The sequence below is a fragment of the Rhipicephalus microplus genome, chromosome 3, assembly GCF_043290135.1.
Source record: "Rhipicephalus microplus isolate Deutch F79 chromosome 3, USDA_Rmic, whole genome shotgun sequence".
Lineage (NCBI taxonomy): Eukaryota > Metazoa > Arthropoda > Arachnida > Ixodida > Ixodidae > Rhipicephalus > Rhipicephalus microplus.
Genome location: NC_134702.1, coordinates 216338062 through 216482240, shown reverse-complemented (window position 1 = coordinate 216482240; position 144179 = coordinate 216338062). Strand labels below are relative to the sequence as shown.

The window sequence follows — 144179 nt, the reverse complement described above, 5'->3', positions numbered from 1 at the left end:
GATGCGTGACTAAAGTTGTATCGTAGATATTCTGGCTTAAGTTTGCTAATCATATTAACGTAGTTGATGTGATGCTCTCAGCTAAAGTGCAATGTTGCTAGAATTTTCAAGTATTTACATGGAGTTACAAACTTTAGAGCAGCGTCATTAAAGCTGAAGTTAGAAGGTTGTCCAGTAGTTCATGAAATGCGTAACATTTACATTTCTTTCTGATGAGCTTTATTAGTCAAGGTCTGGCCAAGCTAGCAATATCAAAAAGTCAGTCCGCGAAGAACTAGAGTAAGAATAAGATGCTATTGCCCGGTAAACAGCGTAATCGTCTACAAAAACCTACCACCTGATAAACCGTTAACATCAATAAGGAATATCAAGGGGCACAAAACAAAGCCCTGGAGTACACCGAAAGTGACCAGAGAAGAGAGTTAGCTGTAGTTATTAGCAACAGCAACTTGCGAGTGATTGAGTATTTAAATATGAAAACCTAAATCCAATTGAAATTGCCGCTACCAGCAGTACGGCTTCTAAGCTTTTGTACTAATAATTGATAAATTGATAAATAACCTTGTCAATAGCCTTTACGAAATCTAACAAATGCACCTGGCCAATGAACCCTGACCTTGAATATCATGTAAGGAATGAGTAAAAAAAAGCAACATGTTTGACATGAGAAATATTTTCTGAATATATACTCTGCCTTCCTATAGAACGAGTTTGGAGAAAGATCACAATGTTAGAGAAGATTATGTGTTCAAAAATTTATATCTAATAAATGTAAGTGAATTAGGCGTGTACTTTATGAGAATATGTTTATGACCTGACTTAGCTTGAAGAACCACGTTCACGTTTTTTTAACACGTGCTACCAGACTTTCATTCAGAAACTGCTGAGATATTTCCCTAAAAAAAGAGATGAACTAAGTTGAGTTTCTTGAAAAAATCTTGAGCATAAATTGTCAACACCGCTAGCAGAATGATCATATTGATTCGATTCGTATAACATTTTTATGGACTTGAGTCACTACAACTGATATTCAGTCATAATCGCGCACTGGTAAAGAGATTGTAGCAGGCGTAGACTGTATACAGTGAAACTTTCTGGAAAAAAGTTTCTTTTATACTAGCTGCGCACCTTTATAAATACACGGGAACGCCATCTCAGTTAACAATTACAATTTGATAATTGTTGGTGGCGGTGACCTCACTATCGTTGAGTTCGTAAAATAGCACTCTGCGCGGGAAAATCCACACAGACAATACATGATAGTCATTTGCAGCGGCTTAGCTCAGCTATGAGGAATGACCTAGCTCATCTTTTCAAACATATACGAAGCGTGAGCTGCGAACGAATGGATGGACGGGCTAGCGAACAACCTTACGCGAGTCAAGCGATAGCCCACAACTGACACCTCAGTATTACAACTTCGAGGCCTTCTCCGAGATGCTAGCTCTGCGACGTGTGACTCCACTACTTCTTGTGAGGTAGAGCTCGCTATATGTCAGGCAAAACTGCCGAACCATACATAAAGATACTTACGTAAATAACGCACACTGTCGTAGGGTCATGCAGCGGAGCTACTGCGTCGTTTTCCGGGCCACGAGCAGCTGCAGTCACACCGATAAAGCCTTCGGCATCAATAAAGTAAGCAAAGAAAGTTTTCCGATGTTGGGATTACAACCCCTATCCTAATGCTCCGAAAGCGAATGTCTTCACTACTAGGCTACTCACCCGGTTTTCTTTCTTTCATGCTATCTCTTGCAATGTGTGTTAGAATGAACGTAAAATGACACTTATAAAATGGGAATTACCCCTTCCATCATGAATATGATGCACTCTCAGATACGTGTCAAATTCGCGTAGCACAATTCCTACACTCTAAAAAAATATCGAGTAAAAAGAATGTCTTTTTGTCCCCCAACAATAATCGTCATCAGGCATGCGCTTCCTTTCTTGAAAACTCGGCGCTGGCCACTTTCCTATTGAGAATGCAATGCAACCCTGATAATGGGCACGCCAATCATGACCGAAATGAACAGGGCGCGGGGCGATAGCGCAACGATGGAACGCAATATAGATGACGATTATTGTTTTTGGACGTGCTTAGGCTTCATTCATTCATTTATTCATTCATTCATTTCAAATACACTCGAGTGTCTTGGCATTCTAGAGAGAAGTAGTCTACATGTGTGCAACAATAAGAATAATACTAATCTTTCAGCGAACACTCAATAATATTTAAATGCTCGCTGTCGGATATGCTGACTGATAGTGTGCATATACCAAACAAGTGAGAACATTTACTTTCATGTAGCTCTGCTAATGTATGATACACCGATGCGTCCTCCAATGGCGGAGACACGGGAGGGGTGGGGTTTAAAACCCCTCCCCACTTCGAATTTTTCCATTTTTTTTGCATGTATGTATGTAACGGATGAGACATGGCGTCAGTCAGAACACCAGTTTATTCTGACCCTTCGTCTTCCTCCTCTTTCTTTCCCACATTCACTTGTGAAGCGTCACACGTTTCCCCTCCCCCCGAGAGAGCGTCAACTTATTGGGACAATAGTAGCGACGCAGTTTGTTGACGTGCACAATATCAGTAGTTCTGCTTAACGGAGCTAAGCCAACGCAGTGTGGTTTTTTGAGAGTGTAGGCCCTTGGTGTAACATTCCAAACACAAAATGAAGGAAGGTGTTGTGTCGTGTGAGCTTTAGTGATTAAAGTTAATGAGTGTGTAACTAAATACCTGATTATTCTGCCACTAGTCAGCTTCAGTACTTGCATATAAAGAATTCGCTCTAAGGCTTGAAATACATACACTGTTTTTGGGCTGCACTCGTTTCGAGCGAAGAAAAAGTGCTTTTCACGTAGGTCTTGGAATTCGTCACGTCGAACAATCGTCCAACATGGTATTACATCCAGCAAAAAGATGCTCTGCAGCAATACACTGCATGGTGATGTTAAATAAACGCCACTTGTCCACTCAGGAGGCCTGCTCCAATGTGCACATTAACGTACAAGTCATTTGATCAAACACGTGCTGCGTGACGCGCTATTGAAGTGTGTACCTTCATTTGTGCACACCGTGACTGAAAAGGATAAGTAAAATCACACAGTGACAGTAAGCGCCCTAGCTTTAGAGGGACCCAGCGACACTTTCGGGACAGCCTTACTTACTCTCCTGTTAAATCTTGATGCGAAAAAGTCGCCTGTCCCGGATGGCATTCCTAATGAATTCCTGAGAAGATGTGCGGAATGAATTGCTGAATATTTACTGATGATTTTTAATGCGTATCTTGATCAGCATAAGTTACCTCATCATTGGCTTATAGCGCGAGTCGTACGAGTACACAAATCAGGTGATAAACATAAAGTACAAAATTACAGACCAATATACATTACATGCGCATGCTGTAAAATATTCGAGTATATATTATCAAAAAGCTTGTTTAGTTTTCTCGAAAGCTCAAACAGGTTAAATCCTAACCAGCATGGATTAGAAGACGCTTCTCCACAATGACGCAACTTGCTGAAACAGTGCATGATTTTGCTGAAATAATTGATGAAAGAGGTCAAATAGACGGAATTTGCTTAGACTTACCGAAAGCATTCGATCGCGTTTTCCACTCGCATTTAATTGGTAAATTACTTGATTTCAGAGTAAATATGTCATAATATAAGTGAATTGAATCATATCTAGCTGAAAGGACACAATACGTGGAGGTGAAAGGAAAGAAATCGATGATTGATTGATAGATAAGTGGGGTTTAACGTCCCAAAACCACCATATGATTATGGAGATGCCGTAGTGGAGGGCTCCGGAAATTCTGACCACCTGGGGTTCTTTAACGTGCACCCAAATCTGAGCACACGGGCTTACAACATTTCCGCCTCCATCTGAAATGCAGCCGCCGCCACCAGGATTTGATCCCGTGACCTGCAGGTCAGCAGCCGAGTACCTTAGCCACTGGACAACCGCGGTGGGGCAAAGAAAAAAGAAATTGAGAATGTTAAATGGAACGTCTGGTGTCCCCCAGGGATCAGTATTAGGACCTGTTTTACTCCTCTGTTATATCAACGACATTACAAGTGGCCTTAGTAGCAAAATACTGTTCGTCTGTTTGCAGGCGATTGCCTAATACATTCTAAAATATCATCTCATGAAGATCACCTAGCTTTACCCTCAGCACTGATATTCATTGCTGATTGGTGCACACGATGGAAAATGAAAATAATCCAAGAGAAAACGGTAGACGCACGCGTAACTAGGAAAACAAAAAAAGTGTTAGTTCTCAATTTCATATTAGATGGAAAGCCTTTGACACAACTTAGGCACTTTAATTATTTAAGCATTAAAACATCAGAGGACTTATCTTGGAAAAAGCATATTACTAACTTACGTAATGCTGCTGAGGTTAAACTTTGGTCACTTAGACGTAAGTTGAAATTTGCTTCCCGAGATATTAAACTAACACCATACCTGACTTTATTACGTCCCGTACTAGAATACGGAAGCATAACATAGGATCCACATACAAAAAACGAAGTAAAGAAAATTGATAAAATACAGACGCGTGCAGCAAGGTGCACGCGTCTGTATATAGCGTTGCAGTATAGGCACATAGACTCAGTGACCGAACTGCTGACTCAACTGAAATCGCCCGAGCTTTCATTGCAAAGAAAAATGACAAGATTAAAATTCATACACCTAATGAAAAACAACTGCGTCAACTTCAACCCCTACAGATTCATAGAAAACAGAACGTCCCGTATTTCACGGGTTGTTATATCTAGCCATGAACCAGTTTTTGCCTATGCCTACAAAAGTTGACACATTTAAATATTCCCTCTTCCCAAAAACGATTGACGATTGGAACGCACTACCCCATAGCATAACTCAAATTATTTCAACAGAGGAATTTGAAAAGATGGTAATGGCATATTACTCCTCTAGGTAACCATATCTAGGCGTTGTTACCTCACCTCTTCTACCCACAAATGTTCCCTTTTTGTATATTTTCTATAACTCTACGTGACGTTGGTATGAATCTACGTGACGACGCTGAAGTTTGTGATGTGTATAATATCGCCTTCATCAAGTGTGTTGTATGAAGTTAGGCTACCATGGAAATCGTTGGCCACTACTGTGTCAACCTTAATTAACTTATCTGTTGGATTGGTCCTCTGTTAAAACGGCCCTTTGTGTTGTCTTTCTTCATTTCATTTTGTAGTGCTTGTGTCAAAAAGTGAAGTGTATTTCTTTATCCCACCCTGTAACGGCCTTTGGCAACAATATCAATAAATAAATAAAGTTAGCACCAAAACGCGTGTAGAGATGATTACTGAGACGAATGCAACAAGAATGGTGGAAATTAGTGCACACAAAATGAAGTTACGAACCCTCAAAGTTCAAACCTCGAGCAGATGACGACGAAAAACGTTCTCTTTCACATTCAAATTGCCTGCTGACGTCAAAGACCGCTTCCAACCACAGCGTGCGTCTGATAAGGATATTCTGGAAACGTCACCTCATGGTGTCTTTTACACAATACCTTGCCACTGCTCTTTTTGACGGCGCCCTGTGCATCGGATAGCAGAGGCTCCCACGGTAGACACATACGCTTTGGGCGGGGTCACTTCTCGGCTTGCGTGCAAGAATCGTTATACAGCAACACCGACGCCCACCGCCTGTTGCATTTTTGGCTTGGTGAAAACGCGGCATCCGTTTCGGCTTTTAGTTGCCGGCGTGCAATAGACTCCTTTGCAGGATAAGGGTTGTGTTTGTTGTTCCATGAAAATACATCATCTCGAAACAGGTATGATTTCTCCTTAAAAAGTATTAAAAAGGTTCTTGCTGTTTTTAACATTCACTCGTATTGCCTAGCTACCACCATATAAATATTGAACGCTCTTTCTCGCGTCAAGCCAATCAAAATCAAATGGTGTTTCTCATCACGACACATGACACGATGTCACTTCCCGTAACAAAGTTAGCCGATGTGCGTCGTCATAGACTGAAATCAAGTTATTACTTGATCAAGTATTGAATTACTCGTGATTAATGGTATTAGGAGTTTTACTGTAAAGCTGAAGATAGAAAAGTGGACGGAAAAATTGCTTTGTTCGAAGGCGGCAGGTTCGGATCCTGCCGGTGCCACGTTATCGTTTCACCCACTTATGGACCTACACCAGATTTGTAAACATGGTAGGGACAGAGTGAGACCACACTGCGTTGGCTTGACCCAGTCAACCCAGCTAAAAGCGCACTACCACCCTGTATTATCACGTGAAAAGTAACGCAGCAGGTGCCTAAGATGCCTTCAAAAACAGTGCGTCAGGGCGCCTCTAGAATGTTCAGAAGCGCTGTTCGCAACAGAGGAAGTTGCTGTGGTTGTAGATTATTCTGAAAATAGCATATAAGCGATATTGACTAGTAGCTCCAGCTTTCAGAACCTCATCAAAACATATCAAGTATCTTAAAGGCAGAAATATGGCTTATTTGCGAAATCTCAATTCCGTTACTGCAGCCTACGTCACACGTGCATATTTTCATTTGTGCCAATGCTAGAACAGACTCAGTTCAGCAAGAGGCTCTATAGATACAACATGCAAATGCGCTATTTAAAAATAGGTAAGCACGAATAGTTACGGTAAAAACTTGCACATAAGAAATGTGCTGAAGTTATTCATGCAAACGACAAGGGCGATAACGGTCACACTTTCATTCGCAATACGTTTGCGATAATGCTTCAACAACATGCTGTGGACATCATGGTTGCGTACCTGTAACGTCCACGGCTCAACTCTTACGCTCAAGCTGACGCTGACAATACGTGCGGACTACAGACAGGCTGGGCAATTCGCCGAGTGATGCTTTTCTGTGAGTTCACACAGACGTGAAAATCTCGTGAAGCGCATCACAGTCAGAACAGCTCTACCCGATTCATTGGTGCCAGGTGTGTCAACGGAGCCGCAAATCTTCAAAAAAGCATGGTCCTAGTTATGTTTTCTTTCGCTCTGTGCTATAATGAAGCACACCCACGCAGAAACACATGCTCAATCGTTCGCTGGATGACCGAGTGACAACTTTAGTTCAGGCAAGTTATATGGACAATAAAAACCATGACAAATGCTTCGCATATGGCAATGCTATCGAGAACGTTAACGTGCTTTGAGGTAAACGTGATCAAGACGCCTGCACGGCAAAAAATGTAATTCCACTGCTTATGCCAATGCCTGAGAAAGCTCATCCTTTTTGGGCAAGCCGCTAAAGAAACTGGCTGATTAAGCGGCGTCAAAGGCAAGCTCTCACGTTTCACAGCTGCGGCTGATCTGCGATGGTACTCGTCAACAGAAAAATGAAAAAAAAAAAATAAAGACCTGGTCCATCATTTTGATGCCTTCCCGCGCAAATCACCGTGAGAGCTCGCCGTTACACAAATTTTTTTCGTACGGCCAGAAACGGTGCACGTACCAGCGAACACACAGCAACAACTACGGTAGGTCCAGCAAGTATCATCTATGAAGCGATAGCAAACACCCGACAACAGCACCACCGCATTTTTGTCACGTGTGTCCGGTGGAATATGTCGATACCTAGTAATAATGGTTTACGTAGTTTATTATTGTATACGTTGGCAATCACATCATGCCTTCACGACTTCCACCCCTCCGCCCCCCAGAAGCTGCTGGTGCTGTAGTTCTTTCACAGAAAAACACTGACCCACTACTCTATTGGATTTCAAAAGTGAATTTCAGCGTAACAAGAAACAAAGAAAACCTTACACGTGATATACTTGTTGAACAAAGCAGAAAGCTGCGTCTGAAGCCTCTTCATTGCTAATACCAAGAAACGTATTCTGTACGAAGCGACATGTACATAATGCTATCTCTGCATAGGTCACAACGCGTGGTTGATGAGCGAAAACTGCGAGATCAAAACCACTCGTTCCCAAAACTATCGCCGATATGATATTGTTACCTGCAGACGTCGTAACGTCGTGTCAGATGTCTTGTCTTCAAATGATCTGTTTCTTCGATCTTCCTATTTTTTGCATGACCCCTTTGTGTGGATCACGCTTCTGACACTGACTGTTATTATTGTTGTGAACTTTTACAATGTTTATTTCCTTTTAGAAGCTTGCTCGGGAAGCCTCCTACGCTCGCGCCTTGTACGGTGGTGGCGGCTGACGTGTACACCATTGTTACCTGTGTACACTTCCCAAGTCGCCGCTTACGATGTCCTCACCAATGACTCAAACAATTCCCACCAGATGGTGCGCCGCCAACCATAGCGTTGGTTTTTAATGGCCAGCGCACTCGCTAGCGACACGTCCACTACGTCGTAGGCGCGACAGCACGTGACAAAATCTTACGATGAGTGTTGTGCTCAGGTACCAATGTCTTCCCAAGTCACCTCATATGTCTGCTCTCAACCAGGGGTAAATATGCCTGATAGCTCCGTGTCTGCGATTTATGAGCGTTAGACATTCGACTCACGGCAGCAGCCAGTTAGGCATAAAGAGACAGGAGGTTAACGCGCTCATCGACGTGGCCGACACTGTGCAATGCCGACCGTGGAACGTGCCCGACAACGCTGCCTGCAATGAAGCATAATGTACCGGCACGTTAAGAAGCCCTCACACAGGATGGTTTCGCCAAGAAACGCACGGAGCATTTGCTGAGCAAGCTCGTATAACATCATTCTCTTTGTTTATATGGCAGAGATTTTTTATCACATGGTACGCAGAAGAAAAATCTAGCTGTACTTTTGTAATGACTGTTCAGTTTACTCAAGTTTTTATTGTATTGTGGCACATTCATTGCCAAATGACTGTATAACTCGAGTTTTCTATCTTCTGTAGCTATGGTGGCTGACGGTGTTGTTGCAATTCAATTTTCGTCACACTTCGCGCATTACAAAGGGTTGAATTGTTGAAACCGACGGTAACTAATTCCCCTTCCCCTTGTTATAGAACGGGCAATGTATATTTCGCAGTGATAATAATAAACACAATGGGAATCAGTGTTACGTAAAACATGAGGAGACAAGGTGACTGCAGTGAAACGTTTTAATTACCCGAAATGTCACGGAACGACGCTAATAATACGTACAAGTGGTGTGCCTGCAGAAATATGCTTCACAGGCGCATTTATTTTATGCAACCAGTGGTTTAGAGTTGCCACATGATGTCAACAGCGGCATCGGTATTACCAACACCAGAAGCGGCAAGCTGACGTAATGGTTGTGCTTCTGAAGATGGCAGCCCTGGCATGTACGACGTAGGCTAACCTGAGCGAATGCAGCCTGAGTATAGGACCGACGTAAATCCGACGGGATGGCACAGTCATAGCAGCACTTAGTGATGTTTGAAAAATTATATAGCCACCACTGCAACCAGGCTGGTCGTTTCAGCAACATAATTGCTGCATATGAGATTTTCCAAAGCAGTTTGGAAGCCTAAAGAGCTTCTGTTCTAAAATGCTTGATTGCCGCGCCAAACCCTTGAGTCGCATTCCTGCTGAGACCATTACACTAAATATTTGCATTCCTCGTGTCAATGCTGCGGTAGCGGTAGACTAAAATTGTGGCATCCTGAAGCTTCGTCTTTCAGATTTGCGCATGATTGCGATGTCCTGTCCCTATTGCACACGTTAAACACATTGTGCTATTTTTTTAGATGCGAAGCAGCTATTTGACTATCCTGTATAACGCTGTTGCTTCATATTCGCCCACTGCGTATGCTCGCGTCTCGTGCCGGCCGAGGAAGAAACCCACAAAACTGTCACTCCCCTCCCGCTCTCTCGCCTTGCAAGGCCGACACAGGCAGCTAATAAAAACGTGACTTCTCACGCTGCACAACCGTTCACTGGTCACGCCCTATATGAAGGCATGGGATGGTGCATTCGAAATTCTGTCAAGGGCGCCTTTACTTGGCTTTCGCTTGACAAGCCCAGCGTAAACGTCCCGCAACCTTACTGCTTCGCACCTACACAAGGTTCCCATAAACGGTTTATGATCAAACGTTTTTTAGCAGCGAACTGGAAGCAGACAAACTAAAAATAGAAAACTTCAGCCCGATGAAATAGGCTCGTTTGAAAACAATCACCTTGTACCGTCAATTTGTATGTTGTTATAAGAAAATATTGAATAGTTGATTTCAACAAGGCAATCAATAAAGTTGAAAAGGACTTTTGTCCGTGATGTTTTCCCATATAGCTACGTCTTGTATTATGAGTCGAGGCAAAATTTTTAGGCACTAAAGAGCTTGTTTTAGGCGCCAAATGGAGGCAAAAAAAACACCTCTTTAGGCCCTTAAAATCATATATAAAGGCACAATAAAATTCTACAAAGATTGATATATCCGAACACAACGACGTCAGTGACTTGTATTTACGGCAAGAAGCAAAATATGATATTATTTGAGTTGGTAGAACTGTACCAACGATTGAACTAGGCATGCATTTCCTTAGCGATTCGCACTATGTGGTTTTCGTTTTGTAGTCTAGCCTTGTACGTCAAGTGTCCAACATTCAATCAACACTCTCCTGCATCCCTTTCGTTTCTTTGTGGCTGGAAAGGCCAGCGCAGGAGCAAATAACCAGAACACCAATACTCCAGAAGAGAGGGATGCTATGTCTAATTGCGTGGAACCAATTTGTCCTCTTTCGGTGAACACATTAAAGGGCCCCTCAATAGGTGTAGACGTTTTGAGCTGACAAGCGTATTGGTGCACTGGGCATTCTGGATCATTCCTGTTCAGATTTGCTAAATTACATGTCGTGGAAAAACTCTGAGCTTCTAATGAATTCCACTTGCCCTTCTCGTGGGCGTGCGCTCCAAGATCTAGGGCGTGACGTACAGCAAGGAATGGTCCTGTTTTTACGTCGTTCCCTTACGTTGACATTGGTGGGTTGACGTTGCATACCATACGCTCTTCATCAAAACTTCATTAAATGCTAGCTATATCTAGAGAAAGAGACGAAAAATGTCCCGTCTTCTGATCAAATCCTTAATTTGAAACAGCACCTCATTAAGAGCGTTGAACATGACATTACTCTACTTCGTATATGCAATTTGTGTGTTCTGAATTGTGTAGCATGATTGAGAAGTACTTTAGTTTGGGCTAGCTGCTTAATATCCTTTTGAAAGGGAAGCGCAAAGAGAAAGGGAAAAGAAATACAGCGCTGTTTGTTTCTGTTTTCCTTTTCCCTTTGTCCTTACGCTGCCCTTTCAAGATCAGTATAATGAGTGAAAGCTGAAAAAGTAATAGAGAGCGCAAACGTAATTTCGGCTTGCTATCATTTTTATTTTTGTCTTGAATAGCCTCAAGGTGCCATTCACTAATCGACCCTTGTTTCACGTCCGCCTTGGTGCACCTTTCGCTATAGGTGCTCCACTGCTGACCAGAATGCCACGGGATTGATTGTGGCCGCGGCGGTTACATGTAGATGGAGTCGAAAAAGTAGATGCCCATGTACTGCGCGATTTCAGTGCACGTTAAACAACACCAGATGGTCAAAATTTGCGGAAGCCTCGACTTTGGCATCCCTCATATTTATATCGTGTTTTTTAAGTAAACTCACACATACTACCACTGCTTCTACTACTATACACTACTACTACTTCTTCTACTTCTACTACTACTACTACTACTACTACTACTACTACTACTACTACTACTACTACTACTACTACTACTACTACTACCACTACTACTACTACTACTACTACATTGTGCACGTACAATGTAGTAGTAGCCTACTTGTGCCTACTTGTGCCCTAGCATGCATGATGTGCCCTAGCCTACTTGTGCACGTACGGCGTACGTGCACAAGTAGGCTAGGGCACATCATGCATGCGGGACCTAGCTTACACATGTTGTTCTTGGTGCGTACGCGTCCTGTGATTTTCCAGCCCTGATACCGAAGAGAACAGGGAAGGAAAGAGGCTCGCGATGGCTACATGGGATGTGAGGGAAGCATTCAAGCTTGCATCTTGGCATCATGTTTTGTTGGCTTGTAGCGAAACAATTTAAAAAAAATCACCGAAGTCAAACGCTTTTTATTGGGCACCCAAGAAATTCTAGTGTCTAACTACATCTTTTTATGTCGCGTAGATAGGGACGCTTAGAAATCAAATTACAAACTAAACAAAAGCCGTGTGCACATAACATTTTTTACTCGAAGGCGCTGCAGCAGATGGTTTACAACGTTAAAAAACACGCTTTCGTTGACACGACACACTTTGTTCTCTTTGACGCGATGACAGTTTTCTACCTAGTGGATTTTTCATATTGTCAGAGCTGTCATTTTTGAGTAATTACTTGGGACAGACCTTGACGCCCTGTTCTGTATTTTTTTTAATGTTTGTCACTTAAAGACTTATGACAAGGGATCTCACACGAAACAAGCGTATTCAATAATATGGTTGATGTATGCCGTTGATTATATGATGATGATGTATACCGTTGATTATAAACATGGCAACGTCTCTTTTAGGCTTCGCTGTATAAAGAGTTGGAGTCCTTCGCCACCACTGAATCAACAAGAGCATTCTATGAGTGGCCCTTCACGGTTTTTAGTTCGTTCACCAGCTACCCACTGCTGCCCAGAAAAATCTGCTGTTTCTGTCCCACTGCAACACCCAGGTTTTCAGGGCGGCTCTTCAGTTTCTTCGAAGTACTGGAAGGTCTGTAGAAGGCAGTCGCCGTATCCTCGGCCATAAACGTCACTTCTATTTCCTTACCCCATCTTTATTTTCCTTCCACTTTCTCCTGCAGACGCCCAGACCAATATTAAAAATACGTCCACCATAGGAATGGTGGATTCCACCATCCATCATTTTGGTGAATTATGGTGCTGGAAATGTTTGTGGCACATAGTGTATAGTGGCGTATGGTGGAAAGGGTGGTAGATGACACGCATCATCAGGCAATGCTGGAACGCGAAGCAGCGTCAGAATCGCCGTGATGAACTGCCAATAAAGAAATATTAGAAATATTTGTATAAAAACTATGTAGAAAGCACACATGAAAAAAAACTGCGATAGCGCGGAATAGAACCTGCCACCATCAGACTCACAAATGAGCACGCTAATCACTGCGCCACACCGCCACATGGCAACTTTGGTGTTGAAAAGTAGTCAACTCACAAACTCGTTGTTTACCTTCAGTTCTGTTTGTCGCTCTCTCGAGATGGACGGGATTCTCACCTGCTACTAAAATTGGCACATTTCATAAACACAAACAACTGCTGCCTCTTACCATTGCCACTGCGATAATGGCAACAGCGCTGTGTTTTTGTCACAATTTACAACCGCACGAAAAAAAATAAACTACTCAGTGGACTGAGGAGCAGGTAGAGTTTATCGGTGGTTACTGCCAAGTTTATTATCCATTTCTTGCTCCTTCCAAAGGGCGATATCTGTTCAGGCTTTATGACGCTTCTATGCTCATTCGATAGATACGCCCACACAAATGATTTTGATGTTTTTCACGCAACGCACAGCGCAGTCGTGCCAGCAGGCCACTCTTGCTTTGTCGTTAAGGACAACTACATAACGGTTTGGCTAAAACGAATGCAGCATACCAGAAACATTATGCTATAATATTGGTCCAGTAAGCATACGAATTGACGAGTCTGTGTTTTCGCATAAGAGCCAGTGAAGTGCCGGCAAGTGCGACCGGCGGCTGTCGGTGAGGGGAAGCGTACATTTGGTGGAAGTGCTGCAAGCGCGTCGCATCGATGTTTGTCGTTTCTAGCGCGGACACTGTACACAATAAAAAGGCTTCATTTTGGGTAAATGATGCCACAGGTGCATTTTTACTCGTCAAAATTTTGCATTATAAAACCCAGAAAGGCCGATAACGATGTACAAGTACGGTTGGTAGGACTAACCTTTGGTGGAAATCATGGTGGTAGAACAGAAGAGTGAAAGTCAAGTTCGCTGGTGTGCGTCTTAACGCATGTTGAATGTGAAAGTCTATGCATATTCGCACGCACTTTCTTAACCTAGAAGTATGGTTCAAGATATAAAGGGTGCGAGATTTTCCAGAGTTGCTTTGTAGCGTGGTGACATCAAGTGACCGCTGTGTTCTGCTTTATCATTGAAAGGGAAAATTGCAAAAAGGAGCTCAATGATTTTTCGACAACTGTGCGGTGATGTAAAACATTTATTGTCTCTGTTTACAGTAACACCTCTAGTCTTCTAAACATCACAACAAAGAAACACATAGCGGATGTCAAACTGATGTAAGTACGTGCGCGAAATGTAAACATAATCACGGCCACATATTCTACGCTCTACAAAAATTGAAGCGTTGTTAACACCACAGAAATAAAAGATAAACGTCTAGATGCCTAATTAGCAGCGTTTGTTTCTTTTGACCGTATACATAGATCTCAGCGCATTCAAGATTGAAACACTACAAATAAGTGATTTCACACACTGACATGTGCTTTTTTATCATGCCACCATCATCCACCTTGCTCACTAAGCCTTCTGCCAAATGCGTTTTGCCTCGCCACCATCAGCCGGTATTTTCCACCATCACCATCATTGGCTCGCCAGAACCACCACCATCTGTCATCATTTGCTTCCCCTCTAGCTGTCTTATGCCGGCATTTTACACCGTCACCACCAGAGGCTCGCCACTACCACCACCACCTGCCACCATTTTTTCCGCTCTCGCCGTCATCAGCAATTATGTCTACTACAGTTTCCACCAAATCCACTAATATTTCCACCATATCCATCAACAATTCCAGCATCCACCAACCCAGGTTTTTAATAGAGCGTGCTTTCACTTAGGGCTGCAGAAATAGCGTCTTTTGAACTCCTCATGCTCCTCCTCCAATCGCTCGTAACATATCAGCTTTGTCTTCGTTGAACATTATACTCTTTGTAAATATCATTGTTGCCTTTTTTACATAAATAATGGTTTCACACCACGCTCGAAAAGAATTTGGCCTTGAATAGCGCTCATATAGGTGCTTATTTGGAAATTTGGCATTTATAGGCACTTCTAGTTATTTAGACACAAACACCCAAAATACGCATTTCTAGGCAGTATAAGAACAGCATAAAAGCCCTTCTTAACCTCTATTTCATGCTCATATACCAAAATGGCACGATAGGAACTCAAGGACCAAAATAGGCATTTGCCTATAATCCAATCTCTAGATGAGTATTTTGCTGTCGCATGGATGGATGGATGGATAGATGGATTGATATGGCTGCACCCTTTAGATCGGTTGACAGCTAATGCCACCTAGCCGTAATACTTAGTTAACGAAAAACTATATTTATCTTTTTTTTCCTTTAAATAGTAAAGTTGAGGACTGGTACTTTGCAGTGAAGAGTCTAATTTTCACTCGTGCCTTGACTTTAGTCACCAATCGGATAACCTCCTTCTAGTAAATTCTACCCACTTAAAGTCTATTTTGCCCTTCCGGTCCCTAAACCCCAGTGCTTTGAATAACTCTGTGCCATCATCCTGAACTATATGGTGAACCCCTTTACAGAACATTATTAAAAGTTCGGCAGTTACCTCCTCCTCTCCACACGCACTGCAAACCGTGCTGACCCTTTCATATTTGGCCCGATATGTCTTGGTTCGCAGTACTCCCGTCCCGGCCTCAAACAGTAGAGAACTACACCGAGTATTATCATAAATACTTTCTTTGGACATTTCCTGCTTGAAAGTTTGATAGATCTCTAGTGCGGACTTCTTAATCATGCCACTTCTCCGCATATCGGTCTCCATTTCCTTCACCTTCTTCTTAACCAATAATTCTTTTTGGTTTGGCCTCCTGCTGTTTTCTAAGTCTTTACCAGTCAATTTTCTGGTTCGCTTGCTCCATTTTGTATCGACATTCTCCATGTACATGTAGCTGAATACCTTCCTAGCCCAACGCTCCTTACCATTTCTCTCAATAGCTTCTCAAATTTTATCTTGCAGCTAGATTCCCTTCCCTCAAATGATGTCCATCCCATATCACCTTGTAGTCCCTGATTTGGTGTATTCCCGTGAGCTCCTAAAGCAAGCTTACCTAATCCACGTTGCTTAATCTCATGCACAAGACCAAATTGCCGAACGTAAGCCCAGGAATCATGACCCCTTTCCATGTTCCTCTCACAACATCATACCTTTTGTAATTCTACGGTGCCCTATTTTTCATCACTGCTGCATTGCTGTTGCCTTTAGTTGTTACGTATATTTCGTGTTCCCTTAGGTATTTGGTCCCATTGCTTATACATACGCCCAGACGTTTGTATTTATCTGTTATTTCTAGCGTGAACTCCAGTCTCCTAAGATCGCTACCTCTATTATCTATAAAGAAACATGACTGCTGATTTTTCTTACTGAATAGGAAATCTAACCTATCTCCCTCATTACTGCTGATGTCCATCAATTTCTGCAAATCTTCCTTGTTGTGGTCCATAAGCGCTAAATCATCTGCATACATCAAAGCTGGTCGTGCCTCTTTAATGAGTTCTCCTTGTTTCACGAAAGAGAGGTTGAAGCCAAGTCCACTTCGCCCTACTTTGGCCTCCAATTCCTAAGTTTCGTAGTGTCACGCCCCCTCGCGTCTACCGGCAGAATTTTTTTGAAAAAGTATCGGTCGGCGGGGCCGCAGCGCTCCTGTGTGCATTTGCTTTGTGTTGTTCAAGTCGTAATCGCGGCCACGAAATGTCTAAAAATAAAGGCTTCAAAAGCAATTGCATGTGCTGCGTTTCGCTGTGTGCAAACAGAGCATCAACGAAAGTCAGCCTCGATTCATTCCCAAAAGTTGCAGCGAGCAAAAAGGAATAAATAATAAAGTTGAAAATCAGGAAGTTGGTTATATCAATGATGGAAGGGTGCAGCGCGCACTTTGTCAGAATTGACTGCTTCTGCAGCAACGTAGGTAAGAAAAAGAGAGTATCTCATTTTTGCTTGCGTCAATACCCAATTTGTTGTCGCCATTACATCTCGCCTCGTCAGATACGCACATGTTTATATTTTAAACTGAATCCAGTATGCCATGACTAGGTCGAGCTCGAGCTGCTAAGTTATAGACAGCACAGCGGCAATGAGCAGCTTAGGCCATCTCATATATGCTTCATAAAGACGTTAACTGTCTGTGCAAGACACACGCACCATCTTGTCAAAGGCGCGGAGTGCAAAAAAGTAACTGTTTGTGAAACTGATAGAAAGACGTAACTGTTTGTGAAGGACGCACTCGGCGTCTGCTGAATGACGTACTCTGATACTCACCGTGGGCGCCATAGGCGACGAAGCTTACAAATAGCACAAACAATTATAAACGTGAAATGTTTTTCGAACTATCTGTGCATGCTCTACGTGGTCTCAGACAGTGCGCGCTGTAACGTGTGTGCCTTTTCTAAAGGGTGGCCGGTTGTAAATGACGAAGTTATAACAACAGTTTCAACTTCCGACGCCAGACGACGATGTATAGAAGCTTAACACTAGGTCTTTAACTTTATATTAACCTAGGTCTTTAACTTTATATCTCGCAATGAAACTAGGGCATTCCATGTTGCATTGTCAAGCCTGTACACAAAATGCTGGTGTTTGTGAAGCATGTAAGTTTTTAGGGATGAAGCTTCTTAAAACGGCACCCGTTCGTCCCTTGTAGTAGTAGTCGTAGTGTGTAACCAGTCTTACATTTTGACCTCCAAGGTGGTGCCGGTGAGAGATTTCTTCTGTGCAATGTTGAACATTAAAGTTCGTGCTCAATGTACATGCCAATGGCTGCTAAGGGGGAATGAGATACACGAAAATTCGGCTTTTACTTGATGCGCACGCTGCGAATTTTTAATCGTTCAACAACGCACATAAGACAAGAAAGGGTTGCTACGTTATGCTCGCTGGGCGTAACCACGTAGGTTTTAGAAAGGTTTAGCGAGCGTTGGGCTGCAGTGCCATGAATACAATGAACTAGTATACACCATGAACTCGAGGTGGTTAAAGGTGGGAAGTAAACACGAAGCGCAAGCCGTAAGAAAGTGTGCGTGTGCCTCCTCTCGTCCAATCCTTGGAATGTCCGCTGGATGGCGGTGCTTCTAAAAGAGGAATATATGATGAAAAGATGCCAGATGATGGTACTTGGAGTGTTGAATATGTGGACGAACAGACACACAGACAGATGCATGGACGGACGCATGGATGGCTGAACGGACGGCCGGATGCAAGCGCGGACGCAGGAGGTGCATGTACGAAAGCAGGGACGGACGCACAGACGAACATGCGGATGCACGAACAGACACACACACGGCCGGGCGGATGGTCGCACGGGCAGCCACTCAGGCGCACGTATGAATGGACGGAAGCAAGAACGAATGGACGGACGGATGCTTCGCCCAACTATCCATTATTCACTCTGTGGATATGCTGTCATTTTTAGCACTTTTCTAAGCAGCGGAAGTAATTATCTTTGTATTTTCTTGCATACGCGTGGCTGTGTGGTGGAATACCTGTTTTCCACGTAAACGGCTTGGTTGTGCTCCTCACACGGACTCATACTCTATTGTTATTAATTTTAGTTGCTCACTTCTAGGTATGTCGCTCGCAGACAAGATGGCGATTTCTCGATCTCCACCATTGTTTCAACGCCAAAATTGTTGCGAACTTAGCTCGTTAGCACTATGACGTTAAAAGTAATAATTTCGGTTTTCCCAGCTCCTGTCAGTCAACTACCAGTCATCTGTGGCGCATACCCACACAACGTGGCTTTTGGAATACAGATATGTGTATCCTGTGTCTCGAGCCACAGGTTTGACAACATATGCGACTTTGAAGTTGTAGTGCCATCATCACCATCCTCATTTCTCAATCACCGCGCCACGCTTCTCGCGCAGCTGATGCGAGCTCGAGCTGCACGAGGATTAGAACGAGCTCACGCACCTGGTGTGTCGGACGGGGACAGTTACAGCCCGATTTTAAATTGGATTTATTCCCTTCGACTACCCGATTTCTTACCCGTTTTTGTGGCTGAGTTTCTGGCAGTAGTGCTCGCCTTGCGCATGTTAGATACAGCAATTACATCAGCTGTCATAATAACAGATTCCCTATCTCTTTGTGCGGCACTTTCTGTTGGTGCTGATAATCACGTAACAAAGGCGTTCCGTGCACTAGTACCTGCGCATTTAAGAAAAGTGCGATTATTTTGGGTGCCTGGACATAAAGGTTTGTTTCCTAATGAAATAGCAGATTCCTTAGCTAAGTCGTCAATCAGCGAACCAATTCTACCGCTCTGTCCATCATCCGCTTATGTGACTGCTGCTCGATTCCGCAGACGTACGCTTATGCAAGTCTTTAAAGGTTCAGCACTAACAAACTCTACAGAATATCGCCATTTATTATATCTCTGGCGAAGAGACTTTTGCCGCACTCGAAAACAAGAAGTAGCTATCACAAGGCTGCGTTGCCCGGTACCAAATCTAAATTTCTATAAACACAGGTCTGCTCAGGCACCTTCGCCACTGTGCGCATTCTGTGATGAACTGGAAACAATAGACCATTTCTTTTTGACCTGCAGGCGGTTTAACACATTACGAAAAACCATATTAGAAATACCTTTACGTGGCATTGGTATGGACTTATCTCTGCCTGTCATTTTGTCTTTTGGAGCTTCCATTTCTGGTTTCTATAATGGCACAGTATGTGCGGCCGTCCGGGACTATATTGATGAAACTAATAGGTTGACTAATTAACCAGTTTCATTATCTTAACATGTTCACATAATTATATACGTATAAAATCAGATTATTGCTCTATTCTAAGAATAAATTTGTTTATGTAAATATTTGTATGCATTACATTAAGCACCACACTTGCCTATAGGCTATCGGTAATCTTTCTGTTATACCTCCATCATTCTAAATCTGAACAGTAAATTTTAAAGCCACTCGATTCTTGGCCAATCCCCCACAGTGGGTATGCGCCACTAACAATAGGAGAACAACAACAACAACAACTACTACTGCGGCTCGGCTTCAGGCGTGGAATAAAATGGCGCGATCGGCACGGCCCCGTCGGCTGCCTTCGGCGCCGTCTCACGTCTCTCTTCTCGCGCCGCTACATTGGTGACCCGGAGAACACGCCCTTCGCCGAGCGGCCCGCTGCCATGTTCCCGCAACTCTGCCCGCCAGTGTCGCCGTTCCAATCGACCTACCCCAAGGTATGGTTCATGCAGCTCGATGCCGTTCTGGCGTTGAATGGCGTCACGGACCAGCCGCTGATGCACGCCATTCTTCAAGACGCCCTTCCGGTAGAGTTGCGTCATCTCTCTGGCACTTCAACCTCCAGCCAGCAGCCTTACGATCACCTCTGCTCGGCAGTGCTTGCCAGCTACGGCCTCACCTACCACCCGCTGCCGTTCACCCGCGACTTGTTTCGTCTGCGTCGCAGCGTGCGGTACCCTCTGGCCCGAAAGTCTTCACTGACTGGGACCTGACTTCCCCGACTACGTCTCCTACAACATCTCGTCCAGCCACTATCAACGCGAGTCCCGCGTACGAATGCCCATCCGACGAGGTTCAGAACATTCGTGCTGCACGCGACCAGTCAGCCACAAAATCCGACGAGCTTCTTCAATACGTTCCTGTAGCCAAAGACCGGGTCGCCACGAGGTGCATTTTTTCGAAGTCCTCGGCCGATTGTCCCTCGGGCACTCTCGCCACCCGCATGTCTTCTCCGGCCTACACAGACCACGATTTCTCAGACATGTCAGACTCCACGACGGCTTCATCGCCGCATGCCCCGGAGTCTGCCAAGACTACGGATATCCTCACGCTCACTATTCGCCCCTTGGTCGCGGAGACTTCAGCGTCGACGATGTCCGAAGGCGCCTCCCCACCCACCTCGACGCTCTCTGCGTCCTGCTAGCAGCGACCATCTTCAGCCCCGCAGTCTCCCGCAGCCGAAGTTAAAGTCATAAGCCGTCAACCACAGCCACGACGTACCTGGCGCGCCTATGGCACTGCAGACTACATATGCCACACATGCTGTAGAGGTTGTCATCGATCATGCAGACCTGCACACCAACCCTCATGCGCGGAGAACCAATGGTCTTTCAGGTGTGCCACCCGATCCTCCATCAAAGCTCACGTCTTCTGAGCTTCACAACTATTCCCCAGAGAATTTGGCGCCGGATGCAGTCCGCACGAGGTTTTCCCGATGCAGTCCTACGAGGTTTTCCCGACGCAAGGGCCAACCACTTGCCGTGCACATGACTAGCCGCAATGCACGGCGTTTCCGCATCCGTCGACTCGGCCTCACGCCCCGGCATGCCGGTCACAGTGCTACGCGGAGGCCGGTGTTTCATCGACAGAGACGTCCGCACCAGCACGACCGCGACGCTGCTCCTTGTCGACAGCAGGCTCGGCACCCTGTGCGCTGTCCGAGACCCCGCTGTGGCTGTGAAACTTCATTGCTCGGTTATCATGGGTGCGTTCCGATCGTTCACACTATTTCGCCCACATTGCCGGCGCGAGCTCTTCAGCGCCTGTCCACAGTTCCAGCTGTGGGCACGTTTGTCAGCCGCGTCTACTCGAAACGGCGGGTTCGCATTCGAATGGTCCCGCCGCGTAATTGTGGGATGGACGTGTCTATGAACACAGCGACCCGGCACTTCCTTCTTCGTCCCTTGCGCTTCTCCCAGAGTCGCCCACTGGAGACACACTGCCTACTGATGGCCCATAAACGTTGACAACCTGGACTTGCCAAATGAACACTTTATGGATTGCCGTTCATGTATATAGCGTTTGTCACTCTCTTTCTTTTTTAATACGCCTTCAAATCGAGCAAAGCGCTAGGGGGGGAGCCCTGTAGTGCCATCATCACCATCATCATTTCTCAATCACCGCGCCGCGCCTCTCGCGCAGCTGATGCGAGCTCGAGCTGCGCGAGGATTACAACGAGCTCACGCACCTGGCGCGTCGGACGGGGACAGCTACCGCGGCTCGGCTTCGGGCGTGGAATAAAGTGGCGCGATTGGTACGGCCCCGTCGGCTGCCTTCGACGCCGTCTCACGTCTCTCTTCTCGCGCCGCTACAAATTTCTTCGCCGTATGGCGACGAGCCCGACATATATGTCGTACCCTCTTAAGCGGTCACCAGAGCTGCTAGATATATATATATATATATATATATATATATATATATATATATATATATTGAATTAACTTGAAGATAGCACATAAGAAAAGGATCGTATTTACTAACGTTTCGGCCGTGGCACGGTCTTCGTCAGAGGCCGTGCCACGGCCGGGTGAAATAAACCCCTTTTCAATATATATATATATATATATATATATATATATATATATATATATATATATATATATATATATATATATATATATATTGAAAAGGGGTTTATTGGCAACTGTTCCGACGGTGGCCCTACGATGAAAACACGATCGGCAAAGAGCAACTGTCAAGCAGATGCCGGCGATGATCAGCACGAGCCGAGCGAAAAAAGCCCAGCACCCAGTACCCAAGCGGTGGCGATGTTGCTTGCCAACGATGCGTTTTCTTCTTCACAACTTGAACCCGCCGAAAAAGAGCCATCTTGGCGACCTAAGAGTCTGGAGGCAGAGGGCTAAGATATGGCTTAAGGCGGGCGACGTGGGTGATGTCACGTCCACGCTGGCGCATGTTGTGAGATTGGGAAAGTGGCTCAATGAGAAAATTCACCGGTGAGGTTTGCTCCAAAACGCGGTATGGGCTCTCGTACTTTCGAACGAGTTTTGAGGAAAGGCCGGCGGTTTTGCAAGGAACAGCCAGCCATACAAGTGATCCCGGGGAATAGCTGTGGCTTTGTGAAGAGTCGGCGTTGTTTTCTTTTTGGCGCTGCTGTTCTTGTGACGTGAAGGTGTGTGCGAGTTCACGGCACTCTTCCGCATTTCGGGTAGCTTCGGACACAGATGGGCGTTCGGATGCGTCAGGACTGTATTGAAGGAGAGTGTCGATGGTGTGAGATGGTTCGCGTCCATAAAGAAGAAATAAAGGTGAAAATCCAGTGGTAGAGTGTGCCGCGGTGTTGTATGCGAACGTGATGAATAGAAGAATGCGATCCCAGTTAGTATGATCGGATGTCACATACATCGCGAGCATATCGCCAAGTGTGCGGTTAAATCTCTCCGTGAGCCCGTTAGTCTGCGGGTAGTATGCCGTGGTCTTGCGATGAACAACATGGCATTCGGAAAGCAGAGACGTGACCACTTCTGATAGGAAGGCTCGACCTCGGTCACTAAGTAGTTCTCGAGGTGCACCATGTCGTAGTATGAAGGGATGAAGGACGAAGGATGCTACGTCCCGCGCAGTGGCACTTGGAAGGGCGGAGGTCTCAGCGTAGCTTGTTAAATGGTCCACAGCGACTATGATACACCGATTTTTATCTGATGTTGTCGGTAGAGGGCCATAGAGATTAATTCCTATCTGATCGAAAGGCTTGGCAGGGCACGGAAGCGGTTGAAGCGCACCAGACGAGTGGAAAGGCAGTGATTTGCGGCGTTGGCAGTGTGGGCAGCCCATACCGAAATTTCGAAGAAATTATACATTCCGCGCCAGTAGAAGCGATGGCGATTGCGTTCGTAAGTTTTGAAAACTCCGGCATGACCACAATAGGGATCATCGTGAAAGGAGGCGCAGATTTGTGATCGGAAGCTGCGCGGGACAACCAAGAGCCACTTACGACCTTCAGGGGCGTAGTTGCGTCGGTGTAGCAGCCGATCACGAATGGCGATATGAGCAGCTTGACGTCGGAGAGATCGTGGTACCGCAGTGGTTGACGATCGAGAAAGACAGTCAAAAAGGGAAGAGATCCACGGGTCCTTGTGTTGTTCACTGGCAAAGGAGTCGAGGTCGAGAGATGCGACGAAGTTGGTACCAGTGGTTCTGCAGGCCGAGTCGGGAGGTAAAGGCGAACTCGACAGGGCGTCGGCGTCAGAATGCTTGCGTTCGCTGCGATAGATGACGTGAATGTCGTACTCCTGGATTTGCAGTGCCCACCGAGCCAGGCAGCCAGAAGGATCCTTCGATGTGGCGAGCCAACAAAGTGCATGGTGGTCCGTTACCAGGTCGAATGGGCGACCGCACAAATAAGGGCGGAACTTGCGAAGCACCCACACTAGCGCCAAGCACTCCTTTTCAGTGACGCTGTAATTGGCCTCAGCTTTTTTAGTAAGCGTGCGACTCGCATAAGCGACGACGTATTCGGAGTAGCCCGGCTTGCGTTGCGCGAGGACAGCGCCAAGACCAACCCCACTAGCGTCTGCGTGAACTTCTGTTGCAGCTGTTGGGTCAAAATACCGAAGAAGTGGAGGAGATGTTAGCAGACTACGGAGCGTGTCAAACGCAACGTCGCAGTCAGGAGACCAGGATGAAAGGTCTGCGTCACCGCGTAGGAGGTTGGTCAGTGGTGACACGATCGACGCAAAATTTTGCACGAAGCGCTGGAAGTACGAGCATAGTCCAACAAAACTGCGTAATTCTTTCAGTGTAGTAGGTTTCGGGAACTCAGCGACTGCTCGCAGTTTTGCAGAGTCAGGTAGAACACCATGCTTGGACACGATGTGCCCCAAGATGGACACGCGCGGCGAAGCGGCACTTTTTAAGGTTCAGTTGGAGCCCAGAGTTGGTTAAACACGTTAGATTCAGTTGGAGCCGAAGCAGATGTGTAGGAAAGTTGGGAGAGAAAACAACAATGTCATCGAAGTAGCATAGACACACAGACCACTTCAGTTTACGCAGTGTGTTGTCCATGAGTCGTTCAAACGTGGCAGGAGCATTACAAAGCCCAAATGGCATTACGTTAAATTCGTACAGGCCATCTGGCGTAATGAACGCAGTTTTCTGGATATTAGCTTCTGCCATAGGAACCTGCCAGTATCCACATCGTAAGTCTAAGGAGGAGAACAATTCGGCTCCTTGGAGGCTGTCAAGGGCGCCGTCGATGCGCGGTAATGAATAGACGTCTTTCCGCGCCACCTTGTTTAATCACCGGTAGTCCACGCAAAATCGAATCGATCCATCCTTCTTTCGAACTAGAACAACAGGAGATGCCCAAGGACTGTGCGATGGTTGAATAACGCGATGGCGTAGCATCTCTTGGACCTGGTCGTTGATGACGGGACGTTCTGCAGCAGAGACACGGTATGGTCTTTGACGCAATGGCTGGTGCGAACCGGTGTCAATGTAGTGGTGCACTGCGGAAGCCCGACCCAATTCCAGCTGAGAAACGTCGAATGAATTCGCGAAGTGTTGGAGGAGATTAAGAAGCTCAGCGTGTTCATAGGCACTTAAGGTGTCGGCGATGGAACTCGGGAAGGTGTCACTCGACGAGCCTTCCAGTGGGGAAAGGGCATGAAGTTCAGTCGAGGCGCTACTGCACGATTCGTCTGGCATGTTATAGAATAAATAGGAGTCGAGGTACTCCACTCGACCGAGACATTCGCCGGCAAGTAGCGTAAGCGGTGCAGAAAGGGGGTTGTGGACAAAAATAATGCTTCAGCCAGCAGTGACGTCAAGTGTAGCGAAAGGCGAGGAAACGGCTCTGCGACTCATGAAAATGTCGGAAGGTGTAAACATTACTGCAGCATCGTTGTGGTGATCGCAGCAAACATGGACAGCGGCAAGAGAGGCAGGCGGAATTTCAGTGTCTTCACGCACGACAAGTTTTGAGGACCGCTCAAGAGTTTCGTGCAAAGGTTCGTCAGACAGGTGCGAAAATTGAACTTCAGCGTGTGCGCAGTCGATGACGGCATGATGATGTGACAGGAAGCCCCACCCGAGGATAACGTCATGCGAGCACACCAAAAGGACGTTGAACTCGACAACGTACATAGAACCTTAGACGAATATGCGGGCTGTACAGCCGTATGAAGCGATGGTCCAGAGAGCGGCGTGGTCACTTTTCGTAGGGAGCGGCAGAGCTGGACAGCTATAACAGAAACGGCAGCACCTGTTTCGATGAGGGCAAAGGTAGAAACACCTTTGACAGATATTGCGACGACGTTAGCAGGTGAAGTGCGAGGATTTGGGCATTTCGACGACGGCGCAGTTCTTGCCTCTGGAACTGCGGCGTTCAGTTTTCCCGGTTGGAGGAAGCGGTTGGGGACGCATTGGGGACAGAGATCGCCTGCGAGCAGACAGTGAGCGAGGAGAGTGAGTCGGAGATGGGGGCTGGGGTGACTGAGACTCGGGACGGTTAGTGTAGCCATACTTCGGTGAGGGGTCGGGAGCAGGTAGGTGCGTGGGCGGCGGGTCATACGGTAACGGCCAAGTAGCGTTGTGTTGCGATTGGATGCGACGACGACAATATTGTGCCACATGTCCTGGAGTACCGCAGGCGTAGCAGATTGGTCAATTGTCAGCAGTGCGCCAGGAGTTGCTGACTCGCGGTGCGGCCCTAGGTGTAGAAAGAGGGGTAGAGTGGGGAGCAAGTGCAGACATGGGTGGCAAATGCTGCTGGCGGGGTATGCTGCGTAACACCTGGACATAAGTAAGGGGCGTGGCCACGGGCTGCATAGCTGGCGCATGGGGAACAGGCATGGCCACAGGCTGCTGGTGGGCAGCGACGGGAACAGCCTGAGCTACCTCTTCGGCAATAACGTCGCGGAGTGGTGAGGGCAGACGAGAGGACGGCGGCTGCCGCGTGAAGAGGATCAATGACAGCTACTGAGCTACTTCTTCACGCACAAAGTCTTTAATCTTTTGCATGATTGTTGAGTAATCCGGAACAGAAGTGAGACTAGATAGTGAGTCGGCGTGTGAGGAAAATGGCCGAGTCAGGGCGCGCTGCTTCCTCAACTCGTCAAAATTTTGACATAAAGTCACAAGTTCCGCAATGGTGGCAGGATTGCGCGCCAGGAGCAACTAAAATGCGCCGTCATTTATTCCTTTGAGGATGTGCTGAATCTTCTCCGACTCGCGCATGGCGGTGTTCACATGATTGCAAAGACCAATAATGTATTCGATGTAACTGGTGAACGATTCAGATGGCTTCTGTGCGCGAGTCCGCAAGCGTTGTTCGGCTCTGGACTTGCGGACAGCGCGTTGGCCGAAAACGTCAGCAAACGACGTTTTGAAGATGAACCACGTCGTAATGTCGTTTTCGTGGTTGTTATACCACATTTCGGCCACGTCAGTGAGGTAAAAGATGACATTCGTCCATTTGTCCGCGTCAATCCACTAGTTGTTTGCGCTCACCAGTTCGTAGTTAGCGAACCAGTCTTCCACGTCAGTCTCATCAGCTCCGCCAAAGACCTTGGGCTCTCGCAAACGAAGAACGCCGGGGTTGCTGGGGGATGGAGAGGAAGAGCCAGGTTGCGCGTTGTTGGTGGCCATGATGGGAGGTAGCGTTCGGTCGCGCAGCTCCAGGTTTAGGCGACGGCGAATGGCAGCACCCAGGTTCAGGCGACGGGGAATGTCAGCACCCTCCACCAATTGAAAAGGGGTTTATTGGCGACTGTTGCGACGGTGGCCCTACGATGAAAACACGATCGGGAAAGAGCAACGGTCAAACAGGTGCCGGCGATGATCAGCACGAGTCGAGCGAGAGAAGCCCAGCATCCAGTACCCAAGCGGTGGAGATGTTGCTTGCCAACAGTGCGTTTTCTTCTTCACAATTTGCCCCCGCCGAAAAAGAGCCATTCTGGTGACCTAAGAGTCTGGAGGCAGAGGGCTATGATATGGCAATATATATATATATATATATATATATATATATATATATATATATATATATATATATATATATATATGTTTGTGTATATATATATATATATATATGTATATATATATATATATATATATATATATATATAGACAGAGAGAGAGAGAGAGAGATGGATAGAAGCTCTGAACTTGACAGGAGTTCCTTTTAAGTGCTTTACACTTGATTGATATATCAAATTTAACATCCCAAAACCACCATATGATTATGAGAGACGCCGTTGTGAAGAACTCCGCAAGTTTTGACCACCTTGGATTTTCGTACGCGCACCCAAATCTTAGCACACGGGCATACAGAATTTTCGCCTTCATATAAAATGCTGCCTCCACAGCCGGGATTTGATCCAGCGACCGGCGGGTCAGCAGCCGAATCCCTTAGCTACTAGACCAGCACGACGGGGCGTGCTTCATGTTTAGAAAACTTCAAAAAGTCAACACTGTTGAGCGTGATTTTTCTCACATTAGGTTCGACCACAACATACTGTCAGAACCGCAGCCGTGGAGTGAGGTTGCTGAGTGCGCAACTATTGGAAGGTATTCGTTCTTGAACGCTACAATAAGCATTGGGTACTGAGAATGCTGAGGCATCATGCCCCGAAACGTTGCTAATGACACCAGATTGATTGATTGATATGTGGGATTAACGTCCGAAAACCACCATATGATTATGAGAGATGCCGTAGTGGAGGGCTCCGGAAATTTCGACCACCTCGGGTTCTTTAACGTGTACCCAAATTTGAGCACACGGGCCTACAACATTTCCGCCTCCATCGGAATTGCAGCCGCCACAGCCGGGATTCGTTCCCACGACCTGCGGGTCAGCAGCCGAGTACATTACCCACTAGATCACCGCGGCGGGGCTAATACTACCAGAAGATGGCTCTTGAGAAAAAGCGAGCGTTTTACATGCGGAGCATGTTATACTAGGCTCTAGTAATGCGCCGTCACCGTCCGCAGCCTCCCCTCCTCATCCGCCAGCCATCTGTGCATCTCTTCCTCCTCTCAAGACAGCGGGCGCTGCGCTCGCCTCTCCCCTTTGCGCACCGCACGACCTTTACATGCGCAGGCTTGGGCCGGCGCTCGCTATAAGTAACCGAGTGTCGGGGCGCGCCACACTTCGTCGGTTGATTTGTGCGGTCGCTCCACGTCCGATGTCGCTTCGGAAAATGTATACATTTTTCCGAAGCGACATCGGACGCTCGCTGTTGGCGTCATGACGATGTACCTCGCGCCGACCCTAAAACGTGCCGCCGAGGAGAAGTACGTCGACGAAGCCGTGGAAGAATACCTGAAACAACGACCGCAATGACGACCCTTCGTGATAGTTGGCAATTTCAACGTCGCTGTCATCAAGGAGGATTGGATTGACTGTATGGAGTCGCGGCACTCTCTGAAACGAGCAACGCACGACAGCAAAAATCATCCGGCCACGGTTCGCGGGACGTCCATTGACCACGTCTTTCGAAATTTCGACCTTCGACCGCTGCAAACAAACCTACTCACCCTTCACTTTACGGACCATAAAGCCATCTTGCTCAAAATACCCAAAGCGTCTCATCAATAAACATCATCTTTCTCAGCATGCGCCCGTGCGTGTTCACTCGTGTTTACTCATAACACACATGCATGTCGCAAAATACAAAACACATTTTTCGCAGTTCAACATATATGCATCGCATGCTATCCCGTGTTCCCACTCGGGAAACTGCGGTCATTTCTTGTTTATTTCGTCTTTTATTGTTTCATCTTGTACAAATAACGAGTCCTTGTAAAGGCATAAAAGATACCAGAAAGTCACTTAGGCGTCTCCAACTGATGTATGTCTGGCGACTGGGATTGCGCAGGTTCGTGTTACTGCTTACAACTCATGGTTGCGTGCGGCTCAAAATTGACGTAAATACCTTAACAGAAGATCTTTCATGTTGGGGCATGAATGCAATGTTTGTTACCTTTCTCTTCGCATTTTCTTGGACTTCGATTTGCCCTTCATAGATAGATATATATGTGGAGTTTAACGTCCTAAAAGCACCGTATGATTATGAGAGACGCCGTATTCGACGGCTCCGGAAATTTCTGCCACTTGGGGTTACTTAACGTGCACCCAAGTCAGAGCACACGGGCCTACAACATTTCCGCCTCCATCAGAAATGCAGCTGTCGCAGCCGGGATTCGAACCCGCGACCTGCGGGTCAGCAGCCGAGTACCTTAGCCACTAGACCACTGCGGCAGGGCGATTTGCTTTTCGTTCTTCCTGACACTCTCTCTGAAAGATCAGCTTGAAGGGGTACGATTTCAAGGCAGCGAAATTTCTCGGACATGCTATTTATTTTTCTTTTAGAGAGCTGATCTTCTGATCCTCTGTTCATACAATTCATACCAACTACTTTTGCAACCGAGCGAACGCCTAAAACTTTAGAGGTTGAATACACAGTTATACACTTTTCATGGACCCTTACTTGCAATATTTTCTGATGCTGCAATAAAACTCGTGTAGGACACCGCGTGAAGCCGTTATCGAGCCGTTGCATTCGAAAAATTTTATTTTCTAAAAACTTTGTGGTACACACACCGCAACCAAATGCAGTGTTTCTGGTCGCGCAATGGCGTGAGAATTGTGATAATTTTAACGAACAACACCATATTACACTCATCTCTTCCTATGCGAGCCTGTTGACGATATGCACCGAAGTCTTTTGCATGATAAATTAAACTTGACAAATACAATATTTTACCGAGCGATTTGCCTTAATATATCGCGCTTGCGAAACATATTTAGAGCTGCCCTGAAGGTGAGGTTTTTACGTTTACAGCGCAATAAAAAGCACGTCAGTATAATCAAACGATTTAAAGTGGTTTAACTACAGCTTGCACGAGTCAATGTGTTTTCTCCGCTACTTAGTACTTTCATAGTGTCCCTCTAATCGGAGATATGTAACGATGATACGCAAATATAAACAAATCATACTATAAAACAAGGAAAAAAGGGAGAAAAAAATTGAAAAACTGTAGCTGAGTGGAGATACTATGAAATCACGTAGCAGAAATCGCACTTGCGAAAACTGCTCTGGCCAGTAGACCCACACAAACATAGCTTAAAGTGTAATTTAATTAACAGGCAGTCAATACCAACATATCACACCTAATAACACAAAGATATTTCTTCTAAGGCGTGTTGCCACAGGCATCGTTGTTAAGCAGGGTGCCAGTAGGGCATGTTCTCTTATATCCTTCAATGCATTTTTCTGGGACGTTCTGCCGGAAGGCGTCACTCACCCACAAGATGCATTCTGCGACACACAAAAACAGAAATATCACTTTTAACGCATTGGTTCAAACAGTTGTAACGCTCTGAATAATTAGTGATCTCTATAGGGTAAGGTGTCCTACGCACTGGACATACTCGGCAGATAATTTGGCACATTTGATTAGGTACCCTTTACCAATGCTCATACAGCGTTCCTCAACATGCACAGAAACCATCGCGATAACCGTGAAAACAGAATGACCACAGCGTCGTTCTAAGGTTTTCTAACTGCGAAAGTAGCTGTTTCGCGTACTTAGAATAAGCGCACATGCAAGGTCTTAAGAGGTCCTAATTTCCATGTGCCTCCTACTCCTACAGTACTCCTGGCATGAAAAACCACTGAAACCAATTATCTTATCTTAATTCACATGATTCGAACGCTTCACTCTCGTACCTCGTGGAAATTCAGCCACTCTGGCACGGGATTGAGTTCCGAGCACAGACGTAAGAGTACCATGTCATGGCTGCGCATTCTATCATTAGAGGTGTTTGCATGATCACATTCTATCTTGATGTACACGAAGAATGCATATTTCACTGAAAGCAAAACTTCAAACAGAAAGAACTTCTTCATACTGTCACTTTTATTCTATTCGCACTTGATTATTGAAGCTATCTACGGAGAACAGACTACTTGATTGATAAATACGTGGGGTTTAACGCCCCAAAACTACCATATGATGATGGAAGACGTCGTAGTGAAGGGCACCGGAAATTTCGACCACCTAGGGCTCTTTAACGTGCATCCAAATTTGAGTACACGGGCCTACAACATTTCGGTCTCCATTGGAAATGCAGCCACCGCAGCCGTGATTCCATCCGGCAACCTGCGGGTCAGCAGCCGAGTACCTCAGCCACTAGACCACCACGGTGGGGTGAAGAAAACAGACTTCTGTCAGGTGGGATTGACTAAATTGTGGACTACAACAAATACCAAATTGTTTTCGAAATATTGAATATATTAAAGTGACGATAAGCGTAAATACTTTATAGTGCACTTGCGTTGCGACATATAGATATGCCACTTCGTTTAATAAACCAAACATCTTCGGGAGCACAGCTGCGAAGCAGTCAGCCTATTTAAAGTGAACACCGATAAGATGAAGATGTGAACACTGAAGAGATGAAGATACCTCATGTTCTTTTTATTCCTTGTGGTTTGTATCTCAGTAACACAGAGAGACGCTAAGAGGTCGCCTTGGTTCAATACGCTATAACCCGAACATCATTACAACTGAAAGCATAACAGTGACCCCTGGAACATTGCTACTCCTTGAAACAGCTGTCAATGCCATCCGAAAGTTTGACTGCACCACGATTTTATCATGATTTAACAACTCAAAGAAAAAGAAATAATCGACGCCTTGACAATGCATCGAGCTGGTGTCTGTTAGGCCCGAGAAGTTGTAGCGACGCCGCTGGTGGGAAGCTTGCATGACGTCACGGCTCGGGCTCTTGGATTTTGGCTGTGGTGCACATTTGCGTACATCAGAAATCTGCACCAAACCTTCCGTAACACACATATTTTCGCTGTAGTGCGTTGCCCAAATGCCCAACATGTCGTGTGTGGGGTTCGACAAGTATTACACGGCTGAAAAGAGGCTTTTACTAATCCAGGCAGACTTATTTATTATATCAACGGAATGACATATGATTAACAACGGCAGAAGATGTGTGGGCTGCTTAGTGTAGATTTATACTGAAATATCGGCAGTGTGAACTAACGGGACACAGAAAGAAGACACAAACAAACAGACAATGCGCTTATTTGTTTCCTCTTCCTGTGAACCGTTTGTTTGTGCTGCCAATAATTCAGTATGAATGGTAACTGCTAAGGTTATACGTTCTAAGTAACTATATCTTTATGTGGCAGCCAGCGCTCTGAAACTTTTAACCACCTGCTTTTCTTGAATGCGCACATTATTCCGCGTATACGAGCCTCTGGCATGCCACCTTCATCGGTATGCGGCCGCCGCAGCAGCGTTGAGCCAGCGTCTATCGCGACAGTAACTGAACACCGCGATCTGTTTACCATGGCAGGTGGCGCAAAATATTTACTTTACTATGATCAGTGGTCATTTTCATATTGCTTCATCATGCATCGTTGGCTTTTGGCATCATCGATGCTGTTTCCAACAGTGAGTCTATGCATAATTTTTTAGCACAATACTCAGTGTACGGGTTTATTCAATATACAGCGTGAATACATTCCAAATAGTTCACCATAGTACTATTGAAACAAAAAACGGTGACGAGCAGAAGAGACGCGGGACTTCGGTAAATTACACCACTTGACATCTAGCATAGTCCTGTGTTTCCTCTTCTGGTCCGCATCTGTTAATTTCCTGGTACCATGACCTGTTATTTTCGAAACCAACTAGCCCAAATTTCTCACATAGCTGCAGGACTTCACACATTTATTAAAACTACCAGTCTAGGTTCACAGGTAATTGTTAGTAGAGCACTTTTTATAATAAGAAAGTCGGCTTCAGATTTTATAACTAATACTTCTGTCACACATGGCAACTTTAGTGCACTTTCAGCGAGTGTACTCAGGCTCACGAAGTGTCATTTTGGCGGTTCGCTCTTACACCAGAAAGCGAAGTGTACTTTGGAAGTGATGGCAGTGGTGATTGACGGATTTCCAGCACAACGTATATTTGTTCTTTTTGTGCCCATGTCTCATCTTCAGGCCTTGTTGTCTTCGTGCAAGTAGCAACTGTGCATTATGCCATTTTAACTGACTAGACAACAACTCACCTATACATGTGCAAGTGTACCTGAAAGTAAGCAACACAATAGAAGCAGCCATTGCTTTGCATGTGCTGCCGCATCCTCATAGCGGACGTGGCCGCAATGAGCCCGACGATAAAAGTAGTGAGGTTTTTGTTGTAATTTATGACTTGTTTTATACATAATTATATCCATCATAACAAAAACAATGGATTGAATATATTGTTACGGGGAAGATTTATTCACCGAGAGCTGGTCTTGCTAACGGCTTAAAGAGCGCACAGTCATGCAGGCCAACGGGAGAAGCTCGAGAGTCCAACCCACAACAACCACGTTGTCGTCTTCTTCATTTGGGTGCCGATTCAGCTGTGTCGGGGCGACAGTTCCATACACGTATCATCACCCAGGCCCGTAAGGCACCGTCTCGGTGTCTGTTAAATGAGCGAGTCAGCGTTGTAGGGCTTGAGACGAGAAACGTGGACTACTTCCGTTCTTAGTGAGGCAACTGATGAGTTTGTGGTAGCGGCAATCTCGTAGGTCACAGGTGTGACCTGACCAATGACTCGGTAGGGCCCAGCGTATCGCGATAGTAGTTTGTCGCCGAGGCCAACACGTCGAGATGGGAGCCACAGGAGAACAAGAGATCCCGCATAAAAAACTTCATCTCTATGTTGACGGTCATAAAGAGACTTCTGTGCTGTCTGCGACGACGATAACCGAGCACGCGCTACCGCGCGTGCCGTGAGGGCATGGGTGATTGCATCCTGAGCGTACGAGGTGGAGGATGGGTGGTATGAGGAAAGCAGTGTGTCGAAGGGCTGTAAGGGATGACGTCCGAAGAGTAGATAAAAAGGGGAGTAGCCCGCTGTTTCATGACGGGACGAGTTATAGGCGATGATTACGAACGGAAGAGCTATGTTCCAATCAGTGTGGTCGGTAGATACGTACATGGAAAGCATGTCCGTCAATGTGCGGTTTAGGCGCTCCGTAAGGCCGTTAGTCTGAGAGTGGTAAGATGTGGTGAAGTTGTGACGGGTAGAAAAAGATCGGAGTAGATCATCAACCACATGAGATAGAAAGTAGCGACCACGGTCTGTGAGCAGGTGAGTCGGAGCGCCATGCTGGAGAATAATGTCGTACAGCAGAAAGTCGGCAACGTCGGTTGCGCAGCTGGTTGGTAGCGCTCGAGTGATTGCATACCGAGTGGCATAGTCTGTGGCCACTGCAATCCATTTATTTTCAGCTATAGAAGTAGGAAAGGGACCTAGCAAGTCCAACCCCACTCGATAAAATGGCTCGGCTGGAACTTCAATTGTTGGAAGTAGACCGGCAGGTAGAGTCGTAGGCTTCTTTCGGCGCTGGCAGAGGTCACAAGATGCGACGTATTGGCGAACAGAGCGGTACAGACCCTTCCAGAATACTCGTCGTCGAATGCGGTCGTAAGTTCTGGAGACTCCTAGATGTCCAGAAGTTGGAGCGTCGTGGAATTGTCGCAGAACATCCTTTCGCCGGTGATGCGGTACGACGAGTAAAAGTTCCGCGCCGTCGGGGCGTAAGTTGCGGCGGTACAAAATGTTGTCTTGAAGCAGGTATCTGCTAAGAGAAGGATCAGCATAACGCGATTGAAGGCGGTCAATGATGGTGAGCAGCGATGGATCTCGGCGCTGTTCGTCAGCCACGTTCAGAAAGTCAGTGATGGCTAAAACGGAGGCATCGGATTCTAAATCAGCGGAGCTAGGTGGATCAGTGGGATGCCGGGATAAGCAGTCAGCATCGTTGTGCAGCTTTCCCGATTTGTAAACAACCGAGAACGTGTACTCCTGTAATCGAAGTGCCCATCGGCCGAGTCTCCCTGTAGGGTCCTTAAGCGTCGACAGCCAGCAAAGCGCATGATGGTCCGTGATGACTGCGAACGGACGTCCGTATAAGTACGGACGGAATTTCGCAATAGCCCAAACGAGGGCTAAGCATTCCCGCTCAGTGATGGAATAATTTTGTTCCGCTTGCGACAAAAGGCGGCTAGCGTAGGCTATCACACGGTTGGTGCCATTCTGTATCTGAGCGAGTATAGCACCAATGCCATGGACGCTTGCAAGAGTGCGAAGCTCTGTTCGAGCCGCTGGATCAAAATGAGCCAACACAGGTGGTGATGTGAGGGCGGTAATTAGCGACGCAAAGGAATGTTCTTAGTCCCTTCCCCAAGAAAAGGCCACATTTTTTTTGAGGAGATCCGTGAGGGGCCTAGCAATATCCGCGAAGTTGAAGACAAAGCGGCGGAAGTATGAGCAGAGCCCAATAAAACTGCGAACTTCTTGTGTGGAACGCGGAACCGAGAATTCTCGGACTGCACGGACTTTTTCAGGGTCGAGTTGAACACCAGTGGCGTCAACAAGGTGGCCGAGTAGTTTAATCTGCCGACGTCCAAATGAGCATTTCGACGAATTCAGTTGGAGACCAGCGCAACGAAAAACGTCAAGAATTGCCGAGAGACGAGAGAGGTGGTTTTCGAAGGAGGGCGAGAAAACTATTACATCATCCAGATAGCAAAGGCAGGTCGACCATTTGAAACCGCGAAGAAGAGAGTCCATCATACGTTCAAAAGTAGCCGGGGCATTGCACAACCCAAAAGGTATGACCTTGAATTGGTAAAGGCCATCGGGTGTGATGAATGCTGTCTTCTCGCGGTCGCGGTCGTCGACCGAATTTTGCCAGTATCCGGATCGAAGGTCAAGGGACGAGAAATAGCTGGCGCCGTGGAGGCAGTCAAGCGCATAATCGATTCGGGGTAAAGAACAAACGTCCTTCTTGGTGATCCAATTCAGGTGGCGATAGTCGACGCAAAAGCGCCAGGTGTTGTCCTTTTTTTTAACTAAGACCACAGGGGAGGCCCAAGGACTCGATGAAGGCTCAATGACGTCTTTACTCAGCATTTTCTCGACCCCCGTCTGTATTACATGGCGCTCAGCATGTGACACGCGATAAGGGTGTTTGCACAGTGGACTGGCGTCGCCGGTGTCGATGCGGTGGGTTACGGCACTTGTGCGGCCCAGGGGACGGTCGTCGACGTCAAAGATATCCAGGTAAGAAAATAGAACACCCCAGAACGCCGCAACTGGGGAAGGTAAGAGGTCGCTGGATATCATTTTGTCGAGGCACGCCTTATTTTGCGACGTGATGACAGGTTTCGCCATGGTCTTAGTGTCATGTGTAAAAGAACAAATCAAACATTCATCAAGGGTGGAAAGATCGGCTAAAGTTATGCCTTGGGGAAGCACCTGGGTCAACGTAGAGAAGTTCAGAACTGGAAGTAGCACCGTGTTGTTAGCAACAACCACTATAGTATGTGATAGTGCGATGTGGTGCGTAAGGGTCAAATCAATGAGGGGAGCTACCAGATAGTCTCCATCAGGAACGGACGGGAAGGGCGACAGAGGAATGTACATAGCAGCCTGGGGCGGTAGCCGTAGAGACTCCACGCATCGTAGCCGAGTGCGACTTGGAGGAGTGAAATCGGAGCACAAAGGCAATTCGAGCCATAAGGTACCGGTAGAACAATCGATGAGGGCGGAGTGGGCGGTTAAGAAGTCAATTCCAAGGATGACGTCGTGTGGGCAAGCATCGAGGACTGCGAAGAGAACGGAAGTGTGGTGGCCAGCAACAGTAACGCGGGCAGTGCACATACCAAGCACCGATGTTCAATTTCCATTGGAAACTCGAACAGTAGAGAACATAGCTGGTGTGAGAACCTTTTTCAGGCGAGATCGAAGTGTAGAACTCATAATAGATACTTGGGCACCAGTGTCAATTAGAGCAGTAACGGCGTGGCCATCAACGAACACCCGAAGTAAATTGCGTCGTGAATTTGTAGCCGGTTGAGGGTTTCCGTTCCGAGTCGTCAACGCAGCGCCACCTCCAGGAGCTGCACTCGTCAGTTTCCCGGGGAACGGGCAGAATAAGCCGGTGACTGAGAGCAGTGGCGTTGAGGGGAGCGTGACGGCCGACCCTGAGGTGACGGCGAGCGGCTAGACCAGTTTCTTTGGGCGACGACGTCAGCGTAGGACGGTTCGGAGCGTGGAAATGAACGGCGAGCTGAAGGGTCCAGAATATGGTCATCCGGAAAACCCGGTTGCGAATAGTGTCCGCAGTCCTGACGGCGATCGACATTACGAAAGCTTGGCCGGAAATACCACCTGTTGCGGCAATGGCGGGAGATGTGCCCAACTCGAGAGCAAGAAAAGCAGATGGGTCGATCATCGTGCGTGCGCCACTCAGATCGATTTCGGTAGCGTGGTGGAAACCGAGGAGTCAAAGCTGCCGCAGTGACAAAGTGGAGCAGAGTGGTGGTCAGCGTTGTGGACGGGAGTGCTCATGGGCTGCGGCATAAGTCTGTCGGGCTGGGGAACCTGGACGCCCAGGTTAGCAAACTCCTGACGTACGACGGCTTGAATAAGAGAGACTGTTGCCCAGTTGTCTTGTGCAGGGGGCTGATAGGAAGTGGGTGCCATGGCTTCCAGCTCCTGGCGAACAATCCTTGCGATATTGGCAGGAGGCGCAAGTGAACGGGACGCTGCAGAATCCTCGCAAGACGAAGTCGCAGCAGTGTTTGGTAGTCTCGCGATGTGGTGGGTGATTCGCCTGCTTTTAGCTTGCTCAAATCACCGGCATTCAGATATGATGGAGTCGACAGTGGTGCAGTTCTTGCACATGTTGAAAGCATCATCAGCAATGCCTTTCAACACGTTGCTGATCTTGTCCACCTCGGACATGTTTTTGTCAGTCTTCCGGCACAGTGCCAGTACGTCTTGGATGTACGTGACGTACGACTGCGTCGATGATTGAACACGCGACGCGAGTTCCTGCCTGGCTGCCATCTGACGAGCAACTGACCGACCGAACAAATCGCGAAGCTTTTGCTTGCATGTGTCCCAGCTGGTTAATTCTTCTTCGTGCGTCTCATACCAGGTGCGTGCCGTACCCCGTAGGTAGAATAGAATAATTGCCAGCATAAGTGTTTCATCCCACCTGTAGTGCTTGCTGACGTGCTCGAATAATGCGAGCCATTCTTCGACGTCCGTGCTGTCGGTCCTGGAAAACGTGCCAGGGTCGAGAAGATGGGGGGGGGGAATCACAAGTGATGGAGCCGGCGTGGGTGGCGAGGCCTGAGTGCCATTTTCAGGCATCGAGGCTGGACAAAGCTGGCGTCCACTGCGGAGTTCCAGAGCCGGGTTGTGTGAAGACCCCGGACCTTCCACCAAAAGATGTTACGGAGAAGATTTATTCACCGAGAGCTGGTCTTGCTAACGGCTTAAATCGCGCACAGTCATGCAGGCCAACGGGAGAAGCTCGAGAGTCCAACCCACAACAACCACGTTGTCGTCTTCTTCATTTGGGTGCCAATTCAGCTGTGTCGGGGCGACAGTTCCATACGCGTATCAATATTATAAGAGCCGCTTTAGGCAACAGCGTGTTTCTGTACAAGCCGTTAGCACAGAGGCCCCAACACAGTGGTCTAGTGGCTAAGGTACTCGGCCTCTGACTCGCAGGTCGCGGCATCGAATCGCGGCTGCGGCGGCTGCATTTCCGATAGAGGCGGAAATGTTGTAGGCCCGTCTGCTCAGATTTCGGCTCACGTTACAGAACCCCAGGTGGTCAGAATTTTCGGAGTCCTCCACTACGGCGTATTTCATAATCATATGGTGGTTTTGGAACGTTAAACCAGACATATCACCATCATAAGTACCGAGGCTACGCACCATCGCATCCGTCACAGTGAAGTGAGAATGGGGAACGCACTTGTCGGCAAGTGTACTTTGCATCGAGTGACACTAAACTTGCTCGTGTTACAGCGCGCAAATGACACTCGTGGCTAACTGTACTCGCTTAAAGTGCACTTAAATTGCTACACGTGACAGTGGTAAAGTTAGCTTATTGCGTAACGCGGTATGCTGCTGAGCTGAATCACGTGTATTCTTTTGTAGGCCAATGCGGGAATCCCCCATATATTAAGACTATCTTTGCTGCTGACAATAAGGACACATGTTCTATTGCAGCGGTGGATGTAGCGTTTTTTTATTTCAAAAGCGTGGTGTGCCATTAATCATAAAAAATTTGCCCGTCTCAGAACACCAGATGGTCGAAATTTCTGGTGCCTTTCACTACGGCGTTCCTCATCATCTTATTGTAATGCGAACTGAAAGAGCGCAAAAGAAGAGGAAGAAGAACTGTCTCGAGCGATGGCTATTCGGCAGTGTTGGTTAGACGCTGGCGTTTCGGTGTAATACACCCATCACATACGTAACAGTTTTAGTGGAGGTGATTGATTATTGGCCGTCCTAGACACCACAGCAGAAGGCCTTCATAGAAGCAGACGCTTAGCTGGACTACACCCAGGCCACACAAACATGAAACACGACACAGCAAGACCATTGATGGGCTACGCTGCTGCATCCACCCGCGCCACCGAGGTGGCACAAGGTGGCCGTCGACCTCGACAACCTAACTACTGGGCACCTGAACCACTGTTATTATGAGGTAAAACTGGCGAAGACGCGGATGATTCGCTAAAACACTAGGACAGAGTGAGCCGCTACTACGAATACGGTGGCCCGGCGAAGCTCGTGAAAGTATTGTATTTTTCCTTGCCGGGACCACTCTGCTGTGGTTTGAGAACGATGAACTTTTACCCAGCACTTGGGATATATTTGTTAAAGAACTGAAGGCCTGCTTTCAGGACACGAGTTCAATGAAAAATAAAGCTGAGCAAACACTCTCACGTAGTGCTCAGCTGCCCGTCAAAACGTGCGCGACCTACATTGAAGAGGTGTTGAAGATTGGCGGGATTGTAAACGCAAATCTATGTGATGAAGAAAAACTGGGCCATTTGTAAAAAGACTAGGCGGAGGAGGTATACAATTTCTTATAAGAAAAGAAAATCTGAACACTACTTCTTTTTTCAGGCAGCAGTGTCGCGCATTCGAGTCTTTGAGAACCCGGAGAATTTTACCTTAGTTCGGGTGCTTAGACAATGTTCCTACTTATGTAAATACGGACGTCACCACCTGCGAAGACATTTCCTTCCTCGTACCACACGTAGTTCGAGAAGAGCACGCACGTCTTCATGCAGGTGACGCTCTCTACCAATGCTCGGTCGCCGCGTGCCTCGAACCACATCCTTACTGAATGCGAGAGCGCTACACGCTGAAAACTGACTGCGTACAGAAACTGCAGATTTCGCCCAGCAGCTTCCGTCTTCCCCGACGGGTCACGGTTGCCACCGGATGGCATCATCTCGACATGCCGCTGAAAACTTCCGACTGTCATCAACCAGGCCTCTACCAGACTATTATCCTCCATCACGATTGCGTCAAACAAGCTGGTCTCATTTGAAACGCAAAGAAGTGCCATTTTGGTGAGCGTCAAGCCCTTGTGCTTGAATTGTTAGCCGTCAGGAATGGTATACGACCAAACCTGCAAAAGGCTTATGCTCTCCGCAACTTTCAGCAACCAACGACTGTGAAGGATTATCGAAGCTTTTTGGGCCTGTGTTTTTAATTTCACTGGTTCATCAAAGACTTCACTAAGCTTGCTTATTTACTGACAGACTTTCTGCGCAAACACACCTCATTTCGATGGACCATTCAGTGTGAGGCTGCTTTCGAGCAGCTAAAGTATTTGCTTACTTCCGGAGCCCTCATGCGCCATTTCGACCCGGAGGCACCCAGGGAACTGCATACAGATGCTTGTGGTATCGATGTTGGTGCCGTGCTAGTTCGGTATCACGAAGGCCGCCAACACGTCGTTGCGTATGCAAGTCATACTTTGACTAAGGCTGAGACGAATTATGTAATCACTGAACTAGAATGTCTTGCAGTAGTTTTCGACGTCCAATAACCCAGACCTTATTTGTACGGCGGGTAATTCAAGATCGTCACGGATGATTATTCTGTTTGTTGCCTCATTGCGCTACGTGACCCAGCTGGCCGGTTGGGTCATTGGTGCTTGCGGCATCAATAAGTTAATTTTTCTGTGACCTACAAGAGCGGTCGATGCCACGCAGATGCCGACTGCTCATCTCGTCTTCCATATCCGACTAGATACTGATGACGACAATTTCGATAACTAGCTGGCTGCAATATTCTCCAAATTCCTAAATATGCACGTTTTCCGCTATGAGCAAGAGTGTGACCTTTCGCTGAAACCAATAATCGATGTAGCTCGTAGCTCTAAATGCGGCACGCCATTCTGCGTTCATGATGCCCTAGTATACCACAAGACTTACTCCAGCCATGGTTCCACACTACTCCTCGTCGTGTCAAAATGCCTGCGTGTGCCGGCATTCCAAACAATGCCTGTTGATATCACGACTGGGCACCCTAAATTGGCCCGGACGCTTCACAGCATCCGACAACGTTTCTACTGGCCTCGACTTCGGAGGACCACCAAGCAACACGTCGCGAGTTGTGAAGTATGCCAACACCACAAACAACTTACGGCGCCATTGGCCGGCCCACTTATACCAGTAAGCCACTGACATCACTGTTCGAAAAAGTCGGCATACATTTACTGGGCTTCTTCCCCAAGTCTACCGCCGGTCACCTCTGAATTATTGTGTGCGTAGTCTACCTGGCGCGGTATACTGAAATGATGGCAGTTGCTTCAGCTTATCATCTGATGTCTCATGGTTTCTTCTGCACTCAATTATACTCCGTCACTGGGCTCCTCGCGTGGTGATAAGTGATCACGTCCGGCAGTTTACAGCTGACTTTGTCGAAGAGTTGCCTCGGTTTTGTGGGTACCAGTACCGGCAATCTACACCATACCACCTTCAGACCGATGGCCTCACTGAACGCAGCAATCGTAACTTCATCAACATGTTTCAATGTACCTCGCAGCGGATCGCAAGAACTGGGATGCCGTATTACATTTCTTTAAATACGCCATCACCGCATAAAGAGTGCGGCGATGGCGTGGTGAATAGAGCACCCGCCTTGCATGCAAAAATTCTGTGGTTCAAATCTCGGTGCCACGCAGTTCCCAACCGGATAAAAAAGTTGCACGGTGATGGAACTGCATTAAGATGCCTGGGGTGGGGCCTCACCGGTAACCACCGCCGGAAAAGCACTTCCTCACCAGAGAAGGACTGGCCACCCTGGTGCAGTATCTTCCCACTGCCTCCCACATGCATACGTTATAACTCACGGCCCTAAGTCCTCAGCAGCTGCGAAGCAACTGACCACGGCGGCGGTCAGATCTGCAACGCAGCAGAGGGTGCTAAGAATCTCTGGATCCGGACAGGCCGCCATTGGAACCTGAACTTGGCAACGTTTATTGCTAGAACCTTATCCAGTGAAGGAAGTCTAGCTGTACTATTTGAGGAGCTAGAGGGTGTTAAATGGGATATAATAGGGCTCAGTGAGGTTAGGAGGACAGATGAGGCATATACGGGGCTACAAAATGGGTACGACCTTTGCTATCGGTGCTTGGCAGACAGAAGAGAACTGGGAGTGGGGTTCCTAATTCACAGAAACATAGCTGGCAACATAGAGGAATACTATAGCATTAATGAAAGGGTGAAAGGGTGGTAGGTATCGTAATTAAACTGAATAAGAGATACTAGATGAAGGTGGTACAGGCTTACGCGCCTTTATCAACCCATGATGACACTTCAGTTAAAAGCTTCTATGAAGACGTGGAATCGGCAATGAGTAAGGCAAAAACACAGTATACTATAGTGATGGGTGACTTTAATGCAAAGGTAGGAAAAAATCAGGCTGGAGACCAGGCCGTAGGAGATTATGGCATCGGTACTAGAAACGCCTGAGGCGAGCCACTTGTAGGTTTCGCAGAACGCAATAGTTTACGGATTTTGAATACCTTCTACCGAAAATGAGGAAACCGCAAGTGGACATGAAGGAGCCCTAATGGCGCAAATAAGAACGAAATAGACTTTATAATGAGTGCACACTCAGGAATCGTGCAGGGTGTGGAAGTGGTTGGCAAGGTACGATGCAGTAACCCTAGAATGGTACGGTCTCGAATTCGCCTAGACTTGAGAAAAGAACGACAGAAACTGATACGCAAGAAGCCAATCAATGAGCTAGCACTGAGAGGGAAAGTACAGGAATTCAGAGTCTCGCTTCAGAACAGGTACTCGGCTCTTAGTGAGGAAACCAACCTTAGCATAGATACAATGAATAATAATCTGTCGAGTATCATTACGGAGTGTGCAGTGGAAGTTGGAGGCAGGGTAGTCAGACAGGACACTGGCAAGTTTTTCCAGGAAAGGAAGAATCTAATTAAGAAGTGTCAAATAATGAAAGTCTCAAGTACAACAGACAAAATAGAACTGGCAGAACTTTCGAAATTGATTAATAGGCGTAAGGTAGGCGATGTAAGAAAATATAACATGGAGAGAATTGAACACGCTCTGAGAAACGGAGGAAGCGTCAAAGCAGTGAAGAGAAAACATGGGATAGACAAAAATCGGATGTATGCACTAAGGGACAAACAAGGCAAAATAACTACCAATATGAATAGGATAGTTTAAATAGCGAAGGAGATTTACAGAGATCTGTACAGTAGCCGAGACAACCATGACACTAGTACTATAAGAAATAGCAGTAACTCAGATGACACCCCACCAGTAATGATAGACGAAGTCAGAAAAGCTTTGGAGAGCAGGCAAAGAGGCAAAGCTGCTGGTGACGATCAGGCAACATCAGATATGCTGAAAGATGAAAGACATATTGTGTTAGAAAAACTAGCCACCCTGTTTACAAGGTGTCTCCTGGCGGTAAGTGTACCACAGTGATGAAAGAACGCTAATATCATCTTATTACATAAGAAAGGAGGTGACAAGGACTTGAAGAATTACAGGCCGATCAGCTTGCTCTCTGTAGTATACAAGCTATATATAAAGGTAGTTGCTTACAGAGTAAATAAAACATTAGGATTCAATCAACCAAAGTAACAAGCAGGATTTCGAACAGGCTACTCAATAATTTACCACATTCTTACTGTCAATCAGGTAATAGAGAAATGCTCAGAATATAACCAACAACTATACATAGTCTTCATAGATTACGAGAAGGCGTTTCATTCAGCAGAAATATCAGCCGGCATGCAGACACTGCGGAATCAAGGCGTAGATGAACTATATATAAACATTCTGGAAGAAATCTACAGGGGATCAACTGTTACCATAGTGCTTCATAAAGAAAGCAACAGAATACCAATCAAGAAGGGTGTAAGGCAGGGGGACACAATCTCCCCAGTGCTATTTACCACGTGCTTACAGGAGGTTTTCAGAAGCCTAGAATGGGAACAGTTAGGGATAAGAGTTAATGGAGAGTACCTTAGTAACCTGCGTTTCGCCAACGACATTGCATTGCTGAGTAACTCAGGGGACGAATTGCAACTCATGATTACGGATTTAGACAAGGTGAGCAGAAAGGTGGGTCTTAAATTTTATCTGCAGAAAATGGAAGTAATGCACAAGAACCTCGGAAAAGAGCAGTGCTTCGAGATAGATAATAGTGCACCTGAAGTTCTAAAAGACTATATCTTTGAAGTAACTAGAAGAACAAGAATGGGGTGGAGCACATTCGGCAAGCACTCTCAAATTATGACAGGTTGATTGCCCCTATCCTTCTAGAGGAAGGTATATAACAGCTATATCTTGCCGGTACCTAGCTGCGGAGCAGAAACGTGGAGACTTACAAAGAGGGTTCAGCTTAAATTGAGGACGACGCAGCGAGCAATGAAAAGAAAAATGGTAGGTGTATCCTTAAAAGACAAGCAGAGAGCAGAGTGGATTAGGGAACAAACGGGGGTTAAAGATATCATAATTGAAATAAAGAAGAGGAAAAGGACATGGGCCGGGCATGTAGCGCATAGACAGGATAACCGCTGGTCATTAAGGGTAACAAACTGGATTCCCAGAGAAGGGAACCGTGTTAGGGGAGACAGAAGGTTAGGTAGGCAGATGAGATTAAAAAGTTTGCGGGTATAAATTGGCAGCAGGAAGAACAGGACCGGGTTAACTGGCGGAACATGACTGTCACGGACGGCTATTTTCGGCGACACCGCGTCACGGCAATTAACGGGCGCCGTACTCCCCGACTGACCATGAGAAACGGCGGCACATGAAAGGGAACCGATAAGTGCAAAATGGGGGTGCTCTCCTTAGAACGTCGCCGCCGACAGTTAATCCTTTTATAACCGTGGCGACGTCTGCAAGGACGTAGAAGGCCGCGGTATACCCCGTACAAGGATTAGACTACAAGACGCCCGGCTGAGAGCTAAGTGGTTGACCGTTCCCACGGAGAAAAGCGTGGGAAACGCTCTGGTGGCCAAGCCGTATGACAACAACCCGACAGGTTGTCACTCTCGCTAGTTGCGGGCCCTCTCTCAATTAAAAAGGGGTGGGGTCAAAACATTTTTGGGGCGGAGTTTCCCCTCAATTAAACGCGCATGATTGGACCCATGTAGAGGTCTCTTGTCCCCAAGGAAGAGAGCGAGGAGACACGAGGGGGATTTAAGCGCAGGATTTTGCCCTGCTAGGCAGACTAGTCGCTGACCAAGATGGTGTAGAAACAGATCATCAAGCATCTCTTCTAGAAGTTTTTAGTGTGGCTCTGTATCGGCTGGCCACCTAAACTTAGCCGTTCGTCTAGTTGTGACGTGATATTAACGTCGGCAACGTAGACATCGGGACTTCGCCTCGAGTTAGCTCAACCTGCTCGAAGTCACCTGCAAGCACTAGCCTCCCGGAGTTACCAGCGTTGCAACACCGCCGACATCGCAGTCGTGCCAGAACTCTCTTCGACTTCTCGCATCCGATCGTCGGGGACACAACGCTGCCGGTCATCACACGTATGCCTTCACCTGTTTATATCTTCGAACTTTCTCCTCTGTAGTTCTGTTGTGTTAGTTTGTGTAGTTTGTAATAGTTCTCTCTCGTAAGCTGATTTATTGTTTCTGGTATATATTTCTTTAGTTGTATCAAGTGTCGATGCATTTTGTTAGTTGTATTGAAGTGTTGTATTAGATCCCGTGTTGCTGCGATATCACTAGAGTAAAGTTTGTTTTGTTTTCCCACGTCTCCAATCTCTTCACTGTCTCTGCTTGCGTACGGAACGAACCAACCTGCTGTCATTCCCGTCGCCTACTTCGCGCTGGCGACGCTAGAGTGGCAGCTTGTAACAAAACTGGCGTCCGCGAGACAGGACGTTCCGTACAAGAGTAAGACAGTGAGGGGTGAACGAGAACCGTGCGGATAGCGTGGTGATAGAGCCGCACAGTTGAAGCGGTTGCATCCTGCACATGATTGCGCTGTTTTTATAGTGGAAATATAGTGACAGTTTGCAGTATGGAGTGTATAGATTTGGATAAGTGTATCGCGCAAGGTAAACAGTTAGGCCTCGAGGGCGCCGAACTGAGACAATGGGTGAAGGAGCAGCAGGAACAGGCGCAGGCGTTAGCCAGAGAAGAGCGGGCACGGGCCCGGGAGGAAAAGGAAAAAGAAAGGGAAGCGGCTAGGGAAGCCGGAGAACGCGAAGTGCAGTTACTGCAATTAAAGATTCGCCTCAATGAGAGTAGCAGTGTGAGCAGATCCAGCAGTGAGCACGGTGATACCGGGGAGGAGCCGAGTTTGAGAATACACGCAGGTAGACTGCTCGTCACCTTTGACGAAGGAAGGGACGACTTAGATGCGTTTATACGCCGGTTTGAGAGCATCGCCAGAAGGCAAAAGTGGCCTGAAAGCCAAAGGGTGACGGCGCTTTCGACATGTCTTACAGGAGAGGCGCTAAGTGTTTATGGCAGGCTACCGCCTGCAGATGCAACGGACTACACCAAGGTTAAAACCGCCCTCCTGAAGCGCTTTCGCTTCACGGCGGATGGGTTCCGAGACAAGTTTAATAAGGAGAGGCCAGTAGGGGGTGAAACAGCAACACAGTACGCGGCCCGCTTAAGACATTACTTCGATAGATGGGTTGAGCTGTCCAAAACTGAGACAGAATTCGAGTCCCTCCGAGCATTGTTGATTAGAGAGAGGTTTTTGCATGGATGTGGTTCGAACCTGGCATTATATATGAAAGAAAGGAGGGCGGAATCCCTGGAAGACATGCTTGAGCTGGGAGACCAGTTTTTGGAAGCTCAGGGTGGAGCAAGCCTAGCGAAAACAAAGAAAGATGGCCCCATAACGGACGAAAAGGGGAAATACGAAAAAGGAGGCAACAGCCACTCACCACTACCAAGGTGCTATATTTGCAATCGTGGGAATCACCCACCGCACTTGTGTCGCAACAGACCTGCCGCTAATGTAGCCATCGTCTGCTTCAAGTGTGGGAAAAAAGGACATAGGGCAAACGACTGCCGGTCAGGAGCAAATAACTCCCTCCAGGCATCCTGCCTCTACGCACCAAGGGAAACGCGTGAGGATCTCATATGCGACGGGTATGTCGAACTTAGGAATGGCGAAAACGTCCCCGTCGTCAACGCCGTAAGGGCGACACCACCGAAAAATCTGGCCGAGAACCTACCAGTGGCCACAGGGACCCTCCGAGGCACAGACATATCAGTGTTGCGGGATACGGGGTGCAACACAGTAATCGTGCGGAGGAAGTTGGTGAAGAAAGACGAGCTGACAGGTACAAGCAGACTCGTCTACTTGGTTGACGGAACAGCGAGGATGCTGCCCGAAGCACGGATTGAGGTGGACACCCCCTACTTTACTGGCAATCTGACAGCACTATGTCTGCAAGATCCACTGTATGACCTCATTCTGGGCAATATCGAGGGCGTAAGACCTCCTAATGATCCCAGAAAGCAGACTGAAAACCCAGTCGCGACAAAGGAGTTAAGAGAAGAGCCTGTGGCAGCAGCTATAACCCGTTCCCAAGCGCACGCACAGCCGGGAAAATTTGCCAAGCTTCGTACGCCTGGGACCACGGCGGGATTGCCGGGAGATAACTATGGCTGCGAGCAGAGGGGAGATGCGACACTCAAACAGTGTTTTGAGAAGATCGGCAGGAAGCAAACATGCCGAAATGAGAAGGGAATCATTGAGTACAAACAAGAACAGGGACTGCTGTACCGACAGTACACAGAGGCCAACAGACGGCTTGTACGCCAATTAGTCGTTCCGCGCTGCCACCGAGAAGCTGTGCTTAAAACGGCACACGATGGTATAATGGCAGGACACTTGGGCACGCAGAAAACCAAGGACCGGATCTCGGAGGAGTTCTTTTGGCCAGGCATCACAGCTGACGTAAAAAGGTTCGTCGCCTCATGTGACATTTGTCAGGGCACCGTACCAAAGGGCCGTGTACCACATGTTCCACTGGGGAGGGCACCCATAATCGACACCCCGTTCAAGCGAGTGGCGATCGATATAGTGGGACCGATTCACCCGCCCTCAAAGCATGGGAACCGATACATTTTGACTTTAATGGATTATGCCACCCGGTATCCAGACGCAGTGGCGCTCCCGAGTATCGAAACTGAGCGAGTGGCCGAAGCCCTGGTCGAGATGTTCTCCCGATTTGGCGTCCCCCGCGAGGTACTGAGCGACCGTGGCACGAACTTCACATCGGACCTGATAAAGGAAGTAGCGCGGCTCCTTTCCGTGCGCCAGCTCCACACCACCCCATATCACCCCATGGCGAATGGCTTGGTGGAAAAATTCAACGGCACCTTGAAATTAATGTTGAAGCGCATGTGCGCCGAAAAACCGAGAGATTGGGACCGCTACCTGGCACCGCTCCTCTTTGCCTATAGGGAGGTTCCGCAGGCCAGTATGGGGTTTTCACCCTTCGAGCTTCTCTACGGCCGCCATGTGAGGGGACCCTTGGCGATACTGAAGGAGTTGTGGACGAACGCCGACTTGACTGAAGAATCTAAGACGACGTACCAGCATGTCTTTGACCTTCGGAACCGTTTGGAGGAAACGTGCCGCCTGGCACACGAGGAGTTGGAAAAAGCCGGAGCACGGTACACGAAGCTGTACAATCGAAAGGCGAAGGAGCGGAGTTTCAACCCCGGAGACAAGGTACTGATTTTACTTCCAACCGACACGAACAAGCTGCTGCTGCAATGGAAGGGCCCGTTTGAAGTCCGGGAAAAGAAAGGTGAAGCTGACAACGTCATAGACACGGCTGGCGGCAGAAAAATCTTCCACGCCAACTTACTAAAAAGATACGAGGAGAGGGACAGCCCCTCCACCAAGGTGTGCAACGTGACATTTGGTGTTGTGGAATCAAGCGAGGACGAGAATATTCCAACCCCTGACTGGCTGAAAGTAGAAGGGGAAGAAGACGGGACGCTCTCCGACAAACTGGACGCTCAGCAGATCGGACAGCTGCAAAGAATTGTCAGAGAACACGCTCGTATTTTCTCGGATGTCCCGGGCAAAACTGACTGGGTCCACTGCAACCTCGAACTCACCACGAGTAACCCCGTCCACGTGAAACAATACCCTCTTCCCTTTGCAACGCTGGAAGGTGTAGAGAAAGAGGTGCGGGAGATGGAGAAGCTCGGCATCATTGAGAAATCAGAGTCCCCTTATAATTCGCCAGTCATTTTGGTAAAGAAACCCGACGGGACAAATCGACTGTGTATCGATTTTCGACGCCTGAACAACGTTCTGGTGGCCGACTCCGAACCTATGACAAGAACTGACGCGGTGTTTGCTACAGTGGGAAAGAAGAAGTATTTCTCGAAGCTCGACTTCGTGAAGGGCTATTGGCAGATCCCGCTGACCGAAGAGTCCAAAGCGAAGACGGCCTTCTCGACGACATCGGGACTATATCAGTTCCGCTTCATGCCATTTGGCATCAAGACAGCGCCTGCTGTATTTGCTAAGTTGATGCGGAAGGTTGCAGAAGGTATACCCGGTGTGGACCACTACTACGATGATGTACTGGTAGCCACCGAGACATGGGAAGAGCACCTCAGGTCCCTGGGACTGCTTTTTGAGCGCATACAGAGGGCCGGGCTTACAGTGCGCCCCAGTAAATGCGAACTTGGGGTAGAAGAAATCGACTTCTTGGGACACCGAGTTGGCAGGGGCAGATTGCAACCACTGGGGAAAACACTCGACAAGATCGAAGCTGCACCACGTCCTTCAACCAAACGACAAGTGCGCGCCTTCCTCGGTTTGACCGGGTACTATCGGGAATTTATCCCGAATTACGCAGAGGTCAGCGCTCCCCTTACAGATTTAACTCGGAAGGGCGAAGCTAACTCGGTGAAATGGACAGCAGCCCACGAGGAGGCTTTTCGAAGTCTCAAACAACATGTCTCGACGGAGCCGATACTACGGCTACCAGATTTGCACCAACCATTCGTACTTCGAACGGACGCATCGGACACAAGTCTCGGAGCCGTGCTCATGCAGGCCCACGAAGGCAAGCTCCACCCCACAGCTTATGCCAGCCGAAAGCTACTTCCCCGGGAGGCTTCCTATAGTACCATCGAACGCGAATGTCTCGCGTTGGTATGGGGAATTCAGAAAATCTCCATGTACTTATATGGAGTACATTTTTGTGTCCAGACAGACCACCAGCCTCTGAGTTATATCCAACAGGCGAAACAGCTGAACGCTCGAGTACTTCGATGGAGTTTACTACTCCAAGAGTACCAGTTCACCGTTACACATATTAAGGGTAGCGAAAACGTGGGAGCCGATTACTTGAGCCGGATATAGTTCTTGAGGTCTATGAGCATGTTTTTTTTCTTCCGTCGGTTGTTTTCTGTTTGTATGCACGTATTTCATTGTATAAGGAGTGTATTTTGAGTTATTTTCTTTTTGCTTGGTGCATTGGTTGTTTTTACTTGCTGTAATGCACATTGAAGGATTGCACTACAGTTGAGGAGCGCACCTGTTCCGTTTTATTTCGTAGTATACATTCGTGCAGTGTATTCTGTATTGATGGCTGCCGTACACAGCTATTTCCTCTTCTTGTTTGTATGGCGCATTGATATTGTTGCGTGTAAATGAAGCTGGTACTCTAACCATTGTTTGTTTTTCCTTTTGTTGTTACTTTGATGCACTCTGCCTATTTATGTTGTGTATGAGAGGGACAGTCCTCATGCCTCCCTTGTTGGTGGTGTTTTGTTCCTTGTTGTCGGAAAAATTCCCCTCCGTGCGAACAAATGATATGAATAACATTCTGAAAGTGGGGGGCAATGTCACGGACGGCTATTTTCGGCGACACCGCGTCACGGCAATTAACGGGCGCCGTACTCCCCGACTGACCATGAGAAACGGCGGCACATGAAAGGGAACCGATAAGTGCAAAATGGGGGTACTCTCCTTAGAACGTCGCCGCCGACAGTTAATCCTTTTATAACCGTGGCGACGTCTGCAAGGACGTAGAAGGCCGCGGTATACCCCGTACAAGGATTAGACTACAAGACGCCCGGCTGAGAGCTAAGTGGTTGACCGTTCCCACGGAGAAAAGCGTGGGAAACGCTCTGGTGGCCAAGCCGTATGACAACAACCCGACAGGTTGTCACTCTCGCTAGTTGCGGGCCCTCTCTCAATTAAAAAGGGGTGGGGTCAAAACATTTTTGGGGCGGAGTTTCCCCTCAATTAAACGCGCATGATTGGACCCATGTAGAGGTCTCTTGTCCCCAAGGAAGAGAGCGAGGAGACACGAGGGGGATTTAAGCGCAGGATTTTGCCCTGCTAGGCAGACTAGTCGCTGACCAAGATGGTGTAGAAACAGATCATCAAGCATCTCTTCTAGAAGTTTTTAGTGTGGCTCTGTATCGGCTGGCCACCTAAACTTAGCCGTTCGTCTAGTTGTGACGCGATATTAACGTCGGCAACGTAGACATCGGGACTTCGCCTCGAGTTAGCTCAACCTGCTCGAAGTCACCTGCAAGCACTAGCCTCCCGGAGTTACCAGCGTTGCAACACCGCCGACATCGCAGTCGTGCCAGAACTCTCTTCGACTTCTCGCATCCGATCGTCGGGGACACAACGCTGCCGGTCATCACACGTATGCCTTCACCTGTTTATATCTTCGAACTTTCTCCTCTGTAGTTCTGTTGTGTTAGTTTGTGTAGTTTGTAATAGTTCTCTCTCGTAAGCTGATTTATTGTTTCTGTTATATATTTCTTTAGTTGTATCAAGTGTCGATGCATTTTGTTAGTTGTACTGAAGTGTTGTATTAGATCCCGTGTTGCTGCGATATCACTAGAGTAAAGTTTGTTTTGTTTTCCCACGTCTCCGATCTCTTCACTGTCTCTGCTTGCGTACGGAACGAACCAACCTGCTGTCATTCCCGTCGCCGACTTCGCGCTGGCGACGCTAGAGTGGCAGCTTGTAACAATGACAGAGGCCTTTGTCCTGCAATGGACGTAGTCAGGCTGTTGATGATGATAATGACGCTGATGATGATGATGATGATGGCATACGCCTTTAATACCGCGAAACATGAGGTCACATTCTATACATCTGTCTTTCTTCTCTATGCCCGTTATCCCCAAAATTTTCTCGACACCATTCTTGCTTTTTCGACGAGCGAAAACGCCAGTGTCGTGCAGACGTTTTGTCGTGCCTAAGAAGCTTGTCGAGTTGTTCGGCTCCGAACTTTTTGAATCCTGCTTACTCGACTCCACCCAGGCTCACGCGAAAGACCGTTATGACGCAAAAGATTCGCCTTTGACTTTGCCTATAGGTGATTTTGTCTGGCTTTGGACGCCTGTTCGAAAAAGGGGACTATGCCAGAAGCTTCTTTGCAAGTACTCCAGACCATTCGTGAATACTTAGAGCTTGAGTGACGTCACTTACGTCGTTTCGAAAATCACTACTCAGAACCAGCGTTCGCGTAAGACGCGAATCGTGCATATTGCTCATTCGAAGCCCTACCACAAGCAATCGCTTCAACTCGCTCGGTGAGCATCGTCTTGCCTGGAGGAAAATGCAACGCGAACTCAAAGTGCGCGAAAAAAGAGGAAGAAAGACAGTCTCGAGTAATGGATATTCTGCAGTGTCGGTTGAGTGCTGGCCTTGATATGCGGGGTTTAACGTCCCAAAACCACCACATTAATATAAGAGACGCCGTATTGGAGGTCTCCAGAAATTTAAACCACCTGGGTTTCTTTAACGTACACCCACATCTGAGCACACAGGCCTACAACATTTTCGCCTTCCTTGAAAACGCAGCCACCACAACCGGGATTCGATCCCGTGACCTGCGTGTCAGCAGCCGAGTACCTTAGCCACGTGACCAGCACGTCGGGTCAAGCGCTGGCCTTTCACTGTAAATAAACCCATCACACTTGTAACAATGTCATGCTTTCGGGACCTCAAAGCTCGGATTTTATTAGAGATAAATGATTCGTAAAAGTGAACTTACGGCCTCCGAAGTTGCCACTTGCAAGTACAAAGCAGGTATTGTCAACAAAGAAAGGTAGAGTGGCTAAGAACGGATGTCCATGATCTGAAATGCCAGAAATAGCCCTGAGTTTACGGTCACTCACACAACGTAACAATACTCTTATAGGCAATGATGTATGAGTGCAGTCCACAAACAAACAGAAGTGAAGTGGGCACTTAGGCGTCAGATTTAGGAATGGACCACCATAGAGTTTAGGGCCCTGCTCTCCTCGTCTTCTCATCTGCTGGTGGTGCTTCTTTGATAGGTGGAAATCTACACAATGTTGTGATGTTTGTGCACTTGAGGTCTGCCCATTTAACGTATTCTATCTGCCTACTGAGGTTGCTTTTCGTAGTACACGCTATTACTTACCATTTTTCACAAGTAGCAATGTACCGACTAAAAACTGTGAAGCATATATGCAGACGTTTTTAATGGGCACTTAATTGATGCTTTGATGCTGGTACAGAAGATTGTTAGTATGGCTGAGCACTTTTTAATGAACTGGTTGATTTAAAATACCCCTGACACCGTATTTAGAAACACGAAATGCTTGTTTTGTTTGAGAAATGCATGCGGAGGCACTTCTGACCGATTTTCACCGATGAGCGTTGCCGATAAAAGATACAGTAACTTAGTCCTAGAGTAAGTGTGGGGGCTCATCTGAGTTATCAACACCAATCGCAATCTTCTCTGGTTTCGCGTCGATAGACAACCCGCGTGGTGTTTCACGAATAATTGTCAACGTCAAAGATCATTTGTGGGGCGCTCACAATACCCCGACTGGCTCCCGGCGTGGACTTCTGCTCGGCGCCCCGCTCGCTTTTGTGGTCGGGTGGCTCTCAGGGTAGTTTTGGTCTGCTTACGCAGCCAAAGCCTTTCTTTTTTCAGGTGACGTGGGCAAATAATCCATATAGTTCTGTTTTTCACCCCGTACGGCACCCCCCATTAGAAAACGGGTCGTTTTAGCGTGACGAAATCTTAAACACACGTATGCACAAGACCTTTCCTGCGGCGAGGTGCCAGTTTCATATAGTATTCTGGCAGACATTTGCTATAAAATTGTTAAAATGACGTAAAATGGCTCTAAGTTAACGACGCTGCCTATAAATATACGATGCGCCAGAGCATGAACGATTCATTTTAGGACTAGCAGACGCATATTCACAAATTTCTGTAAAAAGTCGGAAACAAAGCTTTCGTTATCAGGAGTCCTTTGAACCAACAACCCACTAAGCAATTCACACGATGTGGCACAGAGTGTCAATTCTATGGTTTTGTCGCGCAACACAGGCGAACCCCTGAATAACAAAACCACCGTGAATGTCATTTTTGTTCGTTCTCGTGTGAATTTTGTTGTCACAAAACTCTCACGAATTCAGACACGCAACCTTACCCTCACAACACAAAAATTATTTTTGAAAGTCTATGATTGCGCTCTGTTTCACGCTCTTTTGAGCGTGACGGCCCGAGATAACGGTGATGATAATGATGTCCCTGCCTCGCAGCTTAAAAGGAACATTGAATAGGTTCGTTGTCATGGTGGCAACGAAGAAAGTGCTAGCGTTATCAAAAGCACCGAGAGCTTAACATGAAGCCGCTTGTCTTTATTACATTTTTCGCTTTCTCCTGACAAGTCTGTTCACGTTTCAGAAACGTGCTTTTTATTAAAGGGCAGTATATTTCTGAAATGTGTGCAATACTGCGCGTAAGCAAAGCAAGATAGATCTTAGCACGCACGATGAAAGCTGCGCGGCAGCAAGAAGATAGACAGGCTACAGATTGTCTGTTGGCATGACGACACTTTTATGTGTTTAATTATTTCAAACTTCATGCGCCGATGTAATTGGAAACGGAGCCACTATAATATCTGTGTTATCAGTGAATAAAAGAAGTCTTGATTCTATCATTATTATGCTGTTGAATATAAACAGCTATGGTCCCACCAATGCTTGTTCGCGAATCATGTATGTGGTTATGTTGTGGAATGAGCGGTACTTACATTTGCGAACTCATGTGTCTTGAACTGCCTCAGGGTTGAAAAAAACAACCATGTGAATCAGTACATAAAATTGCCGTTGCTGTAGGAGAGCTTTTTAATGTCACTGTAGCATCGAGAAAGGTCAAGTACATAGAATTCTGTGGACGTTCACCAGCGGCGCCAAATTTAACTGTTGTCATAGGCGTGCGCACGACAGGCCGCACTTGGGGAAGGGGGCATCAATGTGCTCTAATCAAGGAGAGGGACACAATATAAGCCCCACATATTGATTTCACAGGAAGGGGTGGCACAGAGCCTCAGGTGAGCGTGTGAGCGCTCAGTCAGCCATATACATTCAAATAAAAGGGAGTGGGGCGCTCCGAATAAAACTCACCCCCTTCCCTGAAGAGAAACCCAGCCCATGCCTACGATTGTTGAGGAAAAAACTTCGTGATTGAGAGTTTCAACTGTATTATAGCTGCTTAAGTGTCCCTATCCTACGTTAGTTTTGGTAATTTAGCCCTGTCTGGGGAAGAGGGTATCCTGGGGCTTGACGCCAAATCATTGCACCTTCAAGGCCTTCCGCAGAGGCACCATACCTTTTCCACTGTTGAAGAGTGCGTGGATGAACGCTTTTTGCAGGCCCTCAAGTTCGTGTTTCGTTTTCGCTTACTGCTGCCGCGTGCTGGCGCTGTGCGAATAAATACGGGGAGCTCGCGCTGAAAACATACGCGTATTGCGAAGCTAACATTTGCATCCAAGTTTGACTGAATTTATGCTTCTCGGAGAGTTTTGTTGGTACTTGTGCCAAATACAATTAGTTTGGCCGTGCTGCCGGTGCAATGCTTGCATTCGAATTGAATATTATGCTGCTTTTGTTGTCTATTTCCAGCTTTTCGAACCATGTGATCCTCTCGGGGCTTACAAGCAGTAGTTATAGGACCAGTAAAGGCAGAGTAATGTAAACGTTAAATAAGTTGGATGATAACTTATAGCCCAACTCACCTTTAGGGAGCATAAAGAAACGCAGAGGGTAGTGATAAGGGAGGGGGCGTTTCATGCTCAAACTGCAGCGGTGAAGCTATACCTCAAGGTTCCGGTCCTTAATCGCTGGCGCGCATGCATCAAACAACTGCTTGTAAACTCTTGTACCTGCTGTGCTGTTAACCCAAAGAGACCAAAAAAAAAACAGTGCTCTTCTTGGAACGGCGGCATGGATTTACGCTAGCGCTGTTAATATTTACGCAAGATTGGATTCAAAAGACTTAGCTGCCATGAGTAAGTACATCGTATAACACTGCGATTTGTCGCTATTACATATATTGCTTCACCCATGCGGCGAATGTGTCATTTATTATAGACGTCAACACGCTCCATGTTTTGTTACAAGACCTTCCGACGCGATCGTTCTGAAAACGGGCTGATGCTGAAGGTTTAGCATTAGAAAACGCTTGCCTCCAGCGATTTGGGGTCATTGCTTTCGGGGGAAATCGTACTTTTCCACGTTCTGACAGTTCATTAGCAATTTCAGATCTCATTCTAGACAATTCTACACATAGGATTATTATCATTTTATACCATATATATTAGAGACCTATGTATAACGCTTCTTATTATGTCCCTAAATCAAGAATAAATTTTGTCAAATTGAATCATTCATCACGGTTCTCCATTGAATGCTTTCTACAGGCAATGTTTGGGCAAACATGGCGTTTACGCCGATAAAACCTGTTTATTATAATCATAAAATAACGTTTTTTATTTACGTTTGCAACTACTGCGTCATTTGAGTTGGAGCAATTTCTTCCCGTTAGTGCTCAGTAGATATGACCAAGAGATGAATGTACAGTATAATTTCAATTTGAAGAATCCATTTCGGATTGAGGAATGGATATGATCAGATCTTGTTGCGATAGAATTTGCTACAATAATGATTAGTCAAGGATCAATTGCCGTTGAGACAATGAGAAAGGTACTGGCAGATCCCACGTACAGGGAGAATCACTGATGTGCGAAGCACGAATGAGGAAGATTATCATGTCTCTTTATAAGCATTGATATGATTGATATGTGAGATTTACCGTCCAAACCACCATATGAATATGAGAGACGCCGTAGTGCAGAAGTCCAGATATTTCGACCACCTGGGGTTCTTTAACGTGCACCCAAATCCAAGCACACGGGCATATGGCCTTTTCACCTCCATCAAAAATGCAGCCGCCACAACAGGGATTTGATCCTGTGACCGGCGGGTCAGCAGCCGAGTACCTTAGCCACTAGGCCACTGCGGCGGGGCTCTTTAAAATCAGCCCAACGTTACAAGGCGGACATAAATTATGCCGTACATGACTTTCAAGTCGTGAGTATTCTGCTTGGCCGTGTCATTTAAGTTCTTCGTCTATTCACCTCACGTGATACTAAATTGAATATATGTGGAGCTGTGAAACGGCCGCGAACATTCCATGAGCGTAGCATGTGGTCATATTTACATGACACGCATGTCAAGATTATCACGTCTGGACGTGTCGTTTACTTTCGTCGTCTATTGACGGCACGTGTTACCAAATTTGATATATGTAGAGCTAGCAAAACGGCCGCGAGCGCGATATGAGCGTAATCTGTAGTCATGTTTCGCATGACACGTGTGTCATGATTATCATGTGTGGACGTGTCATTATCTTTGTAATCTGTTCACGTCACGTGATACCAAACTTGGCATATGTGAAGTTAGTGATACAGCCGCGAGTGCACCATGAAAGTAGCACGTAGTCATGTTTTACATAACACGCACATCATGATTATCATGTTTGGACGTGTGATTTACCTTCTTCGTCTGTTTACATCCCGTGATACCAAATTTGGTGTATGTAACGCTAGCAAAACAACCGAGCACGGTCCAAGAGCCTAGCGTGTAGTCATGTTTCACAAGGCATGCATGTCATGATTATCATGTTTCCACGTGTCATTGGCCTTCGTCGTGCATTGGAGTCACGTGATGCCAAGTTTGGTATATGTGGAGCTAGCGAAATGGCCACGAACGCGCTATGAGTGTCGCGTGTAGTGATGTTTTACATGACATGCTGTTAATATTGTCCCATTTTAACGAGTAACTTACTTTCGATGACCGTTCACGTCACGTAATATCTAACTTAGTTTCTGAAGAGCTAGCAAAACAGGTTCGAGGACACTGTGACCGTAAATGCGGTCATGTTTTATATCACCCGCATATCACGATTATCAAGTTTGAGGTGTCATATACCCTCGTCGTCTGTTCGTGTTACGTGATACCAAATTTGCTACATATGGAGCTAGTGAAGCCGCCGCGACCAGTCTATGAGCGTGGTATGCAGTCATGTTCTTACATCACACGCTCATCATGATTATTGTGTTGGTATCAGTCATGTACCTTCGTCAGTCATTCACGTAATGTAATACCAATTTTGGTATAAATACGATAATTGCAATGGCCACGAGAGCTAAAAGTTGTAGGTGGCTAGATAGATAGATAGATAGATAGATAGATAGATAGATAGATAGATAGATAGATAGATAAATAGATAGATAGATAGATAGATAGATAGATAGATAGATAGATAGATAGATAGATAGATAGATAGATAGATAGATACGCTAAAGGTTACCTAAATTCGCTCAGAAATGCTTCGCCTTCATAACAAGCTGTGCCCCATCACCCTGAAGGGAATCCTGATGAAATGCGAAGCAGCTGCGGTGCACATAGCGTTGACCCAGTTGAAACTGGCGTCGACGTGGGTACCGGTACAATGGTTTGAAGCGAAAATAGGAGAAGCGTTTACTCGAGTAAACGAAAGTATAAAACGCAAAGGCACGGAAGGCGGGACGCGTTAAAAACGCTTGTGCTCGGCTTGGTTGGCTTGCGTCTCTTGAGTGTTACCTGTCCACCGCTTGTATCCTCGAACGTGATTTGTATTTCTGACTCGCACCTCGTCAATGTCACTGGTCTCCCACTGTCGGCGCTTTCGTTTGGCTTCCCTGAGAGGCACTTCGTCAATGTTTACGCCACAATTCGAAAACCCACTCAGCTTTTTTAATGCTCGCAATGCCGGCGACAGCCAGGAATGGTATGCGCACACCAGCGGGAAGCGTGCGGCGTCTGTGTCCTGCCCATCGGCGCGATCCCACGGCAAGCCGCGGCACGCCATCCACATTGTTGGCGCCGCGAGATTTACGAGGCACGCGCATAGCGCGCACCCACCGGCTCGCGCCTTCTCGCCGACAGATGGGGACAGGTGGCGCGGGTGAGATGATGGTGGTGGTAGCGGTCAGAAGAGGAGAAAGGCACCTAATTTTTGTAGCCTTGTCGGGAGCACGGCGCAGTGCACGGCGCCGAATGATGATGCCCCACTTGAAAAGTGGGTTCGGACATTGCGAGCGCTGTAGAGGGTGAAGCGAGTGCGATAATAGATTCTTGAATTGAAGGAGGGTGAACAGTGGGGTTAAGTGACGCATTAGCTGTCTCTCAGGCGAGGACACCACAACCGCGACACTTGGGGGTGAAGGGGGAAGAAGGTAAGAAAAGAATCAAAGGTGAGTGAAAGGCATGGGTGTTGGGAAGGTAAGGGTAGTTTACCGTCGATTTGTATTGACAAACCGAGGGTCCCACTAAATTCTCTGGGTCTGGGACCCTCATCTGTATATCTGAGGATTCGTACCTTGTTTTTGGAAATAATAAAACTTGAAACTTGAAACTTGAAAGAGAACTGGCAGAGCTGACACGCGGGAAGCGCGCAGCAGGCGAGGGAAAGGAAAGTCCCCTGGCGCTGCTATGAGGGCATAAGCAACTTCGCACTGCTCGAACATCTGCAGTGAGTGGAGTGGTGCAGACCAAAGTACAGCGTTACAGAAGCTAGTCAAAGAGCTTCTTCGTATCTAAGAATGTCATAGCGTTGGCGCAAAGTCGAAACGATGAACTCGATGGCAACATTTTGGTAGTTCACGCGCAGAATTGCAAGCCGATCAAAACAAGCTCCATGTTTCTAACTCGCAAATAACGCACGAAACCTACTCACACGTACAGATGAATGCGTATAACAGTCTCAGTTGCAACTTCGCTGTGTCTAAAAAGAGCGCGCGTTTCGCAAACGAAGACTGTTCAACGATTGCAGTGACATTTGCACGCTTGGTAAGGACAGCACAATCGTTCCGGTGAAAGCCAAAAGCCAGCCAAGACGTGCAATTTTCCCCACCACAAAATAAGGGCGTGCGAATGAGCGTCCAGTGACTATACGTCCACCCCCTTCTCTCCGTGAAGCAAAGTACGCGTGGGTGGTAGGAGCTTGCGTCGCCACGTCGTGACGATCTTTCGGCGCGCGCTCATTCTGCCATCTTGCTTGTGATGCTGAAAATACGATAGTCCCCCCCCCCCCGATATACCTGTCACCAGTGGTAACTGGTAGGTCTAAATAACTTGCCGTATCAACGTGCTGCCTCTATGTCTCAGTGGTTAACGCCTCACACGCACGTTTAAGAGGTGACAAGTTCGATTCCACGCACCGGAGTCTTTTTCTTGAACTTATCCTTTTTTGCGTTTTTATATGTATATAGTGTAACAAGCGAGTTCTTCGGAGGATTTTCAACAAGAGACTCGCCGGGCAAGCAAGACAGGTCCAGCACAAAAAAACAAGTGGCTCCTGCCGCGAAGTCCTTCTTTTTCAAGCTGCACACAGGTATATTGACTGTCAAGACATTTCAAGCAGACCATGGTTTTTACTCACATTGGGGACAAATTGCCTTATCTGTGAAAAATCGGCAACTATTGACCATGTTTTCTTACATTGTTGAGAGGGAGTATACTTTTGGGATGTACTTCAAAGGACCTAAAGAAAGAATTACCTCTGAATTTTTATGGTATAAGATTTCTGCCAATAGTGGACGAAGAGGGAATGCCTTTTGATTTGATTATGCTATGTGGACTTCACTGTTTATGGCGGGCCCGTATGGCGGGTTTTGTTTGCGGTCAGGATGCACGGCCTGCACGAATGTATTTCCGTGAATGTATGGCCAACTTTGCTGAACTGCAGAAAACTTAGGACATTTTGGCTGAGTGGTTGTCGAGGGTAGAGCGCTTGGCAGCGCTTATGGAATTTTAGTTTGTGTCGGACTGTTACTGCTTGTTTCAGTTGTTGTGCTTGTCGTTGATGTACGCGCCTATGAACAGACAATAAGCAAAAAAAGAGAGCGTACCACACGAACGTCGTCGTTTTTTTCTTCTCACTGTCACGGAGCTGGCGTCGATGTGCACCAGTACAGTAGATACATATACGGTAAGTGACGACGACGCCAGCGTCCACGCTGACCACGGCAGCGAAATCAAGTTGAGAGTGTCCATATAACTGATATCGCAATAAAGTAGGCAGTTCTCGCTAGGCCACGTGAGGCCGAAGCACAGGACAACCGGCCGTTCTCATGAATATCAGAGTTAGAGCTGTGCGCCACCGTGCTGCACAGCCACCATCGCCAGTTTTTGCTCACGCCGTTCATGCCGCCAACGCCTCGTAATGATTGCGGGTGCCACATTTTATCTTATTTTAACCCAAACGAGGAATGTTGCACTTTACCTAGTTTTCTGAAGCTTTTAGAATTTTTAGAGTGGCATTTGTGTTGGCGTGACTGCTCTGTTGTTTGCGTGTTTGCATGCCCTGTCTATATAAAGGAACTAAAACAGCTTCTGAAAATACACCGTCGAGCGTGTTAGCCTTTCCAGGCATTTCTAGTTATTCTAGTTATATGACGCCTGAACGCTGATTCCCGTGACGTGCTTAGGAAATGTGCTCTGAGATGATCCGTATATGACAGATATAAATTGTACATTGTTTTCTACCCTGCTTTGCCATCGATGCTTTCGCTCACGCCAGGCGTGTAGCAAAAATGTTTTCGGGGCGGGGGCTAATAAAATGACCAGTGTTCGCTCTCTATACCATGGACACAACAATGTTCGAGTGGCGGGGGGGGGGGGGGCACGTGTCCAGTGTACCACCCCCTGACTACAATCCTGGCCCCGTTTCCCGTTCTTCCTCGCGTCTCGCACGATTATTATCACATGCGATGAACTTGTAATTTCACTGCATTTCGAGACTGTGATTGCGCAAGTGCAAATAACAAAATGGAACCCACAAGCTGGAAATCCTCATAGGCACAATGCTTAGCGCTCACATGTTGCACATTTCATTTCATTCATTTCATTTACTGAAGCCTTAAGGGCCCGGAGGCATTACATAAGGCGGGGGCAAACAATATATGACGGACTCTTAATGACACAAACGCCGAAAAAGGAAGAAAAGACGAAGAGAGGAAGAAAAACATCTCTAAGATTGATGATTGATTTGTGGGGTTTAACGTCCCAAAACCACCATATGATTATGAGAGACGCCGTAGTGGAGGGCTCCGGAAATTTCGACCACCTGGGGTTCTTTAACGTGCACCCAAATCTGAGCACACGGGCCTCGACATTTCCGCCTCCAAAACATCTCTAAGAAAGGAAACAAGCAAGCAGAAAAAAACAACTACCGTAGACTGGGAATAAAACAGCATTATACATAAGTAATCAACATCATAATGCATGAGTCACTAAGAGTTAGTTACTAACATGGATCAACTAGGAATACATTTCAATTTAGGTCAGATGCATTGTTATTTTTTCGCGAAAAGTCGTGCTGTCGGTGAACGAAACAATACTGTCGGGCAGGATATTCCACAGGGTGATTGCATGGGGGAAAAAAACAATCTTTCATTGATGATGTGCGGCACTGACTGTGTGTGATTGGTTTGCTGTGGTTGAGGCGCGGCGAGATTTGGGGGGGGGGGGTTGAAGTCGAGGGTGCCTGGAAAGTGGGTGATAATAGAAAGAGTGAAGCAAGTGGAGACGCCAGCTGATTCGACTTGATTGGAGACATGGAAGATCAAGTGTGCGTTTGAGTTCAGTAATGCTAAATGTACGCGAATAGTTTGACGTTATGAAGTGAGCAGCGCGATTCTGGATGAATTCTAATTCGTAGGTGAGATATGCTTGTGAGGGGTGCCAGATAGATGAAGCGTATTCCAATTTAGGCCGAACGTATGTCTGATATGCTGGTTTTTTAATAGCGGGTGATGCAGATCTGAGATTTCGGCGCAAAAATTCAAGTGCGCGCGAAGCATGTGCGCATATTGTTTCAATGTGAGCGACACATGACAATGACGATGTCAAGTGAACGCTTAGATAGTTATAGCAGTCTGTTCGAGTTATTTCATTTGAACTGATATGATATGCGTGAATAGCGGTGCTGCGTTTACGGGAAAAAGACATGGATTGGCACTTATTAAGGTGTAAGAGGCATGAGCCATTTTCCACACCATGCAGCGATAGTGTCAATGTCTTCCTGAAAATCAGTGGAGTCGCTAGGCTTGTAAATGGCTTTGTAGATAACGCAGTCATCGGCGAAAACCCGAAGTCTGGTTTTCGTGTTAGATGGCAGGTCATTGACGTAGATTAAAAATAATAGGGGGGATAAGCCTGCTCCCAGGGGGACGCCGGATGTAACACTAGAAATTTGCGAGTCATGAGAGTGGGCAGTTGTGTATTGTATGCGTCCTTTTAAGAAATGCTCTATCCAAGTAATCAGTTTCGAGAGGATTCCAAGAGTAGATAATTTTACAAGCAGGTGCTTGTGTGGGACACGGTCGAAGGCCTTCGAGAAAGCGAGGAAGACGGCGTCAATTTCTAGGTGATCATCCACATGTTGCAAGATATCATCGGTGAATTCTGAGAGCCGTGTTTCGCACAATAACAGGTTTCTGAAACCATGCTGGTGCGCATAAACGAAGTTAATTGATTCAAGGTAGTTCATTAAATTGGTTGCAATAATGTGTTCTAGCAGTTTGGATGGTATGCTGGTTAGCGAAACCGGGCGGTAATAGGTGCTTTTGATCGGTCGCCAGACTTATGGATGGGAATAATTTGTGCCTTCTTCCAATTGTGGGGAACTTTACTAGTGCTCAGTGATTGTTGGAACAGTAAGGTCAGTATTGCACTTGACAGGTAAATTGTGTTTTTAAGTAGTTTGCGGCTAATTTGATCGCAACTGGCCGAGGAGGATCATTTGAGAGAGTTTATTAATTTGGATATTCCATCAACGTTGATCTGGATATCAGGCATTCTGGTCGGCGAGTGAAGGAGTAACTGGGTAAAATTGAAGCTTTGAGCGCGTGCAAATACTGACGTAAAGAAGTCATTAAGGACTGTAGCACATTTATCAGTTTCGAATAATTCGTTGTCTACGTTTGACAGCTGGAGTTGCGTTTGACGATTTGGCGGGGAGATAATTTGAAAGAGTTTACGAGGGTTTGACTGTAGAACTGATAAGAGGTCAGTTGAGAAGAATTTGTCTTTGGAGCCTTTAAGTTCCGTAATGTATTCCTTAGCAGCGAATTTGTACTGATTCCAAACCATGGCGTTATTAAGAAGTTTTCTTTCCGATAAAGATGTTTTTTCTTGTTGAGTAGGCGCTTGAGGCGTTGCCTAAAACAACTGGTTATTTGTGTCTGTATTTACAAGGATAGTTGGAATATGTCTGTTTTTCAAGTTTAGCAATGTGTTTTTATATAATTCCGAATTGGTGTTGACCGAGCAGGCAGTGTATCACTGTCGCAAGTCGTCGCAGAAGGGTGAAAGTTCGCGGTCAAATGCGTCGAAGTAAGCTTTCTTGTAATCAGTGATGATTTTTGCGTTGGGGCGTTCTTTTTATAGGCAAAGAAAGGCTGGTATGAAGGAGGCTATGGTCGCTTAGGGCAGGGATCAAAGTAACATTTTTTTATGTCTTGCATGGCTAGATGTTAATAAGAGATTTAAAGTGTTGTCGCCCCTTGTAGGGCATGTAACTGTTTGGTGCAGATTTAGGTCTAAATTCAAGAAATATTTTGGGTTCACTAACTGGTGAATTGTTGGCTTTTGAAAGTAACTACCAATTAATGCTGGGATGATTAAAGTCTCCGAAAAGGAAGATTGGTGCCTCAGGTATATCTTTTTTATTTGTTCTAGAAAAAAACGTAACTTCTCGCAAAAGGAGGCGCTACTGTCTGGTGGACGGTCACATATTCCAAACACTATTTTGCCAATTGTACTGTGCACGCATACCCCCGTTAGTTCATTGTTGTCGTCGTGAGTGATAAGTGAGGATGATAAGCTTTCTCTAACGGCAATCAGTACTTCTCAACCTCGCCTGTCGTGCCAGTCACGTCGATATACTATTAGATTTGGGTTGGTTGGAAAAACTTCGAAGTCACTGACGTCCTTGTTTAACCACGTTTTGGTTAACAAGACGATATCGGCTGGGGTATCGTCTATGAAACTTTCGAGTTCGTCACGTTTTGGGATTATGCTGCGGATGTTGGTGAAAAGCACGCTAATGTTAAGGAATGAATCAGGTCGGTTTTTGGCGGAAGATGTTGTTGTTGTTGTTGCCCCTTCGCACTGGCACATACCCACTATGGGGGATTGGCCATGAAATCTAGAAGTATCCTATATGAGATATATTAAAAGGTTTATCCTTAATGAAAAAACTAATGATGTAATAGAAAATAATAATTAACTAAAAAGGAATATTAAACTAAACAAATAATTGAAGATTGAATCAAGAAGAGAAAAGGTGAGGTAATACTACAGTGGAAGACAGAAATTTTGAGTAGACCAGACAATCGAGCTTATCTCACCCGGTCACAATCAAATGAATATGCAAATTTCATTCAAAATTAGACAAGTGTCTTCAGAAATATATTTAAGCAGGCATTATTATGACATGCGCTTTGATTCTCGAATGAAATTGCATACAGCATCGAATACGCTCCTGTGGCAATGTCCCAAGCTAAAGGCACCGAAACTTAGAACATTATCTGCAGTTAAATTTAAACCTACTGCTTGAAACGGAACAATTAAAAGTCTTTTCCTAATTAATGAATAGTTTTTACATGTTATAAAGTAATGCTCTATTGTTTCCGTTTCTTCACAGAATGGACACAGGGGGGATATCGCCAGACCAGCTCTGTGCAAGTAAAAGTTTAATGGAGGGACACGACATCGAAATTTGGTTAAAATAACTTCTAACTTTTTAGATTGACTCCACTGAGGTTTCCAGGGGTGGCGGAAGAGAGGACAGCATTTCTTTTTCGTCACTGGGGTGGCACAGATAGGTTATCTTCAGGGGCTGCTAGTGTAGTTCTGTTTGGTGCTGAGGGGTGTACGATAACGCTATTGGATGCAGCGTCGTAAAAGTAGCCTCTGCTACCTACATGTCGTTTGTCAAGGCTGAGATTAAATGCGCATTTTTGGGACATGACAAATTTTAACAATTTACAGCGTGCAAGGCACGTACTTGGGGCAAAATCTTCTCTTATTGCGAAACATGTATCCTTCAGCTTACGCCTACATGCCAATATGTTTTCCTTTGTCTTGAAGTGAGCTAGTTTTACTATTATAGGGCGTTTTTTTGTTAAAGAAAATTTCCCAAGGTGGTGAGCACGCTCTATATTGCTGGGGCTTCGGGTTATGTCGAGAGTTATTTTTTCACATGTCTAGAATTTTGTTTTCTGAATCGCTCCAAGGTTCTTTATCAGAATCATCAATGCAAAAGAAAAGAACGTTGTCTCGGCGCATACGGTTGTTAGTGTCAATGCTCGGGGCTTTTAGGGTAGTGATGGCATGCTCTAGTCGGTTAAAAGTGTTAACAGCGGTCATGGTACTTTGGTTTGGTCGGCATGAATCTAATGCGTTGGAGCGGCCCAGAATCTCAGCTATGAGTTTTTTTTGGGGGGGAGGGGGGGCAGTCTGTGTTGATTTCATTTGTCCAAGATCTACGCGAATTGCGGCTTGAACACTTTCTATTCGTTTGATAGCGTCAAAGACAGGTAAAAGTTCAGCACTAGTGGAGGGTCCGGGGTCGACCTCAACATCACCGGATAGTAATAACAAAATTTCACACAGGAAATGGAGGACAAACGCATCACGACACAACGGCACCACTCCGCGACATTTTAAGTCATAGGGGCACGACACCCCAGTATACATATGCCATCACTTCTAAATTCTTTGAGCAGGTGAGGTAACAAACTTGGAATTGTAGAAGCATTGTGAGCATTGTAGGTTTGGCGGTGTTGTGCCCCGAGCAGCCGGCGATTCCTTGCTGCTTATGTAGCGCTCGATCCGGTCCCGTGGTTGCTGACGTCGGAGATGGCCAAGGTTGCCAGGCGGTGGGCCAGGCTCGGGCTAAAAGCAGGTGGTTGGTGACTTATACTTGGAGGGGGGATGTCCGGCGGGTGGAGAACTTTCTTCGTGCAGGTAAGTGGTTCCGAAGGGAATTTGGGTGGTGAAGTAAGGGCAAACGGTTCCAGGCACCAGGTACGTCCGCCCCTAGAATTGTGGAAGTGTTGTGAGAATCGTAGGGTTGGCGGTGTTGTGCCCCGAACAGCCGGCGATTCCTTGCTGCTTATGTAGCGCTCGATCCGGTCCCGTGGTTGCTGACGTCAAAGATGGCCAAGGTTGCCAGGCGGTGTGCCAGGCTCGGGCTAAATGCAGGTGGTTGGTGACATTTAACTTGGAGGGGGGATGTCCGGCGGGTGGAGAACTTTCTTCGTGCAGGTAGGTGGTTCCGGAGGGAATTTGGGCGGTGAAGTAAGGGCAAACGGCTCCAGGCACCAGGTACGTGAGCACCTTAAATTGTAGAAGCGTTGTGAGCATCGTAGGTATGGCGGTGTTGTGGCCCCCTGTGAATCACAAAGACATAAATGTTTAAGCGATGCAGCCTGTAAATTTGTATTGAAGAGAGTGTAGAGGGTTGTAATGAAGAACAAGCCAAAGAAAGAAACTTCAGATAGTTGATAGCAGCAGATTCGCTGCTGTGATACTCAAAATTTGTGAGGTTTAACCACGTGATCTCATCTGACGTACATATAACAGCAAAAAGAGGTCTCAATGTTTCATGCTTGGTTTGATTTTGTTTAATAGTTGTTCAATTGAGGAAGAATAATTTATCGGTGTTACCGAAATTAAACTTAGAATGTAGTAAGACGACGGCGTAATCTGTAATTTATCTCCAATACTTAGATACATTAGATTCATAACGGCCACGAGCACATCATAGGTGTAGCATGTAGTAATGTTGTTACATGTACGCATCTCATGTTTATCACGTCTGCACCAGAATCATACCTTCGTCATTCATTTACGTCCCGTAATACAAAATTGTTGTATGTGACGCTAGTGAAACGCCCACAAGAGGTGCAGAAACACAAAATGTAAATCATCACATTCATGCCATTCATGTCATGAGTTTCATGTTATTACAAGTGAAATAGTTTCTTCATACAGTGATGTTATGCCATACTAAGTTTGGCATTGATACCACTACTGAAGCGGTCGGGAGAGCTGAAAGTCGCAGGCGGCTAGATAGATAGATAGATAGATAGATAGATAGATAGATAGATAGATAGATAGATAGATAGATAGATAGATAGATAGATAGATAGATAGATAGATAGATAGATACGGGCAATGTCAGCAAAGTTCGCTAAAAAATGCTTCGCATTTAAAAAAAGACTGACAAGAAAGAAGAGAGCACAGACTCTTACAAAACACCATGCACAATCTTCTAGTTTTCCCTCTATCTGCAGCTACAAAAATTTAGAGAGAACTAGAATACCACATTCGACACTACTTTCTTTATGCTACATGGTGTATTTGATGACAACAAGAACGTCTTCACGAACGCATATATATAATCAATAAATGTTCCTCACCATTCGAAGTTTTAACGGTCACTATATAAGACGAGTGTTTCCTGGTTATGTAGTTGTCAGCAGTTCTGCGGGAAAACAAAAAAAAAAGCAAAACAAGCTTCGTTCATAGAGTGTAAAATGAACAGCTGCCTTCCAGTGGCGTAGCCAGAGGATGGCACACAAGACATGTGTGACCCCAGCCCTCTCCCAATGAATATTTGTTTTCCCATCGCGTGATGAATAGAAAATAACACAAGACCACATCTGCGTGTCCAGCCCTCACTTACTATCCAGGACGTACCCCAACCCCCCCCCCTCCAAAAAGTATTTATGCCTACGGCCCTGGTTTATTCATGGAACTGTGTAAATATCTGAATGGACATTCAGAGTGAACCACTCTACTTTTTACCGGAAAACTCAGACTGAACTGTATAAATATCGGAATGGACATTCAGAGTGGACCACTCTACTTATTACCGGAAAACTCAGACTGTGTCTATGAGCTTTGCCGTACACGGTCGCCGCTTTAGGCATGCAGAATGTTTAACTTCACAAAGTCATGCTCCCCTTTTTTCGCGCACTATCCAACCACCCGCAAAACCATGAAAATGTGTGTAATCCCTTGAAGCAAACGAACAGTCTTCACTGTGCAGGCCAGTCGCTCCATATGCTTTTATGTATGCTAGACGAATTTCTTGCACATGAAAGCTGGACACGCGCCTCTAGAAATATGCAGGAATGACGCAAGAAGAATTTTCCGCTTCATCATGCATAGATGAGCCGAGCAGCGAGAGAATGAATAAGATTACGAGCGCCATTTTTTCTGCATTTGGACAAGTTGACGCTTTTGACTTACCATGCTGCAAGAAAGAAAATTTTAATCACTGAAAAAGTACCAGACTTACGTTATCCTACTCTTCATGTTTTTTTTTGCATTCGCTGGATAGTGGTGAAGCCAGCAGTAACTCATCGTTACATTATCCTTTGAGAAATGTACTACTCTTTTATTTGAAGGACGGAAAATGAGCGGTAGTATTCATGGTACGCCAAAATTTGTGCCATTGCTATGCTTTTACCAAAGACAACTCGAAGGCGAAAGATGTTTTCTTGCCTGCCCTGCCACGGTGGTCTAGTGGCTAAGATACTCGGCTGCTGACCCACAGGTCGCGGGTTTGAATCCCGGCTGCAGCGGCTGCATTTCCGATGGAGGTGGAAATGTTGTAGGCCCGTGTGCTCAGATTTGGGTGCACGTTAAAGAACCACAGAAGGTCGAAATTTCCAGAGCCCTCCACTACGGCGTCTCTCATAATCATATGGTGGTTTTGGGACGTTAAACCCCTCATATCGATCAAATCATCATCAAGGTTTTCTCGCCTGACTTATCAGTTCATCCAGCCCCCCCCCCCCCCTAATTTTGCAAGCCTCACGTACCTATCTGATTGTGTACGTTCTCTGAGATCAGATGCACGGCAAGCTTTGCGCACCTCATCTGAATGCGCACTGCCTGCATAATTCAGCAAGCGGCAATGTCATGTGATGAAGTTGTTACGTAACCTCACATTAGGTGGCGTCGTCATCGAGCACGTGGCGCGCACAGCCACGCTTCTCGACCACTCCTGGTGAGGGTGTTTCTAACTGTACGTTAACGTCAAATCGCACCGCGTGTTTTATGATTTAATCTTTCTGCACGCGTCAGTGCTTTCGAGATGGGTCCATATACAACAGAGACCAGAGCAAGTGGTAATTTTATCGTCTGCCGTAGAAACAACGGCTTCATGATGTCTCAAAAATGTCGCCCTGTGATGTCGTTGTATTACATCACAATCTCACTTGGTGAATACGAGCAACATTTTCCACATTTTTTACGCCGACGCCGCCCATGGTCGCTTTTTCGCTTTTTCGAGGTGGCTAAGGCTTCAGATGTAAAAACCGGTTGCACCAAATCAGCTTCAACGGCGTTCAGCATTTGTTTTTTATTTTAATGTACTAAGTCAGGCCGACGGCCGCTATTGTTGCCCCTCTTTGTTGCCGTTTGTTGGTTGTGAGGTAAAATTTTAGTAAATGCCCTGAGAGAAGTGACCAGCACACAGCGGGCTCCTTCGACGTCGGGATGGCTAGGCTAAGCATGAGTGCCTTATCGTGGGTGAAACGATGACCTAAAGTTCGTTCTCTTTTGTGGGGCTCCTGATGGCGAGTGCCACTTGGTGAGGTTGGCGTGGTCGTTGCAACACAAATATTTAGGCTAAAAGGTACGTAGAATAGGCGTAAATGTCATTTCTTCCACTGACAGGGTACTTAAATTTCCAGTGCCTTTACTTGGCGGCATATCGTCACCGAAAACATTGGCGTAGTTTTTAATAGATATTGAGATATTGCAAATATCGACTAGCACCGTTCGCGACTCTCGTACGTTTCAACGTTAGTGCGTAGTCGAGAAGTGATTTCTGGTCACCTATATCTGCATGAGAATATAATTCGTAAATTAAAACGATGGTAGGCCCTTGCAGCGCTATTGTCGCGCTTTCTCCGTCTTGTGTGCTGTGAGAACTTTGCAATGTTTTTTTTTCTTACTGCAATTATTGACGTGCTTTTAGTTCACTGCCTGAAAAAGTTTATGATTGAGTGAAGGTCATGTTTGTCTTTCGTATGCACAGATATGGCAGCTGAGTAAACAACTGAAAAACAACTGCGATTTTTTTTTGATGTGCTGGCCATTAGAGCAGGATGAATGAATAATAACAATGGACTTTCTTTTAGTGACGTTTACGAATAGTTTATTCCCAAAGGACTTTTTATATTTGTGTTTTATATCTACAACCGTGTTTTTTACTTCCTTGTTTATGGATGTTCATCTGCCGGGATTCGTGTTGATTTGTAAGCATTTATTCATATCTGCCTTCTGTCTTGCCACTTTAGCAAAACAGAAACATAAAATAGCAAGTGCAGTCGGAAAGAATGAAATGTTTTAGTTGGCATACTTGTTATTTCCCATGCCATCTCTCCAAGTCCATCGATATATAGCTTTACCAGAGTCGGTGTTGTATTCAGTCAAGTTCGCATGAAGACATTCGAGCTCATCGCCAGCAACATCAGTTGGTAATGCGTAAACGGCTGTTACAGATGGCAAACCACCTATAACCTGCAAGGCAAGGTGGAGTGCATGTCAAAAGAACAAACTTTATCGCAGAGTCTTCGAGTACTCTTCCAATGCAGTGACCTCTGACGATTGCAAAGGAACGCAAAGACGAGGAAGCATAGCCTTTTCCATCATGGATAAACAGTATTAGGTGTTTGCGATTTACAGCTTGTGCGCCACAAATATTTGCACACAGTTTTCATTTCAGCTTGTTCACATTTCTCTACTTACGGTGTATATAGAGTCATGCTATTTTGGATATTACTCACTAACCTCTCGTTGTCTCGTTTAGAGAAAGTGCACTGATTCGGCTGAGCTTTCGGTGTTTGACGTGTCTCGATTAGCATTTGGCATTTCGGCTTATACAGCCACGTTTTCAGTTATTTTTACGCTCCTGAAGTATTTTTTTCTGTAACAAAATTAGACCTGTAATTTCTGTAACAAAATTACAACACTTTCGAAAGACACAAGCAACGAGTGCGCGTTTCTCACCGGAGCTTTTATTATTTTTGGTGCTCTTCTTGGTGCCGGTTGGGTGATTCACGTGACGTAATTATATAAGAAGGCCTCAAATAGTCCATGCATGAGCTATATCATTTGCGAAAAGCCACATACCAAGCTTTACTATGGACTAGTAAGCCTGTTTGGCCTTATCTGGTTTGACTATGGCGTGCGATCATTTATTTACCTTCATCCACTCTGTTACCTGCTGCGCCATGTAGATTGAAAGCGTGTAGCTGAACAGCGCAATATCCCGAACACGTCGACGCTTGTTACAGCGATTATTCGTGTGGTTTGGGAATAAATAAATCGGGAGGACGAGATAACAATTTGAGGAAGAGACGGGAAGGTTCCAAAAGAAAGCGCTCCACCATCTTTGAATTCGGAATCGTTACGACCTTTTCAATCGAAAGAAAACAGAAAGAATGCTGCTGAAAAGTAAAGAATAATAGTATCAGCCCAGAACACGCATCGTACACCCCCTACTAGAAACTATTCAATGCGCACCTTGAAATTTTTCTAATGAAGCCATCCATAGGCAGATTCGGAGCACTTCCGGTAATACTTTCTATTGCCCCATGCGGAGCAAGCGCTTCGCATGGGGCTTCATGGGGCGGATCGAGAGTGCTTCCAGTATGTTCTATTGGCATATCTGGATCAGCTTCGTCACGAGAACCATTCCATGGATCAACTTTTTTTATTCCGCACAAATTGGCGGATTCAACCAAACGTCGCAAGCGTCTCGTGCCTTGAAATGGCGGCAACTCGGGGCGTGTGAACGGACGCCGCTCGCGTCACTTGCGCCTCACGTCGGAGCTCATGTTTTGCTAGCGTGGCGTCGGTGTGCACAGCGTGCCCACTTAAGCAAGAACAGAGACGCATGCATCTTGTTCTTTTCTGACCCTGCCATTTGGTTTAGAGGGAGCACGTGTGTTCTATTGGTAGATTTCTTTCCCTTGCCCTCCTTCAGAGTGTAGTGCTTCGGCGCAGGGTTCTAGTGTCACTCCGAATGCGCCAATGGATGACGCCGTAAGCCTGTCGGTAAGCAACCCGGACGTAACTGTAGGCGAGCTGGTCAATATTATTCGACACGAAATGTCGCATTGAAACCTGCTTTTTTGCACGTTACCTCTATTACTTGCAATCTGGTCATAAACGAGCAGAAAATTTAAAAGAACTTCTAGCAGAGATTTGCTCAGAGTAGCTACTTTTCCTTGTTATTTCCATTTTTACCTGCAAAGCACTCGCTCCCCCACCCTTACTTACCTGAGCGGCCCTCGCAGTGTTGGCTTCAGAACAGCTGGCTTTCCACCTCAAAATACAGCTGACCATTCGCCAAAAAAAAAAATGATCATTCCAGGTAGACTTGATGTTCTCTTGAAGGTTGAATTTGAACGTGAAGCAGTAAAATAACAACACTTACAACAGTATACGAGCCGTTTGTCGATGTTTCCCGCCGATAGAGTAAGTGGAAGCGCTCACAAAGCAGTGCTTTGAGCAACGCAGCACACAGCACCTCCCCTACCTCTCTGCTAAAGATGGTCCCCACGTTTCCTGCTTAAGATGGTCGAGAGGTTTTCTCTATGCTTGTGGAGTGCTGGCGCGTGCGCTCGTAGACGGGCAGAAACGGAGCTGTTTTGCTTCCGCTCCGTGGATTGACTATTTTCTCTCATAGAAAAGGCAACAATTTTCTCTATGTGTACTCTGTGTGTTTCGTTCACACGATCACGATCTCGATGTTCGGCTCACACAATGTTGTATTCTCAGGACTGTAAGTGGACTTCGAAGGTCATTGTTGTGCCTTAAGTTTCCACCGTTGATCCAGCACTGAAGTGGCTAACAATCAAGTGGGAAGGAGTAGCAGTCGCCAAGTAATGGCGACAACAACACTTTGGTTTGTTTTTTATTTAAATAAACAAACTATGAACCATCTCCCCGAAGGGACCCCTGTTGGAATGCGAAGGAGCAGTGGAGTGCATGGTGTTGACCCGGTTTAAACAGGCTTGGATGCGGGTGCTTGAAGAACGGTTTGAAGCAAAACGTCGTGAAACGTTTACTCGGGCAAACGTTTGTTTTAAACGCTGACACAGGGGAGGCGGGACGCGTTGATGACGCTTGCAGTCGGCTTCCTTGGCTCCCGTTTCGTCGGTATCCACCCGTGCATTCTGTATTCTCGAACGCGATCAGTGTTCGTGACTCGCACCTCGCCCGTGTCGCTAGTATTCCACTGCCGACGCTTGCTTTCGGCTTCCCCGGATCGTACCTCGTCGGTGTTGACATCGCCATTCATGAACGGGGTCGGCTTCGCCAATCTTCGCAACGTTGGCGACAGCCGGGAAACGTACGCGCACACAAGCGGTATGCATGCCACGACGGCGCCCCAACTGTCGGCGCAAACACGTGGCAAGCAGCGGAACGTTGTGCACATTGCCGGCACCACGAGATATTTTAGGCGCTTGCAGGGCGCGCACCAGCCGGCTCGAGGCTTCTTCTCCTCAAGAGATGGAAGAGATGGCGCGGATGAGATTATGCCTACGTGAGGAGAGGGCTCTAGCGTTGCGATTCATGGAGAGGATGAAGAGAGAGAGAGCTGACACGCGGCGAGCGCACGGCAGGCGAGGAAGGGAGACGTTACCGCGCACTGGTGGAAGCGCGGGAGCTACTTGGCACAGCTCCAACAACTGTGTCGAGGAAAGTGGTACGGACAGAGACCAGCGTTTTCCAGGCTAGTCAAAGAGCTGCTTCGCATTTAAAACGTCACAGCTTTTGCGCAAAAGTGAAGCAATGAACGCGATAGCAACAATTAGAAATGTCACGCGCAGAATGGAGAGCAGATCAAAACGTGCGCCGCGTTTCTCGCGCACAAATAATGCACGAAACATACTCACACGTATGGATGCACGTGAATAAGCGTCTCGTTTGTTACTTCGTTGAGTCTGAACAGTGCATGCTCTTCGCGAACAGAGACTGCAATGACTGCGGTGACCTTTTTGCGCCCGGTAACAACAGCAGAATCGTTCCTCGTAAAACCCGAGGCCAGCCAAGGCGTACCATCCTCCCCTCCTCGCCACCGCGGGACAAGGGCCCGTGAGGGAGCGTAGCTTCTCTTATCTAAGCCGGGCAAAGTACGCGTAGGAGATTAGAGCGGACGCCGCTGCTCGATGTAGCGGCGAGCGCTCATTGCGCCACCTTCACTTTCTAGTAATGGCGAAAACAGAGCAGTAGTGACCCCAGGCCTTACCGTGACCCCAGGCCTTACCGTTCTTGTGGACGGACAAGTCAGAGCTTAAGTCGGCACTGGGGCCGAGGTCTGTATTATTGGGGATGACCTTGCCGTACGCCTCATGAAAGTAAAGACAGCGTGGACGGGACCTCACCTAAGGACCGCAGACGGCCAATTAGTGATGCCTGTCGAAATGTGCACAGCAAGGCTCGACATCGGTGGCTCTACTTTCGTGACAACGTTCGTCGTTCTTGCTTCATACTGTAAAGACCTGATTATCGGAATGAATTTCTTGAAGAACGTGGTGCCATCATCAACGTTCTTGACAGTGTCATTAAGTTTCGCATCAACAGCCGTGCTTTAGTCGATTGCTCAGAGCCGAGCCATAACCCTTTACGTCTGATGGATGACAATTTGGTCTTCCCGCCATTATCGTACCCACTTGTTGCGGTGGCAGGGAGAAGAGCCGTTTGACGGCGACGGATTGCTAAACAAATAAGCTCGCTGAGCGTACGCCACGGTATTTCAGTTGCTCGAGGTCTTGTAAATGTAACTGCGGGACGCACAAACTTGCTGCTCATTAACTTCACTGCTGAGCACCGACACCCTCAAAAGGGTACAGCCCCGCTTATATTGAGAATACTGTGGAAATCCGAGGCAGTTTACTGGCACTAGAACGAGCACGTCAAGAAGAATCAGCACCTAAGCTTGGCGTTGGTACTACGTTGTCTAGGAACGAACGAACGAGACTTCTTGAACTGTAGCTGAATTCCAGAACTGCTGTTCAATGACATCACGGGTCAGTCGAAATTCGCTAAAAAAAGCATGGAATAAATATCAACGACGCAGCAAGGCCTATACACCAGAATTCTTATCGTGTGGCTCCAAAGAAACAGGAAGTGATACAGCAACAAGTCGCTAAAAATGCTTGAAGATGACGTGATTCAGCCATCACAGAGCCTGTGGGCATCACCTGTAGTACTAGTTAGGAAAGAGGACGGTACCCTGCGCTTTGTGTGGACTGCAGGAAGCTGAATCGGGTGGCTAAGGAAGATGTGTATCCGCTTCCACGTGTTGATGACTCACTTGATAGGCTTCGAAACGCTCACTACTTTTATTCAATGGTCCTCAGAAGGGGATATTGGCAAATCGAGGTAGATTGAAAGGATCGTGAAAAAATCCACTTTTGTTACGCCGGATGGTTTATATGATTATAAAGTTCTGTCCTGTAGTCTATGCTCAGCGCCCGCTGCTTTTGAAAGACTCATTGACACTGTACTTTCAGAATTAAAGTGAAAGACCTGTTTAGTTCTATCTAGATGACGTCGTAGTGTTTTCCACAATTTTTGACAAGCATTTCAACAGACTAAAAGTTGTTTTACGGACCATACAGTCCGCAGGCCTCACATTGAAACCAGAGAAATGTTTTGAAGAACTACATTTTCTTAGTCACGTCGTTAGCTACACCGGCATTCAGCCCAACAGTTCCCTATACCGTGTGATAAGATAGCTGTAAGGCGCTTTTTGGGCCTAGGCGCGTACTGTCATTGGTTTATAGCCGACTTCGCACGGATTGCGTCGCCTTCAACACGCATCACTAGAGATGACACTACCTCTGAGTGCTATGACGAACAGCAAGCAGCGTTTATTGACCTCCGGCAATGTCTTCAAACACCTCCAGTGCTTGCCCACTTCGACGAGCAAGCGACAACAATGCTTCAATCTGACGGAAGCAGTGTAGGGCTCAGAGCTGTGCTTGTGTAGAGGCCAGAAGACACAGAACGAGTGATCGCCTACGCCAGTAGGACGCTAACAAAGGCTGAGGCCAAATATTCAACGATCGAGAAAGAATGTCTCGCCGTGATCTGCGCAGTTATGAAATTTTGCCCGTATTTGTATGGTTGCTCCTTCAAAGTCATTAGTGACCATAATTTATTCGGTTGGTTGACTAATATAAGAGATCTAACCAGCCGTTCAGCACGTTGGAGTATGACGTTTCAAGAGTTCGATATGACAGTCATACACATGTCTGGGAAGCAACGAACGGACGCCGAATGCCGGTCTCGATTACAAGTACAGTCAGCCTCTCATTTTGACGACGAGGATCTGGCCTTATTTGGTGTTCTCGACGCGTTCATCATTGCCCAACAAAAAAGAGGTGACCCTGTGTTGCTTGATTTGAATAATTACGTGGACGGGCGTTCTTCGAGTGCACCCAGGGTCTTTGCAAGGGCATTATCTTCGTTTTGCTTAACAACGGTGTCCTTTAGAAAAGAGTTTTCATCCATCAGAGCTCCCTATTTGCTCGTTATTCCTGCACCCATTTGTAGTGAAGTGCTTCAAGCATGTCACAATGAGCCGACGTCTGCCCATTTAGGCATACTGACACTCGCACGTTGGCAATAGTGTAGCAAGGATACTACTGGCCACGACTCACAACAGCCGTGAAGCACCACATTTCCACTTGCCTCGATTGCCAGCGGCGCAAGTCACCTCCGAAAAAACCCGCCGGTCAGCTGCAACCTGTTCAGGTTCCACGTACACCGTTCGACCAGATAGGAGTGGATATTTTGGGACCCCTTATTACCTTTACTGCAGGACTCTCTCGCTGGGTTACGTGCTGACCAGTTGCGCCGTCACGATCTCAGATGACAGCGCAGCTCTGGCCGACTGGGTTGGTCCTACGCCACCTCCTGTCACCGACAAGAGCTCTCGCAAGTGGCGCCCCGTCCTCGGACTCCTGTGACCGTGTTTCATCTTTCCCATCTTCTCTTCCGTCGCCGCTCGCTGTGCCTGCGCATTTCTCTCTACATATGTACATTTATTCCTATTCTTTTAAACCCTCCTTACCCCTATCGCTTGTGAGCTACTGTTGAGGTGTTGCACCAGGTGCAGACAGTTACGGGGCTGACTTTTCTTTTCTTTTCCCTTTAATGACCACAATTTCTTTCTACTTCTACTGCCGGGAACTCCTGGGTTACAGTCGCAACAGACTACCTGACCAGGTATGCCGAAACGAAGGCTATCTTATTGAGCACCACGGCAAAAATACCGAAATTTTTCGAAGAAAATATTGTGCTACGACACGGTGCCGCGACTATTGTGATAATGGACCACAGAACAGCATTTACGGCAGTTCTTTTAGATAACGTCCTGATCCTAAGTGGAACGGCTCATCGTAAAATCACTGCCTACCACCCGCAAACGAATGGACTAACAGAGCGCCTTAACACATGACGATTGAAAACATACTGTCAGTGTACTTGGATGTCTAACAAAAGAATTGGGACGAAATTTTACGCTACATCACGTTAGAATACAATACGGCTAAACAACAAACAACTCGCACGACTCCATTCAGCATGGGTCATATACGGGAGGTGTGAACTATGCTGGCGGCGATGTTGCCACATGAATGGGATGCCACCGACACAGGCGCCGATGTTCATTTAACGCGTGGAAGAAGCTAGGCAGCTAGCCCACTTACGAATCTGCCAGTGACAAGACTACAACGCAGGCCACTACAATGCTCACCATAGAACAGTAACATACCAAACCAGTGACAGAGTGTGGACTTGGGCACCCATATGAAAAAGTGGACTGTTCGAGAGGCTGCTAAGGCTATATCTCAGACCATACGGAGTATCGCGCCAGTTAAGTGACGTCATCTACGAGGTCCTCCCTGACAGTCCCCACTGCCCGAGGCTTCGCCAACACCGACCTGAACTTGTGCATGTAGCGCGTATGAAGCCGTACGTGAGCGAATGACTGCACGTAAAAAAAATGCGGTGGTTCTTAATCAGCATCGGGGCGATGCTCCTATAGGGAGAGGCAAGTGGCACGTGTGTATATGAAAAACATGAACGATAGGAATGTTTTGTTAATTCCAGCTATTGGACAGGGGGTTTTTCGAGACGACAACAAAGCATCCGTCTTGCTTTTTTTTTTTCCTCGTTTGCTCTCTTTTTATGTGCTTTTCCTTACATTATCATATTATAATACAAATTCATTAAACATAGTTAAAAATGATCACAGAAAAACTGCACTACACTTTCTTGGCCGATCCCTCTGAGTGGGTATGAGCCATCATCCCAGGGAAACAAAAAAACAAAGCTGTACAGCTAAATCTAATAACTGCTTCAGTTAGAACCGCAATATATTAAGAGATTCACAATCAGTATGTGCCTTCCATACTGCAGATGAGAACTCGCATGCTCAGAGTGCTTTCAAAGCATTATTTCCCTCGCATCTCAATGTGATCAAACTGGTCTGGGTTCCTGGACATAAGGGCATTTATATGAATGAAATTGCAGACGCGTTGGCCAAGTCATCTTTAAATGGGCCTGTTATTGATGTATTACCGGCATCATAATTCTTGATAGGCGCTAGATTAGGGAAGAAGCTACTGTTAGAGGAATTTTCTACACCTTCACTAACAGCCACACCAGAATTCAAGCACTTGTTATACCATTGAAATAGTAAAATATGTCAAACGCGAGGAACGGAAGTCGCAATCACTAGACTGCACTGTCAAGTTCCACAGCTGAGTTTATATTTACACAGAGCTGGTCTGGCAGCCTCCCCTCATTGTCCTGTTTTTGGAGTAACTGAGTCAACTGAACATTATCTCATTTTTTGTACTAGATTCTCTGCCTTACGTAAAAACACTTTAGGTGCCGTTTTCCACCTTCTCGGAATAGATTTAAATGCGAAAAATGTGCTTTCTTTCGGGGCTTTGTGTCTAGGCCACCGCGACGGGAAGATGGTTGACGCATTGCAGGAGTTCGTCAAAAGTTCAAAGAGGTTCAAGAGTTGAAATTATTGTTGGTAGATTTTGATGTTTCCAAATTCCTAATAAATCAAATATTGCATTACACCACAGATTGTTTACAATGCAACCATCAAATTTGTCTTGTTGCATTTTTCTTTTATTTCTTGTAAATGGATTAATTTTAATCTGTTAATAAAAAAGAAATTCATGAAAACTATTCGGTTCTTGACCAATCCCCCAGCGTGGGTATGCGCCACATCGTCAAGGATCTTGTCTTGACTTGATACCGATAACGCTCTTTTCGTTGCCGTGAGTTGCTGTCATCCTTTGTTCGCATTGCACTGCGACATTAACTATCGATACGTATTTATATACGGTCCATGAAGTCGACGTTGACGCCGACGCCGGCGGCAAAATCCAGCCGTGAGTGTCCATATATTTGCTATCGCAATAAAAGCGGCATCCGAGATCTCCAGGCGTCATCTCGTAGAGCGTCTGCGGCAGCACCATGATGATGGTAGGGAGTGCGAATAAGAGCACCGAAGAGTATCGTGAAAGGCGTGGTCACGGAGTCTTCTTCTGTCTTCTGACGGCGGCCCAGTAAATTGCACGTTCGTTAACCGTCGTCGTGAATTGAACGGCCATGTGTTTGAATCCCGCCCAGGGTACACTTTTCGTCAAATGTTTGTTCTTTGTCATTGGTTTTCATTTAACTGACGTATTTCTGTGACGGAAATAAATCACGGAAGCCTGGAATCATGTAGAGGGTGTCGAGGCAATCATTGGCTATGCGTTCCTCTGCAACATGAGCGCATGCTATGAGAGCACAGCAAAGCTTTGCATAGTATTACAACAGGTTGGAAAAGGGTAGTGAAAGTGAAAAAAAGGAAAAAGAGGAGGGGCAACGAGTATAGAAAAAGACAGATTTCGAGAAAAAAGAGAATATTGAGAAAGGAAGAAGGTCAGACTACAACTACAGAGAAAGAGGTAAAAATAAACATGTATAAAGAGAAGAAAAATGGAAGAAGACAGAAAAGCAGAGGTAGAAATACTCGAAAATATATTACCCGACTGTGACTTGACTAAGTTGCAAACATGTTTTCTTGACATTATTTTCTACTCTCACAGAAATACTGAACCAGCACTCATTAAAAGTCCCTTTCGATGCGGTTTTTTGTGCAAGAAATATAATTACATTGGTGCTTGAGCGGAGAGTTTCATGGGAAAATCTGAAGCGCAGTATACTTACTGCACCTTTGAAGACCGACTTGAAATGTGAGACATATGCGGGACTCAAAATTAAAGAACGCACAAGCTGCAGTTAGGGGCACGCTTGTAGTATGGCTGGTAATGTAAGGAAAATTGATTCAGAGCGTTTATTCAGAATTTGTTTACGTCGGTGTAACCTACTGTCATCGATGTAGAATTCGCATAATATATGTAGCTTCATGTGCTTACATTGTTTTGTTTCATAAATAACCAAAATGATTTTTTATATATATAAAAGGCCAAATGTAACGTTTATGTAATGACACGTTCTTTTTTTGAAACTTAACTCTCACAGACCCCGTTCTCAATACAGTAACTTGTAGAAAGATCTCGCTCCGAAGTTGGTAAGAAACGAGGAACGAGCCTGCGCTTCGATTATAGAGAAACGTGTACAATACAGAAAAGAATGTCATTCATCTGGATTTTGTCCAGCTCCATGCCTCCTGTGGCTTTATTGTTTTTCTACAAGACAACTGTTGTCTTTTCGGCTACAGGGGAGGGCGTCCTCAAACACATCAGAACTTCATAGCACCAAGGTAGCTGCCTTCTATATGCTGCACCAAATGCTCGACTGATGGATAATTTCCACCGATTCAAGAGAGCAGATATTGTTCAACCTCTCAAAGCTACTTAAATATGAGTCTGCTTAATTCAGCATAGCGTACGTGCACCATTTGGCGATTGCGAGAAGTCACTTTGTCAACTTTCTCTAGAGACTAGCTCATTGCTGTGTTCTCGCAAACTAAAAAGCGTTCGCATTCACTTCTCATGAACGGAACGTAACATCAACACTGCCAGGAGAGAGTGAAGAGACTCGCTCTCTTGTAGTTCATGTTCCCCTTTTATTGAGACCCTTCTTGATAGTAAGCTAAATTATTAGAATTGTAGTGCTGACATTGAAGTATTATATGTTATTCGTGTCTTAATTAAAACAAGCCGTTTTTTGCAAGCCCCACATTGATGTCTTTTTATTACTCTATCGTTGATTCTCATCTTACTTACGGTAAATATTTTACAGAAGTACTTATACTACTCATAGTGCATCTCAAGATTTTCGAAAAGCATGCCATAAGAATAATTACCTGCATCACGTCCTCCGAGATCTGAACTTTTACTGCAGCAGAATGACATCCCTACTCTTATTGAGCTCACTAAATATAACATAAATACTTATCATTACAAAAATTTAATAACAATGTTCCACCGACCACTTTTCTGTCTTTTAATCACAAGATTTAAAATATTACTCCACTCGCGCTAAACATTTATGTATTTTTACTAAAATTCATTCCAAATATGGTAACAAATTTAACGTTCACTTCCACTTCACTATGCAGCGCTCCTCCTTTATTATTAAAATTATAAAGTGAAACCACCTAACTAAACAACAAAAATATACCTATTTCACGCTGGAGAACCATACAAGTTACCATTTTTAAAATAAATTGCGTGCTTTTTGTTTAGTGCAATATGGAAAGGGTATTGCACTTTTTATAGTTATCTGTTTTCACTTTAATCTTTTCTTGTGATGTAATGTAGTAAATTGTACTCTTTGATGCAATCACTTGTATATTTTTCCGCTGTGGTATTTTTCGCTTGAACGGTACCTTTCGAAACTGTTGCTAAAAGGTGTTTACTGCCATAATTGCTTTTGTACAAGAGGCGCCGCCACAATCTCTTGACTATAGTACCACTTCTGGAGACTAAATGCCTGTAATTTTACCCAACTTTTAAAACTAAAATTTTGATATTGAGTCTCAACAACAGCAGCAGCAGTTTTTCAATGCCAAAGGTATAAGTGAAGTATTGTGGCTAAAGAACTTAGTCCTGAAAAAGAAAAGAAGATACCTTCGAACATTGCGACAAATCAATACGTTTTCCATTACTTTACTTGATCGACTCACACCTCAGAAGAGTGCTTCCATTCATAGTTATTATACACCTGAAAACACTGCACCGTTGTAAAACAATGCCTGTGAAAATAGCTCACGCACGTTTATTAAGCGGCAAGTCTATATAGAAATAACTGCTGCTCACTTACAATTGCGAGGCATAAGTTGTTAAGAGTGCCAAGCGTATCATGGTGAGCATGCGCTCATTATTAATGCATGCTTTAACAAAAAACCTTCGAATTTCACTTTGTATTGGGCTTTAAACCCAGCTTCATGCGACAAAGACATGTAGTGAAAGTAATATTTATATATTTTTGTAGTATTCGTCAGCTCAGCAAATATTAGTTGCACTTTTAGTGCATACAATAAAGACGCTATTAGCGCATGTCCTGCCCAAAGATTCAGAATAGTCAGTCAGATCTTTATTTACGTAATTTTTCACCTATTTGAATACTTTTCATTTTATTTGATTTGGTGATTTGTTTCCCTCGTTCCTTTCGTCCCCAGGTTCCTTGTCTACACAGAATAGCAAGTCGGCCATCTGTCTAAGCCAGGGAAATTCTCCATCCTTCAAAATGGTCTAGCTCTCTTGTTATGTCTCCAGCCGGAGGCGGCAGAGTTTTCATCATATAGTTGTTTTCCGACAAATCGCCTCGCATAAACCGTTGTCCTTAATCATTGTTCTGACACTACTATATGCATTTCCGCGGCACCATAGTAATCAATTTTTGTTGCACTCTTCTTCGGAATCTTCGTAAGTGATCTTCAAAGTAGAACTTCATAGTACAATATATTTTGGGAAGGGGCTGTGCTTTTTAAGGTCACATTACATATAAAACTGACGCATTGGCAATATTCTTAAAAAACTACCTAAATCAAACCGAATGCTGGTATGAAAACTGACTAATGCAACTGAACAACATGGAATGCAACGTGATGCAATGACCTTGATGCACTGAAACAATGTTTACACAGACCATCTGAACTTGATAGATTTATTCCCTGCCGATTGTTATCGTTATGTCAGCATCATAATTAGCAGCATGTTACGTGGTGTGATCATTTCACAGAATTCGCTGCTGATAAAAAAACAATTGGTTACGTGTTGCAGATGATCTCCCTCCTTACGTACCTGATCCCCATGAGGCCTGGCTTATAAAACTTTCTTTTGAAATCAGTTTCAATTTTCTTGTGCAATGTGGAGTCCACATATAGCATACATTAACAATTCAGAGTTAATACACTACCATGCGGCCAGATTGATCTCTTCCAGGTACGGCTGCGCTGAAAACATCAGGGTCATTGAAACATCGCTAGGACTTCAGTCATTCGTTAGTTGTCAGAAAATTACTATACTGTGTCTTTTTCATTGCCTATACTGTCACGTTCCGCTCTTGTTTGGCAAAAGTCTCTTGACGAATACTTCTACATCTAACCATCACTTACACTCCTGCCGCATTCATGGGTTGCTTGGCCTAACGTCTTTCTTCAAAAATATTTGCCCTTTGCCATTGCGGAATGAAACATTTCACCAGACAATGTTGTGACTGAGTGCAATTTTTTTACGCTAAAATATTTGTTAACATGGTAGCTCCCATTATCATAGTAATAATAACCATATACGGTTTTCTCTTCCAAGTTCAAATTGTGACTTTTTGCGCTATGCCTTAACAAGCATTCTGTTTTTCTAGCTGGCGTGCTCGGGCGCTGTGACCACATCTGCTTCATTTTTTGCTTTCCCTATTGTCTAACTTCCAGATTTGCTACCCCACTTGGATCTGCAAAAAATAAATGATGATGAAGAGTTTAGAGCTAGCAACGTGTGTAGCGCTGCTGAAATGCAATGTGCTTTCTAGCAGGGGTGAGCGTAATTGTGTTCGACGTTCACGATGACCTCAAATGCGTACCAAATATATGGACTTGCTCTCCGCATTATATATATCATGCTGCCAGACTGTATAACTACGACCCAACATTTCAAAGAAGCCAGAGTAGAAATAAAACGCGTTAGTCGCCGTCAAAAACCGAGACCTTTGTGCCCAAGCTTACACATCTCTACGTGGCATGAAAGCGTCTTGTGCATTGGTGACCCTGCGACGAAGAATAAATTATATTCTGCTGCTGTTGACATACTCAGATTGCACAAACAATTGTTCGCCACTTCCCGATGCTTGCGACATACAACGCTGTTCATCCAAAGCCTTATACGGCAGGCTGTGTGCTCACAAAACGTGGAACGAGAACCATTGAAAAGACGTGCATGCACTTTTTTGAGGGTCGTATAAAAAAGCCCAAGCAAAAGGAATTGTCAAAGTATTAAGTCGCATCTAACTACTCACTGTTAGGGCTCTAGGACTGAAACTAAGTCAGCAAACAGCAGATTTATAAAAAGCAAGTGGCATACTTAAACTGCAATGAATGGAAGGCATGGTAAAAAAGTGCGGCTCATTCTACATTAAGCGATCTACATATGGTTCTATCGTGAAAACGACGCAGCGAGTTTATTCTGAATAAAAAACTGCAAGAAACTGCATTGCTATCACAGTGAATAAATCTTAGAATCTAACGAAATACTTGTAATAAACTGAGTGAAAAAGGGTACTCTCTAAACCATGTAACTGCAAACAAGTTACATAATGTAAAACGCTGGAGCAATTTTTTGTGGCATTGAAGTTGATATTGCTAGCACAACAGTTGAAAGTGAATAGAACATAGTGTAAATTAAAAAAAACATAGACATCGACGCCCAACTTTCAGCAGACGATGTTAGGAAACCAGAAGGCGTACTTCTGCCTGGGTGCGTTCTGTTTATTTAGCTGCCAACTGAATTGGCCATTGAAGCAGCGTCTACTCAGTTTAAGAGGGTGCTCGAACTGTTACTTCTTGTAGCTGTCTAGAAAGAGGATACGGAGAATAACGCTGGCTTGACGGCATGCGCGTAATAAAACGTCCGCGAAGTGCAACCATTAAACATCAATCTCGTCTGCTTCGTGCTCACAAAGGAGGTGCTGAGCCGATGTATGGGTTCAGCAATGAAGCGAAACGTGTTAAACTTGCTCGATAGAGTGAGAAATATCAAGCTCACTGAACGTATGAATGACATCATGTTTCATGCTCAAGGAAGGCCAATGTGATGAAGTAATTAGTACAACTACTCTAAAACTAGAACGTGATGTAAACTCTGTGCTGTCGCTAAAGAAATGTTGATGACTGCATTGACAGCAAAAGCCATTCGAGTATCGACCTCATCAACGTAAGGCCTGTCACAAAGTCTGGTTAGTGAATGCCCCTCCAAGAATGTTTTTGCTGCCTGTTGCAAAAGCTGCGTCAGCAAGGTATTGGAGGGGATGCTGCTGACACGCATGGCATGGTACCTGGAACATTATAACATCTGTCCTGATCCTACGGCTGGGTTTCGACGATGTGGCTCTTCAATCGATAGCGTCAAGGACTTAAATACCTCTGTTCAGGAACAGAAAGCTAAGGAGCGGCTCTCCGTAGCTCTGTTATTAGACGTGAAAGGCCCGCATGACAACGTCATCCTTGAGGCTGTTGTCAATGCTCTCAAAGCCACTGAACTTGGAGGTCGTGTCTTTCGATGGGTAAGAAGCTAAGTCACAAAGGGATCCATGTTTGTTCTAACTAAAGATGGCCTACGAATGAGCACTTCATAAGTCGTTGGGCGCCAGAAGGTGGAGTTTTGAGTCCGACTCTTTTCAACCTGGTTCTGGTGGGGCTCACCGAAATGTGGTCATAGATGGCTTATACCTCTTTTTACGCTGATGACATCTGCAGCTTGGCGTTCGGCATTACATGGCCTCAAGTGCGCGCAAGGATACAGAAGGCGGCAACAATGACATCGACATACCTTAGCCAGCAAGGTTTGACTACCGTCACAAAGAAATGCGCATCGATGGCGAATCGATTGCATATAAGATCAGTCGTAGATTCTTAGGTATCATTGTAGATCGTGACCTAACCTGAAGCCCACATGCCACATACCGGAAGAGAAAGCTCATTGGAATTTAGAATGTATTCAAGTTCATAGCCGGAAAATCATGGGGCTCTCCGTGCACTCCATGCTGCAGCTTTTTACAACCCTCTTTCTCTGATTTCTCAGGTACAGCCTTCCTACCCTGTCCTAAACGTGCAAGACTGACATCCGTTGACTACAGAGCGTACAAGCCCAAGCACTTCAGACATGTGTTGGCCTTCCAAGATGCTCATCGACAGTGGCAACTATTGTTATCACACAGGAACAGCCAGTCACAACGTATGTTTTTGTCGAGACGCTGAGAGCACACATTTGGAATTTACCAACTCTTCCGTCACGTCATTTAGCGTGTTTGCCAGCGTGGAGGCCCCATGCTTCGTTCTGCGGTATTGTGATGAAAAACCAGGACATATTACTGCCTGGCTTCGAACTTGCAATGCGTCCAGCATCTGCGTTATGGAGTCTCCGTCAGCCTGACGTGCGCTCATCGGATCCTGCAGTTTTTAAGAAGGCACGCATGTCACTGATAGCCCTGAAGCAATCGACTTTGCGCCTGTTGGACAAAAGATACCTCGACCGCATAGATAATTACACCGATGGCTCCACTACTTCCAACAGCTCCACAGGAGCATTGGTTGTTCCTTATGGTAATGTGTTGCTCCAAAGCAAGTTCTCTCACACCAAGACGTCGACACCAGCAGAATTCGCAGCACTTCAAGGTGCAGTCAAGTACATTTTTTGGAAGCAACCTATTCAATGGGCCACCTTTTGCGACTCGTGGTCAGCCTTAAAGACACTACGGTTCGCTATAAAGCACAGGTTACATGAACAATCATGTAACCTGTGGAGCAGCGATGGCGTAGTGGTTAGAGCATCCGCCTCGCATGCAAGAGGTCCGTGGTTCAAATCCCGGTACCGCGCAGTTCCCAACCGGATTAAAAAAAAACAAAAAAAAAATCTGCGTGTTGATGGAACTGCATTAGGAGGCCTGGGGTGCGGCCTCACCGGCAAAACACCGCCGAGAACGCACTCCCTCACCAGAGAAGGATTGGCCACCCTGGTGCAGTATCTGGCCACTACCTCCCGCATGCTTACGTCAAATAACTCACGGCCCTCAGTCCCCAGCAGCTGCGAAGCAACTGACCACGGCGGCGGTCAGATCAGCAACGCAGCAGAGGGTGCTAAGAATCTCTGGATCCGGACAGGCCGCCATTGGAACCTGAACTTGGCAACGTTTAACGCTAGAACCTTATCTAGTGAGGGAAGTCTAGCTGTACTATTCGAGGAGCTAGAGGGTGTTAAATGGGATATAATAGGGCTCAGTGAGGTTAGGAGGACAGATGAGGCCTATACGGTGCTACAGAATGGGCACGTCCTTTGCTACAGGGGCTTGGCAGACAGAAGAGAACTGGGAGTGGGGTTCCTAATTCACAGAAACATAGCTGGCAACATAGAGGAATACTATAGCATTAATGAAAGGGTGGCAGGTATCGTAATTAAACTGAATAAAAGATACAAAATGAAGGTAGTACAGGCTTACGCGCCTACATCCAGCCATGATGACGCTTCAGTTGAAAGCTTCTATGAAGACGTGGAATCGGCAATGAGTAAGGTCAAAACACAGTATACTATGGTGATGGGCGACTTTAATGCAAAGGTAGGGAAGAAGCAGGCTGGAGACCAGGCAGTAGGAGATTATGGCATCGGTACTAGAAACGCCAGAGGAGAGCTACTAGTAGAATTCGCAGAACGCAATAATTTACGGATTTTGAATACCTTCTACCGAAAACGAGAAAACCGCAAGTGGACATGGAGGAGCCCTAATGGCGAAAATAAGAACGAAATAGACTTTATAATGAGTGCACACCCTGGAATCGTTAAGGATGTGGAAGTGATTGGCAAGGTACGATGCAGTGACCATAGAATGGTACGGTCCCGAATTCGCCTAGACTTGAAGAAGGAACGACAGAAACTGATACGCAAGAAGCCAATCAATCAGCTAGCACTGAGAGGGAAAGTACAGGAATTCAGAGTGTCGCTGCAGAACAGGTATTCGGCTCTTAGTGAGGAAACCAACCTTAGCGTAGATACAACGAATGATAATCTGACGAGTATCATTACGGAGTGTGCAGCGGAAGTTGGAGGCCGGGTAGTTAGACAGGACACTGGCAAGCTTTCCCAAGAAACGAAGAACCTAATTAAGAAGCGTCAAATCATGAAAGTGTCAAGTACAACAGACAAAATAGAACTGGCGGAGCTTTCGAAGTTGATTAATAGACGTAAGGTATGCGATGTAAGAAGGTATAACATGGAGAGAATTGAACACGCTCTGAAAAACGGAGGAAGTGTCAAAGCATTGAAGAGGAAACATGGGATAGGCAAAAGTCGGATGTATGCACTAAGGGACAAAGAAGGCAAAATAACTACCAATATGGATAGGATAGTTAAAATAGCGGAGGAGTTTTACAGAGATCTGTACAGTAGCCGAGACAACCACGACCTTAATACTATAAGAACTAGCAGTAACCCAGATTACACCCCACCAGTAATGATAGAAGAAGTCAGAAAAGCTTTGGAGAGCATGCAAAGGGGCAAAGCTGCTGGTGAGGATCAGGTAACATCAGATTTGCTGAAAGATGGAGGACAGATTGTGTTAGAAAAACTAGCCACCCTGTTTACGAGGTGTCTCCTGACGGGAAGAGTACCAGAGTCTTGGAAGAACGCTAACATCATCTTAATACATAAGAAAGGAGATGATAAGGACTTGAAGAATTACAGGCCGATCAGCTTGCTCTCTGTAGTATACAAGCTATTTACAAAGGTAATTGCTAACAGAGTAAAGAAAACATTAGAATTCAATCAACCAAAATAACAAGCAGGATTTCGAACAGGCTACTCAACAATTGACCACATTCATACTATCAATCAGGTAATAGAGAAATGCTCAGAGTATAACCAACCACTATACATAGCCTTCATAGATTACGAGAAGGCGTTTGATTCAGTAGAAATATCAGCCGTCATGCAAACACTGCGGAATCAGGGCGTAGATGAAGTATATATAAACATTCTGGAAGAAATCTACAGGGGATCAACTGCTACCATAGTGCTTCATAAAGAAAGCAACAGAATACCAATAAAGAAGGGTGTAAGGCAGGGGGACACAATTTCCCCAATGCTATTTACCGCGTGCTTACACGAGGTTTTCAGAAGCCTAGAATGGGAGCAGTTAGGGATAAGAGTCAATGGAGAATACCTTAGTAACCTGCGCTTCGCCGATGACATTGCATTGCTGAGTAACTCGGGGGACGAATTGCAACTCATGATTACGGAGTTAGACAAGGAGAGCAGAAAGGTGGGTCTTAAAATTAATCTGCAGAAAACGAAAGTAATGTACAACAACCTCGGCAAGGAGCAGCGCTTCGAGATAGGTAATAGTTCGCTTGAAGTTGTAAAAGACTATGTCTACTTAGGGCAGGTAATAACCGCAGAGCCGAACCACGAGATTGAAGTAACTAGAAGAATAAGAATGGGGTGGAGCACATTCGGCAAGCACTCTCAAATTATGACAGGTAGATTGCCACTATCCCTCAAGAGGAAGGTATATAACAGCTGTATCTTGCCGGTACTTAGCTACGGAGCAGAAACATGGAGACTTACAAAGAGGGTTCAGCTTAAATTGATGACGACGCAGCGAGCAATGGAAAGAAAAATGGTAGGTGTAACCTTAAGAGACAAGAAGAGAGCAGAGTGGATTAGGGAACAAACGGGGGTTAAGGATATCATAGCTGAAATCAAGATGAAGAAATGGACATGGGCAGGGCATGTAGCGCGTAGACAGGATAACCGCTGGTCATTAAGGGTAACTGACTGGATTCCCAGAGAAGGGAAGCGGGTTAGGGGTAGACAGAAGGTTAGGTGGGCAGATGAGATTAAGAAGTTTGCGGGTATAAATTGGCAGCAGCAAGCACAGGACCGGGTTAACTGGCGGAACATGGGAGAGGCCTTTGTCCTGCAGTGGACGTAGTCAGGCTTATGATGATGATGATGACATGAACAATCAGTATATCAGATAAGGTGCGACTGCCACGAAACACTCTAGGAAGGTCACGATAATGTATTTCAATGATTTCTATGTGAATTCAGAATTGTCGGCAATGACTGCGTGGATGAAGCTGCTCGCTTGACCCTTGACTAAGACCTGCGGACCCCCATACCACTCTCGAGAACGAATGCTGCTGGCGTCTACAATCAACATTGGCTCACAGTATAACTATCCTACGATAGAATACGCGGCTTTAACCAACGCGGACCTGTATTCGGTTGACCAAACTTACAACTTTGTTTGCCGTCTGGGCTCCCACTACGCAATGAAACTTTGCTGTGTCGCATGAGGTTGGGCGTGGCATTTACGAATGCGCATTCTTGTCTTCAAGGAAATTCGAGCAGTTCGGCATGCAACATAAGCGCCTGCGAGGAGACGCTTCAGCACATTCTATGCCGCTGCCCAGCATACCAGTCTGAACGACGCATTAGAGAAGACAAGCTCCGTCAGCTGGATTCACGGCTGCTTAAAGAAACGATCTTGGAACTTTACATACGCGCAAAGACACGAAAGTCCTCTTTTGCTTTTTAAGGACCGCCATACTTCACGAGCGCTTTTAAAAGAACAGCGTTGAGACCATGCTGTGTAGTCTCAAGCTGATCCATCTCTTTCTTACTCACCTTAATTTATATCTCTTTCTTTTCTATTATTCGCCCTTTATCCCACTCCAAGTGTAGGATAGCCAACCGAACCAAACTTAACCTCCTAGCTTTTCATCTCTCATTCTCTCTCTCTCTCTTCTGCTATCTCTCGAACGACTTTTAGAAAATTTCTCACAGGCAGCAGGTGAAAAAGACCGTCTAAACGTGCAAATGCTCAATCAGAGAACTATTGTTTGCCGTGTGCAGTGTGCTAAAATTGCTCATATTTGGCAATAAAAACGCCAAAGCAACTAATTGTAAATATTTTTACTGCCTCTAGAGCAGCACTAAAGGAGAAAGAATGCCACGAGTCGTACCTACACATGCTTAAAGGGAAGCTTGCCGGGCTTGTTGAAACGATTAAAACTACACTGCGGAGCTGTGAGGATGCCTAGAAAACTTAACAGAGCAGTACTAATGTTGTTGACACCATCCTGCAATAAGCCACACAATTTATCATGAAAAAATGACGAAACTGCTTCCCTGCACAAATTCTAGACCCTCTCTTTCACTCCCAATCATCAGTGAACCAGAGTTAAGCTAATGCTCTATAAGAGGTGGTTCGCTGTACCCGAAATTACAGCCACACGAGATGGCTTGCTGTGCTGAGAATTCCTTCTATTTTTCAAATAATACGAACAATTAAACATGAAATGCGGCACAATTGATGAAAAAAGATGAAGCTGACTGACCCTGCCACGTTGAAATGCACATATAGTGCGCATATGTGCGAAGTTGATATTGATGTTTGTTGGTTTGTGGCGCAAGGGCAATTCATGGGAAAAAGAGCGCCAGGTCACGTGAATAGAGATGTGAACATTGGTTATGATAAGTTCCTGAATTGGGCCTTAAAATTGTTTAATTTAAGACGGACAAACACACTGAAATACTTGAAATTAGTTCCACGACGTGGAATGTGTGTATATAAATGGCGAAAGTTCGTTATAAGGAAACCATAGTGAACATGTATGGCATTAGCACAAGTGCCTCGACTGTCTGCGCCCTTCTGTCCAAGAGCCACGAGACAAGTGCTTTGTTCAGTGTAGCCATCGCAGCAGCGACCTTTTTTCAGAGAGGTCACGCTGCGGGCAGGCCTGCAAATTTGTCGTGAAAAACCATTCACATCTTTTAAAATGCGAGCAATGACTGACAACTAAAAAGCGCTTCCCTGGCTATAAACATCGATGGGTGCAAGAGAGGTTTATGGCGGAAGAAAAACGGAAAGTATTTTTCTAGTTACACCCAGATCTTTTCACTGTAATTAAACATGAAGCACTGCGAGAGGTTGACCGCACTTTTCACAGAGAGGGCGATCACTATCAAACACAACGTGTGAGTGTGTGCTGTGTTATATCCTATTCTTAATCTGGTAACGGTTAAGTCTGTGTAGCGTGATTTCAATAATGGCGGCCAATGCGCGATAAATGGTTTGAGGAAGTGAAGTTCAATTTTTGTTTGCCAATCCAATCAACGCTGTCAATAAACCCTAAGCTTTCGTTCAATGAAGGGTTTGAGGTCAAGTGGAGGACAGCTATAGATGCATTGACGAGGGCATCATCATGGGCGCAAACAGCTAGATGATCCTCTAACACGTTTTCCTGAAACTTCCACCCAGTAGACATGTTTTAGCTCTCAGCAGACAATGACAGACGGTTGATGTGCACAAATTGTGTATAGAAGTGAATAGACACAGACAAAGATAAAGTTCGTGTGTTCTCAAGGAATCTCAGAGCCGTTACCACGCTTAGAGAATCAGTCTATGTTACAGCTTTTGGCAGTTTTAATTCTTTATATGATTCCTGGCTGATATTATCGCATTTGCCTCTGCAGTGAAGATGCTCGCATTAGGGCACAGAACACCTACATCTGAAAACAAGGAACCAACCGCTCGTAGGACACCGTGGTCTGTGTCTTTGAAGCTTCGGTAAAAAATACCGGACAAGAATGTTTATGCTGTAGTACCAGAAGTGTGTATAAATATGTGCAATAGGCACGCTTTTAGTAACTTTAGAAAATACATATAGCAATCAGTGAGGTGCCACTGCCATAGCGGTACATATACAACGGGAGCAGCCAAACGGTGTTCAATAAGTGGCTCATTCATTTGAACGGCTAGACTCCTCACATGAATGGCTTAGGTCTGGCTCGTGCCAGCGTGGTTTTCAGGTATAACAGGACGGGACAAGTCATTGATATTGTAATGTACGGTGTATTCGTTGTTCACGTTTGTTTGGAGGAAGTATAGAATAGATAGGTAGGATTTCTAGAGATGTAGTGACCAGTTGTTCGTGTCAACGTACAGACGTTCTACGGCGCTAGAGCGAAAAGCAACTGTAGTAAGGTGAATCCCAACATGGTGAACAGGGCTGAGCATTTTTAGTGCAGTTGGTGCAGCAGACTCGTATATCATTATCATCATCATCATAATCATCATCATAATCATCATCATCAGCCTGACTACGTCCACTGCAGGACAAAGGCCTCTCCCATGTTCCGCCAGTTAACCTGGTCCTGTGCTTGTTGCTGCCAATTTATACCCGCAAACCTCTTAATATCATCTGCCCACCTAACCTTCTGTCTACCCCTTAGCCGCTTTTCTTCTCTGGGAATCCAGTTAGTTACCCTTAGCGACCAGCGGTTATCCTGTCTACGCGCTACATGCCCAGCCCATGTCCAGTTCTTCTTGATTTCAGCTATGATATCCTTAACCCCCGTTTGTTCCCTAATCCACTCTGCTCTCTTCTTGTCTCTTGAAGTTACACCTACCATTTTTCTTTACATTGCTCGCTGCGTCGTCCTCAATTTAAGCTGAACCCTCTTTGTAAGTCTCCAGGTTTCTGCTCCGTAGCTAAGTACCGGCATGATACAGCTGTTATATACCTTTCTCTTGAAGAACAGTGGCAATCTACCTGTCATAATTTGAGAGTGCTTGCCAAATGTGCTCCACCCCATTCTTATTCTTCTAGTTACTTAAATCTCGTGGTTCGGCTCCACGGTTACTACCTGCCCTAAGTAGACATAGTCTTTTACAACTTTACTACAAAGACATAGTCTTTTACAACTATCGAAGCGCTGCTCTTTTCCGAGGTTGTTGTACGTTATTTTCGTTTCCTGCAGATTCATTTGAAGACCTACCTTTCTGCTCTCCTTGTCTAACTCTGTAATCATGAGTTGCAATTCTTCCCCTGAGTTACTCAGCAATGCTATGTCATCGGCGAAGCGCAGGTTACTAAGGTACTCTCTATTAACTCTTATCCCTAACTGTTCCCATTCTAGGCTTCTGAAAACCTCCTGTAAGCGCACTGTAAATAGCATTCGGGAGATTGTGTCCCCCTGCCTTACACCCTTCTTGATTGGTATTCTGTTGCTTTCTTTATGAAGGACTATGGTAGCAGTTGAACCCCTGTAGATTTCATCCAGGATGTTTATATATACTTCATCGACGCCATGATTCCGCAGTGACTGCTTGACGGCTGATATTTCTTCTGAATCAAACGCCTTCTCGTAATCTATGAAAGCTATGTATAGTGGTTGGTTATATTCTGAGCATTTCTCTATTACCTGATTGATAGTATGAATGTGGTCGATTGTTGAGTAGCCTGTTCGAAATCCTGCTTGTTCCTTTGGTTGATTGAATTCTAATGTTTTTTTTTACTCTGTTAGCAATTACTTTTGTAAATAGCTTGTATACTACAGAGAGCAAGCTAATCGGCCTGTAATTTTTCAAGTCCTTGTCATCTCCTTTCTTATGTATTAAGATGATGTTAGCGTTCTTCCAAGGCTCTGGTACTCTTCCCGTCAGGAGACACCGCGTAAACAGGGTGGCTAGTTTTTCTAACGCAATCTGTCCTCCATCTTTCAGCAGATCTGATGTTACCTGATTCTCACCAGCAGCTTTTCCCCTTTGCATGCTTTCCAAAGCTTTTCTGACTTCTTCTATCATTACTGGTGGGTTGTCATCTGGGTTACTGCTAGTTCTTATAGTATTAAAGTCGTGGTTGTCCCGGCTACTCAACAGATCTCTGTAAAACTCCTCCACTATTTTAACTATCCTATTCATATTGGCAGTTCTTTTGCCTTCTTTGTCCCTTAGTGCATACATCCGATTTTTGCCTATCCCTAGTTTCCTCTTCACTGCTTTGACGCTTCCTTCGTTTTTCAGAGCGTGTTCAATTCTCTCCATGGGTTACCTTCTCACGTCGGATACCTTACGCCTATTATTCAACTTCGAAGGCTCTGCCAGTTCTATTTTGTCTGTTGTACTTGAGACTTTCATGATTTGATGCTTCTTAATGAGATTCTTCGTTTCCTGGGAACGCTTGCCAGTGTCCTGTCTAACTACCCTTCCTCCAACTTCCACTGCACACTCTGTAATGATAGTCGTCAGATTATTACGCACTGTATCTATGCTAAGGTTGGTTTCCTCACTAAGAGCCGAGTACCTGTTCTGAAGCGAGACTCTGAATTCCTGTACTTTCCCTCTCAGTGCTAGCTCATTGATTGGCTTCTTGCGTATCAGTTTCTGTCGTTCCTTTCTCAAGTCTAGGCGAATTCGAGACCGTACCAATCTATGATCACTGCATTGTACCTTGCCAACCACTTTCACATCCTGCACTATGCCTGGTTGTGCACTCAATATAAAGTCTATTTCGTTGTTATTTTCGCCATTAGGGCTCCTCCATGTCCACTTGCGGTTTCCTCGTTTTCGGTAAAAGTATTCAAAATTCGTAAATTATTGTGTTCTGCGAATTCTACTAGTAGCTCTCCTCTGGCGTTTCTAGTACCGATGCCATAATCTCCTACTGCCTGGTCTCCAGCCTGCTTCTTCCCTACCTTTGCAGTAAAGTCTCCCATCAGTATTGTATACTGTGTTTTTGCCTTACGCATTGCCGATTCCACGTCTTCATAGATGCTTTCAACTGAACTGTCATCATGGCTGGATAAAGGCGCGTAAGCCTGTACCACCTTCGTCTTGTATCTCTTATTCAGTTTAATTACGATATCTACCACCCTTTAATTAATGCTATAGTATTCCTCTATGCTGCCAGCTATGTTTCTGTGAATTAGGAACCCCACTCCCAGTTCTCTTCTGTCAGACAAGCCCCGATAGCAAAGAACGTGCCCATTCTGCAGCACCGTATAGGCCTCATTTGTCCTCCTAACATCACTGAGCCCTATTATATCCCATTTAACACCCCTTAGCTCCTCAAATAGTACAGCTAGACTTCCCTCACTAGATAAGGTTCTAGCGTTAAACGTTGCCAAGTTCAGGTTTCAATGGCGGTCTGTCCGGATCCAGAGATTCTTAGCACCCTCTGCTGCGTTGCAGATCTGACCGCCGCCGTGGTCAGTTGCTTCGCAGCTGCTGGGGACTGAGGGCCTTGAGTTATTTGACGTATGCATGTTGGTGGTAGTGGCCAGACACTGCACCAGGGTGGCCAATCCTCTGGTGAGGAAGTGCGTTCCCGGCGGTGGTTGCCGGTGAGGCCGCACCCCAGGCCTCGTAATGCAGTTCCATCAGCACGCGGATTTATTTTTATCCGGTTGGGAACTGCGCGGCACTGGGATTTGAAGCACGGACCTTTTGCATGCGAGGCGGATACTCTAACCACTACGCAATCGCTACTCGTATATTATTGCTCCGCAATACAGGCGCGTGCGTATCAGGTTTTTTCTAGATTCAAAAGACACTTTTTGTCACTACTCCATGACGTGCGCGACAATAATTTCACATCTTCATCGTTCTGAAGCACTCGTTTTTTAGGTACCTAATCCGTGGTATGAAGGTCAGCTTGCTGTCTAAGATTAGGTCTAAAATCTTATGCTCACTTTTAACAGGTAGACATCGACCATGCATATGAAAGTTCCCATCAGGATGAAAACCTTTCTTTCTGGAGAATAAAAGACAAATGCTCTTTTTTGACTTCAGTTTAAGCCCATTTGGATGTGTCCGCTTCAAAAGCTTCTTCAGACCCCACTGAACGTGCCATTCACACATTGAAAGCTGCGCGATTTAAAGCTGATTTGCACGTTATCGACATGCGTGCAATAAAACATATTTCGTGGGATGGGCATAAGCAAGCAATGCATTTTGGTTTTAAAAATCGTACAACTGAATACACCTCCTTGCGGCACTTCTGTCTACTGCACAAATGTTTGCGAGAGAACAGTGCCCACACAAAATCGGAATGCCCGATTGGACAGATAACTTTCAATTCTACAGAACATTCTGCCGCGCACACCTAAATGTCAGAGAACTTTGAATATACCGAAGCACCACGTAGTGTCGTGGGTTTTCCTCATGTCGAGGAATAGAGAAACAAAAATTTGGTTATGAACGAAAGCGTCACGAATTTGCGCCTCAATACGGATAAGGTTGTGCGTGGTAGCTTTTTTTTCTCTAAACTCGCACTGGTGTGGCTCAAGTAGACTGTTTGTTTCAGGAAAGTGGATCACTTTTTTATTTATTATCTTTTCGGAGGCCTTGCACCGTCAATTGCGCCTTGCACTTGTACGAAAACTACCGTATTATGGCATTCGGGGTACCACAGCTCAATTAATACAAAGTTATCTCTCGTCTAGAAAACAATATACCGTTGTAAATAATACACACTCTCAAGTTGAACACATTAAGTATGGTGTCCCCCAGGGATCGATTCTTGGGCCAATCCTATTCCTGCTGTTCATTAATAATATCGTAAATATCGATGGACACAAGAAAATATTATTGTATGCTGATGACACAAATGTATTTTTCGCAGGTTCTAACGTATGTGAACTATATAAAAAGCTAACGTTTGGATGGAGAAAGTAAATTCATGGTTAAATGCAAATAAACTTTAATTGAATATTCCTAAAACAAAGTACATGTTTTTCAAGCCTAAAGGAGTAGCTCACATACCACGCACTCCAATTTCCTTCCAGAGCTCCGAGATTCAGCGCACAACAACAATAAAATTTCTAGGAGTTCTGTTGCAAGAACAACTTTCTTGGTCTCCTCACATCGACGCGATAAAAAAAGATCTTTCCAGGAGAATCGGCATTTTCAATAGACTGAGATACTACGTCCCATCAAATGTCAAGCTGCAAATTTATTACGCGCTAGTACATTCACGACTAACATACTGCTCCTTGGTGTTGCTAACAACGGCCACCATAAACCTTAATGCTCTGTTGATATTACAAAAACGTGCTATACGTGCTATATCTAACACTCCCCTTTACGAAAGTGCTCGACCATATTTTAAAATGTACACAGTATTGCCTATAAAACTGTTATACAGACATAAGCTATGTCTAGAGATATTACACCAGTATAAACAAAATACATCACTTTTCTTGGACACATATTATATGAAACAAACACCATACGAGCTGAGAAAGAGCCTAATATACAAATATAGATCACGCACGAACTACGGTGACCAACGACGATTAGCGTCACAAAATCCAAACATTCTAAACAAACACCCAGTTATACTACATTTACTGGAAGACGGAATTTCAGCTAGATCATTTGAAAAATAACGAAAGAGTTCCTAGTGGATGAAAGCGATGCTTTTCTTGATTGTGAAATTTGTAGTTAAAGATGTTTTTGTATTCGTTGCACCCTGTTCATTATTGTCCCTTGCCTGTTGTTTATTATACTCTATTTTGTCTTGTAAAGCAACTCGATTTTTTAGTCAAGATGTTTCTTGTAATTTTTTTTTCATAGGAAACATGCATTTGTTTGTATTTGCCACCAATCGAATAAGGACTGTTTATATTTCTATTCTTTTATTCATACTTCTGGCAGTTCCTGTTTGACTATGGTACCCGTGTAAGATAACACGTGATGTTGTAAGTTTCTGAGTACTGTACTTGTGGTATGTTTCTTCTTTGCTGCCAGGGTGGCACGACCAAGTCAGGTTTTTACTTAGCCTTTAGTCGTGTCCCCCAAGGCAATCTTGTTCAATTTTGCCTTGAATAAAAGCAAACGAAACCAAACCAATTGGCAAAGTGATACGCCTGTTATTGGAGACTAAGGATAGGTCTAGGCCTATTCAAAATTGGAGCAATAATGGCTTCTATCCAGGCAGTGGGGATATAACAGGAAAACCCAAACAGCGTTATGCATAGATGAAGGACATTTAGCGTTTCAGAGGGCAGATGCTTTTGCATTTTGCATGGGACTAGGTTGGAGCCGGTAGCGGATTTATTGCAGCAACGTGGCGATGCCTGCAGCTCAGCCGAACAAAATAGCACACTGTATGCCTCCCGTTTTGTGTATTTCCGCTCTAGTTTCTCTTTTTGCATTTTTCTTTTGTATCGTTGGAAGGCTTCAGAATAGTGTGAAGAGCTCGACACCTGCTCTAAATAGGGACCTAGAAATTTCGCCTGGTCTTCCTTGCTGTCAACTTGTGTACTTACTAGAGGAAGTTAACGTGGCTCTTTTCCTGTTATCCTGCTAACCATGTTCCAAACTGTGCGCTCGTGTGGACACAAATTAGTGCTTTACAAAAGCTTTCGTAAATTTTCCATCCTGGCCTGCCGGCGCGTTTTCCTGCTTCTAGACTTTATTTTCCTAAAGTTTTCGAGATTTTCAGCAGTCGGAGAGTTCGGAAACAGCCGCCATGCTTCATTTTGCTGCTTGCGCACTTTTCAGCGCTCGTAGTATAAACCACGGTAAACTTCGTTTTCCAGAATGACCATTCGTTTGTTGGATGCTTTTGTTGTGGCATCAATAAAAAAAAAGCTGTGAAATTGTCGACAACAGCACCTATGCTTTAAGTACATGTGTCAGTCCAACCTGAACGAGTGATGGCATACATTTGCTTCCAGTCCTTGCTTTTTAAGAGCCGTTTGGGAACCAATCAAGGGCATTCAGTTGATGTAGTTTAGCTCAAAACTACGAAAAAAATGGTCACTTCTATAGGGTGTACTGAATACTTTCTATTGGAGTAGAGGCGCAAGCGATGAAGTAATGTGTTTGGTCTAGGATGGCATACGTGTGATAATGATGATATGTGGAGTTTAACGTTCCGAAACCACAATATGATTGTGAGAGACGCCGTACTGGAGGGCTCTGAAAATTTCGACCATCTGGGGTTTTTTAACGTGCACCCAAATCTGAGCACACAGGCCCACAACATTTCCGCCTCCTTCAAAATTGCAGCCACCACCACCGGGATTCAGTCCCGCAACCTGCGGGTCAGCAGCCGAGTAGCTTGACCACTACACCACCGCGGCGGAGTGCGGAATAGGTATTGTTAGTGATATTACATTATGTTCATTCTCTTCAATTCAAGAGACACGCGCTCGACGAGAGAAGAAACTGTTCAATCAGTCAACCTTCCGTGTCACATCGAGAGTCACCTCATAGCCTACTATGGGTATTTAGGTCTCCAAGGAGAAGGTAAGGTTCGCGAATTTCATGAATCAAAGATTTCAAATCTTTGTCTGTAGCTGATTGTTCGAAGGAATGTATACAGTGCAAATTGTGATCAGTTTCTCGAAAAGAGAAGCTCGAACAGCCACTACCTCAAGCAACGCTTGGAGTTGTGTGTGCATGCGATCTCTTGATTTACTACAATAGCTACACCACTGAATGATGTTATAGCATTATCACGGTTGTTTCACAAAATAATCTAGTTACATAGAACGTTAGTGTGTTTTGATTTTGATTGTGTTTATTGCACGCGAAGCACTTTTAGGGAGTGTTTGTTTAAAAGTTTTTGGACATCGTCAAGGTTCCGTAGAAGGCCCCTGGCGTGTTATCTTATAGTTTGGGTGTTCATGATGAAAGTATTGTATTACTGTGCGTACGAAAAGCGATTGTCTGTTGAGACGGTAAGCGGAATTCAAGTAACAGGACTGTCACCTGACTCAGTTATATGCTTGTTTGTTTTATTGGTATGCTCCAAGGAGCCTCGCCAGTCTTTCGGCACCAGGGGTGCCGCCTTGTCCATTGCTTCCTCAGAGGCACTGAGTGACCGCAAGTGTGAGCTGGTTGTTCGAAGTTTAGACATAGCCTGACGAGGTTAGGCGTTAAGACATGACGACCCTAGGAGTCTCCGAATTCTGTTCGTGAGTAGGTGGAGTACACTAAACTACTGCTGCTTTGGGCGCAGGCACAAAATCCCACAGCTCGCTCTGCGTAGGACAAAGGAGTGGTGAGGGCTGGCGCGACGCTGCCCCCTGATGCGCTGCTGCGCACAAGTTCTTAAGCCGAAGAACAGTGAAACCCTTCTTGCTTCTTCGAACGAGATATTTTCCTTCATCATCAACGTGATCTTTTTTTTTACAAAATAAACACGATCGTGAGTATGTCGCATGATTTTCATCTCAGTTTATTCAGTGCGCTGGTTTTTCGCAGGTGTCGGAGGTGTGGCCCGAAACTCCACATTGTGAATAAGTTCGCCGGCCATGACAGCTTTGCAAGCCATGGTCATATCTCTCATATTGGAAGCACTGTCGGAGATTCAGCATGTATAGTTCTACACGTTGGTTTGTTTACTCAGTTGCAAGTCTCTCAGGAAGAATGCTGAGGAGCCAAAGGTAAAGTTCATATGTTTTGTTGGAATGCATTTGCCATCTTGCCTCTTGATTTTCATGGCATTGACTACGTTCTGTTCTTCCCAGCCGTCAAGAAGTTCGGCATCTGTCAATCAACAAGGTCAACCTCCGACCAACTCCTCGGACAATGTTCATCGAGCGATGTGCTGAATCAGTGAACCTTCATCTAAAGTTTTCAAGCTGGACAGTATTACATATTTTGCCTTGTCTCGGACTTGAATGAGGAGGTCTCCGTTGGCTATTTTTGCTGCTTTGTAACCTGTTTCAAGAGTGTCTATTAGGCACCTTGAAACTAGGAACTGGGAATTTTTTACAGGTTTTGCTGGTGGAAAGTACCCTTTGTTGTGAAAGTTTGCTTCAGTGCGTGCCCTCTTCAGGGAACGCTCAATGGAGGGTTGAAAGATTTCGCCATAAAGTATGAATTGTGTTTAAGAGCGGTGGCAGCTACCCATCACTGAGCCCAACGAGGGGACGCTGGAAGACATGAAGAAATGGCTTGCATACGCCAGCTGTACGCCACCGCTATAGCCTGATGTGACGCGTCCCAAGGTGGGGTGAAAAAATGAGGAAGTACACATGCCGTCAGAAACAACAGTAACTAATAGAAAGGAGAAATAGACAGGACAGATAAAAAGTGAGAGATAAAGACGCAGATGTAGGGAGAGAGATGTAGGAAAAGGGGACTACCGATTTCCCCTGAATGGGTCTGCCCAGGATGGCCATCTACGTGAAGGCGAGGCCGAAGGGGTGTGTTGCCTCCGCCGGGGGGCCCTTAAAGGTTCACCCAGCATCGGCTCAGCCCCCAGGATCCCCTTTTCTTCGGACACGGCTCAGCCACGCAAGGCTAGGCGTTGGAAGGAGTGGAGACCCTCCTATTAGCGTGGGTCCATGGTTTCGCTACGAAACAAAACGCCTGTTTTCGCAGATGCTCTGCGGGGGTATATTCGGAAAGTGAATGGGGGCATGACCGTCTCTGTAAATAAGTCGTAGAGCACTGTGAACGCGTCATGGATGGCTTGCGGACGTGTTTCGTGCTGCGCGTGGCAGCCTCCCAGGAGGTTCTGTCTGATAGTTCTGACCCCTAGGAAAAGGGGCACAACTACAGCATTTGTTCGAAATTACAGTACTCGTAATGACAGTGTGGGCAGTGGGGTGAGAAATCTAGGTCGAGTCTGTGCAGTATGGTTGGTGTGATGTACGTTTGCATCTGTAGTTGCCGAAGTGTAATTGCTTGTGCTTTATTCAATTCAGGGTGCGGAAAAGGGTAACCGCTGCACCCTAGTTTATGAGCTGTGGTGATCGCGTGAAACGTAATCAGTGGATCCTTGAAGTCCATAGATCCCCGTTGGCTACACCTCTGAGAGGGTGGCTCACCACCGCGGGTAGCTCTTTCGCATGCTAGCTGCTGAGCCTTCTCGTTCGGATTGCCGGTTTGGCAAGACGAGAGATTACCCATATAGGCTGCGAACCACGCAATATATGTCAGAGAACTTACAATTCATTTTTGTGAGTAGAAACCTTATTCGTGATGTGAGCAGCCGTAGTAGAGACAAAACAAGATGAGAATGACTGAATGGCTGTTCTTGAGTCTGAAAAGATGGTGACGTACTTTCTTCGTTTGCGAAGAGCGACTGTGTTTGCAAGTTCCTCGGCTTCGTGAGTGAATCTGGTGACCACCGTGGCAACGTTGACAAGGCATCCTTTCTCATTACCAACAGTGACGACACACGCATCATTCTTCCAGTATTGAGCTGCATCGACAAAGAGGGCAGCTGAGCTTAAGCGCCCGATCTTGCTCATGATGGTCTCGGCTCTTTCTCGTCGGTGTCCTTCGTTGTGCACCAAATGGATGGCCCTGAGGACCGGGTCAACGCATATAGCTCTCTTATCTCAGCAGATATACTCTGTTTTTATGGTGGCATAAAGAGGGGTTGTGGGCCGGCTTCTGGGAGGATCGTGGTGCCTGCTTTGGTAAGTGACAATCACCATAGATGAGCAGTTCGTTGAGCTTCAAAGAGCTCCGTTGCTGTGTTATGCAGTCCAAGCTGTAAGAGCCGCTCCGTGTTTGTGCATTTCGGAAGAATTAGGACCCACTTTAGCGCCATACTGAGAGAGTCGTCAATCTTATTAAGTTCCTTCTTTGCCAGTTTTAGTAAAGGCACGCCGTAAATAATGTGGCTGAGGAGGAACGTATGCAAGGCTTTCATGAAATTATCCTCCTTTAGCCGCTCTCTGTTGTTGGCAACTCTGCAGATGACCCTACTGAAGCTGTGAGCGCTCTTCTCAAGACGTCTGAGTACATCGGTGTTGGTTTTTCTGTACATTATGATTGTGACGCCTAGAACATTAACCTATTCACAGATGTGAATTGGTTTTCCACTTCTCGATTGCAGAGTAGTAGGCTGCATTGAAGGCGGTGACAAGTCAAGTTCAAGACAAAATGGATTCTGACTAAGGGGGAAGATATTGTAGAATCGTTTTTTTTTCTTTATACGTAAATTCAACACTTGGCTAAGTTGCTGCGCCCCACGATCTCTAAGGCAAGTACTCCGTAGTGGCCGTGGTGCCACAGACCAAAAGAATCGCACTAGTTTGTATCTGGTGACAGGAGGCCAGAACAATGAAAAAACTGAAATAAAAAAATTGCCTGATCACACGTGTGATATCGGTTATCAAACGAGCCATGGCCTAAGACCATCGTCACGATAAAGCGCTTTAAAAGCAGAGCATTGCTTCAATAAAAGGGCATTCGTTCCTGTCTGGTCCCGGCGTCCGTGTCTTTCTTTGGCCACGATAGAACAACACGTACAATAACCCCCGTATTTGGAAACGCCCGTCGACTTGAATTCCATCCTTTACTTGACTGAGTTGAGCACTGCGCCGGTGCTCGACTGAAATTGACGCTGCACTTCTCAAGAATCGCTTCAGAATATTCCTGATAGCAGTGACTTGGTCTGCCAAGAGACGGCGCTCCCATCGGCTTTTTCAAGTCGAGGAGAGTTCTTGAGTTAAGGAGCGTTTGTGAATACGGGGGTGATAATCGGCGATATGCGAAGTACGAATTAGAAAGGTTGATATATGTCACTTTAAAATCAGAACAACGTTACGAGGTGAAGGAAAATTATGCCGTACAATCCTTCCGTGTCATGATTATTATATTTGCATGTGTCGTTTACTTTCGTCAATGACGTCACGTGATACCAAACATAGTATATGTGGAGCTAGCAAAACGGTCGCCAGCACCTCCATTATACTCCATTGTAGCGCTGTCACGCGTGCACGCTGGGCACAGCGGCGATATGTTAGCAAAACTCGAACACTCTATAACCTGACGCCAAGCGTGAGTGACGCGACCAGCGTTCCATCGATGTGGCCTGACGGCAACCGGCGCGATATGTGACATGCTACCATTCGCCCTGATGCGTTATCTAGAGTGCACTGCGTCTGCCTATTTTTGTGACGGAGCGACACAGCACGCGCGTACGTAAATTCAACAAAGCGCGCTGAAACGCGCATACGTCAAAGCAGCGCAGCGTGGCGCGCACCTGTGAGTATGTGGCAGGACCTGCGCCTGGCGAGGCAACGCCTGCGTGACGCGACGAAAAGAACGCCGGTGTGCACGCGCACTGGGTCAAGCCGAAATGTAATGGCGCCTTTACTGTGGCATGTAGTCATGTTTAACATGAAACGCATCTCATTATTATCATGTTTGCACCAGTCACATACCTTTGTCATCCATTGACGTCACGTAATAAAAAATTTGGCATATGTCAAGCTAGCGAAACAGCCGAGAGTGCATCAGAAACGTGGCGTGTAGTCATGTTGCTACATGACACGCATGTCATGATTTTCATGTTAGGGTCTGTCACTTTTCTTAGCCATGCATTCATGCGATACCATACCAGTTATGCATCATGCCATGTGAACGAAACCACCGCAAGAGCTGCAGAACCATCAAATGTATATCTTGACATTTAATACATACATGCCATGATTTTAACTTGACTAGTCAAATATTTTTTCATACAGTCATGGTATGCCATACCAAGTTTGGCATCAATACCGTTATCAAAATGGCCAGGAGAGCTGAAAGTCGTAGGCGGCTAGATAGATAGATAGATAGATAGGTAGATAGATAGATAGATAGATAGATAGATAGATAGGTAGATAGATAGATAGATAGATAGATACGCTCAATGTCGCCGAAGTTCAATAAGCATTTTTCACATTTAAAATGAGCCTGCATATAACGAAATGCTGGTGTTTCATCTAGGCATCGCTGATTATTCTCCGGCACGGTCTAGTGGCTAGGATACCTGGCTCTCACCCAGAAGGCCCGGGTTCGATTCCCGGTGTCGGAAGTATTTTCTTTTATCTGCTATCATCAAGGCATTGCTGATTGGTTCCAGCTAATTCGCAAATGCATTCACGCGACTGAAAAATTGGTTAGGAAGGAATTAGTCAAAGCAGTCGCTTTGCGACAGTGTGCGACAGTTCGCGACTGTTTGCGACCAGTCGCAAAAGGTTCCACGACTGCTGTTAATCGCTGAGGTGAACCAACCATTAGAAATGCATTCGTGTTTAAAATTTGCAAGTGTAACAGAACGGCCTTACACATCAAGATGGTGTAGTGACTAAGGCACTCGGCTGCTGACCCGCGGGTCGCCGGATCAAATCCCAGTCATAACGATGTCATTTTCCATGGAAGGGTAGTTGCTTGAAGCCCATGCACTTAGAATCAGGTGGACTTTAAAGAACCCCAGGTATAGTCCGAATCTCCAGAGCCCTCCACTACGACATCCCTCCTAATCATAAGTTGGTTTTGGGACGTTAACACGCCACAGTAACTAATACAGAGACCTTAAAGGCCCACTCTGTCATTCTTCACTGGTTTTCTTATTGTAGTTTTGTGTCGTAATACTAAGCGTGCTGTTCGATGTCTTGTCCTTGCAATGTTTTTTTATGCAAATACAGATCAGCATTGGCTGTTTCGTTTGTGTGAAGACGCCCCCAACACACATCGGTGGACGCGATGATAATTGTTGTGCCGGTCGAAAAGTTCAACCACGTGCTCTTTTTGCATGTTTCCTGAAGTTTTGTTCACTATGAAAACAAATACTGTAGTCACCGTGCAGAGTACTCATATTGTTAAATACAGTATATTCCGGCAGTTTCCCTCATTTTGGTTACTCAGCCTTGAAAACAACTAGAGTATAGTGGCAAAGGTATACTTGGCTGCAGCAAGATCGGTACACCGACGTTACGGGAAGAACTGAAGCAGTTTTATTTATGATAAGCATGCTACTAGAACGACCATGAGAAGCTTCTTACAGAAGAACACAAGGTCTCTGCTGTCTTTCAGTTATAACGAGGTGTTCCATGTTGCATACGCGCTATGAGAACCAACATAGACGCCTCGGTGAAGCGGAAAGGGGTCTGTGAACCTTATTTATTGTATTATTGATGAATACTGAGGAACACATTTCGCTTGAGGAGTCGCGCAGCGTTGCTGTTCTTGGTTGGATTCACGGGAATGGTTCGAAAATTTTCTAAAGTCCACCAGACTGCCTTTTACCGCAGATGAATTTTCATATGAGCTGCACCGGACGCAGTGCTTGCCTTTTTGCTGCTCGCAGACAAGCGGGCTAATGCGCGAACATCTGTACCACTGAACGCCTTTTTAAACGCGCGAAAAAAACCAAACAAAAATTACTTTCTGGCGCAATTGGAAGGTGGCTAAAGTGTCTATTGTACAATTTCAAGTTTAGATTTTAGTTCGGAAGGAAAACTAGTCTACGTGCCAGAACTTTTTTTCCTGTCGGTCGTCTAAACGACATGTGGGCTGACACAAGCGGTCATTCTTTAACGATTTCCAAAATACAATCTTTTTCGTAGGACAAAAGTATGCTCGTTGCCACCAATATAAAGAACAATCTTTTTATTTTCACCACAATCAGAATTTTTTTCCAAGCAGTAGAAACTCTTTTTTACTGTCAAACTGTTAAAGAAAAGTGGAAGACAGAAATTAGAAAACGCAAATATACGCTTAATATCTCGTTGAGAAAGCGAGAGTTGGCCATTTTTGTCCTGTCACTATCTGTTCAAGGGTATGCACATGACAATCATTTACTTCCAGTGAAGACTACTCGTAGAGAATGTTCGCTACATAATACAGTTGAGCTGAAGCGTATACGGTAGGTGTTCTCAAATAACCTAATGGTAAATGCAGACCCACCAGTGTAAATTGACAGTGTGGGAATATTAGATCTTTGCAGCGCTAATCTATGGGCCAGAATTTCGAGAACAAGAAAAAAACGAACTGTGGAAAAAGATAAGTACAACATAGCGTGCAAAAAGAAATATTGCTGAGTGGGTCAGAGACCAGACACAACAAACCCATCATCAAAATAATAGTGGGTCCTTACTGGTTCCTTAACGCATAGGGCCGAAAACAGATTATCTGTTGGAGCGATGTTGCTGATAACAAGAAATAGTAAACGCTATCGAGGCCACTATACCACGGGGAAGTGTGCTGTAGTAAAAAAAAACAACTTGCAGGCAGAAAATACGATATGGTTGCACAAGAAAAAGGTGCAATTGAGACCTTTGGGACAGATCGTCGTCATATCGGGTACAAAATAATTTGGCTCTGGAAAGTGATGTGCTCAAAAGTAAGAAGAAGACACATTTAGCATTATATCACTGCTTCAAGAAACCTTACCTCGAAGATGCCTTCCGCTTCACAGGTTGCTCTTGTCGCTAGTGCTAGAAGTACGACGAAAACATTCACGTGGGGCGCGCCTATCATGATGCTAGCTTGGTGTGCAGATTAACAAAGGTGATGCATGTATTTATATTCAAATTTAGCGTACTGGAATGCGATGGATCTGATTTGGCACAGCCGCAACGAGAATAACAAGGTGAATATTTTAAGCCTCTTCAACAGCTTTCATTGTTCCCTTTGATGTATGAGTTGCTTTATAAGAACCATTATATGTTATTCAGTTCATATTTAGTTTATTGAAGTAAGTAATAGTTAACTCCCTAGAATAGCAATATTAGCCTTCGTGATAGGTAAGGTTGGCAATAGCAGTGAGGTGGGATTCCAGCAAAGCTTTAAGGCTGCTTTTCTGTTGCCATTCTTTTTGCGTATTCTGCCACGTGTGTTAGAACTTCGCCAGCACACTTAAGGTTGAATGAATAACTGAAAAATCAGTTCTGTGTTTTCAAGTTGCGAGGTGTCATCTGAGATAGTGATATCTAACAATTACTCTACTCTTTTAAAGTAGTAGCATTTTAATGTAACGTTCCTAATGCTTATATTGCATCAGAGAGTGTGTGAAAGTAATTCTCTCTTCTGTTTGTTACTATGACCATCCTCGAGAAAAGAGCGAAAAAGATAAAATGACATATTTGAAGGCCTCAGCTGAAAGCATGTCGCAGTATTTGACAAGCGTAAAGGCACTCCAGTTTTTAATAACTGACATGCCATTTGTAGGACTTCGTAACCTCGGGGTCACGTGTCATTTTAGAGTGATGTGGTTGAAAACAAGAGTGCACAGACCCAGCTTTCACGGACATCAGCGTTCAGTTTGCCTGTCTTTCGCCACGTGCCGCATGACATTTATCTTTTTGAATCTCGCGCGTCGGCAGAAGATTCGTCGCGGAAAAAGAAAAAAAAATCAAAATTCAATACGTGGCTTGGTTTGCCGCCGTGCGTCGACAACGGCGAAAAAAATAAGACAGGGGAGTTTTAACAATAAAGAAAGTAGCCAATCCATGATTCTACGGCAACGAATCGTTCTATGCACCAGAAAAAGGAACGCTGCCCGACTGAACCAGAAATTTTGAAATTGCAGCGAAACGTTGTCTTTTTTTTTTCGTTTTTGCAGCATCGCAGATATGCCCACCGTTAGTCCAGCTTCCAACGCAGAGAAAAGGTCATCAATGTGCTGGCGCGGCAGCGACCTAAAGCAAACCTGATAAGTAGTGAAAAGTTTCTAGAAAGATGCGTTCGTTGACACTGCGCCACAGAGACCCAGGTTGTCGTTGCCTCTTCGTATAGGATGGATGGATGGATATGGCTGTACCCTTTAGATCAGGCGGTGGCTAGCGCCATCAAGCCGTAATACTTAATGAACCCAAAACTATATTTATTTTTTCTTCCTTAAAAAGTGAGTTTGAGGATTCGTACTTTGCAGTGAAGAGTTTAATTTTCACTCGTGCCTTGACTTTAGCCACCAATCAGATAACCTCCTTCTAGTTAAGTCTACTTGCTTAAAGTCTATTTTGCCCTCCCGGTCCCTAAACCCCAGTGCTTTGAAAAACTCTGCGCCGTCATCCTGAACTATAGTGTAAAGCCCTTTACAGAACATTATCAAGTGTTCGGCAGTTTCTTCTTCCTCTCCACACGCACTGCATACTGTGTCTACTCCTTCGTATTTGGCCCGATATGTCTTGGTTCGCAGTACTCCCGTTCTGACCTCAAACAGTAGAGAACTACCCCGAGTATTATCATAGATCCTTTCCTTGGCAATTTCCCGCTTAAACGTTCGATAGATCTCAAGTGCGGACTTCTTAATCATGCCCATTTTCCACATGTCAGTCTCCGTTTCCTTCACTTTCTTCTTAACCGATAGTTCTTCTTGGTTTGGCCACCTGCTGTTTTCTAAGTATTTACCAGTCAACTTCCTGGTTCGCTTCCTCCATTTTGTATCGACATTCTTCATGTACAAGTAGCTGAAAACCTTCCTAGCCCAACGCTCCTCCTTCATTTCTCTCAATCGCTTCTCAAATTTTATCTTGCTGCTAGCTTCCCTGCCTTCAAATGATGTCCATCCCATATCACCTTGTACTCCCTGATTTGGTGTATTTCCGTGAGCTCCTGAAGCAAGCCTACCTATTCCACGTTGCTTAATTTCTAATCTTGCTTGAACTTCTGATCCCATGCACAAGACCGCATTGCCGAACGTCACCCCAGGAACCATGACCCCTTTCCATATTCCTCTCACAACATCATACCTATTGTAATTCTACAGTGCCCTATTTTTCATCACTGCTGCATTCCTGTTACCTTTAGTCGTCACGTATATTTCGTGTTCCCTCAGGTACTCGGTCCCATTGCTTATCCATACGCCCAGATATTTGTATTTATCTGTTATCTCTAGCGTGACCTTCTGTATCCTAAGCTCACTACCTTCGTTGTCATTGAAAATCATGACTGCTGATTTTTCCTTACTGAATCTAAAATCTAACCTATCTCCCTCATTAACACAGATGTCCATCAATCTCTGCAAATATTCCTTGTTGTTGGCCATTAGCACTATATCATCTGCGTAAATTAATGCTGGTAGTGCCTGATCAAAAAGTTTTCCTTGTTTGACTAAAGAGAGGTTGAAGCCCAGCCCACATCCTTCTAATTTTGCCTCTAATCCTTGTAGGTACATCATGAATAATAAGGGTGACAGGGGGCACCCCTGCCTAAGCCCCTGTTTTACCTCTGCAGGCTTAGATACCTGTTTTTCCCACTTTATAACTACCTTGTTACCTTTAAAGATACCCTTTAAAAGATTAGTGACTACATGTTCCACGCCTAGTGTGTCCAGTATTCCCCACAATTCCTCTTGAACCACGCTATCGTACGCTCCCTTGATATCCAAGAATGCTAGCCACAGGGGCCTGTGTTCCTTTTCTGCTATTTTGATGCACTGCGTGAGTGAGAACAGATTGTCTTCCAACCTCCTGTGGTTCCGAAACCCATTCTGCAGTTCCCCCAGCACCCCTCATCTTCTATCCATGCCTGCAGTCTTTCCTTTATAATCTGCATCGCCAGCCCGTAGACCACTGATGTCACTGTTATAGGACGGTAGTTGTTTATGTCAGCATTGTCCCCCTTTCCTTTATAGATCATGCTCATCCTGCTAAGTTTCCATCCATCGAGAACTTCACCATCGATTATTATTTTGCTCACTGCCTCTCTCAAAGCCTGCTTAGACTTCGGACCTAATGTCTTTATCAGCCTAATTGGAATGCCATCTGGGCCTGTTGATGTACTACTAGGAATCCTTTTCTCAGCCCTTTCCCACTCTCGTTGTGAAAATGGAGCCATTGCCCAATTTATTCGTCCTTGTCTATAGGTCACACGATAAGGGTGACGCCTGTCTTCGTCCTGAGACCTTGGTTGGGGTGGTGCCTACCGACTCCCAATCAGGCACAAGTCAGTCGCTTAGTAGAGTCAGAAGCGGGCCACAATAATTGCCTGACCAGTGCCAAACCATGCAAAAAGAGCAGGCCTCTCAAAATGATGACAACAGATGTGACAACCTAAACGAAGGTAACAATAGTCAATCCTAATGAAGTCATGTTGAGCCCTGAAAAACCTAATTAGCTACGCATAAGTAAGCTGATCAACTCGCACTGTAATGACCCCTATTTCAACTAAGCTAAGATTCTTGTATACCTGGTGAAGGCGCACAAGATAAGATGCCCGGAGCTTAGCGTAATACTAGTAAAGGCTGAGTCTACCTATAGTTCTAATTCGGTTAACTATCCAATTTGGTTGAGGTTCACATAGGCTGCAACCTATTATAGATCAAGTCTCGAACAAGGAAATTAGGCCTATCATTTGTTTACAGAAATAGGATACTTATAGCTGATCTTTTACTTTTTACCAAGAAGATAAGTGAGGGTTGGATTTAAAGCTGCCAATTAGCTTGAATAGCTACGTAATCTGCAAAGTGTACTTCGGAGCATTCGCAACACACTCTGCTGCACAAATGAATGAACAAGAAAAAAGTTACTGCGATGTAATTTTTAAAAACCATAATAATCTGAATGACTGAGATAAATAAACAGCAACGAAATATAATCTAAGTGAGAAAGAAACAGAAATATCACTAGCGATACAAAGAATTTTATCTCGAAATATGAAGTGATAGATGAACATGCACATAGCACACACACACACAAAAATGAACACTCGGAACTCGAAAATATAGTGTGGAATTTCCACAACTAAAATATGGAGAAAGAAAGAAAGAAAAAAGAAGGATGCTAGTGATGATGTGTGGGTTTTTACGGCACAAGGGACATTTTTGGCCAAAGAGCGCTATAAGCATTTATAAGTGAAGAGCAATGGTTGTCATGGAAATTATATGAACAGGATGTGAACAATGGTGATGTTACACGGCTGTAAAGAGGCCTTCAATTCCACGTCCAAAAGTGGATTGAAATTAAAAAGTATTGAAATAAAGGTGATGACATGAAACGTGTAGAGCTGAAATAAATAACAGGGTTGGTGGTGAAAGCCGCCCCAGCTGTTTTCTCCAAAAAGGTCAAGCTACAAATCCCCTTGGTTTATGGAGCGAAAACTATGTACATCTTGTGAAAACAAGAACAGTGATCAGGAAATAGAAAGGGCATCCCTACCAATGAGCATCACAGGATGTAGTAAAACCAGCTGCCAGTAGGCAATAAAAGTGCTTTTTTCTTAGAGCTACTTCACTACACTGTACTTGAATGTGGAGAACTGTGTGTAGATCTCCACGCCTCTCACAGATGGTTTCGTCCCCACCAAAGAGAACGTATGTGTGTGTACAGTGTGTGCCTCTTATCTGTAGCCTGGTAAGTGTTACTTGTGTGCAGCATGATCTTGATACCGGTGGCCAGTTTCCAAGTATCAGTTTGATAACATGTAGTTTGTTTTCTGTTAGCTTGTCCCATAGGTGCTGCCAGCACGATTTGAGTTCTCATCGCACGAAAGGCTTCAAATCAAGTGCAGGGACAGCTAAAGATTCATTGGCCGCAGTGTTGTATCGAGCGGATGCAGCTAGCTGATCCACCAACACGTTTCCAGTGGTCTCGCGGTGCCCTGGCACACAGCAAACTACAGCATTTCGTTTGAGAGCGTATATCTTGAATAATAGAGAGTAAAGCCACACAAGGACAAGTTTTTCAAGTTTTTCAAGAGTCTTCAGGCCTGTTTCCACGCTCAGCGAATCTGTGTATATTACTGCGCGTTGTAATGGCAGTTCCATAATATGTTTGACAGTCAGAGATACCATATGAGCTTCTGCGGTGAAGATGCTTGTTTCGTAGTGCAGAAAATTGGAATGGGAAAACGATGACCAAACAGCTGCATAGAGCACACTAGTGGGATACATTGAAGTATCTGTGAAAAATTCTGGGCAAGTGTACTTAAGTTGGAGTTCGAGGAAGTGCTTTCGGATATGTCCAGTTGGTACGTATTTAGTGACTCCCACGAGAAATAGATCGCAGTCTATTAGCATCCACTTGCACGGTAAGGCATATAGTGCTCGAGCCGCCAAAGAATGTTCTACATGTGGCACAGCTGTTTCCTCAGCGAGCCTCCTGATACGAAGTGAGCAGGGCTGTCTCAGTAAAGGACGGTTATTCAACAAAGTATAATTATATAGATCATTGTTGTTGAGTGAGTGGGATGTTCTTCGTCTGCGTTAACCTTGAGAGAGTATGTAAAAGACATGTAACAAATCTGTTGATGGAGCGAACATTCATTTGATTCTACGAACAGAATCTCCAAGGGGCTAGTTCGAAAAGCATCCGAATAGAGGCGAATGCCTAGATGGTGAACATGATCAAGAAACATTAAGGCTAATGGTGTCGCAGACTGATAGATTGACGAGGCTTTATTATAAATTCATCAGACATTTGCTGTCACTACCCCACGTAGTGCGTGAGAACATTTTCAAAATAATCATAATTTTAAGGGACCTGTCTTTTAATGCTTGATGTATGGGATGATTGTAAGGTTTATGTCTAATATTAGTCCCAGAAACCTATGCTCGGTCTTCCCAGACAGACGTTGACCATGAAGGTCAAGTGCTCTTCTGCACGTTGGTTTTAAACCATTCTCATCTGGTTCTCATCTGGCCAGTGGGAAACCTTGTTTCACCCTAGTTGAAGCAGACGTTCGCGCATTGTAAGGTTGCATGATTTGAAACCAACCTGTACATTACCTACATATAATAAGTAAAAAAATATATCATGGGAGAAACAGGCACAAGACTCCTTTTGAATATGAAAAGTGTGCAACTCAATACACCTCCTTGGGGCACTCCTGTTTCTTAAACAAATATTCGAAATAAAACAGTGCCAACTCAGACACAGAATGTCTGGTTGGGCATGTCGTTTTTGCTGTGACAGATCTCGCATTATACCAAAGCGCCATGTTGTATCGTGCGCCGTTTTCATATCAAGAACAAGAAGAATTAAATGCCCCTCCTGCCATTGCCAAAGACAAAGTGAGACCTGTAACCCTGCGGCGAAGCTGTCTCCGTGAGAGTTTCCTGAAGCGAAATCATGTGTGGCTTATGCTCACGTGAACGCACAAACTGCGTGAGCCCGGCGCAGTTACATAGCCTAAATAAGTGTTTGTTATCCTAATATGGGTTTCATATGGTGAACTGCGTTAAGAAACCTCCGTTTCTGAAGTTAGCCATTTCTCACCGCACCACAGAACCCGGTGTTGAGTCTTGGAGACCAACACTAGTTTCTAGGGTGTTGACCCCGTCCCTGAGAGCAGTCGCCGTTATGACTAAAGTTATGAGTCATGACTGCGGCTTGGAGGCCATTTACCGATTTCCTAATGTCCTTAATGTAGTTCGTAATCTCGGTTTTATTTCTTCGAGCTCATGTTCTCTCTCAATAGGGGCCGCAAGGGCCTGTTTCTTGGCGGCCCGCATGGGCGCCATTGCCTCGGCGAGAATCGCAGGGAAGATTGGCGCGGGCGAATGGGATTGGCGAAACGACTCGAGCTGGGCCCTTAGCAGCTCCAATGCGGCGCTGAGCTGCTCGTTCTCTCTCTCTAAGGGCGCCTTCACACTGGGCATTCCGGCCATCAAAAGTGCGCCGAATTCAATTCGGTGGCGGCTAGATACGCCGAAAGGGCCCTCTCCATGCTGATCGCCTTCGGACCAATTTCTGCGAATCGGTCGCCGTGCACCAATCGGAATGCTAGTCAAAGAATTTTGAAAAATGGCGGCCAAGTTCTACTCACTTGTAATTTCGCAGTTCACGTAGTTGAATGTTGTTCCCAACGCGAATTTAGCCCAATATGTGCTTACTTCACATCCCTATTTTGTGGAAGAAGTGGCCGAGCTTGTCGCTGTCTTGCAGAGCAAAAAGATTCAACCAACGCCACTGGTGTCGGTGATTTTTATCTGCTCTTCAGGCATTACATAAGAAGTGCTTCTTCTTCTTGTTTCCGGCGTACGAGAATTATCGAAGGGTGGACCAATTAGTAGTGTAGTAGCGTTTGCAAGTCACGGCAACAACCGAGTGACAGCGCATCTTGCCCGCGTTGGCCTCGTGGTAGATGGCATAAGCGCGAGACACATGATGAAAATTCGGATGCAATTTGCAATACGGCTGTTCGTGCCAACAGCCGCATCTGATAGACATCGAACAGGATCCAACAGCTGCGGCGATGATTCGTACGCCGCACTTTCATTCAACTTACTGAATGTTGCCGCACGGCAACACGCCGGTTTGGTGGGCGCAGCCAATGGCATTGCGTGAGTATCACAAGGGGTGCCACAGGTGGGCGCCGTCGCAAGTTTTTGCCTCGCCGCACTGATAGCACTGATCGCCTTTGTATTTTAGGGGTGAAGCTCCTTATAGCGTGGCTTGTGCGTCCCTCGTTGTAGTGCGTAACCACCGGTGGCACATACCTGAAAGAGCGGTCCTTAGAATTTCCGTCATATGGCGGCACTTGTGTATGATGAATACATGAAGAAAAGATGTGAGATGGCTGTACTTGGAGTGTTCACTGAGTAGACAGATGGACGAATGGACAGACATACACATGAACGGACAGACAGAAGGGTGGACGCATGGACGGACGGATGGATGGACAGACAGAGGGACGACCGCATGAACAGACGCACGGATGGACAGACAGACAAACGAACAGCCAGATGGAAGAATGGACGTACAGGCGGACGCGTGGACGGATGGACGCACCGATGGTCACGCGGATGGATGGGTACACGGGCAGACGCATGGACGGACGGAAGCACGGATGTACTGACGAACGCTTCGCCTCAACAGTCATCACTCACTCCGTGGATATGCTTTGATTTTTGGATACCGCCATTGTTTGTGACATCAAAAACATTGAATAAACTGTTTTTGACGTGGAATAATTCGTTAATAAATAAAGTGAGGCTTGTAGTGTGCTATTCTGCAAAGCGACGCCCATTTTCGAACGAACGACGAAATGTCTAGCCGGAATAGAGGCCGCAGGTAAACAAACAGTGGTACCAGCGGTCTTAGCAAACCGCCCGTTTTTTTCCCACTTTTGCTCTTTAGATTGAGGTCGTTGAATAAACTAGTTGCACGTGTGAAAGCGTCATAAAAGCGCAGTAGTTTCTATCGTGTTGGTAAAAACAAGCGCTCGACAATGAGCTCACGTTGGCAAGAGGTGCTACTGAGAACCTCGGCCGTGCTAGGCCGATGCTCGAAGTTGGTAATGAATGTGGACAGTGTCGATGTTTTTCATTTGCGAAGGCGTAGCTTTGTTGGCGATGTTATTAGACAACAAAGCATGGCTGCATGAACTACTTCATTTTCTGCTTAATAAAGCAGAATCGATTAGTTCCAAGCGTGCAAGCTCAGGGGCTGTATGTGGGCGAAGCTTGAGCGCTGATGGCTGTTCACCGTAAGTGTCGTGAATCGTCGTACTCGGCATGCAGTGTCGCGCGCCACATTGAATGCCAAATCGCACAATTTGTCTCGCTCTATATTCGGCGGCGTGGAGCGGGTTCAGTGGAAACGGCACTGTGTTTCAGCGGCAGGGGAAGTCCGACCGCTGTAAAAAGCGGATGCTTCAGTGTCGGCTGGGTTACGGTAAGTGCGTAATTCTAAAATTACAGTTCTCGGACGGTGAACCTTTCGTTACCTTAGGAGGCATGTGTTTAACTTTATCAGCCGACTTGCTCGCTGTAATTTGTGCCGATTGGCTATGCCCTCGCGATCTCCGACGTCAGCGTAGCTCTGGATGACTGGGCTGGCGCTACGCCAACTACTGACGCCGATCTTCAACGACAGCGTAACTCTGGCCTACTGGACTTGCCCTACGCCTTCTTCTGACGCCGACAAGAGCTCTCGTCAGTGGTGCCCCGTCCTCGGACTCCTGCGACTGTGTCCATCTTTCCCGTCTTCTCTTTACTTCCGTCATTCGCTGTCCCTCCGCCTCACTCTCTCTTTCGTCTCTCTATATCTCTTTACCTTTTATTCATGTCCTTTTATTCACTTCTCTACCCCCATTCCTCGTGAGCTACTGTTGAGGTGTCCTCCCCCTTAAAGACAGTAACGGGGCTCACTTTTTCTTCTCTTCATTTAAAATTACTTCCAACCCCTTTATCAGCCCATGTTGTTTGCTTGGTCTAAACTCCCAAGTGGGAGCACCCGGCGCGTTCATCCTGAGAATTCTGGCCGATAACAGTGCGTGGAATCTTATTCGGCCACGGCCAGAACCACCGATAGGGCTTTCTCAACGCCGATCGCTCTCGGGCTGCTTTTGTGGCGTTTGCCACTGAGTCAGTCACCGTGGACCAAAAGAAGCACTAGTCAAGGAATTTCGAAAATAGGCGGCTAGATTCTACTCGATTGTCATGTCGCAGTGCATGTAACTGAATGTTGCAAACAACAGGAGCTTAACCCTTCTGTGCCTACTTCACGTCCCACTTGCATGGAAGTGGTGACCAAGCTTGTCGCGGTCTAGCAGAGCGAGACAAACCCACCAACGCCGCTGGCGTCAGCTGTTTTGCCCCGCCGGGGTGGCCTAGTGGCTAAGGTGCTCGGCTGCTGGCCCGCAGTTCGCGTGATCGAATCTAGGCTGCGGTGGCTGCATTTCCGATGGAGGCGGAAACGCTGTAGGCCAGTGCACTCAGATTTGGGTGCACGTTAAAGAACCCAAGGTGGTCGAACTTTCCGGAGCCCTCTACTACGGCGTCTCTCATAATCATATGGTGGTTTCGGGACGTTAAACCCCACATTTATTCAAGCGTCAGCGGTTTTTCGTGCTCTTCATGCACTACAAGACAGAGTCTTGCCAGCAAAGTAAGCAGTACTGCTTCTCCTTGCTTCCCGCGTTCGAAAATTATCGAAGACTAGACCATCGGATAGCCTGTACTCGTCGACAACGTTTATTGACCCTAAAGGGAAAGCTACGAAGGTGGAGCTTCTGCACATGTAGCACTACGCGAAGTAGTCCGTTTTGCCACACGTTTCGTACCACTGTGGAAACAATTGGGGGTGCATCATCAGAGTTTCACGTAGACGCAGACGCCACGTAGCATTCGAGGGGCACGTAAAAAGGCGGGACTCTTTCACGTGTTAAAAAACGCGAAGATAGAACACATAAATTAAAAGAAATAGGAATATCTCACAGGTGTAAGCTGCGTGCTGTCTCAAATAGCTCCACGTAAAAAATGAAGAAAGAACACTTATGTTGCACGCTGAAAATTTGGGCGCTACTTTGAAACTACCTTCACTGGCGAAAGGATAAACGTCATTTGGCTCCATCATGGAGTTTCTCAGGAATACCCAGAGGGAAGTGTGGCGCCACCGTCTATGCGAATTTCTTAAGGGGCGATGCTGGAGCGCCGGGAATGACAGTATGTGTGTCTACGATGCTTGTGTTGGCTGCTATTGAGCAAGGCTTCGGTTCAATGCGAATACGATTGCCTAAATAAAGCTTCTCTGAAACAAAAAGTTTATCAGAGGATCTTATTGAGGCGTATTATATTCTAAAATAAAAGTCCACTTACCTTGACGGCACAACCAAACGGCGAAGGAAAGAAACGCACGTCATAAAACTGGTAGAAACAATGCTCGCTTTGTCGTCTGCCTGCAAAGTTTAGCGGACGTTGGTTACTTCGTACGCTTCGTAAAAACGGCACATAAATGTAGAAGGTTCTAGTGTTAAATACAACACATTTCTGTGATCACAAAAATAAATTGCTTATTAGGTTCTCTTTTGGCAAAAACTCAATCCTTCTAACGTGAAGCCAGACGCGTCTTAGAGATATACAAATCCGATTCAAGTTAGATCCTCATGTATACCGTCATTATCTTGCATTCAGCAGCTCACTAGCGCCAGATTTTCTTCTAGCTACTGTTGTGAGAAACTCCTTGGGGTCAGTAGCTTTTCCTTCAGTGCCAAGAAAACTTGTCGCCAAATACAGTGGCATTCGCGTGCCTCGACAAAAACTGGGTCACAGCGCGTTATGACCCCGTGGTAGATGGCAGATTCGGCGACGCGGAACGCGTCCAGGGTGAACGACGCTTCGTTTCAGTGACAGGAGCATTATGGTTGCTGTAGGAAGCGTATGCTTCAGTGTAAACTAGGGGTACCCCTAGCTCACACCTAGGGGTACCCCTAGAAGTAAGGGTATCTATAAGAGGTTTGACAATGTTTCAATCTGTCGAGAGGAGCATTGCGTAGGTTGTGCGACGAACTTGACCCTGTCATTGGATGCCAACGAGCCAGTTGCCTGCAAATATACCCCCATGTAGCAAAAAAAAAAATCCTGAGATCATACGATGGTCACTCACGTTTGCGCGTATTTAATAGCGGTAGCGTTGAAGCGGGCCTCTTGCACTGACGGTGTGACTCAGTCCCTCCTCTGCTGTCGTAGCCACCCAGTATGTCCGTTAATGTCCGTTGACGCAGACAGACAGACAGACAGACAGACAGACAGATAGACATACAGACAGACAGACAGACAGACAGACAGACAGACAGACAGACGGATGTATGGACGGATGGAAGGAGGAATCAAGGTTTACCCACGAAATTCTTTCAAGCTTTGCCCCACTCATCATCATTCCCTCCGTGGGTATGCTATGAATTTTTTTCATGTCAGGCCCCTCATAATTAGGTGCATCTCTTAGCTTCTGGCGCAGCAGCAAACGCTCAGCTATAGTGAAATCGTGCCTCAGCTTGATGGCTTAACGCCGCAAGCTTGTGGTGCTCCTTGCCCCGCCATGGTGGTCTAGTGAATAAGGTACTCGGCTGCTAACCCGCTGGTCACGGGTTCGAATCCCAGCTGTGGCAGCTGCATTTCCGATGGAGGCGGAAATGGTGTAGGCCCGTGTGCTCAGATTTGGGCACACGTTAATGAACCCCAGGTGGTCAAAATTTCCGGAGCCCTTCACTACGGCGTCTTTCATAATCGTATGGTGGTTTCGTGACGTTAAACACCACATATCATCATCATCATGGGGTTGCTCCTTCATGAAGGCGAGCAGGTTCACGCGCTGCACCTCGGAAACGTGGAGGACACGCTCGTTTTGGCTATTGGTTGAGGTGTCCTCCGCCATGAGTTCGATAGACGTAGCCAATGGCTTTGAAAGTCACGTTGTTTAAATTGTAATAGAGGTAGAGACATCAGTAGAATAATTGCTCGAAACTGCATTGCACCTAGTTCCACCACTAAACAAATGGATGTATGGATTGATGTGGCTGTACCCTTTAAATCAAGTGGGGGCTCACGCCAGCAAGCCGTAGTACTTAGTGATCCGAAAACTGCATTTATTTTTTTCCTTTAAATAGTGAGGTTGAAGACTCGTACTTTGCAGTGAAGTGTCCGATTTTCACTCGTGCTTTGACTTTAGCCTCCAATCAGATAACTTCCTTCTAGGTAATTCTACTCGCTTAAAGTCTATTTTGTCCTCCCCGTCTCTAAACCCCAGTGCTTTGAAAAAATCTGCGTCATCATCTTGAACTATAAAGTGAAGCCTTTTACAGAACATTATCAAATGTCCGGCATTTTCTTCTTCCTCTCCACACGTACTGCATATCGTGTCTACCCTTTCGTATTTGACCCGATATGTCTTGCTTCGCAATACTCCCGTGCTGGCCTCAAACAGTAGAAAACTACCCCAAGTATTATCATAGATCCTTTCCTCGGCAATTTCCTGGTTAAACGTTCGATAGATCTCTAGTGCGGACTTCTTAATCATGCCTATTCTCCACATATCGGTCTCAGCTTCCTTCACCTTCTTAACCGATTATTCTTTTTGGTTTATCCCCATGCTGGTTTCTAAGTATTTACCAGTCAAATTTCAGGTTCGCTACCTCCATTTTGTATCGACATTTTCCATGTACAAGTAGCTGAATACGTTCCTAGCCCGACGCTCCTCCCCCATTTCCTTCAATCGCTTCTGAAAATTTATCTTGCTGCTAGCTTCCCTGCCCTCAAACGATATCTATTCCATATCACCTTGTACTCCCTGATTTGGTGTATTCCGCAGAGCTCCTAAGGCAAGCCTACTTAATCCACGTTCTTTAATTTCTAATCTTGCTTGAACTTCTGATCTCATGCAAAAGACTGCATTGCCGAACGTCAGACCAGGAACCATCACCCCTTTCCATACTCTTCTCACAACATCATACCAATTGTAATTCCACAGTGCCCTGTTCTTTATCACTGCTGGATCCCTGTTATCTTCAGTCGTCACGTATATTTCATGTTCCCTTTGGTACTCGGCCCCATTTCTTATCCATATGCCCATATATTTGTACTTTTCTGTTATCTCTAGCGTGACCTCCTCTATTCTAAGCTCACTGCCTTCATTATCATTAAAACGGATGGATGGATTGATATGGCTGTACCCTTTAGATCGGGCTGTGGCTAGCGCCACGAAGCAGTAATACATAATGAACCAAAAACAAGATTTATTTTTCCCTTGAATAGTGAGGTTGAGGGTTCGTACTGTACAGTGAAGGGTTTAATTTTCACTCGTGCCTTGACTTTTGCCACCAATTAGATAACGTCTTTCTGGTTAATTCTACCCGCTTAAAGTCTATTTTGCCCTCCCTTTTCTAAACCCCAGTGCTTTGAAAAACTCGGCGCCATATCCTGAACTATAGGGTGAAGTCTTTACAGAACATTATCAAGTGTTCGACACTTTCCCCTTCCTCTCCACACGCACTGCATACCATGTCTACCCATTCGTATTTGACCCGATATGTCTTGGCTCACAATACTCCCGTCCTGTCCTCAAACAGTAGAGAACTACCCCGAGTATTATCATAGATCATTTCCTTGGCAATTTTCTGCTTAAATGTTTGATAGGTCTCTAGTTCGGACTTCTTGATAATGCGAATTCTCTACATATCAGTCTCAGCTTCCGTCACCTTCTTCTTAATCGATAATTTTTTTTTATTTGGCCCGCTGCTGTTTTCTAAGTATTTACCAATCAATTTTCTGGTTCGCTTCCAACATTTTCTATCGACATTCTTCATGTACAAGCAGCTAAATACCTTCCTAGCCCAATGCTCCTCCCCCATTTCTCTCAATTTCTTCTCAAATTTTATCTTGCTGCTAGCTTCCCTGCCATAAAATAATGCCCATCCCATATCATCTTGTACTCACTGATTTGTTGTATTCCCGTGAGCTCCTAAGGCAAGCCTTCCTATTCCTTGTTGCTTAATTTCTAATCTTGCTTGAACTTCTGATCTGATGCACCATACCACATTGCCGAACGTCATACCAGGAACCATGACCCCTTTGCATAATCCTCCCACAACATCATACCTATTGTAATTCCAAAGTGCCCTGTTTTTTGTTACCGCTGCATTCCTGTTACCTTTAGTCGTCACGTATGTTTCGTGTTCTCTTAGGTACTCAGCCCCATTGCTTATCCGTACGGCCAGATATTTGTATTTATCTGTTAACTCTAGCGTGACCTCCTGTATTTTAAGCTCACTACCTTCATTGTCATTAAAAATCACGAATGCTGATCAGGAATGCTGAAATCTAACCTATCTCCCTCATTACCGCTGATGCCCAACAATCTCTGCAAATCTTCCTTGTTGTCGGCCTTTAGCACTGTATCATCTGCGTACATCAATGCTGGTATTGCCTTTTCAATGAGTTTTACTTGTTTGAAGAAAGAGAGGTTGAAGCCCAGTCCACTTCCCTCTAATTTGGCCTCTAATCCTTGTAGCTACACAATGAATAATAAAGGTGACAAAGAGCACCCCTGCCTAAGGCCCCGTTTTACCTCTGCAGGCTTGGATATCTGATTTTCCCACTTGATATATACCTTGTTACGTTTATATATATCCTTCAAAAAATTAGTGACTACATCTTCCACGCCTAGCGTGTCCAGTATTCCCCACAATTCCTTTTCAACCACGCTGTCGTACGCTCCCTTGATATCCAAAAATGCGAGCCACAAGGGTCTGTGTTCCTTTTCTGCTATTTCGATGCACTGTGTCAGTGTGAACAGATTGTCTTCCAACCTCCTGTGTTTCCCGAACCCATTCTGCAGATTCTCTAGCCCCCCTCATCCTCTATGCATGCCTGCAGTCTTTCCTTTATAATCTGCATCGCAAGCCTGTACACCACTGATGTCACTGTTATAAGACGGTAGTTGTAAATGTAAGCTATGTCCCCATTTTCATTATAGATCATGCTTAGCCTGCTAAGTTTACATCCATCGGGGACTTCATCGATTATTACTTTGCTCACTGCTTCTCTGAAAGCCTGCTTAGACTTCTGACCTAATGTCTATCAGCATAATTGGAATGCCATCTGGGCCTGTTGATGTACTACTAGGAACCACCTTCTCAGCAATTTCCCACTATCGATGTGAAAATGGAGCCATTGAGCCACTTGATTCATCCTTGTCCATTGTGGTGCATAAAGCACGTCTTCGTTGAAAATTTTCTGTCACCCTTGTTCTTGTATATTCAATAGCTTCGACCCCTTTTAGCCTAGCACATTGAGCTGTAGTTATAAACCTCTGCTCCAGGCTCGTCTCATTTTTTAGGGAGCTTTGATGGTTTCAAAATTTCGCAGCTGCCTTTCTATCTTTTTTATGTAATTCTGCCAGCCACTGAGCTCCCTTTCTTCTAATATTTTCATTGATCTCAAGGGATGTATCCCTTCTACAGCTTAGAAAGATTTGCCATTTTCTTTCAACATCATCTGTTGGTTCACCCCGCTGCTTAGCATGTCTGTGTTCCTTAAAGGCTTCCTGACGTTTTGCTAAGGCTCTCTTACTTTTTCATCCCACCAACTTTTGGGTTTGTGTCTTATTTTGCGGGGTGACTTGTCACGTGCCTTAGCAAGCTCTAGCTCAAAGAGTCTAATTTGATTCATGTATGTCCACACTGTCTTATTATCCTCAGTGATTACTTTGTCAATTCGTTTAGTAGCTATTTCAATTTGCCTTTATGAATAAACATTTTCTTGTAGTTGCTCAACTCGTCTCCTTTCCACTTTCACTGCATTTCCGAAACTTAGATTGATACGTTTATGATCACTACCCAGACTTCTGGAGCCACCTTTATTTATGTGCATTTCCCTGAGCTTATCATACATCATATGTGACATCAGTGCCTAATCTACCGTCGACTGCAGCCTTCCTACCTTCCATGTTATTTTTCCTTCCGACTTCTCGGTACTGTTGCAAATGATCAAATCATGCTTTTTACACATATCCATGATAATTTTGCCTGTCGAGTCGGTATAACCATCTATATTTCTAGTGCGCATTCATATCTCCTAGTATAATTATCTCGCACTCTCCTCCTAACTCCTCAATGCCATTTGATATACACTCTACCATTGCCCGCTTTTCCTCTCTGGTATTTGCTCCCGTTCACAAGTACACGAAACCAAGGATTGTCATTTGCCGTGCCACTTTGCCTTTCAGCCATAAATGCTACTTGCACTCCTGTTGGACCCTTTGCCAGTCTGTACATTTATGAATGAATGCTTCAATACTACCCCCCTGTCTGTTGCCTCCTGTTCTATTACAATATTCCCACGCGTTGTCCGGATTTTTACGAGGTTGTTCTCTGTCCCTCAGATGTGTTTCTACAAAACTGTATACCATCGGCCTCTCCTCCCTTAGCTGTTCTTCTATGTCTTCCCACCTAAGCCTATTCTTGCCATCCTGCATGTTAATAGACCCTATGTTTGAATTGGCTCAGCGCTCGTGGCAACGTCTATTTCTGCCCCGGACTCTACCTATCCTAGATTCTGGTGCCACTTTGGAATCATATCTCTCCATACCACCTGTCAAGGAGTCTCCCTGGTTGTTTTTCTCGTTACTAGCTACCCTGCACCCAGAAGAGCCCACGCGCCCCCCGAGAAAGCTACAGCGCGTCCTGCAAGTCGCTAACCCACCTCATTACCTAGCCGCACATCGAAGTGAATTCTGTCTAGTTGAAAACCACCCCGCCTATGCACCTCTCTGTTTATTTCCACCACCTCAAAGCCTTTCTCTCGACTCATCAGCCATATTTCTTAGTTTGCATTGACAACCGCTCTTTGCAGGTTGCTGTCATGCACCGGTACCCCCGGTATCGTGCATATTTTTACCTGAACTAGAGGAGACTTGGCGCGCATGTGATCGATCGCTTTTACCAGTGTGGTTGCTAGTCCTGCTGTATCTGGCACGCCACGTTCTGCTACGTGGCGTGCCACCTGGCATCATTTCAAGACAATACATAAAATTACGTTTAAAATTACGCCGCATTTCATATGCAATGTTTGAAAATGAGCTCCAACGCATTTCAGTAGTGAAAAATATTAGATAAGCATTCCTTAACTTGTTAAAAACACTTCTCAAGTTGTTATACGGTCCCCAAGCTGAGATCCTATTTGTGATGGAGGCATCCATTTTTCTCATCTTTTGTTTGGTTTGCCTTGTCCTCATGACCAATGCCGACCTCCCACTCTTTTACGTAACGAACGAAGCGCCTCCCGCCGAATTTGGAGCGCGTACAAGATCGCACCACTATTCCATACACTTGGCACCTATGTACGTTTTGTACTCCTGAGAACGCCGCTTCATCATTTTGAGGAGCTACAGAAGTCACAGAAAAGCGGATACTACGCGACAAACCATTTCCTCTCGTAGAATGGGATGTGGAAGCTGTGGCGTCTACGTTGTTAGCCGTGGTTTCTCCTGTTTGGTTTCTTGGTGCAGCTGGGCCAACGACAACGAAGGGTGTTGTAGGCTGCTCAGGGAAATTTGTGGGTTGATCATTCAGTTTTTCAATTGATGTGATCTCTTCATCATCATCACTTGTAGCATTTTTGCTAATTCTATTCCTTCAAGAAGCTGCGCGGTGCTGTCTTCTATATTGATACCTGCACTAAAACAAAAACACCTGTCTGAGAAACCAGGTAGGATATTAGCGTATTTGCACCAGGTAGCACGAGACCGTTACATGTGTGTAATGGGGTAAACATTCAGCTCAGCGACACGTCAGTAAAAAATACTTCAGTGCACGGAAACAGCCAGACAAATCGACCATGAAAACATTGACAAATTCACTCACAGCGACCTTCATCGGTGCTTTCTTTAGAGTGAATCTCAGCAGCAACATCTCTACCGAATCAAATGAGCTCTTTGGGGTTTTTTGCAGTTGAAGATACGTCGTTGTGAACAGAGATCTTCGCAGCTGGATGAACGCTTGGTTCACTGACTCTACAAGAAGCACAAATCATCACTCTACTTTCACGAGCCAGGTGCAGGATATCTTGCAGCAGAGCTCATCGCCCGCCATACCCTTTTTCTATACCAGACCTTAAAACTTAGAGCCCCAGCAATCTCACTAGCGATTTTCGGACATATTTCTTGCCCTAGCGTATATTTACTTGTGCTTGGCAACGCAATCTCTTGCGGTGAGCCGTTTGTAGGCACGGTGTGTTCACACTAACACTGTTTTATTTGTGAAATGCATGTTTCCTAAATCCTGCAATCTGGATTCAATAGTCGTCCAATTTCTGGTCACGAAAAGGGTTTGCGTTTTCCCAAAGGACAGCACTTCTAGGTCTATTGCGTGGCTGAACTGAACTCGGTTAGATATACCGTCGCTACACATCACAGCAGGATCTCCAGCCGTAGTCATACTGAAAAAATGCGTTCGCGAAGAGAAGCGACAAAACTTGAAAGCACGCGAATTCCGCAGTCGACGCTACGAAGCTTTTGAAAACGTACAACCGTCCGCAAAAAATGCGTTTTCTGAGGTAGTGGGCATGCGTATTGAGGCCTGCGAAATATCCTTAGTATACGCAGCTCCTGCAGACACCCACTGTCGATACGACGAGACGCACGACCACGCACATTCCGACAAGTCTGCAACAGGCGCTACGCATTTTTTTATACCTTGGGAGGCCTGCAGAAATCTGTGTGTTGTCTTGCATACTGGGTACATGCACTGTCACCTCAGCTAGAGCTGCTGCGTGCGCAGCAGCTCTGCGTGCGTTTTACTAAATTGGTCCTTTAACAACCTTGTTTGTTGGCCTAGCTGGCACTTGGTCATGACTTGGTCTTGCTTGATGACATATTCTAGCCACATATTAACACTTACACAGAGCAAAAACATACACACAACACAAAGACAGGACGGGTGGCCACCGGTTCAGTCATTGTGTTGTGTGTTTCTTTGCTCTGTGTAGGAGTTATTTTGCTGCTAAAATAGGTCATGAGTTTATAGCTTCAGCATGTAGTGTTGAGAAGATTGATTACTGTACAAAACAAATCTAGTGTTTGCGAATTCACATGAGTGAATAATTTTATCTCTCTCATTTATATTTTTAAGAACTCAAACTTCGCCATACATCACGTCATGTGTGGTGCCTGAATGATGAGGGGCACCCTCTACCCAAAGTGGACGAATGCCTTCTATGTCCGTGGTCGACTCGCCCACAGAGCTTAAATCTGCTCACGTCCAGCAGTTTTGATCTGCAGGGGCTGCAGAATAAACTCCCATGGTGGCTAATGCAGTGGCTCGTGTTGGTCGCCCTCTGTGAAGCACCTCATTGCATGGCCAACCAAACCTGTAGTCGAAGACTCCATACCTGACAGAAAAGAAGGAGGTGACACGGCTTGGACAAGAGCTGTCTCTGTTTAAGTTGGCTCTCTAAACCGGAACTCGACACACAGTGAAGGTCTAGAAGCATGAAGCACACTCTTGGTAAAGAAGACAGGTAAGGCCAAAATTCCCTTGAGGCGGCACTCTCAAACCAGAGGCCCTTAATGGTCCGATGGTTCGGCAAGTGTGACCGAGTGGGGTAAAAGGTAGTGGGTGCACAGCGTCAAAGCGGAATATTAGTAGAGTAATTCCGTTGAACAAGGCGAAAGCCACAGTAAAAGAGGCATGAGCAACTGCTGTCAAGGGTTCAACTTAGCAAGGCTGATAACATTTTCATCAGGTCATCCCACAATACAAAGGTTCACTTGGTAGGTTCTACAATATGAAAAGTTCATTAAAATGGAAACCCATGAATGTCCCTATGAAGGTGCGATGCTCTGTGCGTCCAGTGAAAAGTGAGTTTTGAAGAGTCTCGCGTTGCATGAGGGTCTAAAAAGCTTCAAAATGGAAATCAAATCTAGGTTCAAATAATTAGCTAAACAGTAGCTGTATATATTGATAAAATATATAGGTGGCTGACAAGTTGAATGCCTTGGACATAAAGTCCAAAGCATTGGACGTTAACTCCTGCACCCTGAACGCTAAGGTTTCAGAAAGCTAGCAGAAATCTTTCGAGCGTAGCCAGGGAGACTCAGGCGAAAGTATTCAGAATGTGGCAGTGGAGCTGCTGGTTTTTTTTACCGTAAAAAGACGGTCTGTCAGCATTCCATTCATTCTCAGCCTTGAAAACCCGCACGTTATTTCGCTTGAAAACACACCTTAAGATTACGTCGTTCTACCTGGTCGCAAGTTGCATGCTGCCTACGAAACCCGATGGAGATGTATTTGCAGGCTCGTCTTTCAGGTATGCATCTTCGTCACGCATGGTCACCAGTGATGTGGAAACCTCGCCGTTCTAAATTATTGAAGGGGGGGGGGGAGGGCAGTTTAGGTGCAGCATTTGCATCGTTCACATTCACAGCGCGGCAGTTCCTTCGTAATTTCGATTTGAGATGAGGTTGAGTAGAGCTGACGGCAGGGCCGCATTATCTAGCTTGTGGCCGTGGGTGGCTGGCACTCCTCGTGGCGCGTGGGTTTACCTGAAGACCTCACCTAAAGGCGACTTGTAGCGTACAACGGTGCACCTAGACTTCACGCTAGTCACGCACCTGGAATGCGCAATCAGGATGGCCAGTTCTTACGCGTGATACACCACGCGCGACCTTACCTTTGATAGGTAAGTTGAATCTCCTAATTTGTACACCTTGAACATATATATGTGGACTGACTATAATATCGTATGTACCCACGTAAGCTTAAAGAATAAACTCGTAGGAAAAGTTTCCATCACGGTTTTGGAACACTTCTGGAAGATCAGAAAAGAACAGGCTGAAGCTTAAGTCTCTCCTCAGGCTGGAACATTGCGTCGTTTATCTCAAGAAAGAAGATAATGAGGAGACAAAAATTGATCCCACAGATTCAAAAACAATGTGCCTGACCACCTTGCGCCTTTTGGGGTGGGGAAATCAGTGCTGCTTAGGTAGAGGGAGCAAAGGCTTAATTATAGACTCCTCAACCCTAAGTAGGCATTCGTAGGATGAGGTTTGCAATTATGTCTACGGACAACAGACATTCTAGATTAGGGGGCAGGTGCACTTTGCTTAAACACCTTATCAATGTGTCAAATATTTTGACAAATCAACACCAAATCATTGCAAATTTTCAGTTAAATAGGTGATTTCTAAGCATCAGTTGGTAATAATAGACTTAACTTATTCTGGGACTTAGAAGGCGTTGTAATCCTTCACTTCAGCCAATTTAGTGAAATCTCCCTGAAAAAACGCGGATAATAGAAGGACCAAAGAGCACTTACACAGAAAACTGATTCTTTATTAGTCATGAACAGACATATAAAGCAGAGGCATACTTTATTTCGCATGCGTTGTAAAATAAAGCTTCTAAAGATCAAGCTGAGCCAACTAGCCTAAATCCACGTGCTTTTGCAATATGCCTGTAACTGTGTGTACACTTATACAATAAGAAATCACATAATTGGATAAAGTGATTTGAACGTTAGGTTAACCTCATTTGACTTTTCGGTAGAGTCACATTAGCTCACCCTAGCTCTTTACTGCAGGTCGCAAATGGCCTCTTCAGCTGCTTACGCGACTTCATTTCAGTTGCTCCAGGAGGTTCTTCATGTGCAGTGAGGGCGTCACTACCCTGTAATCTAAAATTAAGGCAAAAGGGGTTCTTACTAACCAATGTTGGAGAAAATAGAGCTGACATATTTTAAGGTTTTGTTAGAATAAAATTGATCTGACAGACAGGCAGGTCTGCAGGGCGTGGCCTACGATTGCCAGGAGCAATATTGTTCTGTAAGAGAAGCATGCAAGAACAACTGACTGCACAGGACGCCTGAATGAAAATATTTTATTTCCAACAGATGACCGTGTAGGTTAGGTAACCCATGAATCACGTCTAGAAAGGCCTCCACAGAAATGTTACATCTCGTTACAAAGGCCTACTTGGTGATGAGTTCAGGTGCACATTGTTTCACTCGCTGCAATAAGGAACTTCATGGTTGATAGAGCCTCAACAAATACCTGTGCAGTTTGGTTCATGAGCTTATTCGATGCCATGTTGAATTTTTCATGCCAGCTATAGTTGAGCCGCACAATGACCAACATTCTTAAGATATTTAAGGAACAGTGTTTGGAGGTGTTTAGCTCTTGTGTAATAAAGAAGTAAGATCAAGTACATTGACCTTTCAGTTGTCTTCCGGTTCGCAGGCTTCCGCTGAAAATACAAACCTAGATTTTATTGCAATCTGGTAAGTTGAAATTATAGTCAGTGTTCATTGAACGTTGCTGCGGAATGCATACCTAATGGAAAAAAGATCACACACTTTGCGTATACCGCAAACAACGAGACAGAATGCAGACTCTCTTAAAACAGCAAGCACTGCAGAAACTGCAAAACTCACTAACACATAGCCTGCCTATGATGTGGTAATAAAAAAGGCATCACTGACGAACGCGCTCGCAAAAAAAGGGCAATAATTACTTTCCTTTTACTGTACAGATGCGCACTGTTTCGTAGGAGCTCGCGTAGGCGTATAAATAAGGATAGCATAAAAATAGGTAACAAATTAATCCCACTTGGTCACCACGGCTGCTCCTGGGACGGGCCAATATGTTTAGAATTCATGAAATTGTCATGTCAGGAGACTGGTGTGATATATTTGCGAACTAGGATATATCGTGACGTCAAACAGCACCTCGCTGTTGCGGTCAGTCGCATTTTACACGTATGCTTTATTGGTGCACGAAAAAAATGTTCAATGAACTTGTGAAAACCGACCCCAGCCGCGAAATGAGGCATACTAGTTTGATCAGGTACTATTGCTGCACCTAATGGTTGGTCGCTCCAAGTTATACTACATGTTTTGAGGGATGGGCCCCTTCTTTCTAAAATCTGAAAATCACGAGTAAAAGCAACTTGTGAACAACATGAAATGTTATAGCGGTAACTTTACCGGTGACACGATATTTGTTCAGCCTTGCTAAAAGTATAATTTAGCACAAAAAAGACACAACTGTCGCACAAAACCCCAGAATTAAAGTGGTTCTGTGTGTTCGTTGCTACATCATTGACGTTATTACATTTTAGTGCTACATTATGATTTCCAGTAGCATCAACTAGCCCAAGAACTAGTCTTTTTTTTCACGTAGTCTTGGAGCGCTGATTGTAGGTGTGGAAAACAAAAAAAAAACAAATCGAAACAGATAATTGAAAACCAGGTGATACGATGCCTGTTGTGTACGCAGCGCCGTGCGATGTTGTGCAGATGGCGGTGGCTGATGATGGGTTAGGAGTGACAGCCTGTATGTCGCCATCTGTCATTTTCGCGATGTTTACATTCGCTTGACATCCCAGAGACCACTAGCTCATCAACCAGCTGCTCTTGTGTCTCATGAGAGATCATCACCCCTTCTACCTCCCAGTGACTGAGATCTCATACAAAGTCACTTACTATACTAACTGCAATATAGTGAAAGTGCTTTGTGGTGGTGATTTACGGATTACTGTTTAGAAGTGAAAGCACATACAAAGAAAGAAAGCAACGTGTGGACTTCTTGTGTTAATGAGTCATTACTCATGTACCTGGCGAAATAACATTTGCTAAGTAAAAACAAAATACCTAAATGTTTATTGAATTTCACATTTATTCGAACTGCTCGTTTAACTTTCTTTGTCTTGCAAAATAGCCTCATGAAAACATTCTCAGCATTTTCACCTTGGCGCGAGCAATTCAGCGCGTACAGCGTGAAAGATGCTGAGAATGGCTGAGTTCTGCTAGGACGCCCTTTTAATCTAAACTTGGCGACGTTCAACGATAGAACGCTATCATGTGAGCCTAGTGTAGCTGTGCTAGGAAGTTAGGAAGATATGTGACGCTTATACGGTGCTCAAGACCGGACACGTCCGATGCTATGAGGGATAAGAAGACAAAAATTACCTAGGCGTTGTGTTTCTCACACTGCTGATTATCCCTAGCAACTTAGCGGAATACTGTAGAAGCAATGAGAGGGTGGCAAGTACGATATTTCAGTTCAACAAAAAATACAATATGAAGGACGTACAGGCCTACGCGCCTACATCGACCTATAATGGCCATTTGGTTGGACGTATTTATGAAGACGTAGAGTAAGCTATAAAGAAGTAAGTGCACAGTATACTGTCCTGATGGGCGACTTTAATGCTTAGGTAGGCAAGAAACAAGCTTGAGATCATGCAGGCAGGGAATATGGCATCGGCTCTAGAAAGGCCAAAAGAGAGGTATTTGTGGAAAACGTTATGATTTACAGACCTTGAAAACCTTCTTCAGAAAACGGGCTAACCGCAAGTGGACATGAGAAAGCGCTAATGAAGAAACTGAAAAAAATTAAATAGACTTCATCCAATCCTGCACTTCCAGGCATTGTACAGGATATAGAAGTAGTTGGTAAGATCTGATGCTGCGGTTATAGATTGGTGAGAGCTTGTATTAACCTAGATTTAAACTGCAAAGGCATAAACTGACTCAAAAAAGAAAATTATTGAGCTGGTGGTGAGAGGGAAAGTACAGAAGTTCATAATTTTGCTTCAGTATAGACTCAAGGCTTTAAATGAGGTAACCGACCTTAGCGTTGACACAATGAATAATAACCTTACTAGTGTCATCAAACAGTGTGAAATGGAATCCGGAGGTACTGTATCTCAAGAGGACACTGGCAAACTATCTAAGCAGACAAAGAATCTCAGTAAGGTACGACAAACTATGAAAGCCTCAAATGCAGCTGACAAATCGGAGCTAGTGGAGCTTTACAAGTTATTCAATAGGCGTAAAGTAGCCGACATCAGAAGGTCTAACATGGAAATAATTTAGTAGGCTGCAAAAAAGTGGCACAAGCCTTAAATCTGCGAAGGTAAACTTGTCCATAGGCAAAAATTGTATGTATATATCAAGGAACAATGACCGCAATGTCATAGCCGATATGGATAGGACAGTCGAAGTGGCGAAGAAGTCCTACAGAGAGCTATACAGATGCGAAAACAACCAGAGAGATATCGTGAGAAACATTTCCAGTCCAGAGGAGATTGACATTTTAGCAGTAACGACAGGGCAAGCAAGGCAAGCTATACAAGGAATGAAAAGAGGCAAAGCTGCTGGTGAGGATAAGGTAACAACGGACCTCCTAAAAGATGGTGGCAACATTGTGTTAGAAAAACTGGCATTTTATATAAAAACTCTCTTTTGACGAGAAGGGTACCAAAATCTTGGAAGAACGCCAACTGCTCCTTAATTCGTAATAAAGGAGACTTAAGGACTTGAAAAAATACAGGGTAATCAGCCTACTGTCCATTTTCGAGAAATCATTTGCAAAAGAATTGCTAAAAATTAAGGGACCCTAAAACTTCCCTTAGGAGTTGACCGCAATAGCAACATCCTGTTCATAGTGTGTACTTCAAACACTTAGTGCATGAAACCTTTGGAAATTTGCTATGAGCCCACGTGACGCTAAGGCGTGTGTGCATTTTGTAGTGGGTATATACAGGATGTTTCAGCTGAAAATCATCAATAGAATGGAATGAAAAAAAGAACTTTATTTCAGTCCTGCAGGACGCACTTAGCACATAGCGGGAGTGTCCCACGTAGGGACCAACAGAGAGTACCTGACGGCCGCTTCGTGGACCTGCTGGACGGCCCATTGCTGGTCGGCGAGAAGTGAGCTCCTGAGGGACCTCTCCCACTTGCTTGAGGTAGAGTCGGGAAGAGTTGTTCTACCCACCCAGATCATGTGTGTGAGTGTCGCTGTGTGTCCACATGATGGGCATGTGTCGCTGGAGTATGCATGAGGATAATAAACGTGAAGCGTGGCAAGGTTTAGGTACGTGTGTGCCTGTAATAGGCGTGGGGTTAATGCCTGCGGTCGGTGAAGTTTTGGATGTGGGGGTTGAAAAATGCGGCGTTCCAGGTAAAAGTGCTTTGTTATGTCATTGTACGTAACGGGGGCATCCCGATTGGTATCTAACTCAGCAAGATGGGGTTGCCCTGTGGCCATCGTGAACTTACTTAGCGCGCAACACCAGAACAAATACAGGACAGGGAAGGAGTAAAAGAGAAAGAAAAGACGGCGCTGACTCACAACTGTTGTTTATTGGAAAAAAACTGGGTGAAAAGTATATATATACTGGTACTGGTAGCCTACATCACAACATGCGCAGAATACGAGGTGCACTGAGGTAGCGTTATCACACTCAAGGCAATAAACAAGCTTGGCCTAAATAACTTAATTCTTTTTCTTGCAGTGTGACGGATGGTTCACTAACGCACTTGCTACCCCTAATCTTTATATGATATGCCTCAGCGATTTCTCTAGTTAGCTGGTTAGGATGCTTGAAGATGATGGTGGTTCTCTCAAAAATAGGACGACAACCGCATGACCTGCAATGTTCCGGCAGATAAAGTCGCGCGATCCCTTGAAGAGATAACTCATGCCCCCTTAAACGAACATTCACACATCGTTTCGTTTGTCCCACGTACTCCCTACCACACAATAATGGAGTTAAATACACAGCTTTTTTACGCATGCGATGTACTTGTTCTTATGATTCACAGTGCATCTCTCTTTGGCCTGTTTGTTCCTCAGCGCATTATCAACCATCGGGAAAATACGACCTACCTTATATTTGGCGAAAAAAAGAACGTCGACACCCTACCTTGAGGCTACGTTTTTCAGCCCATGTGCCAATTTGTGTACATAAGGAAAAACTGCTCTTTTTTTTCCATCAGAATTTTCTTGAGCTCCTCTGTGTTTCATGAGCTTAAAGCTCCGAACCATTGACTCACACACAGATGAAATCACGTTGTCAGGATACCCAGCATCTACTAAACGTTTTACCTGGTTATGAAAAGCAGTATTCGACACGTGGACACAGGATTTCCTGAGCGACGCATTTAAAATTGTCTTTGCAATCACTCTCTTCACAATCTGAGAATCGCCAGACTTGTAGTTTAATTTTTATTGTTGACCCTTTCTGCATACCGAATTCGGATTCTGTGTGCGAGTACCTCAAAATAACTCGATGAGCCTACGTCGCGCCTTTAGTTTCGACGTGGAAAATTTATATTATTCCCTTCCGCATTGCCAGGTTATGAAATGCGTAGAAGCCTGCATTGTGTTTGATAACGATGAACAATCTTTCATCGATGACTGCGGTAGCCCCGCCACGGTGGTCTAGTGGCTAAGGTATTCGGTTGCTGACACGCAGGTCGCGGGATCAAATCCCAGCTGTGGTGGCTGCATTTTAGATGGAGGCGGAAATGTTGTAGGCCCGTGTACGCAGATTTGGGTGCACGTTAAAGAACCCCAGGTGGTGGAAATTTCCGGAGCCCTCCACTACGGCGTCTCTCATAATCATATGGTGGTTTGGGGACGTCAAACCCCACAAATCAAATCAATCAATCGATGGTTGCGGTATTTCTTTAGAATAATTTCTTGAACATTTGTCATTTTACCTTGAAAGTACCTTTGCGCCGTGGCGGGGGGATCTTTGTGTACAAAAGTCTGGTGTCTGCATAGAGTCGAGCGTGGCCCTTATTATTAGTGACATTATTTAAGACTACATTGACAGGCAGCTGGAAGGTCACCTTAGTAAGTGCTGCAGTGCTGTTTTTCGTTACGTCGACGATTTTATAATTTTTTGCTACAATGACATTCACTATAAGGACATTAACCACATTCTTAAATTGTTCAGTCAGCATGGTATAGGTTTCACCTTCACTCACGAAGTCTGTAAGGATTACGAGCTACAGTTTCTTGACCTAAAGCTAACTTTTGGCAAAGATCATTTGTGTTGGAAATATGGCCCAAGATCAGTTAAGCCTATCTTAAACTACAAGTCTGGCTTTTCTAAGATTGTGAAGAGAGCGACTGCAAAGACAATTTTAAATGCGTTGCTCAGGAAATCCTTTGTGCACGTGTCGAATACTGCTTTTCATAACCAGGTAAAACGCTTAGTAGATGCTGGGTATCCTGACAAGGTGATTTTGTCTGTGTGTGAGTCAATGGTTCGGAGCGTTAAGCTCGTGAAACAGAGAGGAGCTCAAGAAAATTCTGATGGAAAAAGAAAAAGAGCCGTTTTTCCTTATGTACACAAATTGGCCTATGGGCTGAAAAACGTAGGCTTAAGGTATGGTGTCGACGTTCTCTTTTCCGCCAAACATAAGATAGGTCGCATTCGCCCGATGGTTGATAAGGCGCTGAGGAACAAACCGGCCAAAGGGAGATGCGCTGTGAATCATAAGAACAAGTACATCGCATGCATAAAAAAAGCTGTGTATTTAACTTCATTATCGTGTGGTAGGGAGTACGTGGGACAAACGAAACGATGTGTCAATGTTCGTTTAAGGGAGCATGAATTATCTCTTCAAGGGATCGCGCGACTTCCTCTGCCGGAACATTGCAGGTCATGCGGTTGTCGTCCCATTTTTGAGAGAACCACCATCATCTTCAAGCATCCTAAGCAGCTAACTAGAGAAATCGCTGAGGCAAATCATATAAAGATTAGGGGTAGCAAGTGCGTTAGTGAACCATTCGTCACACTGCATGAAAAAGAATTAAGTTATTTAGGCCAAGCTTGTTATTGCCTTAAGTGTGATAACGCTACCTCGGTGCACCTCGTATTCTGCGCATGTTGTGATGTAGGCTACCAGTGCCTATATATATACTTTTCACCCCGTTTTTTCCAATAAACAACAGTTGTCAGTCAGCGCCGTCTTTTCTTTCTCTTTTACTTCTTCCCTGTCCTGTATTTTTTCTGGTGTTGTGCTGCAAGTAAGTTCACGATGGATCCTAACCAATTGGCCCAACTTACCGTCTTACTTGCCCTGTGGCGTTGCGGTCAGTAAGTGCGCGCGCTGCATCATGGGTGATCTCGTTGAGGTTGCATAGGGCACCCGGCACCTGGCCGAGATGGGTGGGGAGCCAGATGACAGTATGGTGCTTCAGGTCACTCGGGTCTGCTTTGCGCAGGATACGTAGCGCCTGGTCGGAGATGACTGCGCGTTCGAAGGCTTTGATGGCCGGCCTGGAGTCGCTATAGATGAATTCCCGTTTGCTGTCGAGCATAGCTATAGCTATAGCAATTTGCTCCGCTACTAGGGGGTTTCGCGTGAGGAATGTGGCAGAGGTAAGAGTCTGCTGCGCGGTTGATACCGCGACCGCGGTTAAGGCTCGGTTGTTGTGATAGGCAGTGGCGTCGATGAACGAGACGTTGTCCGCTTCTATGTTTATGTGCTTGAGAATGGCGGTCGCCCGCGCAAGGCGCCTGCCTCTGTTGTATTCGGGGTGTACATTTCGTGGAATGGGAGCGATTGTGATAAGGTTGCGGATTTCCCGGGTAATTAGGGTCAACTCTGGGGGGTTCTTGGCCCTCGAGGAGAAGAAGCCGAGCTCACGCAGAATATTGCGGCCAGCCATGGTGGTGGTAAGTCGGGTCAATTGCACGCGTTCCTTAGCTTCGGCGATCTCTTCTAGCGTGTTATGTACGCGAACCTCGAGGAGTTTGTACGTTGGAGTGGTGATAGAGAGGCCAAGGGCTCGTTTGACCACCTTGCAAATAAGCGCACTGAGGTGATTGTGGTCAGCATGTAGCCATTTGTGTATAGCAGCAACGAAGGTAAAATGGCAAAAACAAACGCATGTACGAGACGCAGCAGGTTATCTTCTTTGAGGCCATGGTCCCTGTTGGCTACTCTACGTACTAGTCGTATGGCATTCTCAGTCTTATTCCTGAGCTTGTGTACTGTTTGCGTGTTGGTGCCGTGGGACTCGATGATCATGCCGAGGACCTTGGTGGTGTCTACCCTGGGTACAGTACGACCATCTCTGGTGTGGAGGGTGATATTGCGATCCGCCGCAGGTTTCCACCCTATGGGCATGACACCCCGGCATTTGGGAAAATATATCAACAGCTCCGACTTCGCAGGTGAGCACCTGAGACCGGTGTGGTCGAGGTAGGACTCGGCGGTGTCGATAGCCTCTTGCAGGGCGGACTCAATGACGCCATGTGACCCTGTGGAGCACCAAATGGTTACATCATCCGCGTAGATAGTTTGATTTAGCCCGTCGATTTTCGAAAGTAGTTCGGAAAGCCCGATCATCACAAGGTTGAAAAGCGTAGGCGAGAGGACGGATCCCTGAGGGGTGCCACGCTGTCTGAGCTCCACTTCCCCGACACTAGGTCTTCTACGCAGAGGACGGCTCTGCGTCGAGATGGAAAGGGGGAATAAAGTAGTAAAATCGATGGTCTAGGCCAAGTGCTGCGATAGCTTTCAAGATTGACGAGTGCGTTATTGTATCGAAGGCCTTTTTTAATTCGAGACCGAGTATTGCACGAGTATTCCGAGTGTTTCTGCCATCTAGAATTTGATTCTTTAGGAGTAACATGGCGTCTTGAGTGGATAACCCTGGTCGGAAGCCAATCATGTGGTGCGGGATGCAGTCGTTATCTTCGAGGTATCGACCAACCCTGTTGAGGACGACGTGCTCAGCCACTTTGCCCACGCACAACGTGAAGAATATGAGGCGTAGGTTTTGTAGAATCGGCGCCTTTTCCGGTTTGGGTATGAGAATCGTGTGAGCTAGTTTCCAGGCATCGGGTATTTCACCCTTTTTCCATATTTCGTTGATAGTGTCGGTGAGGTAGGTGACCGAGGAATCGTCCAGGTTGCGTAGGAGCTTGTTGGTGATGCCGTCGGGGCCAGGGGCTAAGCGGTCATTGAGCTCATGGAGAGCTCGGCACATATCTTCAATAGAAAAGTCGGCGTCTAAGTTGGTGCTGTCGCTGCCAAAGTAATCGGGGTGAGGAGTCACAAGGCCCGTGGAACGGGGAGATATTTTTTCACGAGGTTCTTGACAACATCTTCCGGTGACACTGTCTGTTTAGCTTGATGAAGTTTCTTCCCGATTGAATGATGCAGATTTGTGCGGGTGTTGCTTAAATTGAGGAGGTGTTTGAGTAAGTTCCACGTTTTGTCATTATGATCCTAAACATCAATCGAGTTACAAATTTCGTCCCACTGCTGTTTTGAAAGGGTGTCACGGGTACCGTTAATTAGGAAGACGATCGCCGGGCTGATTCCAAGGACCAAAATATCGGCCCCCCGAACTGCATCACGAAAGCTTGGACAATTTAGAAGTGGTCCTATTTGGTGCGCCAGCGGACCCCGGCTGTAGCCCAAAGAACAAGTCAGAGCCGAGAGTTGATAAACAAAACAAAACTATATTCTCGATTACGGCATATCAAATCGATACACAATTATGCACACTCGACAATAGTTGAATACAATATGTCACCAATCAAACAACGTATTACACGGTACAATCAGCCACACTCGAAACAACGGACACAGACAACAATACGCACTACAAAGCAGTCGCATGCATAGAACAACCAAGACACTTAAAGACTAAAGAGTTAGAAAACTCATTCAGTCCAATGTTCTTGGAACAAAAGTCTGAATGATACTCTTCCGAGAATCACTCACTCAAAGTCCAGCGTTGTTGTCGTTCCGCTGCCCCCGAAGTTTCTCTTCCAGGAAACCTCGCGTCTTCAATTGGCCGCTCTCCAGACTCCAAACTTCTTCGCCAGTAACACGTCGGCTTCCCACACGCAGGTGTTGTCACGCGTCTTCGCTCACTGGCGGTAGACACACACTCGTGCCTGTAGCTCGAGTATTTACCCCTGAGGTGGGAATCCTGTTCTTCTCCTCCTTTGTCACGGAAAACAAAAGGCTTCGCCCACAAGGTGTAACACCCTACGCGCTCTGGTGCATACTTTCTTCTTCTCCTGTTTTGTCACTAAGGACAAAAGCTTCACCGACAGACGCGGCAGAATGACCCCACGCACACTGGCACTAACTTCCTTCTTCTCCTGATCTCCCATCTCTGCTGCTCAGTTAAATACCCTTCGCACTAGGTTCCAGAAAATTCTCATCGTTTCGTCGGCGCGATACGCTGAGAAGGCTGGGGAAAGCGCGGGACGGTTCGAGGGCCGTCCGCGACAGATGACGCAACCCTGCATCACCACGCCCCTTTCCATCGAGAAATTGCCAGGGCTTGCTCGGCCGCCGATGTGAGGAGGTTCGTCGGCGAACCTACGCTTCCGAGGGGAGAGGGACTCGCGTCCGGGGAGTCTTTGGATGCTTGTTTTCTTTTTTTTATCGTTGACCTCGAGGCGTCTCTCCGGTGCTTCGTCTCGAGAATTTGGCGGCGCGCCCTTTTTTGAGAGCGCTCATTTTGTAACAAAGGGTGCGGCAGTGATCCATCATGGTCTTGTTCAGCTGAGATATGCGTTTGCGTAACCTCCGATTAAGGCGCTCGCCCTTTCAACGGGCGAATAGAGACAGTTTGACCTCAAGTAGGTGGGTGAGACGACTGCCCATCTTTTCGATTGGAAGGTCTGTACTGATAGTTTGGGTTGCCTTGTTTACATCAGCTTTGACATGGGCCGTGTACGTCTCGAGGCTCGGTGGGGTATCGAGAGGAGGTCGTTCTGGGCGGGTCTTATGAAGGAGGTCCCAGTCGACCCACGTGTACGACTTGGTCTTCATGCTTACTGTGGGGAGGTGTACGGCCAATATGAAGTGGGCGGGTCTTATGAAGGAGGTCCCAGTCGACCCACGT

General features: G+C 45.6%; 1 protein-coding gene and 1 non-coding gene across 3 annotated transcripts; one reads left to right on the top strand and one right to left on the bottom strand.

Annotated features, from left to right (window-relative positions):
• Positions 1–30830: 30830 nt before the first annotated feature.
• Positions 30831–110897, bottom strand: LOC119170225 (uncharacterized). Of its 2 annotated transcripts, none has more exons than XM_037421324.2 (5): positions 110740–110891; positions 72911–73071; positions 69954–70018; positions 54149–54232; positions 30831–31029 (listed from the first exon to the last, which is right to left on the bottom strand). In XM_037421324.2, exons 1-5 carry the CDS (start codon positions 110824–110826, stop codon positions 30905–30907), a joined length of 522 nt encoding a protein of 173 aa, XP_037277221.2. In that variant the 5' UTR covers positions 110827–110891; the 3' UTR covers positions 30831–30904. The 2 variants fall into 2 exon arrangements, with proteins under 2 accessions (XP_037277221.2, XP_037277237.2); XM_037421340.2 differs by lacking the exon at positions 30831–31029 and adding an exon at positions 32239–32512 and having other exon boundaries at positions 110740–110897.
• On the top strand, positions 108308–108379 carry TRNAE-CUC (transfer RNA glutamic acid (anticodon CUC)). The gene has a single exon. It is a non-coding gene; the product is annotated as a tRNA-Glu (tRNA).
• Positions 110898–144179: the final 33282 nt, after the last annotated feature.

Excerpts from the sequence above, each read along its gene's own strand:
- LOC119170225 (XM_037421324.2), bottom strand. The coding sequence starts at position 110,826 with ATGATAGGCGCGCCCCACGTGAATGTTTTCGTCGTACTTCTAGCACTA. Across the intron at positions 73,072-110,739 it reads AAGCGGAAGGCATCTTCGAG|GTTATAGGTGGTTTGCCATC; the intron begins GTAAGGTTTCTT and ends CTTGCCTTGCAG. Across the intron at positions 31,030-54,148 it reads AAGTGGCAACTTCGGAGGCC|AATGCATCTTGTGGGTGAGT; the intron begins GTAAGTTCACTT and ends TGTGTGTCGCAG.